Source organism: Salvelinus namaycush, chromosome 4 (genome assembly GCF_016432855.1).
Source record: "Salvelinus namaycush isolate Seneca chromosome 4, SaNama_1.0, whole genome shotgun sequence".
NCBI lineage: Eukaryota > Metazoa > Chordata > Actinopteri > Salmoniformes > Salmonidae > Salvelinus > Salvelinus namaycush.
In genome coordinates this window covers 40,394,350-40,516,245 of record NC_052310.1, presented here as the reverse complement: position 1 = coordinate 40,516,245, position 121,896 = coordinate 40,394,350, and the positions used below count along the sequence as shown (strand labels likewise).

Sequence of the window (121,896 nt, the reverse complement as noted above, 5' to 3'; positions counted from 1 at the left end):
GCTGGTGCGGTTGGCCCTGGGTTCCTCCTAATGCAAGACGATGCTAGACCTCATGTGGCTGGAGTGTGTCAGCAGTTCCTGCAAGAGGAAGGCATTGATGCTATGGACTGGCCCGCCCGTTCCCCAGACCTGAATCCAATTGAGCACATCTGGGACATCATGTCTCGCTCCATCCACCAACGCCACGTTGCACCACAGACTGTCCAGGAGTTGGCGGATGCTTTAGTCCAGGTCTGGGAGGAGATCCCTCAGGAGACCATCCGCCACCTCATCAGGAGCATGCCCAGGCGTTGTAGGGAGGTCATACAGATCGGGAGTCCCATAGGGCGGTGGATAATTAGCCCAGCGTCGTCCGGGTTAGGGGAGGGTTTGACCGGGGTTGGCCATCATTGTAAATAGTTAAATAAAGGTAAAATAAAAATGGTTCATTTATTGGCCTGGTGTTATCCATATGTAAATGTCCTGGACCATAGCCAATATAATTCTAACAAGTTCAATTCTCAGCAATAATAGTAATATTGTTCCTTGTACCGAAACATGAGGGTTATCCTCATCATTGTCTTATGCCGAGTGCAGCATCATAGCCATAGGCTAGGCTGCATGATTGTGCATTGATAGCATACCTGAATAATGAGCCAGATATTGGGGTTCCATCTCTCAGCTTGTCCCCTTTTGTGTTGGGTTGATGTGTTTTCTGGAAGGTCAAGATAAGTTTTGCTGGGTGGATAAAGGCGCATCTCAGGTTTAGTTCACGTAGCTGGAATCTCACCTCGTTTTAGGTCCTAAATTATGTCATGGCTATTCAGAGGACTTATAGACACGCCCCGTCAAATTATACCGTAACCCCGTCGCACTGTGGTTGACTCAACGTCTGAGTACAACCGTGAGCTACACATTAACACACAAGCATGTATATACATACAGTTACCGTAATGTTAATTAGATGTTTCCTCAAGCCACCCCCAGTGTGAGGTGTGAGGAGACACGGTTTCAGGAAGATCCTAGTCTGGAGTTAGGGGGGGTATTGAAAAAAATCAGTTGGCCTAGGAAGGGGCTATATTAACCCTGTGAATCATGGCAGGACTGACATACTGGGTGTCCCCTTACATTCCATATAAGCGGAATCCCCCCCCCCCCCCCACACACAATGCTACTATGGTATCACTTTCTGCAGAGGGGTGGCTATTCTTAGGCTGTCACTTCAGCTCATCTGAGCAGGCAAGACCTCTCTTCCTCTGGTTCTCTACTCTTTTCTGTCTATCTTTCTCTCCTTATTTAAAAAGGGTTGGGTCGTGAATGACATATTTGTCTGTGGCTGTAGTGGGTTAGGTTTTTGTTTGCTGTGCTTTCAGTCTCATTTGACATTTCGGGGAGATAATGTGTCTTTTTTAGTTCTCAAGTGTACTTTTTTTTTTAAACATTTTTTTTTTCTGCTTTCAGAAGCTACTTGGCTCCTGCCCCACCCCCCTCTACCTCATTTTTTGAAGAAGATTAAACCAAACAAGCAATCAAAGCCTTTGGAAGAATGAGTACCTACAACATTTCTCTGAGTGGGCCGGCCCCGTGGGGCTTCCGATTGCAGGGAGGGAAAGACTTCAACATGCCCCTGACCATCTCCAGGGTAAGAGATCAATTCATCCAATTCAGTCTACATACGTCCATACTTTGTACAAACACACAGAGATTTCTACATCCCATATCTGATGTGTCTTTTGACCAATGAGATGATCCTTCTTCTTGCATTAAGCTTGAATCTAAATGTCGGGGTTTGTTTAATGTTCAGTGCTTGAAACAGGATACTTGGGACGGCCCAACTCTGACGTCATCCCATTGAAGTTTACATTTAAAAAGATTAAGGTAAAGGGTAGTGGTTAAGGTTAGGGTTTAGGGCATGGAAGTCCCAAGGATTTCACACAGCACTAACCGTCAGCTAACCCTTATATCAAACCCTTATATAACCCTTACATCAAATATTGAATTACTACTACAGTACTAGTACAGTACTTGTAGGTGTGTTGTTGTTAAACATGGTGGTCATTTTGGGAAGTTTGGTTGATTAGATTGTTTGGGATGCAGTTTTACTACAGTACCTTTAATAGGTTTTCTCATTGGTTGGTATCATTGTGTGGTTTTGGAAAATTCAGTGATTAAGCTTGGCCTTTGCTAAAAAGTCTGAGAATATGCTTTGTCGTGTTCACCTAGTATGTTCACCTCACACATTGTAAAGGCCTAAAGACCATGCATAAAATGTTGGTTGGCTTATGGTGGTAGGAACTGTGAGTTAGGGGTAGGCTATGTTAAAATTGTTACACCACATTCGATGGTGAGAATGAAGGCCTACTTATGTATTTTCAGACTGGAATCATGGCATGCTGTCTGTCACCTGCCAAATCTATAGTGTAATATACAGTTAACTGCCCAAATAAAGGAAACACCAACATAAAGTGTCTTAATATGCCCGTTGGGGCCACCACTAGCCAGAACAGCTTCAATGTGCCTTGGCATAGATTCCACAAGTTTCTGGAACTCTATTGGAGGGATGCGACATCAATCTTCCACGAGAAATTCCATCATTTGGTATTTTGTATATGGTGGTAGAAAGCGCTGTCTCAGGCACCGCTCCAGTAATCTCCCATAACTGTTCTCTTGGGTGGAGATTTGGTGACTGAGACAGCTATGGCATATGGCAGGGATCATCAACTAGATTTTTCTTGAGCGGAGTCAGGAACATAATTACAAATAATTTGTAGACTGCAAATTGACCTCAAGAAGCCCAAACAGATATACAATTTGACTAAAACATAGTCATTTAAAACCGTGCTTAAATTTGTATATGATCACCTATATCTGTCTATTATGTGTGGGAATACTTTGGAACAGATGTCCAAAATTAAAATCACTTGGAGCTGATTTGCTGGTGTTTTTACAGTCTTAATGTCCAACAATACAAATTCAAGCAACATTTTTATTTTTGCTCTGAAAACTTGGGGGGCCAAATAAAATAGCCAGGGGACAAGTAAAATCACCCATGGACCAAATTCGGCCCACAGGCCACCAGTTGGGGAACCCTGGCATATGGTTTACATTGTTTTCATGCTCATCAAACCATTCAGTGACCACTCATGCTCTGTGGATGGGGGCATTGTCATTCTATGGGGGCATAGCCATGGTAGCCAAAATATTGGCCTGCCCAGCATTTTTATACATGACCCTAAGCATGATGCGATTTAAATTGCTTAACTAACTCTGGAACCACACCTGTGTAGAAGCACCTGCTTTCAATATACTTTGTGTCCCTCATTTACTCGAGTGTTTCCTTTTTATTTTGGCAGTTACAGTACCTGTAGTTACTTCAGTCGCTAATTCAGGTGTGATTATGCCTTTTGTGTGTTGCGTTTGTGCTGTGATGACCTAATATGTGAGTTCATTGCCCCTTTTCCTCTCCGAGACTGAAAATAGATATTTGGATTTCTCACCCTGTATTTTAAGGTGTCGAGGTGTATTTCCCCACATTATTCTAGTACTGAAAGTGAAAGAGGTGTTGTCGCCTGAATATCACAAGTTATTTCCTGGTAAGAACAAGTATTTATTCTATGAACATCTCTTCCAAGAACCTCAATCTGTCGATGTTCTCAGAGATATTTGTAGGATAGATATTTATTAGAAGAAAAGGAAGCTGGCTGGAATAATAATATTCTGAGTCTGGTATGTGTGCTCTGGTGTGTATGTGTGCCTGAAGCCTATGTGTTCATAATGAGTGCATCTTTGGATATACGTGTGTAACTCACTTGTAGACAAGCTTTACAGTATGTTAGGATTGGCACCTCTGTGTGGCCGGAAGTGTGTGTATGTGTGTGTGTACGTACAGTACCAGTCAAAAGTTTGGACACACCTACTCATTCCAGGGTTTTTCTTTATTTTTACTATTTTCTACATTGTAGAATAATAGTGACAACATCAAAACTATGAAATAACACATATGGAATCATGTAGTAACCAAAAAAGTGTTAAACAAATCCTTCAAAGTAGACACCGTTTGCCTTGATGACAGCTTTGCACATTCTAGGCATTCTCTCAACCAGCTTCATGAGGTAGTCACCTGGAATCCATTTCAATTAACAGTTGTGACTTGTTAATTTGTGGAATTTCTTTCCTCCTTAATGCTTTTGAGCCAATCAGTTGTCTTGTGACAAGGTAGTGGGGGTATACAGAAGATAGCCCTATTTGGCAAAAGACCAAGTCCATATTATGGCAAGAACAGTTCAAATAAGCAAAGAGAAACGACAGTCCATCATGACTTTAAGACGTGAAGGTCAGTTTCAAAAAGCATCAAGTGGTATGATTAAACTGGTTCTCCTGAGGACCGCCACAGGACAGGAAGACACAGAGTTACCTCTGCTGAAGAGGATAAATTCATTAGAGTTAACTGCACCTCAACCCCTTCACGGGGTTCAAGTAACAGACACATCTCAACTGTTCAGAGGAGACTGTGTGAATCAGGCCTTCATGGTCAAATTGCTGCAAAGAAACCACTACTAAAGGACACCAATAATAAGAAGAGACTTGCTTGGGCCAAGAAACACGAGGAATGGACATTATACCGGTGGAAATCTGTCCTTTGGTCAGATGAGACTAATTTTGAGATTTTTGGTTCCAACTGCCGAGTCTTTGTGAGACGCAGAGTAGGTGAATGGATGTTCTCCACATATGTGGTTCCCACAGTGAAGCATGGAGGAGGAGGTGTGATGGTGTGGGGGTGCTTTGCTGGTGACCCTGTCAGTGATTTTATTTAGAATTCAAGGCGCACTTAACCAGCATGACTACCACAGCATTCTGCAGCGACACAACATCCCAGCAGGTTAGTGGGACTATAATTTGTTTTTCAACCGAACAATGACCCAAAACACACCTCCAGGCTGTGTAAGGGCTATTTGACCAAGAAATCAACCTATAGCCCCTTCTCCTTACTTGATCTGAAATGATAGGACGAGTATAAGCCACACAGTAAAAATTCCACCTACTGTAGCATTTCAAAGGGAAAAAGGGTTTAGCTATCACGATTGGTAATACAGTCCTTTCAGATCTACAGGAAGTGTGTAGGCTGCACTTTTCTTTATTTCAGTGAACCTTTACAACTGGCCATTGAATCCCCTTTTACTGTATGCAGTCTTATATAGAGAAGGCCTGTGAACTGGGGCCTTCGGTCTGCAGCCCAGGAGCACAAGGCTCAGTCACTCAGCACTCTGACAGGTGGGGAGGATCTTCTGCCTGCCTTGGGCTGCTGCTCTATCGCTCTCTTCTAAAAATACTTTCTTTCCCACCGGTGGACAATGCCGATGGTTTGGGTGGTCCATGACTGCTGCTTTTTTAAATATTTTTTTATAGAGCCAGGTGTGACAGCGAGAGAGAGAACAGGTGTTGTGTAGCCTACATATTGTGTGGGCACTGCGTGATCGAAAGGGAGGTTAGGGGCTGGGGATTTGGGTTGTTAAGTTGCTGATGACCAAGCTGCTGCTTGTGTCAGTCACATGACGGCCTGGACTGCACAACTTCAGCCCTGTACACAAATACTACATGGCTACTGTGGTGGTTCCAATGACGAATACATTTGTACCTCTGAAATTGTGGCTAGCTACATTGGATAACTTGTTTGGCTGGTTGATCAAATTGAGAGTTATGTGGAGGTGAAATCAGGAGTGAAGCTAGAGGAAATAAAACCAGAAAGATGGTGTATGGAAGGCATGGACCTGAAACCCCGCTATAATGGCATGCAGCAGACCCTATTTATAAATACCTCACTGTGAGGTTGGGATAAAAATAAACCGCTTTGGAAAGAGTGGCCTTTCAAAAAAAAAAAAGTCTTTCCTCCATTTTCAAGTGAGGCGCTTAATTTGTCCACATTCAAAAGATTGTCTTGGCCTGGCTTATGTGTAACCTGGCTTCTTTCGCCAGAAAAATCAGCTACTGTCTCACACACGGATGTGTGAGTCACTATTTATTGGTTTATGAATTCCCCGTATTTATGAGGGCGCGTTATGACATTTCCGTTAAGACTGGACTGCCATTAAAAACTAATGTGGCCTTTATAAGATGTCTGAGGGAAATGTCAGCAAGGAGATCCACCAACTCGGAATACGATATGTGTCCCGAGCAAACCTCTGGAGTCCAGTATGGTTAATAGCACTGTATTGAGTGCCACATGCATAACAGCTGGTTGTGATATGGTACTTTCTATTCTGTTTTGCCTGTTAGGACACCTTGGCTCGAAACAATTCATGTTATCAGGAAGTTTATTGGGATTCATGAAAGCGATCTCATTCTTTTGGCATTTATTTGAGCTTCTTCAACTTCCCTCCAATATAGCCCCAGAAGATCACGTTTTACTACTGGATTTAATCTGATCTGTAATAATCATTTTAGGAAATTCTGTTGATAGTCTGTGCCCTCAGCAGTGTTATGCTGTTATTAGAATGTGTGTCCTCTCCTCGCCCGGACAGTAGCCTAAGTATTTGTTACAATTAAGGGCTGGTTGTCCAAGACAGGAATGCTCAGGTGACAGTTTTAGTCAACACTTCTTGGCTCTAGTACAGTGGTATTCAAACAGCGGGCACCACCAGAATACATTTTTTTTTAAATAAAAAATTCACGACCCCAACCCAATATGATGATGACAACCTTAAAATCAGTACATTTCGATTTTTACATCAACAAATAACGTTCAATTCATCACATTTTCATCTCTTATCAAAGTGAAAAGAAACCATTAAATACATTTACTCTAACATTTTATTTTTCTAATTATCTTTCTCAAAAACATTTGTATACTGTCCAATACAATAATCTGTACTTAATATTTTTTGTCCCCCCCCCCCCTCCCCATTAAAAAAAGGGGTTTTAACTTTGGCGAACCAACTGCAATGCCCGCGCGACCCCACTAGTCGCGACCCCGACTTTGAATACTGTATGTTGTGGTAAAGTGGTCATTCCTTTCAGCCTTTGGTCTGGCTGTGATATTGACAGATGAACACACCCCCTTGAGTGGATATGGGTGGTTGTGTTCTTTCTGTTTGAAAGAACTTTCTGCGTCAGCCCGAGACCCGAGACCGAGGGCAAATGGTGCCTTGAGTCCGAACTTTCGAGTCATTGCCTCTCATACACTGGTCCTCATGTTGGGTATGTGACCCTGTCTGTGACCAGATTGATTTGACAAGAGCTGATTCACTCATTTAAAATTATTTAAAGATGATCAGGAAATACTGTACATCATCCATCCATCCATCCATCCATCCATCCATCCATCCATCCATCCATCCATCCATCCATCCATCCATCCATCCATCCATCCATCCATCCATCCATCCATCCATCCATCCATCCATCCATCCATCCATCCATCCATCCATCCATCCATCCATCCATCACTAAACACATCTAAGTAGGCTAAATGTAACCTTGTGTGGAGGTGAAGTACAGCTTGTTTTTCATGGGATTGCGATGGATATTACCTGTCTGTTTTACCCTTGGACAGCTGAGTTGTCAAACTAGACCTTGTAGATTTAACATAAATCAGTGTCATACACTACAGTGTCATACACTACAGACAGCTGTCTTAGAACCAGCAAGAAAGACACACCCTCGAAACCCATCTGGTGTATCTTAGATACATCTCAAACTTCTCCCCTTGGCCCTGGGATTTAACAAGGTCTGTATGATGCAAGTTTTACTCTTTCAATGTACTGTGTGATCTGAATTCACCTGACCGAATCTATACGGAGATAAGGGGTTTAAGTATAGTTTTGTGGGCCGTATCTTCCTCAGTTAAATGCACTCTTCCTATCAAACCCTCCGACACTAAACAACATGTAACCGATGCAACTCAAAACGGGTGAAAGTAGATTTTATTTCTTACCAGTACGGGACACTTAAAAAAATAAATACTACAAAAATTACAGTGTAGCCTACACTGCTGACACTGACAAACAGATCAATAAAAACGATGTTGTCTGGTCAATATAATTGGCAGACACAAATACAATATGATGTCCATCTAACCTGGAGGAGGAGATTATTGTCCAAAAACAACCAAAAGTGGCACTGAACCAATGATAAAGACAGTGAATATGCAATCATTCCGGGGATTTTGGCCGATGTTCTCCACTGGTGCCAATAAGATAGGCCAATTGTGACGTTGGGCCAATTGTGCACCGCCCTATGGGACTCCCAATCACGGCCGGTTGTGATACAGCCTAGAATCGAACCAAGGTGTCTGTAGTGACGCCTCAAGCACTGAGATACAGTGCCTTAGACTGCTGCGCCACTCTGGAGCTTCACCGCGATAGCCATTTGCTTTCCACACAGTTTTTCTTCAATTGTATTTTTAAATATTGCGATAGACATGGATGGGTCTCTTTTTTTCACTGACAGTCTCAACTCAACAATAATCTATTTTGTATTTGCAGTGCGCACTGCCCAAATTGCGTGCCCCTCCGACTGTAGGCTATGCGATTTTAATTTGTATTTATTTAAGAAGCTAGTGAATCCTCTGTGGCCTAATCATGCTTTCTGGTGTAGTAGCCTCTTTAGAAGGATTTGATTTATTTCTGTATAGACAGCTAATTAGGCTAGGCCTATGGTCATTTTGGAAGTTTTAATTCAATTTACTTTAAGGAAAGCTTATCTTCCCCTGGCCTTATGTACATGCCCCCTATGCCTTTTTAATGTGGCAGAAACACAACCAGTCATTGTGTTTCATCTGATTGTCAAACAATTACTTAACAAAGGCTTATCAAAATAATTTCAGCATCCAAACCAACAGTGCACCCGCAATTTGATGAATGGAAAGAGAGTTCCAAAACACCTACCTGTATTGTAATAACATTCTACGATTGTCAATGGGCCTTAACTTGTAGCCTGAATTGATGCTTCCACTGTTGTCCACGCGCGCCTCGGTCTCGGCCACTCATCTCCACTTTCCCAAAATGTAACTGTTCTCCTCAAACCACAACGCATTTTGGAGCGTATACCACTTGGTTTCCAGCCAATTCACTAATTTGACCTGCAGTAAGGTTAAATAATGGTGTAATAGCCTATAGTTTTTTGGGCATGTTGTATGAATTGCGATAGGCTCACGTTTTACCGGTACGACTTACCCCCACTATTTATTTTGCCGTACGGACCATACCGCCTTACTTTCACCCCTGACTCAAAACCACATGTAACTCTCAGCAAGGGCCTATCTCACTACCATAGTACATGATGCCATGCTGTAGGAAATCTTGGTGTCCACTCGGCCTGATGCCAGCCCCTTAACCCCCCCACCCTCCATATCCCTTTGAGTTACAGTAGCAGACTGTAAGATTGAGGTCCTGAACAGTCCGTCAGTAGGCTGCCGACTCAGTCTGATAAAGTGTCTCTTATGTTAGCGATGGTCTTACAGGCCTCGGCATTCCACCCCCCCCCCCCCCCCCCCCCCCCCCCCACTCCAGGCCTGTGGTATGAGAGCCAACGGCTGGCGCTGCTGACAGGCAAGGCTGTTTTTAGCAGGCCGCAGAAGGTCAGTGGCGCTGGGGGAAATTGTGAGGGCTATAGATACCAGCAGTGCCCCCCCCCCCCCCCCCCTCTACTTCTCCCTCTCTACTTCCATGGACCCACTGCAGGGATCCAGGGACCGGGTTGGGATTTAGAGCCTGGGGTTCCCTGTAACTCAGCTTATTTTAGCTGCCCATTGGTGTCAGCAGTGGGTTAATGTCTCCTGTAGCCTACTGTGTTCTTATTCTCATGGTATTTTATTGATGTCACTGAGAGGTGATCTGGACTGTTCACCTTTTGAATGAGCAGTCAGGCATTCCCAGGGCAGACTCTCGGACTGCTGCGTTCAATATGGGGTGTCAGATTCTTTTTGCGCTTGTTAGCAGAAACTACCGTAAAACTTCCATTTTAAACCTTGAGTCTGAAATAGTTGCCTGTCCCTTTTTGTGTGCAACAGCACACACTTCAGTAAATAAACGGCTGTTTCAAATAGATGCCGGGTCTGAATGAATTGTTTATGAAGTTACCATGAATTACCCTGAATTGTTTACGAGGTTTCATGTTTGATTTGTTACATTAAATCATTCAGTAATTAATCCCCAAAATGATGTAAATCGTACGTTTTTATCACCAGTAAGCTGCCAACAGCTGAGAACTGCTAGCTAACTGGCAAGCACAAAAACAGTGTGAGTACAGACCCCTAGATCGGGAGATTGCCCTCTAGTGGCAAAAGTTAGAACTGACAAATGCACAGTTAGTAAAGAGGAGAATAATTATTCTGTCAAGGAATTATTCAACAAACAAAAAAATTATAGAGTCATACTAAGACAAAATAAACGTGACACAGTGTGTAAATGAAGGAAAGTAAGACATGTATTAAAATGTTGAAAGTGAATGCTGGAATTAAACAATTAAGTATTCAAATGAGCAAAAGTTGCTTTAAGGAAATAGAAGCCTGGCTCTAATAGAAGCCTGTCTCTAATAAGCACCTGTTGTGTTCAAGGATTTAAGCAAATAAACGCCCAGGCTATTAATTTAAGTTTCTAACCCATAGGGTTTCTTCAAGTATGTGGCTTGTGAAATTACACATAAACACTTCCTCTGTGTAAATTCGTTGTAGACCCTATTTTCCCCTGAATGAAGACCATTCTAGCAAGAGACCTTCTGGATGATGGTAGTTAGACACCTAAATAAATTCTACTGGAAACAGTAGGTGCATTTTAAATCGAGCTTCTCAAACTCGTTGTTAATGTATGTATAAGTATTGGGTGTACTGTTAAAACTTCAGAATGATCTTGTGAAAAAGCATTTTGAAATGTAAAAAGTATTTTAATTAATGTGTTGGGGAAAATGTGGCTGAATCAAATCAGAAGTTCTGTACACAGATGTAGGATCTTAATTTGAGCCCGTTTGCTACAGAAGGAAAATAATCCTGCAGCAACAGGAAATGTGCATTTTTATGTGGATTATAATTAATGGACATTTGTGTAGGGGTTGATAAATTTTTCGTAAGGGAAAATCAAGTCTGAAATTTCAAAGTGGAAATTACAAACTTTAGAAGCCTTTTTAACCTAAAATACACTACGTTTTAAATGTACTGCATTGCAGGAAAGTTCTCCTGCAACAGGGTGATCAAATTAAGATACTACATCTGTAGAAAGTGTCATGACAGTGGACAAACCCATGATGAACAAAATCTTCATCAAACCATGATCTGATGAAGATATTCCATCTTGTCCGTAGCAGGTCGGTGAGGCTGTGATACAAGTGTTGGGCGTCCTTTCAGTATACAGTATCTATTACTCTTGGCGGGCAATCACTCTTTCTTTAGTTAGCTACTGTATTTCTGACTCTGCTGCCACTCCTCTAATTCTGACTTTCTCTCCCTTCAACTCTGACTTTTTTTTCTTTCACCCTTTCTCTCTCTTCCTCTTGCTCCCTCTTTTTCTTTAACACAGGCTCTCTCTCTCTCTCTCTCTCTCTCTCTCTCTGTGCCCCACTTTTTTCCCTGTGGTTTTTGCCTGGCCCATAGAACGGGCCCTTTGTGTGGTGTGAGTGCACAGGAGATTTGAGCTGGCATATCAGCCAGCCATTCACCCAGACATCAATAGACCAGAGTCAGGGTGGAGGCTTAATATAGGTTTTGTGAGCCAGTTGGTAATCCACTCCTCACCCTCAATGCCCTTTGTTTTTCCTGGTGCCTCTCCATTTCCTGCTATTTGCTTTGTGGGTCCAGTGAAAAGGAAACGTTTCAATGAACTTGGATTTTGTAGCTAGACTGGGCTTATTTAGTCAGCCGGGGGAAATTCTACTCATTATTGATGGAGAGAGTGTCCTATTGTAGTCAACATTGAAGTAAATAAAAAAATAAGAGCAACACGTGTTGCATGTTTTACTCCACTGACTCCAGTAGCAATGTAATCACTGTGTTGCTATCTCATTTCCTGTGTGACATTATTAGGGGGGGGCTCAACCCCCATCAAAGTTGCCCGTTCCTGCTCTATGCCAATTGTAATAGAGTTGACTTGACTAAGTCCCTTTGGGTCCACAGTCAAAATTCATGTGGCGTCTTATATCGCCTCATCGTTTCACCCTAGCTAAAGTTGTTTTAACAAATAGAGAATAATGGGTTAGAAAGCAGTCATGGCAGAAATAGGTTTGGAACAGCTGAGGCTTGTGAATGTTACCAGACCAGGCCACCTCAGGTGAACCTCTAGCCAGGGAGAGAGCCTAATCTACAGCTAAGGTCTGAGGCGAGAGGTCAAAGGTGGCCCTGGGCCCTTCCTGTGAAGCCAGGCGGCTGGTCTGAGTCATCACCCACGCAGCTGGCCCCAACGGTGGTGGCAGTGACATCATCGTCGCGGCAACCTTTGCTTATACTGTATGTCAAGAGACTCTGCAACAGCCCCGTCTGCCAATTAGAGCTGGCATTTGTGGAGGAAGGGCCATCGCCAATGCCAGGCCCCGCCAGCCAGAGAGAACATGGGGAGGGAGAGAGAGAGACTCAGTGCAGCTGTCTTTTACAGAAGAGCTGGCCAACACAGGCCACACCCTCAACCCCTCGAGCACAAAATATCAACACTTCAATTTTATTTATGTTTTATATAAAGTATTTTGTTACTTTGCCTTACTCCAATTTGGTTTATTTCTGACTTTCTTGATTTTAACTCGCCATGTAAGTCATTGAGAACAAATTTTAGCCCGTGTTTTCCTGATGAATGGCCAGTGCTTACCTAATCTAACCTCAGTCTCAAGGGGTACCCACAGAAAGTTCATGAGTGGTGCTGGTAGAACTTGAGTAGTCTCATTAACAGTGTGGGCGGAGAGCCCGGCTATAGGACCATGCCAGGCCCCGGCTCCAGTGGGAGATCTTGTACCCATCCAATGACTCAGACAGCCCGGGTCACAATGGACCAAAATAAGTGGCGGGGAGGGTGTCAGTTTGCTTTGATCCTGCCCATCGCTCCCTCGCTCTCGTGTGTGTGTGTGTGTGTGTGTGTGTGTGTGTGTGTGTGTGTGTGTGTGTGTGTGTGTGTGTGTGTGTGTGTGTGTGTGTGTGTGTGTGTGTGTGTGTGTGTGTGTGTGTGTGTGTGTGTGTGTGTGTGTGTGTGTGTGTGTGTGTGTGTGTGTGTGTGTGTGTGTGTGTGCGAGACCCTGCTACCACAATACACCAAAGTTGCGGGAGTTATTCCCTCAGACTAATGTCCCCGCACAGTCACTGAATACTGTTTGATTTATCACAAAATATCTTGAGGGGTTTGATCAGAAAAACACTTTGAAAGGAAACTATTGTAGTTGCACTGAAACACTGAGGCGTTTTAGTCTCTGTTTCGAATTATTCTTTTAATCATGGCCTTTTATATAGCAACGGGTAACTGATATTAATAAGCCCCTGACAATTATCCTGGATCCTGTCATTAATGATGACTGTTATCATTATTTCCCCCTCGATATTAATGTGACAAGTCACATGGACACAACGTCTAGGCGCTCCAGTCATACACTATGAATAGCCCAGGAAAAACTCTTGGCCCCTAAACACACTGTATTATAAAGCACTCTGATCCAACAGTGGTGTTTGGCAGTAGAATAGAAAGTCAGTTTTACAAAATGGATTTTGATTTTGCGAGGCAATAATGTGACATGAATGGCTACTGAAAGCCTTTGAAGGGCATTTAGAATGTTGTCGAACATACTGTACACCAGGAATGTCATTATTACTTCCGTTCGCACACAGAAGATTGTCATCGGTTTCATTCCCTGTCTCAATGGTCAGTTTCCTTTGCGATACTCAGGACTCCCCGCTAAATACAGAAGTGGGGCCATAAATCGGAAGCTGATAGGCAACCTGGTGCAAGATGCCAGACACCAGATACCACTGTTTGAAAGATTTGATATTATGTAATACTGCTGTCTGGGCCATACACAGACCACTAACCTCCTTTTTATCTTCATAGTGGCAGAGAAGCAGTGGATTAGAATGGATAGAGGGAGAGAGGGAACACGGAAGGGGGGAGGGGGAGAGAGGGAACAATGGAGGGAGGTAGAGAGAGGGAACAGGGAAGGGGGAGGGGGAGGGAGAGAGGGAACAAGGAAGGGGGGAGGGGGGAGAGAGGGAACAGGGGAGGGGGGAGAGAGGGAACAGGGGAGGGGGGAGAGAGGGAACAGGGGAGGGGGAGAGAGGGAACGGGGAGGGGGAGAGGGAGGGAGGGGGGAGAGAGGGAACAGGGGAGGGAGGGGGGAGAGAGAGGGAACAAGGAAGGGGGGAGGGGGAGAGAGGGAACAATGGAGGGAGGGGGGAGGGAGGGAGGGAGAGAGAGGGAACAGGGGAGGGGGAGGGAGAGAGAGGAAACAAGGAAGGGGGGAGGGGGGAGAGAGGGAACAGGGGAGGGGGGAGGGAGGGAGGGAGAGAGAGGGAACAGGGGAGGGGGAGGGAGAGAGAGGAAACAAGGAAGGGGGGAGGGGGGAGAGAGGGAACAGGGGAGGGGGAGAGAGGGAACAGGGGAGGGGGAGAGAGGGAACAATGGAGGGAGGGGGGAGAGAGAGGGAACAAGGAAGGGGGGAGGGAGAGAGAGGGAACAGGGAGGGGGAGAGAGGGAGGGAACAGGGAGGGGGAGGGAACAGAGGGGGGGAGGGGGAGAGAGGGAGGGAACAGGGAGGAGGAGAGAGAGGGAACAGGGAGGGAACAGGGAGGGGGAGAGAGGGAGGGAACAGGGAGGGAACAGGGAGGGAGGGAGGGAACAGAGGGGGGGAGGGAGGGAGGGAACGAACAGGGAGGGGGAGAGAGGGAGGGAACAGGGAGGGGGAGAGAGGGAGGGAACAGGGAGGGGGAGAGAGAGAGGGAACAGGGGGAAGAGGTGTGAGATACATGAGGGAGCAGATTTGGCCGATAACATCACTGTAGACAATTTTAAATCCAGATAATCTTTTTCAATAAAACAGTTTGTTGCTGTTCCATTTCAAGGTGACATTGAATGCATTTCTTTCGTGCACAAAGCTGAGAAGTGGATTAAGTTATGATATTTCACTCTTTTTAAGTATAGAAGGATATGCTAGAGAAAGTTTAAACAAAAGGAAAACGTTTGTAAACAGCAACAAAGTAAGTAAGCTTAAACATTTTCTTATCAAGAGGGATTATTTCCTTAAAAGAGAAGCAACTTGCAATATCTAAACTTCTGTCACTTTTGCCAAAGTTTTGTTGTTCATTTCTTGGGTGCTGCAGTGCCCTGAGCTGCCTAATCTCTTTTCCAGAACTGGTTGGTTCCAGTTCCTTGTTGGTGTGTTTTAAATGAATTAGCTCTTAACACTGGTCTCAGCAGCTAGTGGCAGGCTGTCTGGCACGCTCCTCGTGATAACGGAGCTCACCAGGGAGATACAGACAGGGACCCGTTCATTTTTTCACTTCAAGAGAGATTGAGGCACGGAGGCTGCTTGACTGGGGGGGTTGTCGTGTTGTTGACATTAAAACCAGTAGATAGTTAAAAAAGTCCCGATGGCGCCCAGAAGTATTTGAATTTGAAGCGTGCCATATTACTGAATCGGGCTGAATGGTATAACAACAACAAAAAACGCTAAGGATCATGGTGAAAGTGGCTGTTACAGGATCATGGTCGATGTAGTCCTTTTCATCCTGCCTGAGAGGGTCAACCGGGAGCCTTCTCGTAGACTGCCGGCTCGTGATTGGTCTGTGTCAGCACGTGGTCCTGTGTGATGACAAATGTAGTAGTCGAAAATGGATCACTATTTAATTAAATATCTCGATTTGTAGCGAACTTTGAAATCATTCACCGGGGATCGAACTTGATCATAATAGACACATTTTAGAGGCCTTCTTTTCACACTGCTAGGTTGCTACTCAGTAGCCGACCAGCAGAGCTTGTGACTTCACACTCCAGACCGGACACTGGTGGCCTGGTTATTTCCCAAAACACACAGCTGAAAAGCCCACCTGAATTTAACTGATTTAGTAGAGAAATGTCAACAACACACTCACAGGTTTGCAACAATGTACGATTACTCAATTTGACTTCTTAAGGGGATTGTTATAGAATAACTTCAAAATAAAGCCAAAGCATTTTTTTTTACTGGTTCTTGGTGTTCCATCTCTGTCGGAACAGTTCTTTGTCAATGACATGATTGAGCTGAACGGGCAATCTGCAGTTTGAAAAACAACAAACAGCTGAGGGATGGGGTTAGAGAAATGTAACCTGTCATTCATAGACAGAGCTATGGATGCAAGGACTGATGATCAAAAATGACATTTTTCGCCATGTTTTGACGCTACACAGCGTTTCTTTTTAACAATCACAAAAAACAAGCTTATATGTTGGGTTCTGATGGGGTACGGAAATTGTACTGAGCTCATGAGGCATTTCTAAGTCATTTCTTTAAGAATCCATGGCTATACACTGAGTATATGAAACATTAGGAGCATCTTCCTAATATTTAGTCGCACCCCCCCCCCCCCCTTTTGCCCTCAGAACAGCCTCAGTTTGTCGGGGCACAGACTCTACATTGTGTTGAAAGCGTTCCACAGGGATGCTGGCCCGTGTCGGCGCCAATGCTTCCCACAGTTGTATCCAAGTTGACTGGCTGTCCTTTGGGCGGTGGACCATTCTTGATACACACGGGAAAGTGTTGAGCGTGGAAAACCCAGCAGCGTTGCAGTTCTCTACACAAACCGGTGCGCTTGGCACCTACTGCCATACCCCGTTCAAAGGCCCTTAAATCTTTTGTCTTGCCCTTTAAACCTCTGAATGGCACACATACACAATCCATGTCTCAATTGTCTCAAAGGCTTAAAAATCCTTCTTTAACCCGTCTCCTCCCCTTCATCTACACTGATTTAAGGTGGATTTAACAAGTAACATCAATAAGGGATCATCGCTTTCACCTGGATTCACCTGGTCAGTCTGTCATGGAAAGAGCAGGTGTTCTTAATGTTTTGTATACTCAGTGTATATCATTCATTTAACCGTCCATAAATGGTTGTACATGTAGCAATCACAGATGCTAAAGCCTTTCATGCTAAAGTTTACTTAGCTTTTGAAATCTTCAGTGTCTTGCACTTCTCTGTGAAGTCAGTTCCCATTCATCTCATTCTAATTGTCACTTAGGCCTAAATGAATGAAGTGTGTCTATCTACAGCCGACAAACTCTCTTCACTTATGGTGCGTGTTAACTGAAGATGATGTGGGCGATGAAACTACGGAAAGCCATTCATTTTCAGTGGAGGAGAAGCGAAGTGGGCAGGGGACTGTTGGGTGTAGTGTATTTGAGGTTTAAAAAGGGTTCTGAAGTTTGACATTTCAAAGTGGAAATTAGACTTGATTTTCCCTTAGCAAAAAATGTATCGACCCCATTAATTATAATCCACATTATAATTAGCATTTCCTGTTGCTGCAGGATTATTTTCTTTCTGTAGCAAACTGGCTCAAATTAAAATCCTACGTATGTACCTAGATTTTCCATTATATTGACAAGATAGTCGAGTGATCTCTCTAACAATGGAAATACATGTCCTTAAAGATTGAAGGAAGGCAGTAGGAGGCGAGATCAGGTGGGACCAGTATAGCCAATGAGATAGCAGATACAGATGTAGGATCTTAATTTGATCACTCTTTTGTTGCTGAGAATTTTCCTGCTCACTAGGAAATGCAAATTGTGGTGTATTAAAAGTAAAAAGGCTTCTAAACTTTGTAATTTCCACATTAAAATGTCAGACTTGATTTGCCCTAAGGAACATTTGATCAACCCCTCCAAAAAATGTATATTAATTATAATCCACATAATTCACATTTCATGTTGCTGCAGGAATATTTTCCTTCTGTGAGAAGCAGGGTCAAATTAAGATCCTATAGCTTCGCCTCTTCCTCTCTTCTAGCACCCACATAAGGGTGGAGCTAGCGTGGCTATCCGAATTATCGCGGATTGTGAAAATCCCCCATTAGGCTACTATGATTAAAGTGCACGCAGACCCTATTGTTGAGATGTCATTACGTGGCGTATGCTATTGTACCTGTAGACTTAGTCATTGCGCTAATGCTAGTTAGCATTGGCTCGTGAAACTACTTTCAACTTCCTTCATACTGCATGTCGATACCGAAAAATGGTATCCACAAGTTCATTTTCCTAGCCACCATGCTTCTACATCTGCATTGCTTGCTGATTGGGGATTTACCCTGGGTTTCTGTATAGCACGTTGTGACATCGGCTGATGTAAAAAGGGCTTTATAAATACATTTGATTGATTGATTTGACTCTGGGTAGCAGAATCCCTTTATTAACAGTAATAATGAATAAGCCACTCCGACTTTCAATATCCTCTCAGGGATTTAATGTAGTCAGTTCGATTTTCTTTATTTTATGAAATCTCTCATCTCTCTCTCTCTCTCTCTCTCAATTCAAGGGGCTTTATTGGCATGGGAAATGTGTTAACATTGCCAAAGCAAGTGAGGTAGATAATATACAAAAGTGGGCAGGAGGTTAGGAAGTGCAGCTCAGTTTCCACCTCATTTCTCTTGAGAGCCATGTCTGCCTACGGCGGCCTTTCTCAATAGCAAGGCTATGCTCACTGAGTCTGTACATAGTCAAAGCTTTCCTTAAGTTTGGGTCACTCACAGTGGTCAGGTATTTTGCCACTGTGTACTCTCTGTTTAGGGCCAAATAGCATTCTAGTTTGCTCTGTTTTTTTGTTAATTCTTTCCAATGTGTCAAGTAATTATCTTTTTGTTTTCTCATGATTTGGTTGGGTCTAATTGTGTTGCTGTCCTGGGGCTCTGTGGGGTCTGTTTGTGAACAGAGCCCCAGGACCAGCTTGCTTAGGGGACTCTTCTCCAGGTTCATCTCTCTGTAGGTGATGGCTTTGTTATGGAAGGTTTGGGAATCGCTTCCTTTTAGGTGGTTGTAGATTTTAACGGCTCTTTTCTGGATTTTGATAATAGCGGGTATCGGCCTAATTCTGCTCCACATGCATTATTTGGTGTTATACGTTGTACACTGAGTATATTTTTGCTAAACTCTGCATGCAGTCTGAATTTGGTGTTTGTCCCATTTTGTGAAATCTTGGTTGGTGAACGGACCCCAGACCTCACAACCATAAAGGGCAATGGGTTCTATGACTGATTCAAGTATTTTTGGCCAGATCCTAATTGGTATGTTGAATTTTATGTTCCTTTTGATGGCATAGAATGCCCTTCTTGCCTTGTCTCTCAGATCGTTCAAAGCTTTGTGGAAGTTACCTGTGGCGCTGATGTTTAGGCCAAGGTATGTATAGTTTTTTGTGTGCTCTAGTGCAACAGTGTTTAGATGGAATTTGTATTTGTGGTCCTGGCGACTGGACCTTTTTGGAACACCATTATTTTGGTCTTACTGAGATTTACTGTCAGGGCCCAGGTCTGGCAGAATCTGTGCAGAATTTATAGGTGCTGCTGTAGGCCCTCCTTGGTTGGTGACAGAAGCACCAGATCATCAGCAAACAGTAGACATTTGACTTCAGATTCTAGTAGGGTGAGGCTGGGTGCTGCAGACTTTTCTAGTGCCCGCGCCAATTCGTTGATATATATGTTGAAGAGGGTGGGGCTTAAGCTGCATCCCTGTCTCACCCCACGGCCCGGTGGGAAGAAATTTGTGTGTTTTTTGCCTATTTTAACCGCACACTTGTTGTTTGTGTACATGGGTTTTATAATGCCTTATGTTTTACCCACAACACCACTTTCCATCAATTTGTATAGCAGACCCTCATGCCAAATTGAGTCGAAGGCTTTTTGTGAAATCAACAAAGCATGAGAAGACTTTGCCTTTGTTTTGGTTTGTTTGTTTGTCAATTAGGGTGTGCAGGGTGAATACATGGTCTGTTGTACGGTAATTTGGTAAAAAGACAATTTGACATTTGCTCAGTACATTGTTTTCACTGAGGAAATGTACGAGTCTGCTGTTAATGATAATGCAGAGGATTTTCCCAAAGCATTTTTCCTTTGCCAAGATAATCCAACCACCTGACAGGTGTGGCATATCAAGAAGCTGATTAAACACTCTAAAATGTGCAGTTTTGACACACATCACAATGCCACAGATGTCTCAAGTTTTGAGGGAGCATGCAATTGGCATGCTGACTGCAGCAATGTCCACCAGAGTTGTTGCCTCCAACGTCGTTTTAGAGAATTTGGCAGTGCGTCCAACCGGCCATTATAGCCGCAGACCACGTGTAACCACGCTAGCCCAGGACCTCCACATCTGGCTTCTTCACCTGCAGGATCGTCTGAGACCAGCCCCCCGGACAGCTGAAAAAATGTGGGTTTGCACAGCCGAAGAATTTCTGCACAAACTCCTGGGCTTGTCCGTAGGCTACGGACAACAAACACAATTGCATTTTATCAATGCATTTTTTTTGAATCCACAGAGATACCATGATGAAATCCTGAGACACATTGTCGTGCCATTCGTCCGCCGCCATCGCCTCATGTTTCAGGATGATAATGCACAGTCCCATGTCGCAAGGATCTGTACACAATTCGTGGAATCTGAAAATGTCCCAGTTCTTCCATGGCCTGCATACTCACCCGACATGTCACCCATTGAGAATATTTGGGATGCTCTGGATCGACGTGTACGACAGCATGTTCCAGTTCCCGCCAATATCCAGCAACTTCGCACAGCCATTGAAGAGGAGTGGGACAACATTCCACAGGCCACAATCAACAGCCTTATCAACTCTATGTGAAGGTGATGTGTCGTGCTGCAAGAGTCAAGTGGTGGTCACATCAGATACTGACTGGTTATCTGATCCACGCCCATACCTTTTTTTTAAGGTATCTGTGACCAACAGATGCATATCTGCATTCCCAATCATGTGAAATCCATAGATTAGGTCCTAATGAATTAATTTAATTTAACTGATTTTCTTATATGACCTGTACAATCTTTGAAATTGTTGCAGATTGCGATTATATTTTTGTTCAGTGTAAATTGTTGCCAGTAACACAGTTAGTCATTAACCCTCTGGATAACATGAAACCAGCCTAACCAGCTCTGCTATGGCGAGTAAAATGTTCAGAGTGAGGTGTTCTCTCATTTGCGTCTGGAAGTAGCTAGCAAGCTAGCCAACTTTAGCCAGTTAGCTTGTGCGCTTGACTGCCGTCGTGAGGTCAAAACGCTCGGATCAACCCTACTCCTCGTCAGTGTCCAGTGTGCGCTCTGAATGCTCCAAGAGCGAAATGCTCTTAATTTGCGAACGGGCAACCTGACAACGCTCTGAGCGCACTCTGACACACTGGGGGCAATTTACGAACGCACCCTGTGATTGATGTTGACCATTGAGTGTCCATTGTTGAAGGGCATTATGATTGTTGACCATTGTGTGTGTGCTGACCATCCACAGATCACCCCTGGGAGCAAGGCACAGCAGGGCAACCTGGTCCAGGGTGACATCATCGTGGCCATCGACGGGGTCAGCACTGAGGGTATGACCCACCTGGAGGCCCAGAACAAGATCAAGTGTGCCAGCTTTAACCTGGCCCTCACCATGCAGAAGTACGTACCACGCACACGCACACACTCACATGCACATGCATGCACAGACACACACACACACGTACACACACACACACACGTACACACACACACGTACACACACACACGTACACACACACACACACACGTACACACACACACACACACACACACACACACACACACACACACACACACACACACACACACACACACAGAGAGAGAGAGAAACACACAGAATAAAGAGTCTCTCTGTGCCCCTCTCCTCCTTTCTGTGAGGGCCAACTCTTTAATAGTGGCCTAATTGAAGATTAGACAGATTAGGTGTCATTTTATAAAGGGACAGTGACGGAGTGGGCTCCCTCTTATCCCTGTCTGGATGGACAGACCTGGAGCCTATTTTAGAGGTAGAGATGTGGCTTCACTGTCATCTGAGGACTGAGGAGCGAGGGAATGGATGGAGGGAGGGAACATAAATGATGATGGCCTCCCGGGTGGCGCAGTGGTCTAGGGCACTGCGGTCTAGGGCACTGCATCGCAGTGCTAGCTGCGCCACCAGAGTCTCTGGGTTCACGCCCAGGCTCTGTCGCAGCCGGCCGCAACCGGGAGGTCCGTGGGGCGACGCACAATTGGCATAGCGTCGTCCGGGTTAGGGAGGGTTTGGCCGGTAGGGATATCCTTGTCTCAGTATGTAAAAATGTAATAAAATGTATGCACTCTACTGTAAGTCGCTCTGGATAAGAGCGTCTGCTAAATGACTAAAATGTAAAAATGTAAATGTAATGATATTTTCACACCTGTTGTCCTGGCTTAAACTAGAGAACCAAAGATAGCTTACGTATACTTTTATCACAGGACATGCATAAATACGGTGTCACTTTTCTTGCTCTGTTGACACGGTATTTTGTCCATACAAATAACCAGAAGTGCACTCAGTGAATGTTTATCAATGTTACTATATGAAAAGCTATTCAGTGTAACAATATTATAAGCAAGCAGCATATGTCTCTGGACCATGCTTGAATTTATTAGTTTGGAATAAATGCTTATGCACAGACCCATATCTCACGACCAAACCTAAGGCAAGACAAACCACAAACGCTAATCTGTCTGCAAATTAAATTCTGTGCGTTTACTCTGTCACACACACAAACAGGAAAGTTAGAGCAGTTGACAGATCTGGTCGTCCTTCACATTGGCCCAGGTCGTCTTCTCATTCATTTGAATCTGCTTTGCTGCAAGGCGTGACTCCTGCTGAATCATCCCCCCGCCATTGAGCTACAGCAAACACAGTGGATGCCTTCAATTACTCACACACGCACGCCTTCACACACAATCTCGACTCCCAAGGTTTCAGAGACTAGATAAAGTGATCATGGAAAAAGCATCTCAATAGTTTGTGTGATATGAACGCTTCCTATATCAAACCTTTAGCAAATGATTAAATACAGCTTGGAAAATTCCAGAAAATGATGTCATGGCTTTAGAAGCTTCTGATAGGCTAATTGACATAATTTGAGTCAGTTGAAGGTGTACCTGTGGATGTAGGCCTACAAACCTAACTCAGTTACACTAGCTCTGTCAGGAGGAATGGGCCAAATTCACCCAACTTATTGTGGGAAGCTTGTGGAAGGCTACCCGAAACGTTTGACCCAAGTTAAACAATTTAAAGGCAATGCTTCCAAATACTAATTGAGTGTATGTAAACTTCTGACCCACTGGGAATGTGATGAAAGAATAAAAGCTGAAATAAATCATTCTCTCTACTATTATTCTGACATTTCACATTCTTAAAATAAAGTGGTAATCCTAACTGACCTAAGACAGGGAATTTTTACTCGTATTAAATGTCAGGAATTGTGAAAAACTGAGTTTAAATGTATTTGGCTAAGGTGTATGTAAACTTCCGACTTCAACTATATATACTGTATATATTTTTTATATATTTTTAAAAAAAAATTTATTTAGTCAGGGGAAACCCATTTGAGACCAGGATCAAATTTTTGAAGGTGCCCTGAGCATAGCAATACAAGTGTACAAAATGATCACTCAAACAAAGATACAAAAAGAAATATCCACATTACAATCTCTTCATTCAATCAAAACAACTGCAGCTCTCATTCAACACATCTAATACTAGAGTCTTAAACTGCCCTGGGAGTATCAGGGAAACAAGATGCAATGAGTTCTGCAGGTTATTCCAAGAATGGGGGCATTAAAACTGAAAGCGGATTTACCTAGTATTGACTATTGGAACCTTGAGAGTTAACCATCCCTGTGAACTGGTTTGGTGTCTCATATTTCTTGTTTTAGCAGTGAAGTGAGGTAGGTTGGAGGCTTTTTCAGGGAGCTTTGTAAACCAAAAGGGACGAATGAAGTGATCTACGGGACTTTAGTGAGACCAGCCGGCTTTTCTGATACAGGAGGCAGTGATGAGAATTAAACCTGTCGCCTATGATAAAGCTAAGTGTGCTATGGTAGACTGCATCCAAACGTTTTAGTGCTGTCTGCTGCGGTTTGATAAATGGTGTCACCATAGTCCGAAACTGACAGGAAAGTTGGTTATACAATCTGCATCCTGCTGTTTAGAGAGAGTCAAGATCTATTTCTAAAAAAGAAGCCCGCTTTAAATCTTAGCTTTTTAACTAGCTCTTCTCTTTAAAAGTTAGATGTTTATCAATCCAAACACCCAGATATTTATAGGCAGGAACCCGCTCGATAAGAGAGCCATCCAATGAGTAAATATTTGTCCATCTGAGACATTTTTGAATGAATTAGAGAACAACATCTATTTAGTTTTGCCCGCATTAATAAGTTCCCGTTTTAAATCAAGGGCTTTCTGTAATGTAACAAAATCAGATTGGTGCTCTAACATAGCTTGGTCAACAGTTGGTGCAATGGCATACATAACCGTGTCGTCTACATACAGATGACTATTACAGGATTTAATAGATAGACCAATATTATTGATATAAACAGTAAAGAGAACAGGTCTCAAAACCAACCCCTGCGGAACACCTTTGGTAATAATGAGGAAATTAGACTTGACACAATCATTGTGTCCTGTCTGATAGATAGTTCTTAAACCACTTGCAACACTCCTGATCCAAGCCAATTTCAAACAGTCTTTGAATGAGCAGGGAATGGTCAACGGCGTCGAAGGCCATTGAAAGGTCTATAAATAAGGCAGCACAATGATTTTTATGATCGAGACAATTTGACACATAATCTAAAACCAAACTTGTGCACATTTTAGAATATAGTGAGTTCTTAGCTAGGAGTTGGTCAGGGATTCTAATATCTTGGCTAGGCAAGATAACTTGGAGATTGGGCTGTTGTCAGGATCTCCACCCTTATGTAGGGGGGGAACATGTGCGGCTTTCCAGATCTCAGGGATAACATCAGTGGAAATGATCAAGTAAAAAATCCAGGTTAAAGATTCAACAATGAGTGGGGCAGAGAGCTGTAGTAAGAAGGGGTCAAGTGAATCAGCCCCTGTGGATTTTCTTTTTACATTGATCTTTAAATACATCCTAGACAAAAAAAATGGTTGAAATGAAAATAACCAAGATTGTGTGACTGGAAGTACATCATTCTCTACAATCTGTTTTGAGTTACATAAAGTCCCTGTAGAGAAATGTTAGGAATTCTCAGAAACTATTCTTTAAAAAAATTAGGCTAGCTGAGGCAAAATGGTTATTGAAATCACCACACATGTCCATCTATTATGGGACCAGAGGCTGTCATAACCTGCAGTGGCAATGAGGGGGTGGAGTTTTGTTTCAACGATTTGACCATTTTCCAGAAGTTAGATGGATTACCACCACTCTCAGATGCACAATTCAAGAAGTATGTGGATTTTGCTTTTCAAACCAGAGATGGACATTTGTTTCTCTAATGTCTGAAGGATTGCCAATCAGACATATAATCAGTCAGGCTAACTTAGCCCAGGCTATATTTATTTCCCATCATCATTTCTCAGACAATGCGCATGTGAACCAAGGATTAGATCTGTCCTTTACCCTTAGTTTTTTATACAGAGCATGCTTCTCAGCAATAGCATTAAACAGAGAAGTAAAACATTTAAGGGCCTGATCCGAGTCAGAGATAGATGGCACAGCCCCCAGTCACACAACTCCAAATCAGACAAGAATAACCTAGGCTACTCAAAGAGATTTGCCTGCGCACCACCGACCAGGTACCCGAAGATGGAGATGCAGTGTGGATAAGCAGCGGTCTTATGTACTTCTGAACATTTCTGCTATTTTGTGTGCTTTTCTTTAAGCTGATCCTAACTTTGTTTTGTACATAATGTGTACATTATAACAAGCCAGAGACGCATCAGAATTCGGCATAGACTTGAACCAAGATTCAGTAATAATCCGAATGTCCACTTTGGTTTGAGAAGCCAGAGTTACAATAAAAATCATTTTCGAAATCAAACTTCGTGCACTTACATGAGTCAGCCAGGCTGCAGCTGTGGGATTTCAGATCAGACGGAATCTCTAAAACAACCATGCTATGTTAAGTAGATACAGTAGGACTGTACCTACTACAGATTTCCCAGGACTGTACCATTAGGCCTATGCCTCTAACGGGAACGAGAGTTAAAACAAGAGTCAATGAGGGTTACCTGTTGTGGGCCAGGACTGAAATCCCATCACTTTTGTTAGTACATTTGCAATGTTAGAACTCAGCATGTTTGCTCCTCTCTTTGGTACCTGTTTGTACCGCATTGCATCACTCAGGTCAGTGGCGAAAGCATGTCAGGTCTCACTTCTTAGTCCCTACTGACTTTCTACCCCTCTATTTTGGGAGATGTTTGTTTGTTCACCTCAGATCCCAGTCACTGCCTGTCAGTTTATGTTCCATTCTGACACTCGGGGGTAGCCACAAAAACAAATGGCCTGCACTATGCTTTTTATGTGAAATTTTACTTCAAACAGCATATGCAGTGGACAGGAAAAGAAAAACTAGTGAGTCATTTAAGGGTCACACTCCCAGCCATCTGTGTGTGTGGCAGGTGTCAGAATCAGGTTGCTCTCAGTAGAAGTGTTTGACACCTTCCTAATATTGAGTTGCACCCCCCCTCCTTTGCCCTCAGAAAAGCCTCAGCTGACCCCCCCCCCCCCATAACCACCCCAACCTCCCTCCCCTCATATCCTGTGTGGTTCCACATGCTGTTTTTCATCAGCCGTCTGATTGTTATAAAACAGGGAGGATAGGCTGGATCGATGAAGTGCCTGTCCTCCCACTGAGTGATTGATACGAGAGGAGGCCCTCCTGCCGTGCCTTTGCAGAGCTTGTCATTGAGGAAGAGGAGAGATGATAGAGACAATCTTTCTTCTCTGTTTTCCCAAGAAACACTTTTCCTCTTAATTTGTTTTTCTATTAACGAACGCCCCCCATAAGAGACCATGGTTAAAGAAAATGGGTTGAAAACAACTCTCACCAGACGACAGGGAAGAAGACTGCTGGGATAAGAGGGTGTAGTGGATGGAGTTGGATATGACCTCTGCTTGTATAATGTGTGGAGATGTGAGAGTAGTGCAAAACCAGTGGCGGTGGAGACTGAATATTCTAAAGAAGTATTTTGCGTTGTTTCTATTCTCAAAGCATTTTTTCAATGTATTTTTTCACCAATCATACACTTTTCACACAAGATTTACAGTATGTTGTGTGTAAAGAATATAGATTTTTTTAAATTTGTGCAATGTTTATACGACCCCCTTTCAAACAGTCCCATTTTTATCACTTTCTTGCCAGGATAAGCCTTTTATACCTCATGTGCACATGCTGGCACAATTGCAACAAAAAAAGTGATATTTTACAGTTAAGAAAATATATACAGATTGTATACAAGTCAAAAGTTTGGACACGCCTACTCATTCCAGAGTTTTTTGTTATTTTTAAAATGTTCTACATTGTAGAATAATAGTGAAGACATCAGAACGATGCAATAACACATATGGCATCATGTAGTAACCAAAAAAGTGTAAAACAAATCAAAATATATTTTATATTTGAGATTCTTCAAAGTAGCCAACCTTAGCCTTGATGACAGCTTTGCACACTCTTGACATTCTCTCGACCAGCTTCATGAGGGTAGTCACCTGGAATGGAAAAACATGAACAAAGCCTTCAAAAACACCCAAATGCGTCCTTTTAGAAACTGCAAAGCTCTCAGTATAGTGATGCAGGCCTTTTAGATGTTGTACACATGAAAAAGTCATTCCGAACTTTATCCGCAACGTTATATTCCATTTTGTTGCGACTCAAGCAATACCTCTTCCTCCATTCTTATGTAACTGCCAAAATAAAGGAAATAATTGAGGAAATGGCGGATACAAAGTATATTGAAAGCATGGGGTGCTTCCTTCCACACAGGAAGTTCCAGACACGTGTAGAATCACATTGAAGCTGATATGGCTGCTCGTGGTGTCCCAACCCCCTATTTTATGTTGATGTTTCTTTTGAGTTATATGTAGCAGCAGGCTACACCGAAATGGAACAGCTGGATAGGGGAAAGAGCTTGAGTTGCGCAAAAGGGAATATAACATTGCAGATGAAGTTCAGAATGACACAACTTCATGTGTACAACATCTAAAGACCTGCGTCACTATACTGAGAACTTTGCCGTTTCTAAAATAATGTATTTGTTTTGTTAATATATTTTCATGGCCCCATACTACACAAAGGAAGGGATTTGCTGTTTGGGTTAAGTTTCTCAAACGTGAAATCACAAAAAAAAGGTGTCTGGACCCTAATATAACATGCCATTTCCATAAAAAATTGAGATTTACTTGTACAATTTTTTACTTCTCCTTTTAACGCCACTTTTTTTCACATATGAGGAGAATAACACTATTTCACCACCACATGTGGGCTCCTGAGTGGCACAGCGGTCTAAGGCACTCCATCACAGCGTCACCACAGACCCTGGTTCGATTCCATGCTGTGATTGAGAGTCCCATACGATAGCGCACAATTGGCGCATGTCATTAGGGTTTGGCCGGGGTAGGCCGTCATTGTAAATAAGAATTTGTTCTTAACTGACTTGCCTCGTTAAATAAAGGTTAAAAATGTGAACTGCAATTCCACATGCGAATGTGAGATTTTCACATGAGTTTTTGCACATTCGATTTTCACGTTACCTTTTTAACATGTGAAACTGCAAATTTTACATGTGCAACTGCAAATTCACATGTGAGGTGAAAACATGTTTTTCTTATCACATTTGAAAAGGTGGTGTTAACATGTGAACTCTACATTTTATACATCTGAAAATATGTTTTTCACATGTAACAATTTAAGCTACACATGAGAAACGTTCAAATTTGACATGTTTTTTTGTTGTTGTAAGGGCACCATTGATGAGTGGGAGTAAGGGTGGGCCGATATGGGGTCGCCATCTATTTGAATAAATGCATTTTATTTGTCATCTGCGTCAAATACAACAGGTGTAGACTTACTGTAACCGCAAAATGCTTGCTTAGGAGCTCTTCCCAATGATGCAGAGTAAAACACGACACATAAAAGACACATGAATTGAGCTATATACAGGGAGTACCACATCAATGTGCAGGGGTATGAGGTATTTAAGGTACATATGTACATGAAGGCAGGGTGAAGTGGCTAGGCATCACGTAGAGAATAATACGAGTCAAATAAAGAGCAGAGTAGCAGCGGCATATGATGAGTGTAAAAGTGGGTGCGTGTTTGTGTTGTCGTTATGCCTGTAGTGTGTGTGTGAATGTGGCAGAGGTTTGTGGAAGAGTGTCAGTGTAGCGTGTGTGTGTGTATATAGTGTGTAAAAAGTATTGGGACAGTGGCACATTTTTTGTTGTTGTTTTGTCTCTGTTCTCCAGCACTTTGGATTTGAAATGAGACACATTTATTGTGAATAAGAATAGAATATGTTTCTAAATAAGGATGAGTGAGAAAGTTACAGACCCACAAATACCTTTTTTTGGGGTATGATCTTTGTGTCTAACTTTCTCACTCATCGTTTTTCACGATTCATGTAGGATTGTCCGTAATCATGGTTTCATCCACATTAATGCAGAAGTGTTTGGAAACATTCTATTCTTATTTACAATAAAGTGACTCCAAAATGACACAATACATTATTTATATTGAGCACAAATGAATCTGAAACACAAGCTAAGCAAACAGAAAATGCATCCAACAAGTTTGTAGAGTCACACTCTTGATGTAATCATTGCATTCTAGGAATACGAGACCAAATACTAAACTTTTGACTATTTTAATACACATATAAGCGAATTTGACCTAATACTTTTGGTCTCCTAAAATGGGGGGACAATGTACAGTAGTTTCTAAACAGGTTCACCCGATATGGTTGAAAATACCCTCAAATTAAACCTGAGAGTCTGCACTTCATTGTATCATTTCAAAGTGCTTTAGTACAGAGCCAGAACAACATAAATTGTGTCAATGTCCCAATACTTTGGAGCTCACTGTATAGTGTTGAGTGTGCATACTGTAGAGTCAGTGCAAGATGTAGTCTGTGCAGATAGTCTGGGTAATCATTAATGAACTATTTAGCAGTCTTATGGCTTGAGGGTAGAAGCTGTCTCTGAGCCTGTTGTTCCGAGAGCCGATGCTCTAGTACCTTTTGCCAGAAGGTAGCAGAGTGAACAGTCTATGGCTTGGCTGGCTGGAGGCTTTGGCAATTCTTTAGGTCTTCCTCTGACACTGCCTGATATAGAGGTCCTGGATGGAAGGGATCTCGGCCCCAGTGATGTACTGTGTTCTCCGCACCACCCTCTGTAGAGTTTTGCAATTGAAGGTGGTGCATTTTCCATACTAAGCGCTGGAGCTGTAGTGGTGCAGCTATAGAACTTTTTGAGGATCCCAGGGTCCCATGCCAAATCTTTTGAAGAGGCACTGTTGTGCCCTCTTCATGACTGTGCGGGTGTGTGTGGAACATGTTAAGTCCTTAGTGATGTGGACGCCAAGGAACTTGAAGCTCTCGACCATCTCCACTACAGCCCCATCGATGTAGATGGGAGCGTGCCATCCCATTTTCTCCTGTAGTCCACGATCAACTCCTTGGTTTAACTGATGTTGAAGGAGAGGTAGTTGTCATGGCACCACATTTCTAAGTCTCTGACCTCTTCCTTGTAAGCTGTCTCATCGCAGTCGGTGATCAGGCCTACCACTGTTGTGTCGTCAGCAAACTTGATGAGGGACTAAGCACCCACCATTAAGGGGCCCCAATGTTGAGGGTCAGCATGTCGGAGGGGTTGTTGCCTACCCTCACCACCTGGGGCCGTCGCGTCAGGATGGGGCTGTATGCGAATTGGAGTGGGTCCAGGGTTTCTGGGATGATGGTGTTGATGTGTGTCATGACCAGCCTTTCAAAGCACTTAATTACAGATGTGTGTGCTACAGGGCGATAGTCATTTAGGCAGGTGAACTTGGAGTTCTTGGGAACAGGGACAATGGTGGTCAGCTTGAAACACGTTGAGATTACAGACTGGGACAAGGAGAGATTGAAAATGTCCGTGAAGACACTTGCCAGCTGGCGTGCGCATGCTTTGAGAATGCACCCTGATGTTTTGTCTGGCCCGGCAGCCTTGTAAGTGTTTTTTAAAATCTGCATATCTAAGCATACATCTTGAGTCTGGTTTTATTAAGAAACTAAAAATGGTTCTCTGCATCTCCAACAAAAATCTGGGCAAATCATTTGAAAGGAATGTGAGTCTTAGTTCACTCTGGCTATTTACTCAATTTTCAGAGCACTCTCGCCTGAGTGTGCCAGAGCGCAGAATAACTGATGAATTTATGAACTCTCAACACCCTTTGAATATGGCCGTGACGTGTTCTCTCATTGTGTCTGGAAGTAGCTAGCAAGCTATCCAACGTTAGCCAGTTAGCTTGGGTGCTTGACTGCCGTCGTGAGGTCAGAACGCTCGGATCAACCCTACTCCTCGGCCAGAGCATCCAGTGTGCGCTCTGCACGCGCCGAGAGCAAAACACTCTGAATTTACGAAAGGACAGTCTGACAAAGTCTGACAGTCTGACTCTGGCACTCCAGAATGAATTTACGAACCCCCAGAGTGCACTCTGGCACTCCAGAATGAATTTACGAACACATCCTTATTCAGTATATTTAGTTATTGCTTGCTTTTCTAAAGCCTACCAACCTTGACAACAGGCATGCCAGTTAGACAAGCTAGCTATCATAACTTATTTGATAGCCCGAAATGGATTCTTGGCAGCTAGTTATTTGTATTTATTTGGGATCCCCATCTTCCTGGGGTCCAAACACATGAAGACACTTACATTACCCATGAAACAAAATCTAAAACAGTACATCATATAACATTATTACACCACTACATATCAACAATACAAAATGTATAATACCACCATACAACAATATTACAATGTATGTGTAGAGTGTGTATGCGTGTGTGTATCTCTTCACAGTCCCGCTGTTCTATAAGGTGTATTTCTATCTGTGTATTTCTATCTGTGTTTTTAATCTGATTCTACTGCTTGCATCAGTTACCTGATGTGGAATAGAGTTCCATGTAGCCATGGCTCTATGTAGTACTGTGCACCTCCCATAGTCTGTTCTGGACTTGGTGATTGTGACGAGACCACTGGTGGCATGTCTTGTGGGGTATGCATGGGTATCCGAGCTGTGTGCTAGTAGTTTAAACAGACAGCTCGGTACCTTCAGCTTGTCAACACTTCTTACAAAGACAAATAGTGATGAAGTCAATCTCTCCTCCAATTTGAGCCATGAGAGATTGACATGCATATCATTAATGTTAGCTCTCTGTGTACATTTTAAGGGCCAGCCGTGGTGCCCTGTTCTGACCTAATTTCAATTTTCCCGAGTCCCTCTTTGTGGCATCTGACCACACGACTCAACAGTAGTCCAGGTGCGACAAAACTAGGGCCAGTAGGACCTTCCTTGTTGATAGTGTTGTTGATAGTGTTGTTAAGGCAGAGCAGCGCTTTATTATGGACAGACTTCTCCCCATCTTAGCTACTGTTGTATCAAGATGTTTTGACCATAACAGTTTACAATCCAGGGTTACTCCAAGCAGTTTAGTCACCTCAACTTGCTAATTTTCCACATTATTCATTACAATGATTTAGGGTTTAGTAAATTATTTGTCACCAAATACAATGCTTTTAGTTTTTTAAACATTAAGGACTAACTTATACCTTGCCACCAATTCTGAAACTAACTGCAGCTCTTTTTTAATTGTTGCAGTCATTTCAGTTGCTGTAGTAGCTGATGTGTATATTGTTGAGTCAACCGCATACATAGACACCCTGGCTTTACTTAAAGCCAGCGGCATGTCGTTAGTAAAGATTGAAAAAAGGAAGGGATTCTACTTGGATTATGTTGGAGAGGCTTCCATTAAAGAACACCCTCTGTTGTGTTCGACAGGTAACTCTTTATCCACAATATAGCAGGGGGTGTAAAGCCATAACACATGCGTCTTTCCTGAAACAGATTATGATCAATAATGTCTAAAGCCGCACTGAAGTCTAACAAAACAACCCCCACAATATTTTTTAGAATCAATTTCTCTCAGCCAATCATCAGTCATTTCTGTAAGTGCTGTGCTTGTTGAATGTCCTTCCCTATAAGCGTGCTGAAAGTCTGTTGTCAATTTGTTTACTGTAAAATAGCATTGTATCTGGTCGAACACAAATTTTTCCAAAAGTTTACTAAGGGTTGGTAACAGGCTGATTGGTCGGCTATTTGAGCCAGTAAAGGGGGTTTCACTATTCTTAGGTAGCAGAATGACTTTTGCTTCCCTCCAGGCCTGAGGGAACACGCCTTCTAGTAGGCTTACATTGAAAATATGATAAATAGGAGTGGCAATATTGTCCGCTACTATTCTGTCATTTTTCATCCAAGTTGTCAGACCCCGGTGGCTTGTCATTGTTGATAGACAACAATCATTGTTTCACCTCTTCCACACTCACTTCACAGAATTCAAAATTATAATGCTTGTCTTTCATAATTTGGTCAGACATACTTGGATGTGTAGTGTCGGCGTTTGTTGCTGGCATGTCATGCTTAAGTTTGCTTATCTTTGCAATTAAACAAATCATTACAATAGTTGGTAATATCAGTGGGTTTTGTGATGAATAAGCCATCTGCTTCAATGAATGATGGAGCTTAAGTATTTAAGGTGCTTCAAATCATTTTACTATTATTCTTTAAATCATTTAAATTTGTTTCATAGTGTAGTTTCTTCTTTTTATTCAGTTTAGTCACATGATTTCTCAATTTGCAATACGTTTGCCAATCGGTTGTGCTGACGACTTATTTGCCATACTTTTTGCCTCAGCCCTCTCAACCATACCATTTTTCAATTCCTCATCAATCCAAGGGGATTAAATCATTTTTACAATACTTTTCTTAATGGGTGCATGCTTATTAGTAACTGGAATAAGACATTTCATAAAAGTGTAAAGTGCAGTGTCTGGTTGTTCCTCATTACACACCACAGACCAGCAAATAAACATTTTTTAATATTATTTTTCATCAACATAAGAATCACTACAAAACGTATTGTATGACCTCTTACATACACCTTAGCCAAATACATTTAAACTCAGTTTTTCACAATTCCTGACATTTAATACGAGTAAAAATTCCCTGTCTTAGTTAAGTTAGGATCACCACTTTATTTTATGAATGTGAAATGTCAGAATAATAGTAGAGAGAATGATTTATTTCAGCTTTTATTTCTTTCATCACATTCCCAGTGGGTCAGAAGTTTACATATACTCAATTAGTATTTGGTAGCGTTGCCTTTAAATTGTTTAACTTGGGTCAAACGTTTCAGGTAGCCTTCCACACGCTTCCCACAATAAGTTGGGTGAATTTTGGCCCATTCCTCCTGACAGAGCTGGTGGAACTGAGTCAGGTTTGTAGGCCTCCTTGCTCGCACACGCTTTTTCAGTTCTGCCCACACATTTTCTATAGGATTGAGGTCAGGACTTTGTGATGGCCACTCCAATACCTTGACTTTGTCCTTAAGCCATTTTGCCACAACTTTGGAATTATGCTTGGGGTCATTGTCCATTTGGAAGACCCATTTGCGACCAAGCTTTAACTTCCTGACTGATGTCTTGAGATGTTGCTTCAATATATCCACATATTTTTTTTTCTTCATGATGCCATCTATTTTGTGAAGTGCACCAGTCCCTCCTGCAGCAAAGCACCCCCACAACATGATGCTGCCACCGCCGTGCTTCACGGTTGGGATGGTGTTCTTCGGCTTGCAAGTCTCCCCCTTTTTCCTCCAAATATAATGATGGTCATTATGGCCAAACAGTTCTATTTTTGTTTCATCAGACCAGAGGACATTTCTCCAAAAAGTACGATCTTTGTATCCTTGTGCAGTTGCAAACTGTAGTCTGGCTTTTTTATGGCGGTTTTGGAGCAGTGGCTTCTTCCTTGCTGAACGGCCTTTCAGGTTATGTCAATATAGGACTCAATTTACTGTGGATATAGATCATTTTGTACCTGTTTCCTCCAACATCTTCACAAGGTCCTTTGCTGTTGTTCTGGGATTGATTTGCACTTTTTGCACCAAAGTGCGTTCATCTCTAGGAGACAGAACGCGTCTCCTTCCTGATCGGTATGATGGCTGCGTGGTCCCATGGTGTTAACCTCCAATTGACTCAAATGATGTCAATTAGCCTATCAAAACTTCTAAAGCCATGACAGGTTCTGGAATTTTCCAAGCTGTTTAAAGGCACAGTCAACTTAGTGTATGTAAACTTCTGACCCACTAGAATTGTGATACAGTGACTTATAAATGAAATAATCCGTCTGTAAACAATTGTTGGAAAAATGACTTGTGCACAAAGTAGATTTCCTAACCGACATGTCAAAACTATAGTTTGTCAACAAGAAATTTGTGGAGTGGTTGAAAAACGAGTTTTAATGACTCCAACCTAAGTGTATGTAAACTTCTGACTTCAACTGTATATTGTGGTCACAACGTCGAATGGATTTGGACACTGCTTTAAAGCAAATTTCTGCAGCTTTAGTAAAGATGAGATCAATACATGTTGATTTCAATCCTGTGCTGTCTGTAACTACCCTGGTAGCTTGACTGATAACCTGAACCAGGATGCAGGCACTGGTTACAGTTTGAAGCTTTTTCTTGAGTGAGCAGCTTCATGAAAGCCAGTCAGTATATTGAAATTACCCAGAAAACATACCTCTCTGTTGATATCACATACTTTATCAAGCATTTCAAACACATTATCCAGATACTGACTGTTAGTACTTGGTGGTCTAGAGCAGCTTCCCACAAGAATGGGCTTTAGGTGAGGCAGATGAACCTGTAACCATATTATTTCAACAGTATTTAACATGCAGTCCTCTCTAAGCTTTACAGGAATGTGGTTCTGAATATAGACTGCAACACCGCCCCAATTGGCATTTTTGTATTTTCTGTAGATGTTATAACCATGTATTGCTACCACTGTATTATCTAAGTGAGAGATGGTCAGAATATGAATGTCATCTGTGTTGTGAATGAGCCTAGTCAGCCACCGTACTAGTCACCTTGACATCTGTTACTAGCAAGTTGTTTCTTAAGCTATATATGTTAATGTGGGCTATTTTTAGCACTTTCCTGGATGCTTGATTGTTTTTATTGCTTTACTGAGAAGCTTATCAGTAGTAGACATGCTCATGTTATTAATATTTGAGCTGATAGTGAAGGGTAAGCAGCACACAGTGGACTTCCTACTAGGGCCTCAGTGCTAACAGCATAACTCTGGTTCATAGGCACATGATTACTGCATACAATAGCTGTAGGATCAACAGAGGCATTCAGGGTAGTTAGGGAGACATAAATTAAGTTACTTACATTGTCTCTGCCAAAGCCCCTGGGATAATGTACATTTAATGCAGCATTATGACAACTCAGCGACACAATGGTAGGGATTAACTGAGCTGGTCTTAGGTCATTGATAAGTCATTGTCTCAATGCAGCCTTGAAATGTGTGGCCAGAGTCCAGGAACCAAGATGATTTGGATGGACTCCGTCATTCCTGTAGAGCATCTTCTGTTTCCAGAATGTGTCGAAGTTCTCTATAAAAGTGATTCAAACAGAGCTACAGTAATATTTTAGCCAAGTGTGTAATGCCAGTAGCCTTCTGAATGTTTCACACTCGTGGCCAGTGGTGGGAAAAGTAAAGATACGTTAATAGAAAATTACTCAAGTGAGTCACCCTGTAAAATACTACTTGAGTAAAAGTCTAAAAGTATTTGTTTTTAAATATACTTAAGTATCAAAAGTAAATGTAATTGATTAAATGTATTGAAGTATCAAAAGTATAAATAATTTCAAATTCCTTATATTAAGCAAACCAGACGGCACCATTTTCTTGTTTTTTAAATTTATGGATGGCCAGGGGCACAGTCCAACACTCAGGCATCATTTACAAATGAAGCATTTGTGTTTAGTGAGTCTGCCAGATCAGCTATTAGGGATGACCAGGGATGTTCTCTTGATTAGTGTGTGAATTGGACCATTTTCCTTTCCTGCTAAGCATTCAAAATGTAACGAGTACTTTTGGGTGTCAGGGAAAATGTATGGAGTAAAAAGTACATTATTTTCTTTAGGAATGTAGTGAAGTAAAAGTTGTCAAAAAAAAAAAAAAAAATGTAGAGTACAGATACCCCAAAAAACTACTTAAGTAGTACTACGGCCCAACAATGGTACCAGACCTGAAACAATTGTCCGCTTTTTGGAATCTTTGAGTGCTAGAATCAGTTCTTTAAAATCTGTTTTCAGAAGTTCCGAGCTTGCCCTCCTGATGTCGTTTGACCCCAGATGGACTACGACAGTGTCAGCGCCAGGCATCTGTCGTAGAACGGTCGGAAGCAGCCTTGTAATGTCCTGTACTCGTTCCCCAGGATAGCGCAGGGTTTTTATCCCGGGAACCAAGATGTTTCTTACAGTAGAACTGCTGATTACGACAGCTGGTGCAATGGCTGAGGAGGTCTGGCCGTTCTTTCCCCTCGTGGTTTCACAAACCCCTCGAAGACCGAAGGGCGGTGGGACCCGAAGGACCCGAGCCAGCTGTAGTATCCATCATGGATGAAGAATGGGCCAGAGTCTCAGACAGACACCAGAGAGGGAGACAGAACAGAGTATGAAGGCGCAGGTACCTCCGGATCCGATCTCGAATCGGAAGCCCCCAGTGAAGAAGGTGACAGAACCTCTGGATCCAGAGCGTCGAAACTGTTTCTGGTCTGTGTCCGGTCCAGGCTGTGTCCGGTCCATCTACACGGAGGCCCCCGTTGCCAGAGGACGCTGTTTTCGACTTCCATGGCGAGTGACATGTCTCCATGGCTGGTTGGTAGGGTCGAGAACAGGAACATCCCCCAAGTCATCCAGGAGCATCCTAATAGCTCCATTCTCCAGGGAAGGGGGATCTCTGCAGAGTGCCGGCCAGTTGGCTGTGGAAAGCCGACATTTCCACCAGGCCAGAGCGGCTTCCAGCTACTAGGGTAGAAGAGAAAGAAAAAGTAGGATTCCCCAGTAGCTTGTGCAGATTCGCTACTTGATTACTGAGAGTAGCCACTTCACCCCTGTAGTCCTCTGCAAGCAAACAGTTGCTACATTGAAAGTCTGGACGGTCCACATTGTCCTGGATTAAAACAAAATAAACAAAGCTCCTGCAGCGTTGAAAATGTTTAATAACAACCACCTCTTAAGGATCGGACCCTTTAAAAAAAATAATAATAATTGCCTAAAATGACATTCCTAAATCTAACTGCCTGTAGCTCAGGCATTGAAGCAGGGATATGCATATTCTTGATACTATTTGAAAGGAAACACTTTGAAGTTTGTGGAAATGTGAAATTAATGTCAGAGAATATAACACATTCGATCTGGTAAAAGAAAATACAAAGAAAAATTTTTTTTTAATTTTTTTTGTACCATCATCTTTGAAATGCAAGAGAAAGGCCATAATGTAATATTCCAGCCCAGGTGCAATTTAGATTTTGGCCACTCGGTGGCAGCAGTGTATGTGCAAAGTTTTAGACAGATCCAATGAACCATTGCATTTCTGTTCAAAATTTTCTATCAAGACTGCCCAAATGTGCCTAATTTGTTTATTAACAACTTTTCATGTTCAAAACTGTGCACTCTCCTCTAACAATAGCATGGTATTATTTCACTGTAATAGCTACTGTAAATTGGCCAGTGCAGTTAGCTTAAATTCTTGTTAATCTTTCTGCCAATATCAGATATGTCTATGTACTGGGAAATTTTCTTGTTACTTACAACCTCATGCTAATCGCATTAGCCTACGTTAGCTCAACCGTCCCACAGGGGACCCAACGATTCTGAAGAAGTTTTTTTTATGTCAAAGTGTAATTATGTTTTTAGAAATGTTGACAAATGAATTAAAAATGAAATGTTGAAATGTCTTGAGTCAATAAGTATTCAACCCCTTTGTTATGGCAAGCCGATATAAGTTCAGGAGTACAAAATGGCTTAACAAGTCACACGGACTCTGTGCAATAATAGTGTTTAACATGATATTTGAATGACTACCTCCTCTCTGTATCCCACACATACAATTATCTGTAAGGTCCCTCAGTAGAGCAGTGAATTTCAGACACAGATTCAACCACAAAGACCAGGGAGGTTTTCCAATGCCTCACAAAGAACGACACCTATTGTTACAGTTTTGAAGGGCATAGTTACAGTTTTGACTTAAATCGGCTTTAAAGTCTATGCCAAGACTTGAAAATGGCTGACTAGCAATGATTAACAACCACCTTGACATAGCTTGATTTTTTATTTTTAAGAAACCCGGAACAGACTCAAAGCTGTAATCGCTACCAATGGTGATTCTAACATGTATTGACTCAGGGGTGTGAATAGTTACGTGAATGAGATATTTATGTACAGTTGAAGTCGGAAGTTTACATACACTATAGGCTGTGCAATTGTGAGAAAACAGAGTGATGGTCTCTGTTTAAAAAGAGGAGGATCCCATCAACTTTCTATAGGCTAGGCCTACTATATTTATTTCTCAACTTTCCTAATATTAAGTACTTTGCTTCTCTTTACAACAGGAGTATAGCCTATTTGGTTGGCATGAAAATGAACCACGGGAAAAGCGTCCTTCATTCGCTATTTAAGTGCATAGATAACATTTTCTTTGTTTCCACTGCCCCTGTTTAGAGACAGGTGCATGATTATGGTCCATTCTAAATCAAAACAAATTTCACACATATTATGTAGTATATGTAAAGACAAGATTACATCAAGATTAGTCTGATGGGTGACAATATTAACCTGTGAATTATATATTATCACTTGTGGATGATGCCCAGTGTAAGGCAAGAAACAAACTTTTTTTTGTATCACAACTAAAGTGGCCAAATAACTTCTTAAAATTAAGCACATGAATCTGCGTTACAAGTGGTGTAGAGCCTAACTGGCGTACATATGCAGCACGTGAGTTTCAAGTTTGGGGAAGATCATTTTCACCATTAAAAATGCACCTTTTATAATAAGAGCATTATATGCATAATCACATTTGCGGTCACTTTTGATAATGGTGTTTTCCCACTAATGGACGCTTATAGCCTACTGCCATGTGCAGATTGCTGCACGTATAATGTGAAGAAATAGCCTACTAGTTTATTAACATTTTAAGCTAAACGTTCTGATCTGTTGTCAGCCTCATTGCGTAATTATTTTTTTGATGCTAGTGGTTAAATTAATTTGGGATCGATCTCATCCCACAGCTGTCCCAGACTATGTATGGAATATATATTTCTAGCACAGAATAGAATGTCACCTTTTGTACTATGGGGGATAGTATATTGACATAGGCTAGTGCTTTTGCTGTTCGTTAGGCTTACTCATCTTGTTGGCTGACAAAAAAGTAAATGTGCACAGTTCTTCCAATATCTTCAATATGCTCCTCGGAATTTGAAAAGAGCGCGTGCAGTTGCGTCCCCGATGTGTCTGTCTTCACTTGTAGCCTGTTAGAAAGACCCGATCACGTGATGGAGAGCCATGTGAGTGAGAGGTGCTTGTGAGTGAGATTTGCTTCAGAGCACACAGCACTCAGGGAGAAGAGAATTATAATTATTATATTCAACCCAAGGACACAATGGACACTGGCCGCAAAAGGCATGGATTTTTTAGGGGGCATTATGGTCACACAAAGGGGATGCCGCCGGGAAATTTGAGGCATTATCAAGTGCTTGTCAAATGGAAATAAGAGACTGATGAAGTGTGTACAGCCTGCGCAAAAAACAAAGCAGAGTTCATGCCTTTTTAATGCGACTTTTTTCAAATCATCATTAGATGATCATGCAGCCTTACAATGTTACGTTACTGGCTTATTCTAAAATGGATTAAATACAAATTCCTCAACACTCTACACACAATACCCCATATTGAAAAAGCAAAAATGGTTTTTTATCCATTTTTGCAAATTTATTAAAAATAACAAACAGAAATACCTTATTTACATAAGTATTCAGACCCTTTGTTGTGAGATTTGAAATTGAGCTCAGGTGCATCCTGTTTCCATTGATCATCCTTGAGTTGTTTCTACAACTTGATTGGAGTCCACCTGTGCTAAATTCAATTGATTGGATATGATTTGGAAAGGCACACACCAGTCTATATAAGTTCCCACAGTTGACAGTGCATATCACAGCAAACACCAAGCCATGAAGTCGAACGAATTGTCCGTAGAGCTCTGAGACAACATTGTGTCGAGGCACAGATCTGGGGAAGGGTACCAAAAAACGGTACTGGGAAAGGATATCTTCTGCAGTATTGAAGGTCCCCAAGAACACAGGGGCCTCCATCATTCTTAAATGGAAGAAGTTTGGAACCATCAAGACTCTTCCTAGAGCTGGCTGCCCAGCCAAACTGAGAAATCAGGGGAGAAGGGCCTTGGTCAGGGAGGTGACCAAGAACCTGATGGTCTCTTTAACAGAGCTCCAGAGTCCCTCTGTGGAGATGGGAGAACCTTCCAGAAGGTCACCATCTCTGTAAAACTCCACCAATCAGGCCTTTATGGTAGAGTGGCCAGACGGAAGCCACTCCTCAGTAAAAGGCCCAAGACAGCACGCTTGGAGTTGGCCAAAAGCCACCTAAATTCTCACAGACCATGAGAAACAAGATTCTCTCTTCTGATGAAACTTGAACTCTTTGGCCTGAATGCCAAGCGTCACGTCTGGAGGAAACCTGGCACCATCCCTACGGTGAAGCATGGTGGTGGCAGCATCGTGCTGTGGGGATGTTTTTCAGCGGCAGGGACTGGGAGACTATTCAGGATCGAGGCAAAGATGAACGGAGTAAAGTACAGGGATCCTTGAATAAAACCTGCTCCTGTGCTGTCAGGCCTTCAGACTGGGGTGAAGGTTCACTTTCCAACAGGACAGCGACCCTAAGCACACAGCCAAGACAACGCAGGAGTGGCTTCGGGACAAGTCTGAATGTCCTTGAGTGGCCCAGCCAGAGCCTGGACTTGAACCCGATCGAACATCTCTGGAGAGACCTGAAAATAGCTGTGCAGCAACGCTCCCCATTCAACCTGACAGAGCTTGAGAGGATCTGCAGAGAAGAACGGGAGAAACTCCCCAAATACAGGTGTGCCAAGCTTGTAGTGTCATACCCCAAAATAATCGACGCTGTAATCGCTGCCAAAGGTGCTTCAACAAAGTACTGAGTAAAGGGTCTGAATACTTATGTAGATGTAATATATATATACACTGCTCAAAAAAATAAAGGGAACACTTAAACAACACAATGTAACTCCAAGTCAATCACACTTCTGTGAAATCAAACTGTCCACTTAGGAAGCAACACTGATTGACAATAAATTTCACATGCTGTTGTGCAAATGGAATAGACAAAAGGTGGAAATTATAGGCAATTAGCAAGACACCCCCAATAAAGGAATGGTTCTGCAGGTGGTGACCACAGACCACTTCTTCCTATGCTTCCTGGCTGATGTTTTATTCACTTTTGAATGCTGGCGGTGCTTTCACTCTAGTGGTAGCATGAGACGGAGTCTACAACCCACACAAGTGGCTCAGGTAGTGCAGTTCATCCAGGATGGCACATCAATGCGAGCTGTGGCAAAAAGGTTTGCTGTGTCTGTCAGCGTAGTGTCCAGAGCATGGAGGCGCTACCAGGAGACAGGCCAGTACATCAGGAGACGTGGAGGAGGCCGTAGGAGGGCAACAACCCAGCAGCAGGACCGCTACCTCCGCCTTTGTGCAAGGAGGTGCACTGCCAGAGCCCTGCAAAATGACCTCCAGCAGGCCAGGTGTTGACAGGTGTTGCTTGCAGCTTGAGAAACAAGAACTGATTTGGTAATTTGATGATGAAAACAAAGCATATATTTCATATGAATAGCCTACAATCACTTTTCCCAGTGAATCCTTTTTGTTTAGGTCTAGATGCTTTGTGCTAATGAATTTAAGTTGAACATTGCCAAAGTTAGTTTAAATGTAATAAAAAAAAGTTTGTTGCCTGGCCTGACTGTTGATGTAGGAATTAGATAGCAAAGCAAAGGCATTTTCATTAGGAGGGACGTCTACGGTAGATCGCTAAAATAATGATCACGATCACACTTCCTCAGTATTATATTACGTGGACACCTATACACGGGGAAACCAAGCGCGTGTTATCAGTGTAGCCTTTAATCCTCTAAAAATGATGTTGAAATATCTTCAAACCTAGAATAGAACCCTCCAGGCTTCCATTATAAGACTCAGTTGAATGAAAAAAAAAGAATTTAAGAATTACAGGGAGCCGTTTGGAATAACGAATCCTGTGCGAATTGCCCTCTGGCATAACACATCCTGGTGTAATAATTACATAACCAATATCTCTAGTAATAAGAAAATGGCCGTGTGCGTTCCACCAGGCTAAATGCCAAAGCATTTCTGTGACATCGACAAGAACACGTCAAGGACAGAACTACATAAACTTAAATGGAAAGAATAAATGCAATGAAAGCAAGTTTGATGTCTAACGACAATAGAATGCCAATAAAATGAAAGGCGAAGTTTATACTTCAGGCGTCGGCGGGACTTTTAAATATATTACCGCAATTATGACAACCTTGGTTGAAATGAAAGCTGTTTCAGTGCAGAACACCTTTCTGACGGCCGCTTGTTATGTGTTATTCATGTGGTAGAATTCCAAGTCACGCTGCAATAATTGTAATATTCCTAATGTGTCTGATTTTCATTGTTCTTGCTGCAGGTCAAAGCGCCCAGCTTTGCAAAGTGCCACCCCAAGAATCGACTTTCCCATGCAACAGATCCCTCACCAGAAGGTAAGCATGACAGCACCTTCAGAGACGTCACACACTCGGCCAGAAACACTCTGTTCGGTCTCACTCTCCCAAGATATTCAGCACAACGAATGCTCATTTTTCATACTTCCCTAGTTGTAGAATTTCAGTAGCCTGCACTTATAAAGAAAGGATACACACACTAACAAGCGCAAACACACACACACACACACACACACACACACACACACACACACACACACACACACACACACACACACACACACTTTTCAGTCACACTCATATGGGATCGAGTGGTTTGAGGACTCTCAGTGAAACCAGTACCTCCTCTCAGGCCAGAGGCATCAGGGGAGAGAGCTCCAGAAAGCTCCATGCAAAGCTCCTCCATTAGGGGTTTAAGGAGCAACAGAGGCAGCACATCCAGCTCTGGGGTCTGTGAGAACAGCCCTGGACCTTGCTGGTCTGATCTTCTCAGAATTGTACACTCTTTGTGGGGAGCCAGGTGCAGGGTGCCTATGTGAAGTCTCTCACTGCCCTCTACTGGTGATATTGGTGATAACGCAGCACCCACCCCTGCCTTCCAAGTATAACTTCATACAACTCTATTTTTGAATTTGATAGAGTGCCTTTGGCTTTGTTCTCTCTGACCACCCCTCTATCTGTCTCCCCCCTTATCCACCTCACCCACATCTCTCCCCTCCTGAAGGGTCAAACAACCCAAATCAATGGCGGCCTCTCGGCCTGCAATACCTCCTCCGTGTCACTAGAGGCGTCTGGCGAGACAAACTCCTACTCAGGGTCGCCCACCAAGAGGCAAACGCCAAGCCCCGGGGGCAAGACGACCCCCACAAAGAAGGCGCAGTATAACACCCCTATTGGGCTGTACTCGGCTGAGAACCTGCGAGAGATGGCTCAGCTCCAGGAGAGCCACAGAGGAAAGGGCTCTGCAGCAGGCCTCTCAGTGGGGTATGTAACCAAGTGGAAAATGCCAGGGAGCCTGGTAGTAGCAGCAGCAGCCAGGGGTGGCTAGGCCTGTTTAACCCCATAGTGGAGTAGAGGGGGTTGGGTACAAGCTCCGGGTAGAAGATCAGCTAACCCTCTCCAAAACCTTCAACATTTGGAGACCCCCCCCCCCCCCCCCCCACACACACACAAAACTAACCATAGATCAGTGTCTATGTCTAACTTCAGTCCTACTCCAAGGGGTTCCAGCCTACTCCAGCCAGTCCCTGCTGCTCTGCCCTCGTGGGACAGAAGGATGGAAAGAGTCTCAGAACATTCAGATTTAGCTGTGTATTCTCATCCGGAGCTGGCCTCCAGACAGCTTGGTGAACCCCAGTTGGTCCTAGTGATTCAGGTTGCCCCAGAGGGGAATGTGCAGGAGAGGCAGCACGGTCCTCGTAAAGCCCCCTAGCTCAGCCTGTGGCCCTCCTCCAGGTAATACAAAGAGCCCACGGGAGATTAGGTGTCCCCTCTGCCGAAATACACGCCGCGACGTCCCAGACGAGCCTTACAGTACGTGTGTATCTGAAGAGATCAACCAAACCATTGCTTTAAACGTGGCCAGGGTGGCTGAAGTGACTGCACAGTGAGATTGGGGATCGTTTTTTAGTACGTGTCTGATGTGTCAATGAAATGCTAATAGCGCCATTTTGATATGAGAAAGTCCGAGGTGAATCGCTAAGTGCAGTGCTATGTGAACACGGTGCACTAGCGTTCCTCTAGTGCTAATCTTAACGAGACTTCTAGCAATAATTGCGGAGTGCGATAAGATTACTCTGTCACCGTGCCGATGGTTCAGGGCAAGCACCTGTTCTTGTCATCTCTTTAACAGGCCTTGTAATGGCTGGGTTCAGGTTTCTCTCTCCTCTGCTGTGCTAAACATACACTACCGAAATATATCTGCCTGTCTCATCTGGCCCTCTCGCTTCACCGCTCTCTCTCTCCCTTTCTCTCTTTCTTTCTCTCGCCTTCTGTCCTCGTCTTCAACGCACGCAGTACGACAAATATCGCTCTCTCGCCTGTTGCACTCTCTCTCCCCCACTATCTCTTTATCACTTCGTACCACTGCTCTGACATAAGCAGAGTCTGTTATATGTTTTTATATATTATATATGTGTGTGTGTGTGTTATATATTTAAGGAGCCTGCAATGCCATGGCTTTATATAATGACGGACAAGCCTCAGTAATCATAGTCGAGGATGAACGTCAACAAAGGTGAAAACATCTTTGTCACTGATGGCTTTCACTGTTGCGTTGTGTGATTCCCAGTGAACTCAGTCAGTCTTCACCCACTTCTGTTTACCACTCCATTTTCTCATCTCTGACACACGTTGCGGCTTGCCTTTCACGCCACATGAGCCGCCTTGTGGAGGTGGACTGTCGAGTGTAATTGTGTTGTTGACCACTGTCTCTTTCTCTCTTCTCCACTGCCGCTGCCTCAGGTTATTTTCAACACGCCTGCCAAGTTAGTACTTCCTGGATGTGGTGTAGTAGCGTGTGTCCAGACGATTGTGTGGTTTAGCTGTGTGGTGTGGTGTCACGTTGTTGTTCTTGTGTCAGCCTCTCTGGTGTGAAGTGGATGTGCGTTGTCTTGGCTTGTTGTGTAGTGATTCTGCCTTTTGAGATGGATGAGCACTTCTAGTGTCGGTATTCATAATGACCTTTTTCGGTTTGCAATGTCAAGGTGGTCGAAGTCCGCCAGAGAACGTCTAATAAATCTTATCCTCGGTCTCATGGGGGGGGGGGGTGGGGGGTGGGGGGGGCGTTGCCTGCTAACCCTCACAGACAAGATCCCCGTTCATTAATAGTGTTTTTGGATTTTTTTTAAAATCGAGAATAAAGGTCATTTTCTGACTTAATGCTAAATTCTCCCATAAGCCATCAACCATGTACATACGACATTTAGGTGGAGAGTGTGGAAGTGTGAAGCTTCCCATTGACAGATGGCGAATACGATGTAAAGAAAAATGAACACCAAAATAAACGAATCATTTGGAGGTCATTTTTGAAACTCTGCACGATGCAATGGTTCAATAAATTAGCCTTTACATTTTTGCAACTCGACAGTGCATGCATATATTAACATCTCCATTTGCTCTTTTATCTTGATCATTTTACTTGTGGGCCAGTTGTATAACACCATCTGAGCCTGCAGTGATGCTCCCACATACCTGGGAAGGTTGACCTGCGTATCTTGAGGGGAAACCTGAGTGTGTGTGTGCAGATATGTGAGCTGTGCTGTGCCTGCTCTACTGAGAGATTTACTGTACAGAGCATGTTTGCTGTGTGACATACAGCGCCTCTATGGCAACCGATCTGCCTTTCTCTCCAAAGCCCCACACTGTTGTAGTAGCCGGGTAGCAGATCTCTTGTGCGTTAGCCACCTCTTTTGTAGTGCCACCCATTGTTGTGCCATGCATGACCATGTTCCACATGGCAGTACACACGACTGAGGAGTTGGCTGAAGCACAAACTGATCTGCTAGCAGGCTATTACGCTGTTGAACTTTCCATCTCATGCAACTTCTCCTTCCACTGCCACCTTCCTCCTTCCCTTTCCCCTCTTCTCTCCTGTCTCTTCCCTTCTCCTCTTCACCCTCCCCGTCACAACCCTGCCGCCTTCCTCCGGACCCTCCACCGCTCTCCACAACAGCAACGACTACATCCCCAACTTCAACCCCAATGCGCTGAAGGACACTGCCCTGTCCACCCACAAGCCCATCGAGGTGAAGGGTCCTGGGGGCAAGGCCACCATCATCCATGCCCAGTACAACACCCCCATTAGCATGTACTCCCAGGACGCCATCATGGACGCCATCGCCGGACAGTCCCAGTCCAAGGGCCACGAGGGCGGGTAAGACCCTCCTTCCTCTGCACTCCCTCCCTCCCTTTCCTTGTCTCCTCCCCCCACCCACTCTTTGTAGCTTTCCTACCCAGCCTGCATGACTTTAATACACTCTTAGAAAAAAAGGTGCCATCTCGAACTTTAAAGGGTTCTTCGGCTGTCCCCCATAGGAAGAGCCATTTGAATAACCCTTATTGGTTCCAGGTAAAACCCCTTTTTTTCTAAGAGGGTATTACCCCTCCTTTCCTCTCCTCTGCTGGCTGTGCTGAACTAGTCTGGCACTGCAGCGTAGTGTAGCCGTGCCCTGCTGGAGAAACTAAAACCACCGACTGACTTCATCAGGATGTCTTATCAGAGTCTAATGATCTAGGATGGTTACCATCCTTTTAAAATGGTTGTACAGTACTGAATGTCCTAAGTGCCTTCTGTATGTGTCGAGAAGGAGCATACATGCAACGCAGATTGTTTGTGACAGGTAGCAGTGACATCTGTGTGTTCAAAGGGTGGTGTTGGTTGTGTGTTGGTGCAGTGCTCAGGTTTTGACTGTTAGTTTTGTGGTTGTATTACTGCTGTATTGCCTGGTGCCGGAAGGGGTTTGGTTTTGTGCGCCAAGGCACAGATGTTGTACATTTTATAAAGGCGTATTCCTTGTTACAAAGGCAGGTCACCTGTTGCTGTGTTCAAGTGTATTTGTTAGGTTCTTTCCATTCGCTCTCTGAATGGAATGTCTTCATGCCGTGCTCACCTTCAAGCATAAAACCACCGAGTTAGTCACCAAGCCGTCCCTGTCCATTTACATATCCTCACTCATGAATACCTTTCAAGTACTTGGAGATCTCAGTACACACATCGTATTCAGCTGGTTACCGTTGCAAAAATGGATCATTTCATGAAAGGGACCGTCAACTCTTGATTTGTATCAGTGTATGTAAATACGTAGACACGCATGCTTCCTGTAAACAGGCAAATTGTTTTGTTCATATGTGGAGAGAAGTGGCCTTTTTCTGAGTGACTTTGAGGAAAACTAAGGGTCTCACTCTGACATCCCCTATGGAATTCATGTCTAATCCTCCCTCTCTCACTTCCTTGGTTCCTCCACAACCAACCCCATCACTCCCACCCACCATGACATGCTGCTTCCCCCCCACCCCTCTCCATCCATCCACGGCCCCACCTCGCCCGCTCGCCCTGCCCCATCCCTGCTGTACAGAGAGGAAGTCCCAGCCGGCTCCCCCTTGGCGTAAGTAGACCGCTCTGTGACAACCTACGGAGCACAGCCTGTGTGCTGTCTCTTCATATCCCTCCGCCGCCTCCTCCATGTCCCTTTCCCTCACTACTCTTTGCTTGTCCACCTCGCTCGTCCCAAACCTTCTCTCTGCTAACCCAATACGTCCTCACACTGAATAGAGGGTCTGATTTTGTTACCCATGGCAATCTTCGACACACACCACCAATTGGCGTGGTTTGTGGGTTGATGGAAGGACGTCTAGAATTGCCGGATATTGCCTCTGCACCCTTAATCCAATGATGACATCATAGTTTGACGGGAGTCGATTGCAGAGCAGCTGTTTGTAGAGAACATCACTATATGGTGTGTGGCTCTTTATCGATGACTATCTGATTACTAACAAACAATTTTCCATTCGGTTGGAAAATTGTGCTGAAATTGTGCTGTTTTGAAATGTATCGAAAACATCCATCGATTTAGAAGTTTTCATGCCATACATTATTTGAGTTTTTAGAAAAGCACAGAGTGAGGTGCAAACCGATATTGCCTACAGGTCAACCACAGGATCATAATTGTGTTATTTGGCAGTTTCGCCATCTCCATCAATCATTCCCCGCTCCACTCATTCCTTCATTCCTCCATAATGCTCTGGTCATGGTGTTGCAAACCGTTTCTTAGAGGGTGTCCACTCCGCCGCTGGCTACACAGGGATTCTTTATGTTTCAAGGCTCTCTGTAAAATAGGTTTTATTGTCTGCTGTGATGTTATCAAAAGTACATTTTCTCTTGAATTGCAAAAAAAAATAAAAAAAAATAAAAATACATGATTTATATGGATATAAAAGGGAAATGAACGGAGGAGGGACACATTGAAGTGCCGGCCTCAGCTAGGTGGCCAGAACTACTCTGACGCTCATAATCAGTGCTCAGGGAATGCGCAGCTGACCAGCAATAGTTATGCCATGTACCAGGAACTATACTGGTTTAATAACGACACTAAACGGAATGTTCTGAGCTCTTTCCTCCTCCTGCTGAAGGTACGCTATTTCTTTTTTTTTATTGTTTGAAATGATATTTCTGAAATATGCTGTTGAGGAAAGATACCGCAGGGTCCAAGCTAGCTAGTAGCTATGCAGCCATAATGCTTCACATGCAAGCTTCTGAAAATAGGAAACTATTAGACGGCATTTTAGCATTCCATCACTGGTTTGTGTGAGCGTAAGCTGGCGGATGCTCCTTTTTAATGTCCAGGCTACACAAGTTAGTTATAGTATATGTATAACCTCAGACATGCCCCAATAATAAATCATCACCACCGGGCTGCAGTTCCTGAACACTGTGATCAGAACCTGAATAACAACCCCCAATCCCTAAACGCCCTGATGGCGATGGTGGGTAGGAATTAGTGCCAGTGTGACGAGCCAGCCCTCTCTCTGTGGTTCCAGTTCACTCCCTGTAAAAGACGCTCAGGTAGACAGTGCCTCCCCAGTGTATCAGGCTGTCATCAAGACTGCAGACAGGGACATGGAGTTGAATGACTGGGCCCGCAGCTCCTCCCAGGTGCAGTCCAAGTCCTTCCGCCTCCTCGCCCACATCACGGGAACGGAGTTCAGTAAGTAGTGCTATTCTATTTCTGTTTCATTTAGTTTTAGTCTGCCCTTCTTACCCTGCCAAACACTGTTACTGATGGTTCCTCTTCTGTCTTCTCCCTCCCTCTCACTCTCTCCATCTCTCTCTCTCTCTCTGTGTCTCTCTTTCTCTCTCTCTGTGTCTCTCTCTGTCTCTCTCTCTCTCTCTCTCTCTCTCTCTGTGTCTCTCTCTCTGTGTCTCTCTCTCTGTGTGTGTGTGTCTCTCTCTCTCTCTCTCTCTCTCTCTCTCTCTCTCTCTCTCTCTCTCTCTCTCTCTCTCTCTCTCTCTCTCTCTCTCTCTCTCTCTCTCTCTCTCTCTCTCTCTCTCTCTCTCTCTCTCTCTCTCTCTCTCTCTGTGTCTCTCTCTCTCTCTCTCTGTGTCTCTCTCTCTCTCTCTCTCTGTGTCTCTCTCTCTCTGTGTCTCTCTCTCTCTGTGTCTCTCTCTCTGTGTCTCTCTCTCTCTCTCTCTCTCTCTCTGTGTGTCTCCTGCAGTGCAAGACCCAGACGTGGAACATCTGAGGAAATCAAGGTAGGCAGCTAGCAGCAGCGACCGGTGGCCTAGCAGAAAAGCTGTATTTAGGCATTGCTCCAGACCAGACCATATGAGCCCAGAGCAGAGTTCCTGCTGTGAGCTAGGGGGTCAAGGGTCACTCAGCCCTGCTTCAGGCCCCAACTCCACACCACTTTCTGTGCTGAACTTGAAGGTTAGCATGTGACTCATGTCATTCTGAGCCAACAGTAAGAATAGTCTGAAGTGTATCGATACTGCAGTGCCCCTCACATGGATTACAAATAGCCCTCATGATGAGCTCACACAAGTTCCCAGCAGTCTGTTAGACTTCTCCAGCTGAAATGACACAGAACGTGTTTAACTTCTTTGTTTTCTCATGAGTGATTTCTCATGCCTGAGCTAATTCATCAGGGACCCTGATACAGTATAGTGCAGGACATCATAGACCCACCCAGGAGTTGGGTTGATTTGTGTTTGTGGAGAATTTGGGAGCCCCCAGTGCACTCTTACCCTCACAGGACTCAGGCAGGGGAGTGGAGGCCACAGTCCCTAACCCATCTCTAATCCCCCCTTTTCTCCCTCTCTCTTTCTTCCCCCCATTTTCCTTTTTGTCTTTCCTCATGCCACAGGGAAAAGTTTGACACAGAATTTAAAGGCCCACGTTTTGCCAAATTGAAGAATTGGCACAATGGCCTGTCTGCTCAAATCCTTAACGTGCCAGAAAAAAACCCTGGTTTAAAATAAGTGTGAGACCGAATGTAACTGTAGCAATCAGAGAAGGGTAGAGCAGGTGAGTGAGGAGAAGGTCAGGCTAAAGATCCTGGAATGTGAGTTAGTGGAAAGAGGTTTGTTCAATACTTGTTGATCACATGTTGTAATGGAGATTTTAGCCCAATGTCATCTTTCCCTCTTATTCTGCTAATGAAAGTTGATCGTAGTTTTCAAAGTTAATTGCAGCTGTATAAAAAGTTGGATTGTATTTCAACCTTAAATTATCACTATTTGAGCTTGACATCGTGATATAAGTATGAATAAAAACGATACCACTGTGAACGAAATACATTTTTCCTTTGGTCGCTTTCGTATCGTATTTTTCAGATTCAGTTTTGATGTAGCCGTTTATAATCTTTATATAGAGGAAATAGAAAGAAATATGACTGACGAAGCCAGAACCAGAAGGTTATATTGTCTTAAGAGTTGAATATCTTTTCATCATAACACCCTCTTAGAGATCATAAACAATTATAAATACAGGTCTAGGATCTTCATTTGATCACTCTTTTGTTGTTGGGAATTTTCCTGCACCGCAGGAAATGCAGATGAGCTTCATGATTTAAATAAATGAACTGAAAACACTCAATAACACACAGTTATATTAACAGTATTGCACTTTTCATGTAGCCCAATTTTTGGACAACTAATAACCTAACCACCAGTCAAGCAACAATATATGGACTAACCGTTCAAATCCTGTTGATGCAGGATGATTTTGCTGTGACAATACTGGTCAAATTGAGATCCTACATCTGTATGATTCATCAAAAACTCGAAATAAAATCAGTTGTTTGTTTAGAATTTCAAAGCCGCTCCAAAGGACCCCATTACATAGAACATAACAGCGATCTCAAGGGTCCAATTTAGGATAAACAATTCCCCAATATCAACCAAAGTCGTAATTATTCTTAATATGAATCACTCACAGATGAAACACGGCTTGTTTGTTTCCTTATCCTCGGGCTCTGGCTCATTGGAATGTGTGGAGAGAAGCAAACCCTTGCAGCCTATGAGAAAGTGAGGATTTAGAGAATTGCCCAGAGAGAGTGAATGGCATAAAGTAAAGTGGACTATTACAGTGATAATCAGGAGTGCTGGCTGCATTGTGCATTGCACTGACTTTTTAAAAAGATTAAAGGATAGGCTGGTTCATGGCCAGATGGCCACATGATTACAAGTATGACTTCAATCAGAGGGAACATTATTGGATTCTATATAGACGATGAGATTCCTTTGACTTCAATGAGAGAAGTTCATCCATTTTCTGTTACATTTCATCATTGGTATTGAACGGTTTGAATAGTAATTTTTTTCTCAACTGCCAAGGGCAGGGCACTTCACTATTCAAGCAGGACTTTTGTAAATTGAAGTTGGTCAAGGATTGCTTTTCACGGAAGCCCCCAACAAAGGCCAAGGCCTTGGCCTTTGAGATGTTTTTATATATATATATATATATATAAATACATATACATACATACATACATACATACATACATACATACATACATACATACATACAACTTGACCTAGACAAAACAGAGATATTTTATATAATGTAAGTGGCTTTGGAATATCTAATAACCAAGCTACATTGCCTCATATAGAGTGCAGTGGTGGAAAAAGTATCCAAATGTAAAAGTAAAGATACCTTAATACAAAATGACTCAAGTAAAAGTGAAAGTCACCCAGTAACAATTATTCTTGAGTAAAAGTCAAAGTATTTGGTTTTAAATATACTTAAGTATCAACAGTAAATGGAATTGCTAAAATATACGTAAGTATCAAATTCCTTATATTATGCAAACTAGACGGCACAATGTTTATATATTTTTATTTACGTAATACTTAATACTTAAGTCGTTTTTTGGGGCACATTCCAACACTCAGACATTCATTTACAAATGAAGCATTTGTGTTTAGGTAGTCCGCCAGATCAGAGGCAACAGGGATGACCAGGGATGTTCTCTTGATAAGTACGTGAATTTGACTATTTTCCTGTCAAAATGTAATGAGTATGTTTGGGTGTTAGGGAAAATGTATGGAGTAAAAAGTACATTGTTTTCTTTAGGAATGTAGTGAAGTAAAAAAAAACTACTTAAGTAGTACTTTAAAGTATTTTTTACTTATGTACTTTACACCACTGATAGTGTGATAAGATATTTATGACAAATAACATAGTTCAATCACTTTGAGATTGTATTCCGAAAAGTTCTTTAGAAAGACTGTAGAAATAAACCAAGCTAATTTTCATATTACCCACAGAAAGATGAACTGACGTGCTTCATTGGTACACCATTTAGAAAACAAGGCTTTGATCTTCTCCACACATGCCATTTAGTCTGTTACACGGAGCGATTACTGTATTATTATGGTACTCAGCCATCATTAGCTCTAATATAATCATGCCATCAATTGTGAGATTCCCTAAACAGAGCTCAATATTATATTGATTGTCTGTTATTACATAGAAGCAGTATTATATCAATGGTCTGTCCATTTAGGCCTTGTCGAGGCAAGAGTCTCTAGCTGCTACTATAGGGAGGTCAGATGTGGCTGAAGGGACTATCATATCAGGAGGGAAGTACAGCCGTCAGACAACACCCTGTTGGGCGTCGTCCCGTCCTCCCGCGTAAGAGAGGAGAACAGGAAGTCAAATATGTGAGTAGTGAGATTTGGCGAGGCCATGTTTGAAGGCGTTGAAAGCCCTTTGAAAGGTAACTCTGCTTGTATTGTTGTCACATAGGGGAGCTGCTGTTACTTAGCTCTGCTACGGGCTGATGAATGGATTATTAATGGCCGTCTGTAACTGTTGGAAACCTCTGCTAACTGCCGCTTCCCTTCCTCCTCACCACACCTCCCCTGAGAGAGATTCCCACCTGCATGCAATGCATGCTCAGGAAGACAGTGTGTTTGCACTGGAGTGCCTCTGGGTGGCTGACCCCCTCTTGCCCTTCATCGCTCCTCCTCTTCCTCCTCCTCTATCATACACCGGCCTCAGTCCCTTCCTCCTCACCACACCTCCCCTGAGAGAGATTCCCACCTGCATGCAATGCATGCTCAGGAAGACAGTGTGTTTGCACTGGAGTGCCTCTGGGTGGCTGACCCCCTCTCGCCCTTCATCGCTCCTCCTCTTCATCCTCCTCTATCATACACCGGCCTCAGTCTCTGTCCCCAAAACAAAATCTCATTCTCCACTGAGTATTCTAGGCCTCCTGTACCTCACTCCCTCTCTTTATTTCCATCACAGATTCAAGAACTGACACACCAAACATTCCTAAACATCAGGCCATTGCTTCACATCAAATTTCGGGCACGTCACTACATGGCTATCCTACTCTCTCATCCCACCCTCACCGCCAAATTAGTGGAAGGTCATTCGGTGTGTGTGCTCAGTTCCCATGTGGTCGGCGGGATTTTTTTTTTTCTAGGGCCCATTTTAGAGGCCTAGTGCCCATGTGACGTCCCATCTTCTTATCGTCTCTTTTAGAAAATGATATTGTTTTCGAAAGCGTCAAGGACCATAGTGGTTGTCTTGTCCTATAGATAAGCTTGTGACAGTCGGCGATACGAAGTTGTATTGTAGGTTTAATCCATGGGACTAATCACAGTTCGGACCGTCAAGAAGGTACAGTTGATTCGGGCCTATGTACCATTCGAGAATCATGTAAAGGGTACAGAAGGTGAGGGGGTACCTGTTGACAGCTACAGTATGTGTTTGTGTCGCTCTTCATGTTGTGTGTGACTCATTGCGTTCCCTTGTCTTAGAGTCTTGCCTGTAGCACCTGTTAGTCAGTGTTTTCATCATCTACTACAGCTCTGCACTAAGCCATCCCCCTCCCTCAACCTCAAGCCCCACTCACAAATCCTAAACCTCCATGGTTAGAGCTCACTGCTGCTTTGAAGTAGCTGAACGTGGTACTATACATACCTGTTTGTCGTACTAGACCCATTTCCCCTGCCTTGACTAGCTGTAATCTCAATTATCGTCCTCCTAAATTGCCTGTAAGAGCATGGACTGGTCTCTCAATCGCCTGCCCTTGCCTGCCCATTTCACCGGTATCATGCAAACACATGCCAGTGTTTACCTGCCTAACCCGGAGTGGTCTTTCGGTTGCAGAGAATGAGGAGCAGAGTGAAATTGTAGCTGAGAAGGTTGCCTGCCCATGGAGCTGCCTTACTAACCCAGCTGCTTTAGTGGGAGCAGTAGCAATTTCCCTATGTTGACAGTCGTGCCAAGCAGACGTTGCCAGCCATCGATTTGTTGCTCTTCAAAACTATCCTCAAGTTTTTCCTTTCCACAGTGAAAGAGAGTGAGAAATGGCTTTAGTATACAGATTAAGTCATTCAAATTCCTAACTGTTTATAGATAATTGGCAGATGAAAGAGTGGTGCATGTATGCAATCAACTATCTTTAACATCTCTCTGTCAGGTGTGGCCTCCTTCTTCTCTCTTCTTTCCCCCCCCTTCCCCTTATGTTGTTAATCTGAGGTAACAGATTTTGATTTCAGCCTTCAAAGCACAATATCCTTCCTATGCCCCTAACTTGAAACACTCATTCCCTCAATACATCTGGAAATAGATCAGAGCAATTCTGTCAATACAATCTATTGATACAGCATGGAGAGGGTTATTGTGTTTTGAAGGCCAGTGTCCTCTGTGTGAGCTGCACAGAATGTCTGTTTATATCAACCACTTGTCGTGAGGGAAGTCTGTCTGTGCCTATGTGTGCGTCTGTGTACATGGCTGTCTGAGTTCAAATAGAGATCCAGTAGTATTGAAGTTAGATGTCTGTACCTATGCCAGATAGGTTAATGTAACGTATACCCTACACCAGGGGTCCACAATTACATTCAGCCATGGGCTGATTTTGAGCTGATGGTCGGGGGGCCAGAACATCAGTAGGTATAAATCATTTGTAAACTGTAAATTGACTGCAAGAATCCCAAACAGATATAATAGTTGACAAAAAAAGTATAATTTCCAACCTTAATTACATTGGGATACGATGACTCTATTTTATTTTTGTGTGGGAATGCTTCGGACAGATTTACTAAATTAAAATCCCTTTGAGCTAATTTTCTGGTGATTTTACAGTTTTGGGGAACATATTTCCTCAATTTAAATCACATTGAGCTCAATTACTGGTGATTTTAGTATTTTATTAAAGGTCCATTGCAGCCATTTTTATCTCAATATCAAATAATTTCTGTGTAAAAATGTACTACCTTACTGGGATTGTTTTCAATTAAAATGTTCGAAAAGAAACAAAAATAGCTTCTTAGCAAAGAGCAATTTCTCAAGCAAGAATTTTGCTAGGACTGTCTGGGAGTGGTCTGAGTGGGAGGGGAAAACTGAAAACCAGCTGTCATTGGCAGGGCGCTTTGGAACTTTCTTTCTTATTGGTCTATTTACTAATTTACTGCCTGATGATGTCACCAGGCAGGCCAAAACTCCATCCCACCACAACAGGCTGAAATTTCGGGTGGTCTTTTCAAACAGCTCTTATACTAAAAGGGCAGTATTATTCCAACCTCATAGTGTGGGAATTATATTTAAAACACAGATAAATCACGTTTTTGACTGCACTGGGCCTTTAAAAAAAATGTTTTTTTTGTTTTTTGCTCAGAAAACTTGGGGGAGCCAAATAACATCACCCCTGGGCCGAATTTGGCCCGCGAGCCCCCTATTGGGGAACCCTGCCCTACACTCCCATCATATAAAAGTGACTTTGTAGCGGTCTCTCTAGATAAAAGCAGTTAACGCTACAAAACTTTGTTGATGAAAACTTGGTTGGATTCAGAAATAATAGTGTCTTTAGTATCTGTGTGACTGTGGCCTGTCCTGTCCTTGTACCCAGCCTCAAAGGCACTTCCTCCGTCACTCAAACTGAGAGCACCTATCACTTGTCTATATGTACTGATCCTTCCATCTCCCCTGCCGACACACCAACACTCCACTCCGTACTCCACACATCTCGCAGTGAGACACACCATAGAAAGACACACTACAACCACAACCTAGGAGCACTTGCTAACCTCACGGGTTCACCAGAGAAAGTGATGAAGGGTTAAATGACCACCTGAGACCACTGTTACCTGACCTCTCTCTGTGCCACACCACCTCCATGACATATGACATTCCAACTATCCATTCTATACCTGCCTGTAAATGTCAACAGGAAGAATGGACTAGCAACATCAATCAAGAGTGAGGGGGGGGGGGGGGGGGGGGGGGGGTCAGAGAGATGTCCAGGAGAAGAGGTCAGGGTGCTGGAAGTGAGTAGGGGTCAGCCATCGGTCTACCACCATCAGGCCTGTTGCTGCTAGATGCCTGCCATCCTCTGTCTGTCCTCCAGCCTGGGCAGCTCCCACTGGGAATTGCATTCATTCCGTTCTCCCCAGTCCGGAGTGGGGCAACCTCAACCCCACCTTCTCCCTCAGTCATTCACTCAATGTTTTGGCCTCATGTCCAAGTCAGCTGTGTTTAAATGTCAAAATCTGTTAGTTTTTTACTTAGGTTTAAAAGTCAGTTCACAAATGTTCTGTAGTGTGCACTCATTGATTATGCCATGCTGACTGAGTGTTCACATTTTTCTCTCCTTTTTTTGCTTTTGTTGTATACTCTGTTTAATCCTTTCCCCAGCAGGGTTCATGGCTGAAACTCTCCCGACACCTTAGATTGTCTCTGATTATATTAGATTAGTATGATATTCTATACCATTACAAATCACTGTTTAATGCACTGTGTTATTAAAGTGAAGATGATGTATATATCAAGCAATATAGCCTGCTTCATTGCAGTGAGATGGTACCCTCTGTACCCTCTCTCTCTGGCCTCGGACATGATTGATGAAGCTCTCTTGTCTTGACACAGTTATTTAATCATTCCCCGTTATGCACAATCGATTCCTGCAGTAAGCAGCTAGGCAGCTTTCCATTATACAACCAGATATCTCCCCACTCACCCCCGCTGCCAGTCTCTATACGTTCTCCAGTGACTCACCCAAAACCAATAGTTCAAATGTCTGTTTTATCTTATGAGCAGATTGCTTTCTTTTTCTGTGTGGTTTTTATTTCCTGCATAGGGGTTTTTGCTCACCTCGAGCTCTAACTCCTTATATTGAAAGAAAAGACTCGTAAATAATTGTAATTGATTTATTTTTCTACTCTTTTTCAATTTGTTCGTTGATGGACATCCTTGCGTTGGGCTGAGCAATATCAAGGCTTTTGGTTTTGCGTGTGCTTAAGGCCATACACCTTTACAGGTCTATTTGTGCTGACATGAACTCTCTAATTCATATACACCTAGCCCTACATGGGCTGTTTGTATATATGATTTTCGGCCTCAGACTGCTGACAGTTTTCTCTCAATGCAACCTAACCTCTTATGCAGTAGCCCTTTTGAGCATGCTCCAACCTCTATCAGCCCCGCACCTGTCGCTCTGCCTGCTAGCGCTGCTTCGCCCAATCAGGTGGCTTCACCTGCTGCTTCGCAGTCTCCAGAGCCCGCCCCCGTAGGCCCTGAACCCACCCCTGAGAGGTAATGCTGTGTGGGTTGAAAGTTTTTGTCTGTTGTGGTTTTATTGTCCTCCGCCAACTGAGTGCTCTTCCTTTTCTTTGGTATGTACCTATGTTTGTGTGTGCCATTTCATTGAGAGTGACTGTATTGTTCTGATGTTGTCTCACTTTTTCCGTTTCGACTGTTTCGATGTGATTGATTGAACATTTATTGAAATGTGTGTTTCTGTTTTTATGTTCCAATTAGACTTGGAAAACCTTGATTGTACTACATGAGTGGTTAGGTGAAAGGTTTCATGAGCAGTATGCATTTAAAGTGGCTATGGCTTTGGGTTTAGTACATTCACAGGGGAGAGTGTCCATATTCAGTGTCCAAGGTAAGTCAAACGGTCTGATGATGCTGTGATCATCTGGACTGTGTGGAAACTGTGGAGAGAGACGCTGGGAAGACCTGCCATGTCTGTGAGCGGTGTGAGAACAGAGAGCCTCAAGGCAGTGGAGTACTGTAGTCATGCAGAGCGTGTCTGCCAAACCCATCATCCTTTAACCCTTAACGTCCTCATCATCATAACGATCCATCCATTTTAAACCAGTTTTTTATTTGACCAGCCTTAATACAATACAACAATGACCTGGGGCTGCGCAAGCTGTTGCTTCTATGGTTGGTCATCACTGCCGCTGCCCCCCCCCCCCCCCCCCATAGGAAGCAGTTCTGTCAAATCTAGAGAGAGTTTGCAGAGTGAACACAGTCAATATGTCACACAAAGAATTCCCCAAATTCCCTTTCCTAGTTCCCCCAGAGCACGACCTCCCTCTCTTGATCCTTCCTGGCTGTTTTAACTCTACTCTGTCCTCTGCAGCGAGCAGCCACCCCCAGCCACCCAGACACAGCCAGTGGCCCCTGAGGCCCCTACAGTCCCCTCTGGGGCACCTCGCCACCTGACGCATGCAGCCTCCCATATCTCGTCTGCTTTGATTACACAGTCTAGGTACAGTTGTCACTCAATCACTCCCCCTGTCCCATTTTTTACCTTTTATGTCAGTCAGGAGATAGGCCAATGTGTTGTGTGGATTTGGTTGAGATAGGAGGGGCAGAAGAAGGTACAGATGCTAGTACATATTTGCTATTTTATGGGGGGCCAGAGAAGAGGTTTGTGAGGAATATGGATTGGGTTGGGAGAGCTTTATTTTCTGATGCTGAAATAGTGGATGCAAGAGTATACAGGGTGTCAAACAGGATTTATTTGGATTGTCCACAATAGATGATCTATAGATGCTCAAACTATTAGCAAACTACCAACTGCAAGTCAGTTTATATGCAACAGCTTGCTAGGGTTGGTGTATAACTCTCTTCGACATAATTACATGAGCCAGATATTGCATCTTGGTAAAATACACCAGATCACCCCATTGGACCTTGGACATTCAATGGCGATGTCTGAGATCATTTTCTTAGACTTCTGGATTAGGTTTTTGGACCATCGAGAGGCATGGTGTCTATACTACTTTATTGGACCCTCCGAAAACTATTTTGGACCATCACAGCAGATGAAATGAATTTCCATGTAAATGGACAATAAAGTATATCATATCGTATCCATGAGTGGTGGTTTGTCAGTAGGATCAAAAATCACATAAAAAAATAGTGTCCCATCTACTTGCAGGGTACCACGAAAGGCCATACGTATTGAGATTGGGCAGATAGGATAGTTATTGCTAGTGGACAATTTGTTGACAGTTAGTTGATCATATATAAAACATCTACTAAGGACTATCCAACTAAAGTGTTACCTTCTATTTTGCATTACAGTGTAGTATTTCAGAGGGTTTAAGACGGCATAAGAAATTCTAAGTTCTCATTGTGTATGTGGAGGGAATTGGAGTGAGCCCTAAACCGTCTCTCAGACCTCTCTTGTTGGCTCTCGTTAAGAAACAAGGTTTATAAGCAAGGGCCACCGCCCACCTCTGCGCTGGAGGCTCTGTCAATCACCCCAGTGTTCCGAACCAGCACTTTGCCCAAACGAAAGCGCACCCTGCCCTCTGGGAAACCCAAGCACCTGAGGTACACACACACCTGGACAGACTGACACAGTGACAGAGAGACTGACCACGTCCCAGACAGTGGTGTGCAGAGTTGCTTAGGTACGTGGGATAGGGGACAGGAGGGTAAAAAAAAAAACGTGAACTTTGGGACACTAGCCGGATCAAAGGAGCCATGACTGCAGCGTTGCTTCATTCCTATTGGCCATGTTTCATAAGAAAATCGGATTATTTACATCTGTCGCAGCATGAAAAGTGGTGCAAAATGAACTGCGACAGACCCAATTGGATACATGCACATTTTATGGGACTGCAATAGGTCGGTGCAACTTTTTTGCATTCCCTGCACAGGGTCCAACTTCTCTCCGAAAGCTCTTTGCAATAGCTCTCTCCATTACAGCTGAATGGATAGGAAAACGTCCATGAGGCTTGATGTGCAGACTGTACACTGCAGATTGTCGAAAGGGACAAGCAGAGGAATGTAAGCTCATGTGGGGGTTTGGCAGCATTTGCGATTGCTGACCGATGTTTTTGTTTGACTAATTTGCACCTCTTTCTCCACAATGTCAATATTCCCTTCACAATTATTAATGGTTAGATATGTTTGACCCCAATATATAAAAAAAAAACATTTTAATGCTGAATGTGGCTAACATCACTCTGAAGTTGACTTTATTGACATTCCATCTCTCATCTAGAATTTGCAGGTCACCCTGTTTCTTCCATTAACACACGTACAAAATCCCCACTGGCCCGTTCAAGTCTGGACCTTTTGCATGTCATAGTAAGGAACAGCATACTCTCGGAGTTGGTATTAATGGGCTCTGTTCAACCAGCGAAGGCCACATAATTAGTGATATGAGAGTAGTTCACTTGGTAGTGCACATAGTAGTCCAGTTAGTGATTGTACCACCTTGTGTGACGGCGGTAGCTCCTCTATCCCACGCTCTCCCATGCTCACTCTGCACGTCACTGCTCAACTGCATGCTCACACACTGGCTTGACTAATTATGATCTGGGGGGGGTAGTTTGTCATAGAACAGCAGAAGGGCGTAACACTTGGATGTCAATCACAATCATTTGTATCCGGCAAATCAGTGATGTACTAAATCGTTATCTATGGCTGTGATGCACCATTCAAGTCAACTACTGAATGGCTAACTAGTGGCTACAGGCAATAGCAGCTGTTGATCGATGTAATGCTTCATAGCACAGTAGCTGAAAGGGTCATATTATGTGGGCTAGAATGCTGTCGAATTTGGTACACAAATTGAACACAATTTAAAATGTGACACTTATCACAAAAGATGACTTTTCTGTGCTTGTAGAATACCCTCTGATTTGTCAGTGTCTAGTAGGGATGTTATGAAATGACCATTGTTTTGCTTTGCATAACAAGGGGGTTTATGGTACGTATGACTCAATGATCCCCAAGTTTGTTTGGTTCAGCCAACCATTGTAGAGGGTCAATTTTTTGTTTTGTATCAACAGCTGTGTTTAAATAATGAAGGAAATCCAATCTAACCTTGAATATAACAGTGGTATTTTCTAGAGATCTCCTGGAGCCAGTGTGGTTACCACAGTTGCTTAAAACTGTGAAGGCTATATCAACTCATGATGTGCAGTGAAGGGTGGTTTTGAAGTGAATTCATCTCGCCTGCATGTTAGTGTGTTTTTGAGAAGTGGTCCTGTGGCTCACTTGAACGTTTCCTATTAATTGTGTCATTGAAAAGGAAACGATGTGGATTGGATGTGTTAACTGATGTTACCAGGAGTGTTGGCCTGTGCAGTGTGTGTGTCTGTCTGTGTGTCTGTCTGTGTGTGTGTGTGTGTGTGTGTGTGTGTGTGTGTGTGTGTGTGTGTGTGTGTGTGTGCAGTATCAATATAGTTTCCTTGATTGATGGGGATAAATACAGATATGATATATAGGAGCTTAAGATGTGTATCGATTTGGTTTGGCAGTGTTAGGATCATGGATTTTCAGAACCTGTTGAATTGTGTCTCTCTAGGATATATATATGTTTTTCCTTTGTGTGTGAATGTGTGCTCTCACAAAGGTATTGCTATGAAACCAAGTTCACCTATACTTCAAAGAGACTGCTGATTGTGTGCTGCCCTTTCTTCAAAAGCTACACAGCTGAGTCTGTGGTCAAACTAGGCTGACTGACTAGCAGTTAGAATGAAACTGCTGTGATCTGATAATGTTACAATATGTGAGAAATCCGATGACTCTTGCTTTCCTTCAGAGAACAGTGGAGAAAAGTTACATCTGCACATGCAATATTTAAAAACCGGATGCCATTATCGGGAAACAAACTCATTGGGCAGCACGGCGTCATACAGGTATAGGTGTACATGGCCTTCATCCAAAGAGCTATTTTTGACCCCTGTTTTTGACCCCTGACCCTTTTTGTTTCTGATGCGTTATAGCTACAGCCTGCAACAGTCTGCCTCTGGTTACAGCTCCCAGTACAAATCCTCAGTCTCCAGGTACTTCTGTGGGGAAGTTTATCCAGATGCCACTGTCCATAGAACATCTGGATAGTGTGCTTCCTTCCCTTATTGTCAACATAACTTCACTTCCGGAATAACACACCCATATTCCCCTCCCTCTGTTTTTAGCTCGAAGGATGAAAATCGTGCTTTGACAGTGTTCGTTTTAACCTGCGTTTTTAACCTCCCCTTTCTTACAAATATGTCAAAACCTGCTCCTCTCTCCTCTCAAATTAAATCTGTTGGCGACTCTGTGAATCTCTCTCACTGCCATAACTGAGGCTCTCTGTTCTAACACTGTTTCTCTGATACCAGGCTGCCTTTCTCTCTCTCTCTCTGTGTGGGTCTCTGCTATATTAAACTCCCACTAACCTTTGAGTTAAACGTGTCTGGTGAAGTGGAGGAGCTCCAGGTAAGACTCGAAACAACATATGTGGACACTCAGTCAGGAAGGAGAGAGGTGGCTGTCCAGCATTCAGCGTACTAGGTTTAATCGTGAGGCATAGTGCTAACGGTCTCCTTATTAGTAATTGGTACTTGTAGTACAGTTTCCCAGTTTAGATTGTTATATTGTCTAAACTGTGACCGTTCAGAAAACAGCTAGACTGATGATCAGACTAGTAGAGATATGTTTCCATCTAGGTGGTGATGATGTCACTCAGCTTCTTTTTTTTATCCTTCTGCAGCCAATATGGCCAGGCTCCCCCCATGCAACAAGCCCCTCCCATGTACCAGGGGCAATCCATGTACCAGGGGCAATCCATGTACCAGGGGCAATCCATGCAGCAGGGGCCTCCCATGCAGCAGGGGCCTCCCATGTACCAAGGGCCTCCCATGCAGCAGGGACCTCCCATGCAGCAGGGACCTCCCATGTACCAGGGGCCCCCCATGCACCAGGCCCCGCATATGCAGCAACCTCCCATGCAGCAGCCTCCACACATGCAGCAGCCTCCTCACATGCAGCAGCCTCCTCACATGCAGCAGCCTCCTCACATGCAGCAAAGCTCCATCCAGATCCCTGTGGGCCCTCCCCCACCCAAGGTGGTCAGCACCGCCTGCATCGTGCCAGGTAGTTACAGCAGGTGGCGCTGTGTGACCATTGTATGTGTGTTAACAATATGGTAAGTATGGATAGTGTTGACTTAACCGGGTGTCTCTTTGGGTCATAGCTCCTGCCCCTGTTCCACCCCAAGCCGCCGCCCCTGAACCCCCCTCCAGCAGGCCCCCTTGGATCACTGACGACTCTTTTGCCAACAAGTTTGACCCCAGCAAGACCACCAGCACCAGCATGAAAGTGCCTGCTCTACCTCAGAGTGCCCCACCAGCACCGGCCTATATCCCACACCCTGGCTCTGCCCACACCCCTCACTCTGCCCCAAGCCCTGCCTATAACCCAAGCCCTGCCCCCTACAACCCCACCCCTGCCCCTTTCAATCCTGTTGCCCGGGGCGTGGCCCAAAGGGCGGAGCGCTTCGCTGCCAACAGCAACAGAGCACCCCTCTGTGGAGCCTGCAACAACATGATCAGGTAACAACAACGATACACTGGGTGTACAAAACATTAAGAACACCTTCCTAATATTGAGTTACACCCCCTCCCCTTTTGCCCTCAGAACAGCCTCAATTCATCAGCGCATGGACTCTACAAGGGGTCGAAAGCATTCCACAGGGATGCTGGCCCATGTTGACTCCAATGCTTCCCACAGTTGTGTCAAGTTGGCTGGATGTCCTTTGGGTGGTGGACCCTTGTTGATACACGGGAAGCTGTTGAGTGTGAAAAACCCAGCAGCGTTGCAGTTCTTTATACACAAACCGGTGGGCCTGGCACCTACTACCATACCCTGTTCATAGGCCCTTAAATCTTTTGTCTTGCTTTTTCACTCTCTGAATGGAACACATACACAATCCATGTCTCAATTGTCTCAAGGCTTAAAAATCCTTCTTTGACCTGCCTCCTCCCCTTCAGTGGATTTAACAGGTGACATCAATAAGGGATCATAGCTTTCACCTGCTTTCTGTCGTTACAGGGGACCCTTCCTGGTGGCCCTGGGTCGATCCTGGCACCCAGAGGAGTTCAACTGTCACTACTGCCACACATCGCTGGCAGACTGCAGCTTTGTGGAGGAGCAGAACGCAGTGTACTGTGAGAACTGCTACGGCGAGTTCTTTGCCCCCACCTGTGCCCGCTGCAACACCAAGATCATGGGGGTAAGATGACAGACCCAAACGCAGACAAGTACAACACACACAAAATCACTTTGTGCGTAGCATACACCTACACATACACCCACACAATAACTCTTTGTCCCTGTGTTTTTTTTGGTGTGCAGGAGGTGATGCATGCTCTGCGGCAGACATGGCACACCACCTGCTTTGTGTGTGCTGCCTGTGGCAAGGCCTTTGGAAATAGCCTCTTCCACATGGAGGACGGGGAGCCCTACTGCGAGAAAGGTACTTTAGATCAATGGAATAGCATGGCACATAATGAAAAGCCTCAAGTGTTAAATGTTTCCTTCAGAGCCCAAACTAGCTCCTGTGTGTTTGTCACAATGTCTTCTGTGAAAACAGCTTCTGCAACGGAACTACATTTGATTTATATACATAGAGAAAAAATGTTTTTAACGCATGTAACTTTGCTACCTTTTGCACTCTGCTAGTGTTTTCACAATCTATGCTTTCTCTTCCAGATTACATTTCACTCTTCAGCACCAAGTGCCATGGCTGTGACTTCCCAGTAGAAGCTGGAGACAAGTTTATTGAAGCACTGGGTCATACCTGGCACGACACCTGCTTTGTCTGTGCGGTAAGAATGACTACAGCGCTGTACAATAACCCATGTTCCTGCTGTATAAAACGGTTATTGCTCGGATCTCTTGGACTGTACCAAAAAAATTATTGGTTTGTGAGATTCACAATTATGTCCGTCTCCCACAGGTGTGCAATTTGAACCTGGAGGGCCAGCCCTTCTACTCCAAGAAGGACAAGCCCCTGTGCAAGAAGCACGCTCACGCCATCAACGTGTAGATGCTCCATCTGCAGTTTTATGGGGTGGTGGGCAGGTGTTTACGTAGCTATGCCCAAGCCTTGGCAAAGAGCCCTGTAGAGGGCATTGATGCCAGTCAAAATGATGAAAAACACAAGCTGAAGATGATAGCAACAAGATTGACTGTTCAGCAACCCGATCAATCAGGCGTAACAAAATTTAAGTATTTTCATTGGTACTGAAATTCAAGACAAAACTGCCTAAAATGCTGCAGCCCCCCCCCCCCCCCCCCCCCCCCCCCCCAAACATGTGTTACGTGTGTATTTATTAATAACACTTACAAATGAATTATATTGTATATCAGAGAATTCTGATGTAAACTCTTTGCTACTCCACTCAGGTCCCGGAGGGCCTCAATCCAGTGAGGCTGGAGCAAAAGCCTTAGCAGCCTACAGACACAGGCAGACTGAGTGGAGTAGCAGGGCAATCAGTAAATAAGATGCCTTATTTCACAGGAACACTCGTGTGCTTTGTTTTGAATGTCAAAACCCAAATAGCTTGCAGTGAATGTAATAAGACCGTTTAAGTATCACATACAGTAGATTTAACATGATGATGCCTCACGCTGACCAACATGAGCACAGAACGTGAACTGATACAGTATACTGTAGCATGACACATGCAGGCCTACGAATACTGTTTGATTTCACAGAGGTATTATTAAAGTGACAGTTTAGTAAGTGATATTCATTGCATCTTTGGCAAAGTGTTATTTATTTACATAGAATTAAACGGAAGTATAACATCCATGGATGTTTATATTGCTGACAAAACAGTTATATTTGGACTTTTGCTGTCTGATTTAGTTTTGTATGCATGCAGTTGCATCATACAGAAGTTCATAGTATTATATGAAGAACCTGTCACTCACTCTGTCATCCTGGATTTATTTATTTATTATATACAAAGATGGTGCTCTGTTACATTATGATACAGTAATACTATACCAACTTTGGGGATCCAGGTAGAAGATGAGGCAAAACTTTTGATATATTTGAACACTTTAGGGGGTAGGGAAGTTAGGTTTTTGGAACGTGTCTCATAAACGGGATTTGCTCCTGACTGGAAATCAAGGAACCACTCTGTGTCTTTTATAGTATGTAATGGGAATTTTGGGGGAGGTGCACGGATGGTGGACCAGAGCCAGATAGATATGTCACAATGGGCCGCTGGACTATTGTGTCCCCGCAGCTTTGGTCTCTGAATTGCGCTTAAGGGAGGCAAGCTCTGGCCTGGGGTCTTACAGATACATTTTACACAACAGATGTCTATGCATGGTGATATGCCACATACAACCGTAATGAAGCGCTTAACTTAAACAGGAATGTATAGGAAATATCTGTCGGTCAAAAAAAAACAGCCAAACACAATCATTTCTTTCTCACTAGCACACGCACCTTAAAGGTCAGTTGAGACCGTGTGCTTGTGTACAGACTTTATACTTTCAGAGTTTATTTTATACATCTTTGTGTCTTTTCTGTGTTTGTGTAAGTGCGTGTGCATGCATGAGTTTGTACATGATTGTCAGTGCATGTCTACTGGGGCAACATCAGTATTAGTAATGTATCTGTGCCACTAGAGTAGCAAAGCATACTGTGATTTTACATAACACTGAGAACACTACACTGAGTACATTTGATATGCATACTGTATGTGTGTAGATCAACTGGTAAGAAAAGCACAGTCTGTGCCAGTTCAGAATAAACCTTACATGGTACCATTGGAGGGAAATGAAGACGGGCTTGAATTGTTGCGAAATAGTTGTTTACTTGAAGTTCAGCGTATTGAAACTAGTTGTATAGTTTCCAACCACTAGAGTGCAACAGATTGCTGACACCATTCTGCTACTTGGCATGCCTCAGACACCATTCACTACATAGTCCACTCACTGTATGTTCCCTCTGTCCCCACTCCAGCAAACACTACAAAGCCATTTGTCACCCCTGTGGACTTCGTATCCAACAGTTCAATGTCAAGCTTTTTTCCAGGCCCCATGTATCAATGTCATTACACTAACTCCATAATCAGAAAGTGTGGACAGCATAGGGAAAACATTTGTTAGGGTTATTTAGATGGTAACTTTTTTTTTTAAAGACTATTGCGTCAACATGATGATAGAAATGCTGTGCATCCCATTGAGGCTATTTTTAGACAATCAAATATAGTGTATTTTGTGTTACCTGGTATCTGAAGGACCATGTCAGCAGCCCAAAATGTCAATATCGCTGGTTCCAATGCTCACACGTTTCCTCTGTAGTCAACATTGGCTATAATAACACTATGAAAGAATAGTTAAGGACATATTTAAGGAGGACACAGTTTTATAGAATTTCACAGTCCATTCCCAAATGACTATAACTTCTCTCTGCCGTCAGGCATTCATTCCATTTAGGTAAGAGGTCTCTGGTGCATCTCTGTCCTCTGTAACGAGAGACTTAAGTAGCCTTCATCGTTCTCTTCACTCTTGACACTTCCCTCCCTCCTGGCTAGTTCTCACTAAACAGTCTATATGGCACACAGGTTACTTTGCTATGACACTGTATTAAGACAATCCTTTTTAAATTTCAGGCTGCTGAGTGGTCTTTTAGATGTTGGTTCACACATTATTTCTGTTTGTACTGCTGTTTAGTAAACACTGCAAGATTTATATCCAGGCTGCAAGATTTATATCCAATGTGCAAAAGGGTATTTTTTAGTATTTTTGTTTTAGAATAGATATATACTTGGCATGAGATAACAACCACACACTTAAATCGGATCATTGATTTACTTATATGTTTTTGAAGCAGTAACTGAAATATGGCTTTGATCTTCGAGTAGTTGATGGCCGTCAATGTTTTTTTCTTTGGCATGGACTGTGTTGGAGGAATAGAGTTGTTGTCATTGTTCTGTTGTACATTATGAATAACACATGAATTAGTGGTTCATCTCTTGCTGCATTTGTACTTAGAACCCTATCGTCTATATAGACAAGGTCTTTTTATGTGGAACGTTGATGTGTTTGGATTGTAACCCCATATTTCAAACGACTCACCCTGCCTGGCCTACCATAACACTAACTATACTTAGAAATTGGAACATGTTTTATGCATTGCTTTATTTAGTGAAATGCATCTGACTGCTATCAGAACAGAGTTACATGGAGAAAGGATATACCTTGACGATTGAAGAATTTAACAGGAGTCTATCGGTGTGTGTGTGTATCTATCTTGGGAAGGAAATGTGCTTGATTTCGTCTCTCTTGAGAACTTTCTGGATTGGACAATGTTTGAAGGGCCTTAATTTATGCATGCTGTAGCCTATTAAATACCATGACCTTAATTTATATTGTTCAGCAAAGACTACAAATCACCATTATGTTTTTGTTTTACAACCACAAGTATGCCTGTATTACCAGGGTCAATGTTGAGAGGCTGCTGGTATCTCTAGATCTCTAGGGGGTCGTTCCACAAAATGGGTGCCTCTTGCGTCCATTTGATATTTAAGTAGAACTTGTGCAACAATATTACATTTTAAAAGCCTGTTATATTAAATGAAGTGCCCTTTTAAAACAGAATCCAATAAATATAATTTTTTTATGTGAATAAAGGCTACCTAAAGTGCCAAAATTCAGCATGTTGACGCCCCTCCATCCACCCTGTGTCACTTCTTCTAGGAAGATTTTTTATTTAAATTTTTATCCCCTTTTCTCCCCAATTTTCGTGGTATCCAATCGCTAGTAATTACTATCTTGTCTCATCGCTACAACTCCCGTACGGGCTCGGGAGAGACGAAGGTCGAAAGCCATGCGTCCTCCGAAGCACAACCAAACCAAGCCGCACTGCTTCTTTAACACAGCGCGCCTCCAACCCGGAAGCCAGCCACACCAATGTGTCGGAGGAAACACCGTGCACCTGGCCCCCTTGGCTAGCGCGCACTGCGCCACAGGAGTCGCTGGAGCGCGATGAGACAAGGATATCCCTACCGGCCAAACCCTCCCTACCCCGGACGACGCTAGCCCAATTGTGCGTCGCCCCACGGACCTCCCGGTCGCGGCCGGCTGCGACAGAGCCTGGGCGCGAACCCAGAGACTCTGGTGGCGCAGTTAGCACTGCGATGCAGTGCCCTAGACCACTGCGCCACCCGGGAGGCCCTTCTAGGAAGATTTTAACCCACTTGCTCAAAACATTTCTCCAAGTGTCACCATCGTTGTAAAGCCCTAGTTATTTTAGTTGCTTTGACAAAGTAATTTGAAGATTATTTATTTAATGTGATTATTGATTTATTTACGCCTGTCCCTCATTTTGGTGATCCCTGTTATGTGAACTGAACTTTTGTTTTAATATGGTGAAACTATTTCTTTTAAAATATATTTTTTAAAGAAACATTGAACATTAATTGTCAAATCATAGTTTAAAAGCAGGTGATATGGTTTGACTATTTTTGGCCATTTTCTGGTGTTTTGTGGTGGGAAACTGAGCGGGTCGAACATAACACGTCAACCCTGTTACCCATAGATAGACAGGCTAGAAATGTTTTAGCTATTTCATTTTTTTTTCTTTGTGAAACTGATATTCACTTGCCACTCCCTGATGCACAGAAGCATCCATTCCCCCTGTCACAAGGGGATTTATGGTTGATTTAAGAAGAAATTGTCAACACTGTTACTTTATTTAGATTTTATTTATTTGGCACTTTAATAGGCCCTTTCTATAGTAATTTTTGTTATTTAAAAAAAACTCTTGAGATGAGAACATGTTTTTTATGAATTTGAACATGTGCTCTTGACAATGTTAAACTTTGGTGAAATGACACTTCTCAAAAGGCACTGAATTGGTGGAATGACCCTAGGATGGTTTGAATCTTTGAAATTTGTCAATAAACATTTTATTTCACAACGTTGTCTTTCACCTTAATTTATTATTCCACTTCCTTCTCACCTTTATTCTTCATATCCTATCCTCCTCTTCATCTATCTCCTACACCTTTTTATTCTCAATATCATCTCTCCTTTATCCATGTTTTTCAATCCCTCTTATGTCCACACTTTGTCCACCTCTTTCTCAATTTTCACCATCTATCTGCTTCTCCAGATTCTCTATATACCTCTCAAGCTCCTCATCTCCTCTCCTCGCTTCTTCCCCGTCTTTTTACTCTCCACGCTCTTCTATTTGTGAGTAGACTAATGTATGCATGTGTAAAACAAATACGAATATACTGTAGTAGATTAGGGCAATGAAAAATAATAGGTATGTCCATTTACACCAGGGGGCGTCACTGAGGTAATTGGGACATACTTGAATTCTCCATAGAAATACTCCTGCCGCAACTCGGTCCCCCTCAAATGGTTGTGCAGTCGCTGCAGTGATTGGAAAATGTTGGTCTGTCTACGTGTGCTTCATCAAATGACATAGGCAGAGGCAAAAACAGAGCGAGTAGAGCAGGGCCGACGTTAAACTGCATGTTTGGGAAATGTACACCACATTTTTGCAACTTCAAGACGAAATATAAAGATACAGAGGAGTGCTCGCCCGGAACCAAAAGGATTGCCACATCTGCTGAAGAAAAAGGTGAGGTGGAATGAAATCTAACCAGGCTAGATCATACTCCTGTTAATTTTGCCCTTGCTTTGGCTGTTGTCTTGGAAAAGTTTGTTTTTGCGTCTGAAAAATAAACGAAAAAACAAAAATTAGCTACTGGCTTCATTTTGGAAGTGTATTACGTTTATATTTATTAACTAGTTAGCTAAACATTTTAGCTTCGGTTTAAATACAGCCACTTGTTTCCGAGAGTTTGTTTTGAAAGCGAAAACTACCTCGCTAGATTGTTAGCGCTAGCTAATTTTAGCGTAGCCACTTGCTAGTTAGCGAGCTAGCTAAGTATCGAGAAACATTTGTTTGGCTAGCTTACTCGTTTGCAAGTACTTCTACTAGCAAACCTGACACTGAACTCTATTGACCGAATTGGTTAGTATATAGTTAGCCAGAGTATTATTTGCTAGTTGCTAAGTTTAAATTGTTTTATAAATTAATTCACTCATTACGCAATGAAAGTTGTTCGCTAGTGGGTTGCTAGTTAGCTAGCACAGAGCGGTATCATGTAACTAACGTTATAGTATCGCTTCCAGAGACATTACAACAATGTAACACATTTTACTGAGGGATTGACTGCGATGAGGTTTGGAATAATTTGTATCAAATTAGATGACAGAAGAAAGTTTTTCCACTTTCCCTCTGAAAAGTCAGTTCTAAACCATATCTTTGAATTGTACTACTTGAAAGTTTAGTAGGCTAGCCTAGTGTTAACTTCATTTATTATACATAGTTAACTAGCTAACGTTAGTTGTTAACGGATTAAAACTGTACATTGGCTCATGGTAGGCCTCGTTGTAATTTAAGTGTGTTTTGTAACAAGTGTTTATCAGAGGACCGAGGAGGACAACGTACCTCAAGTACTGATAACAAGGATTAAGTTGATTAAACAAATCACCCAAATAAGCATTCATCCTCCTCTTTAATTAGACTTCACGTCAGCTCTCACGTTTCTGCCAATAACCACACACACAGTTTGAATAAAGGGGTTTCTGGGGGGCTACCATGAAGGTCAATGGATTTTTATACCCTGTTGAGTATCATTGCACATCATAAATTGGTCAATCATCGTCATGTGATATAGTCCACACTGATGGTGTGAAAGTATTGGAGGCAGTGAGACACTTTAAAATCTGTCCATACACACACAAACACCCATACACACACTATGTGTGTAGCTAGAGGTCTGTTTTTTTCACAGGGAAAATACCCGGTGTGTTGGTCGCATACGAATGGGACATTTTTGGCCATGCTTTTCTCGTTTGTGAAAAAAGCTGGTTTTAATTTGGGCCTGGAGTGGGAGGGCGATGCGTTGTGCTCCCCACCTTCCAATGCTGGAGGCAACTCTGGAGTGAATGGGCTCTGGAAAATAGGGAGGTCAAAACCAGATGGAAGCCCTGACTGTGAAACTGTCCATTTTAAGCGGCATGGGGTAGAAGTGGATTTCTAAAGGTGGAGGAAAAAAATATTGCATCTAAAGTCTAACATTATACATATGCCAGACATCTTTACATTCTGTGGGTTACCTGGGATACTCCATAAAACAGGCCAATATTGGGGGAGTGAGACTAGGCCAGGAAGAATGGCTAACAAACTAAGCGTGATGATTTCTCCAGCTATTAAAACCATAATCAAGCACATGACAATATATTGTCCCTATTTAGTCATAGCTGAATGTCTTCATAGTTCATATAGACCTATGCCTAGTCTCTCTAGCAATGATTGTGTACACAGTATCTTGATCAGTGGGCTAACAGTGATTATAGCAGGAGTCTAGCCCTGCTCTGGAGCTGAGTGTGATTAATTAGCCAGAGCTCTGTAACTGCCTGAAGTCTGGAGAGAACATAATGGAGGGTTAGACAGAAATGGGGATGGGGTTCAGTAAATTGTGCATAATTCAGATATGATTTATGCACACGCGATGTGCAGATCAGAGGTCTGCTCATTGTCAAGAGGATGTAGCTAGCTGGAATTATCTTCTCCTTTTATAATGGAATGATTATCACTCATGATGGGCCATTTGTTTTGTCTCCCATGCCCCTGCTTGACAGCTGCCACTGCAGTTGAACCTTTAAGTAGGCATAGCCTAAATGTTGGAAAACGAGATGTTTTTCAATGTACTTTCATTAAATGGGCTAACCTACATGGTTTCCGTAAAGTCCATGCTTAGTGTGTTGTAGGTGGTGTGGGTAGTATTGATACTTATTTCCTAGAATTGAAGTTGTTTCAGTACTGAAGTCTGTAACGTAAACCAGAACTTGCCTCAAGTGCTCTGAGTGTGGTGAAAGAGAGAAGCAAAACATTCTCAAGCACTTTTAAATTTACAATGCTTGTTTTTCTAACATCCCTTTATGTTTAAGAGCGTCTTTCCCCTGCCTTGCTTCTGTTGTCCTGCATCCGTCTTTCTCCTCTGAAAGCATTTCCAATCTCATAGGCAGTGAGGGATCAGATTGCTCAGGGAGTCTCCAAGGCTCTCTGGCGAGGTGGTGGAGATAGAGGGAGGGGGTAGCACACGGATCAAGTTTCACATCCCAATGGGTTCCTCTGTCTGCTGTGCCTCCCTGAGTCAACCCCCACTCCTAACCCCCCCCCCCCCAAGCCTGGAGACAGGGTGGCTGAGCTGTCGAAGAAAACTTACTAGCCCTTTCCCAACAATGCAGAGTTAAAAAGTAGGAACATTAAAAAAATGTAACAGTGGCACGAGGTAATTGAGGTAATATGTACATGCAGGTAGGGGTGAAAGTGACCAGGCAATCAGGATAGAGCAGTGGTCACCAACCTTTTGAGTCAAGATAACTGAGTCAAAATGCAAGCTGAGATCTACCGCTCAGATCCACCTCAGACTCCAACTTAGAAGAGCAGATAAAGACTATAACTCTAACCTATCACCCGTTAGACTGTACACAGAGAACTGTTTCAGACAGCTGTGGAGGTTTAGGGGTCCTCTGCTACCACAGGCTGTATAAACCTGCACAAATTCCCGCTGGCTTTTGGAAATGCTGCTTAATGCTGGGCATTTCATACTCTTGACATTTTATCCATTTTCATTCTGTACACTTACTTGCAACATAAAGATAGTATAACAATGAACATGTTGCCTGTAAAGGAATAGCCTATTTGTTTTTCCAGTATACAGTGTGCGGGTGGCCATTTTATTGAATCTTCAAATGTTTACATCTTCAATGCGCTTGTTGAAGAGGGATTTTCTTTGAACACCTAGATGTGCAAATGTTTTTCATTCATTTTGATTCAAACAGCCTTTCGTTGACCTGCCTATTTCAGACTGAAACCACCTGCTTGCTGTATGTTTGACACGACACCCCTGTTCTACACGGTTGCTGGATGACTGTCCTTGATGATGTTTACCATGCAGGCTGCAGTTGTCCTTTTTAATGGTATTGATCTTTCTTTTAAATACACAGAGCCATCTGAGTGGATATTTTAGAAGAGCTAATGTGAATAGGGGAAGGGACAGATTGTTCTGATGGTAATTTAAAGGTTTTTGTCTTTTAATGGAGAAAGTGGAAAAGGTCAGTTTGTTCACTTAGTTTTATTTTGGGAAATCCCTTCCTGTTTGTGAACCAAGAAAATGTGATTATTTGGGGCCTTGTGATTTTATAAAAACATGTGTTGTGTGATGGAGGCCGATCAGCTTCTGAAATAATATGTGGAAGGCAGCTAAAAGGATGGCGTTCCTGGAGAATTCAAATACTGGAGGATTCAGTAAACCGAGGATGGGTTAAGAAGCAGATTTTTAGTGTCTTGTTTTGTCTTTTATAAAAACAGTTGATATACCTCAGTAATATGCCTAAAGCCTGTGGTATGATGCAATGTTGCAGCTCTATGCTGACCTTTCTTTACAAGGACTACATGTGCGCCCAAATTGAAAAATGTAGGAGCACAATGAAAAATATTTGAGATAATAAAATTAGAATCCTACATTTTGATAGGATCACTAGTACTCCTAAATCGAAATTCCAGGTCGCACAGCAAACTGTAGAGCCCTGTGTCAAGATTTGAACGTTGTTTGCACATTACTCGCTGGTTAAATACAGCATTCTCACGTAGGTGTTCTTTTTGTCCAGGTGAGAAAGTGCAGTGTTGAGTGCAGTAGAGATTGCGTCATCTGTGGAGCTGTTGGGGGCGGTATGCGAATTGGAATGGGTCCAGGGTGTCTGGGATGATGGTGCTGTGAGCCATCACCAGCCTTTCAAAGCATTTCATGGCTAAGGTGCTATGTGGCGATAGACATTTAGACAGGTTACCTTGGCGTTCTTGGGCACATGGACTATGCCCAATGTCAGTGAAGACACTTGCCAGCTGGTCAGCGCATGCTCTTAGTACGCATCCTGCAGCCTTGTGAGTAAGACCTTTTAAACAGGTTGACATTCACATCGGCTACGGTGAGCGTGATCACACAGTCGTCCTGGAACAGCTGGTTCTCTCATGCATAGTTCAGTGTTGCATGCCTCGAAGCTAGCATAGAAGGCATTTGGCTCGTCTGGTAGGCTTGCATCACTGGGCAGCTCTCTGCTGGGTTTCCCTTTTGTAATCATTGTTAGTTTGCAAGCCCTGCCACATCCGACGAGGTCTGAGCCGGTGTAGTAGGATTCGATCTTAGTCCTGTATTGAAGCTTTGCCTGTTTGGTGATTTGTCAAAGGGCGTAGGGGAATTTCATATAAACGTCTGATTAGTGGGAGGAGAAAAAAAGCGGCAGCTCTAGAATTTGTTGCGTGCGGATTTTTACCTTGTCAGATCGGGGATTCGAACCTTTCGGTTACTGGCCCAAAGCTCTAACCACTAGGCTACCTGCCGCCCCAAAATTGTTGACAAGTAGTACTGATTATTGTTTCTTTGCTGTACTACCTCTTTAAGAGGTTAAATGCACACAAGTCTTTTAATTGCTATGTCAGGAACCACTGCAGTACAAATCTAGTAGGCCCTTGTTTATGGGATTTAGGCTGGCAAGTGTTTAAAATGGATTAACACATGAAAACATTGCTGAGTAAGTTCACTTATAGGCCTGCATTTTCATAGCTTCATTTTCAAATTGCAGCCGTCTGTCATTGTTTCTCAGTTTGACCTGTGAGTGTATACTCTGTCCAATGTGTGCCATCCCCAAATATTTTCCATGCTCTTCATCAAGGTCTGTTTGGCCTAATGTTAATACAACTTGATCACTGATTTAAGACCAGCTGGTAGCCTAGTCCAAATGTCAACTGGTATGCTCACAACTGTGAGAATAATTGAATGTCGATAAGATAAGTGCAGGGGTATTCTTTTTGCATAAATTCTGTTTTCTTCCCCTGAGCAATAATGGATGGTACATGCAGTGGGAAGACTCATCAACCCACAAGACCCATCTCCACTCCAACCAGAATGTCTGTCTTAAAATATGACACATGAAATTGGATAAAAACAGAGAAAGGAGCAGGGCCTAACATATATATATATATTTTTTTACCAGCCAGTTTTGTTTACCAGCGCAAATATATTTTTTCACAAAAATTACACCAACCAAACACAAGCAAAAAAAAGATGAGCATGCTTTCTAATGTTTCTAAAACAATAAATGTATTACTAGTAAGAATTAATGTGGTATATTGTTTTGATTTCATTTTTTGTGACCTGAGTCTTTTAACCAAAATATCAAAGTTGAGACACATGTTCACCTGCCTCTAAGGTTACCCTGTAATGTGACTCCAGTCACCTTTTTGCCTTTGAGATTGAGTCTGACTAGTAAGTAGTCTGTTGTCTTCTCTTCACTAGCAGTTAAAACTGAAATATTGAAATATAACTTGCCAAGAAACACAAGGACAAACACCAAGACTTTATTTCAAGTAAATTAGACCATCTGTTATGCCTGTGAGCAGTGCTTCTAAAAATACATCTTTCACTCAGCTCTTCAGGGTTCCCCAACTAGTGGCCTGCGGTCCCCAAGTTTTCTTAGCAAAAAAGAGGGGAAACTCACATCATCCACTATCAATGTGTAGCACCCACCTCAGTGATGCACGGCAACCATTTTTGTGCCAGAACTCTCACCACACATAAACTATCAGTTGGAGAGGTGAGGAGTGATATATTCCAATTAGGAATGAGGGGGATACTTAGGTGGCCAGGTTGGGAATTTAGCCATGACACCGGGTTGAACACCCCTACTCTTACAATAAGCGCCATAGGATTTTGAATGACCACAGACAGTCGGGACACCAGTTTTAACGTCCCAGCCGAAAGACGGCACCCTACGCAGGACAATGTTCCCAAGTGTAATCAAGGTTTGACATTGGTCAAATATTATATCCCTTTAGGCTTGCGGTCTAAAAATATAAGAAAAATAAGTGAATGTATGCTTGTTGAAAACACTGAGCTAGATGTAGGTTAGGACTTTGGTTAAAGTAGCTAGTTAACAGGAGGCTGATTATTCCTCTAAGGAAGCAGTTGGACTTGATTTAAGGTGAGTTGCTGAGAGAGGAGGGGGGAAAAGCTGGCGTAGGCCCATACACATCCCCACACAGAGAGGACCCTGTGAACGGACCGGAGCCACTCTCCCTCCCCCTGTATGGTCTTTAATTTCAATTAGCTGTGGCTGATCGTTCACTTTGATGGCATTAGTCGCTCCTCTGAGCTTCGACACATTTGCCTCTGCTCTCGTGCCACTCTGTTGGTTTTGCTAAAGCCGACGGAATTAACTTCAGCGATGGAATCTCCAAATGCTTCACTTCGACTTCCTTTTTCCAGCCTCTGTCACACACCTGCACACAAACTCACACACCAGCCCAATGTTTCTTTTCGTTTTTTGTTTGTTGACTTTAGTTTTTTCTGTGCCGCGGGATTCCTCGCACTTTTGGGCAGCAGTGTTCCCCTTCCTGGCTGACAGTTCTTTTCCGTTGTGTAACCACCGTCTTTGTCCTTCCTTACATAACTATCCTGTCAGACAGTGAAGTTTAACACCTGACACCTAGTGCTGTGAGGAATTTGCATATGACGTGACAAGGCGCTTGAAGCTTTTCCCACTTCACAACAGATGTGAGGCTAACTCTCCAACTTAATGATAGCACTTAAACTTGAGGAGTAGAACTACAAGATGTCTAGCTAGTACTTTCGTTCTCTATTTTAATGCTTCCTGCATTTCTCTCTGCATTGTTGCTTTTACTCAAAATAACTTTCCCTGGAGCCATGCCCCTGCACTGTGACAGACCTCCCAACCTCAGAATATATTCCTGCATTCTCTCAGGACTTTATAAATAGCCAGCGCGGTTAGTTGCCAATTATCGGCTGCACCCTTAAGTGACCCTGGCATGTTGAGGAGACATTTGAGTCTAGAGGCAGAGACAGTGTTGTAAACAGAAGAGCACAGCTGATCTCCCTCTGCTGCCTTTCACTCTCCTGAATGTGCTCACTGTGTCCATGGATTTTTTTTTCTTCAATTTGTATTCCATTTGCTCATACTAACCACTCAAGCACTTTCAAATGGCAGGTTTCTTATAATTTGGCCTAAAAGTAGTTAGTGCATGGAATGCCTACTGCAGTTATTTCCTTTTACGAGGGTGTTTTAGACTTTGCTCTGGTGTCCTCAAATGCCTTTAAGCTAACAGAATAGAGTTTCTTGTTCGCAGGAATTGAAGATTTCTATTTGATATAGTGCATTTATTTCCCCTGCAAGAGTTTGCCGCGTGCTGTCTGTTTTGAATGTATACTCACTTTGATATCCCTGGCTAAATAAAGGCCCTTTGAGTCTCAAGGAACTCTCCCTGGTGGAAGAATAGCCCCTGTGTTGGTGCTGAGAGCTGTTCTTGGCTGCTGGGCCATATCCAGACCATGCTGCTCCACTTATCTCCCAGCCACAGCAGGGTGCTTCTCTGGCCTGCAGTGGCCCACTCACTGGAGGCTTTATGGGGACACCCTTGTCCCCCCCCCCCCCCCCACCCCCTGGAATAACACCTCCCCGGTCTAAAATCAGATGTTTGTGTGTGTCCCAATGTGCTGTTGGGATGTCTTTGCTGGATGAGGATTCCCTGGTATCATACCAGCTATTGACCGACACTTTGCCCCTCAGTATGTTTTCAGGTTCATGTAGGCCAGGCCTAAATCTGTGTTTGAAAGGCTAATCTTAAATATGTTTTATGTAATCCCTTTCCCCCCCAAAAAATGTCTGCCAAGCAAAAACCTGATAAATGTATTCATAAGAATGCTCTAAGTACAGAAATTGTGAGTGACAACTGGAGTTTGTGACAGCAATTTTGAGCTTATTACAGTATTATAGACACTGTCCTGGGATTTCCTCTGATCTTCTATGGAGAAGGACCTCTTTTACTTTCTAACGACTCTTGTGTGGCTTGTTAGCGTCTTAGAGCGAAACCGGTTACGTGTTCGTGAGCGTCTCTGCTTTTCATAGATGGGGTCATAATAGTTTAACTCCAACCGTTCAGACTTGAGATGTTTTTTTTGTGTGAGAAGAACGGTCTTCGCGATCCGCCCTTGTCTCACAAACGCCACTCTAACTCCCATTAATCATAGACTAATGGAACAGATGGACAAATCCACTGCAACAACCCTGTAGCTCAAACGCACACTGTTTTAAAAGGGGTTATAAGTCCAAAACGTGCCAGCGTTACTGTGGGTCTCGAGGTTATTGACTTGAATAATCACACAAGTGAGTCAATGTATGAGTCACCCACATTTTATTTTTCAGACACTATAGTCCTCTACCTTTGTGCTGTAGGCCTATCTCTTATATTCCTGTTGGAATTTGCCTCGGTCTCTCTCTGGCAGCGTCCTTCTGGCGGTGATGCTGAAGTGGCACCGATCCGGCACTGCTAATGACTTCTAAAGTTGTGAGAACTAAGTTATGGGCTGCAGTGATGTGTAATGTCTTTCCCTCAGTGGAGGTCGTAGTGTACTGCGGCTGGGTCCCTGGGCTCCTGGCCCGGTGACAGGATGTCTGCAGCGCTGTGCAATGATACCTCTGCACCGCTCGGGTTGCCCAGCAACCCCCCCCAGCCTCCTTAACCCATAGGGTTTTTTGCGCACAATCTCAGGGCAGAAACAAAAAATAAATGTTTGTTTTTATTTTCAATCAGGCATCCCAAGCCTCGTGATATGCAATCAATAGCCTTCCCGACCTGACATGTTTTGTGGTTCCCATCTGCCATTGACATTGGCACACTTTGAAGTGCAGTAAGTCCCATTTTCTTGGTGTGTGACTAATTTGAGTTTCTTACCCTCTCCTGCTCAGGTCTCCATGGTGCCATGCTGGATTTCTATCTCCAGCGTCTATGTTCTTTATCCCTATGGATCTGTATGACCCCCAGCACCAACACTGGTCTCTACAAGCATCCTCAACATGCCCCTGCACCATGGATCCCTCAGTGAGGTAAGACTGCTCTCTATGGCTGTTACAGTGAATCAGAGGGATGACTCTTGCTCTGGATTATGCTTGTGATGATGCATGTTCAGCCCCATATACAGTGTGTAATTTGTGCAAGATGTGTTGTGGTCACATGCTTGGTTGGTCAATGCATCTCTATTTGGATTCCATCTCAGCCTTTTTATCTTACCTAACAACGAAATGTTAATTTCTCTCTGGGGGGCACCGGTGATTACCCCAAAACCTGATTATACCCCTCTAAGGAGATTAACCCCTGACCTCTCCCAGCAGAGCTGGCCAATCGGGTGGTTTCCTGGATCATAATTGCAGGCACAGATTCTGTTATTGGAGCTGTCTGCTGATGTGATTAATAACTGGAGGAGTAAGAGAAAGAAAGGACCTGATTGCACATGCTCCTGGAGGTTTAGGCTAGACATCTGTAAGTTTGCTGTAGGTGGAGTGACACCCGCCATAAGAGAAATCTAGAATGGAATTTTTGGAGTATTTCTTATGTATTTATTTTTTGGGGTCTTAAAAAAATAAGTATTGTTGACATTAAGACGTCTAGTCTTAGTCCAATTAAAAAATGTATAAAAGATTAGATAATAAACTGATCGGTTGCACATATGTTCTCTATTTTGTTTTTGTTTGAGAGAGCGAAAAGACTGTCTGAGCTTACGCACTCCACCGGCAGACTTTCAGAGTCAGGGAGTCTACTCGAGCAAATTACTACCATATGTTCACAGAGAATGTTGAACCCAATGTATTTCACCTCCTCGTTTTTAAACAACACTAAGGCGAGCTGGTGCGTTTCCCAATTTGTGCCTCTAGTTTTGTGTCGGACATTTGCCCCTGAATCGTCACTCGTGGACTCTAAAGCAGGTGTGCCCAACTGTTGGACATAAGACTGTAAAAACACCAGCAATCACCGGCTCCAAGTGATTTTAATTTTGGAAATCTGTTTTATGTTTTAGTCATATTATATCTGTTTGAGCTTCTTGCAGTCAATCTGCAGTCTACAAAACAATGATCTTGTAGCTGAATCTAGTTGATGATCCCTGCTGTAAAGCATGGTGTGATCTAAAGGAAGCGGCGGGATCTTCTCTCCTTGTTGATAGGTGAGGAAACCGAGGTAATGTTTGAGAGGGACAACGCTAGTCGGGGGGGGGGGGAGGTGTTCCTTCATGAGACAGATATTTCACCAGGTGTATAAATGTGAAGCATCCGCTTGGTGTTTCCACTCGCTACCAAATATGGTAGTGAGAGGTAGCCCAGTGGCCGGCAGTGGGAGAAGATGGAACATAATGGATTTTGGCCGACACTCTGCACATTTTCTCATCGATGAAACATTTGATCTCATTACAGTTTTCTGTTCCCAAAACTACAATCTGTTACGAACAGAGTGGACAATTTTTTATAGACTTTACCCTTTGCTAAAGTAAAATGTCTTTGTTTAGGAGTGTGAACGCATATTGAGGTATCGCACACGTGCACTTAACAGAGTTGGCGTTCACTAACAGAAATATGCAAATGAATGATAGAGAGATCCTATTGGCATGTTCTAACTCGTGCTCATCTCTGCCCACCACCTTGCTTGTTCTGTCCGCTATGACAATTTTTCCCCCTTTTTGAAATGACTGGCTGTGGTCTGTCTTGGTTTGGTTATAAAAATCTTTGGTCCTATTTCGGGAAGCTCCCGAAAATATGTGAATTCCAGAAGTAACCGTGTGACTTCTGGCTTGTTGACAGAAGAAGTTAGCAGTTATCCCGATAGATTAGATTAGACCATGTTAATTTCTTAGTGATGTGGACACCAAGGAACTTGAAGCGCTCGGCTCGCTCCACTACAGCCCCGTCGATGTGGATGGGGGCGTGCTCAACCCTCCGTTCCTGTAGTCCACAATCAGCTCCTTTGTCTTGCTGACATTGAGGGAGAGGTTGTTGTTGTCTCTGACGACCTACCTGACGGCTGCCTCATCGTCGGTGATCAGTCCTATCAACATCGTGTCGTCAGCAAACTTGATGATGGGGTTTGAGTCATGCGTGGCCACGCAGTTGTGGGTGAACATGGAGTAGAGGAGGCGACTAAGCACACACCCATGAGGGGCTCCCGTGTTTACAGATGTGTTGTTGCCAACCCTCACTGCCTGGGGGCGGCCTGTCAGGAAGTCCAGGATCCAGTTGCAGCTGGAGGTGTTCAGTCCCAGGGACCTGAGCTTGGAGGTTATTATGGTGTTGACTGCTGAGCTGTAGTCAATGAACATCATTCTGACATAGGTGTTCCTTTTGTCCCGGTGGGTGAGAGCAGTGTGGAGTGCAATAGAGATTGCGTCATCTGTGGATCTGTTGAGGTGGTATGCTAGTTAGGGTGATATGGCCAAAATATATCACAGTATTTAAATAAAAAAAATGGACGTTATGACTTTTATGTTTTTGAATAATACAAGTTCTAAATGTAGTAGTGTGTGTGACCCTAGGTTGACGACAACATACATTCTACGGGATTTCAATGGGTGTTTCTCCATTCTGATTTGTTTTATACTGTTCAATTCAACTTCAACCAAAAATACTTTTCAGCATTTATCAATTTCTGCATTTCCTGCACCCATTTGAGTTCATTTCCACACTGTCAAATAGAGCTGCACAGTATGGGCAAACATTCCAGGCCTTATTTTTAACCAAATGTTGTGAATTGACTTGCAATTTAGAGCAAAACACTTGGGTGAACTGTTGGAATCATGGAACGAGAGTGATTATTCTAATTCTATAGTTGGAATATAATTGTGGGAGTTTTGAATACAGGGTTTGACATGACAATGAATAAAAATGCCAGGGAAGAGTTATTGATTGGGTAGGGAACAAAGTGTTGATAAGTGTTTCATAGAGGACCCTATAAACTTTGGCTACATGTTTTCTCTTAGCTACTTCACGTAGCTAACATATTCATGCTTTACATATTCCTCTTTTGATGTAGAAGATACTGTTGCTCAAACAACATGCTGATTTGGGTCTACACCATCACTGGTATTATCAGGCTGTATAGCTAATCACGTTTGCTCTGACTCAGCTAGTTAGCTAATAAATGTAATAACTAGCGATTAGCATTTTCGGCTGACAAGTATTTAGGCCCATCTTGCTAAGAAAAGACAAAGTAGCTGTTTGCAGATGTAAGAAACAAACTAATAGTGTAATTATAGAACACTAGTGGGTTTATATTAAGAAGCAAAGTGAAAACAGCATCGTTGTCATCAACATTGTTGCATGGGTTGCATTGACCATGGAGGAACAACAAATGCGCTCCTTGAGTGATGGGGCATGGTTAGGTCTGTGAGTAAAGCGGCATGGAGAGAGATGACTCAAGTAGCAAAGTAAACTATAAAAATGGAAGTTACACACAGCGTATCACATTTAACAAACCAAACATTCTAATACCATTATAGAATGTAAAGTAAAAACCCAAACCGGTCCGTGCATCAATACCGGTATATTGTAAAACACGGTTTACCACACAGCCCTATGGTATGTGAATTGGTGTGGGTCCAGGTTGTCTGGGATGATGGTGTTGTGAGCCATGACCAGCCTTTCAAAGCATTTCATGGCTATAGATGTGAGTGCTCTGGGCGATAGCCATTTAGGCAGGTTACCTTTGCCGTTCTTGGGCACGGGGACTATGGTGGTCTACTTGAAACAAGTTGGTATTACAGACCGGGTCAGGGATAGGTTGAAAATGTCAGTGAAGACCCTTGCCAGCTGGTCAGCGCATGCTCTGAGTACATGTCCTGGTATTCCATTTCTGGTTGGGGTATGTACGTACAGTCACTGTGGGGATGATATCGTCAATGCACTTACTGTGCTTTCAGAAGGTTCACACACCCCTTGACATTTTTGTTATTACAGCCTGAATTTTGTGGCACTGGCCTACACACAATACCCCATAATGTGAAAGTGGAATTATGTTTTTAGAAACGTTTACAAATTCGTAACAAATGAAAAGCTGAAATGTTTTGAGTCAATAAGTATTCAACCCCTTTTTATGGCAAGGCTAAATAAGTAAAAATGTGCTTAACTCTGTGTGCAATAATAGTGTTTAAGCAACTTAATAATAGTGAGTCCATGCAATTTATGTGACTCCTGAGCTTTAGGCTTGCCATAAAGGGGTTGAATACCTAATGACTCAAGACATTAAAACTTTTCATTTTTAATTAAAAAATATATATATACACAGTACCAGTCAAAAGTTTGGACACCTACTCATTCAAGGGTTTTTCTTTTTTTACATGGAATCATGTAGTAACCAAAAAAGTGTTAAACAAATCAAAATATATTTGAGATTCTTCAAAGTCGCCGCCCTTTGCATTGATAACTTTGCACACTCTTGGAATTCTCTCAACCAGCTTCATGAGGTAGTCACCTGGAATGCATTTCAATTAACAGGTGTGCCTTAAGTTAATTTGTGGAATTTCTTTCCTTATTGTGTTTGAGCCAATCAATTGTTTTCTGCAAGGTAGGGGTGGTATACAGAAGATAGCCCTATTTGGTAAAAGACCATGTCCAAATTATGGCAAGAACAGCTTAACTTCTTATGGCTGCAGCCCGGTGTCGGTACACTTATGACAACAGCCAGCTCAAGTGCAGGGCGCGAAATTCAAAATATATATTTTTTAAATATTTAACTTTCACACATTAACAAGTCCAATACAGCATATGAAAGGTACACATCTTGTGAATCCAGCCAACATGTCCGATTTTTAAAATGTTTTACAGCGAAAACACCACGTATATTTATGTTAGCTCACCACCAAATACAAAAAAGGACAGACATTTTTCACAGCACAGGTAGCATGCACAAAGCCAACCTAACTAACCAAGAACCAACCAAACTAACCAACAAACAACTTCATCAGATGACAGTCTTATAACATGTTATTCAATAAATCTGTTTTGTTCGAAAAATGTGCATATTTCAGGTATAAATCATAGTTTACATTGCAGCTACAATCAGAAATTGCACCGAAAGCAGACAGAATAATTACAGACACCAACGCCAAATACCTAAATACTCATCATAAAACATTTCTGAAAAATACATAGTGTACAGCAAATGAAAGACAGGCATCTTGTGATTCCAGCCAATATTTCCGATTTATTAAGTGTTTTACAGCGAAAACACAATATAGCGTTATATTAGCTTACCACAATAGCCAGAAACACAAGCCATTTCCCAGTAGCAAAAGTTAGCGATCGTAACAAACCAGTAAAAGATATATAATTTTTGACTAACCTTGATATTCTTCATCAGATGACAGTCCTATAACATCAGGTTATCCATACACTTATGTTTTGTTCGAAAATGTGCATATTTAGAGCTGAAATCAGTGGTTATACATTGTGCTAACGTAGCTACTTTTTCCCACAACGTCCGGATTTTTTTCTGACACATTCTGACCAAATAGCTATTCATAAACATAACTAAAAAATACATGTTGTATAGGAAATGATAGATACACTAGTTCTTAATGCAATCGCCGTGTTAGAATTCTAAAAATAACTTCATTACCACATAAGGCTTACGTTATGTCGACCGAGTGCCCAAAACCTGGGCGCAAAACTAATAGTACACAGTTCGACAGATATATGAAATAACATCATAAAATGGGTCCTACTTTTGCTGATCTTCCATCAGAATGTTGTACAAGGTGTCCTTTGTCAAGAACAATCGTTGTTTGGATTTAGAACGTCCTTTTCCCTCTTGAATTAGCAAGCGCACTAGCCAAGTGGCGCGAAGCTCTCCTTTCTGAACAAAGGCACACAACGCAACACGCCTAACGTCCCGAATAAATTTCAAAAATCTAATAAAACTATATTGAAAAAACATACTTTACGATGATATTGTCACATGTATCAAATAAAATCAAAGCCGGAGATAGTAGTCGCCTATAACGAAAGCTATTCAGAAGGCAAATCCAGGTCCACCCTCGCGCCTTCCTGAAAACAGGAAATGGGTGACACGTCATTCCAAGAGGACGTATTCCATCTCAGACCAAGATAAACACTCCATTTCTTCTCTCACTGCATCTTGACATCCAGGGGAAGGTGTATGACGTGCATGTATACTAATAGGTATCATGCCCATTTATAGGCAGGACCTAGAAGAGGGCATCGATTTCAGATTTTCCACTTCCTGATCAGGAAGTTTGTGCCAAATGAGTTCTGTTTTACTCACAGATATAATTCAAACGGTTTTAGAAACTAGAGTGTTTTCTATCCAATAGTAATAATAATATGCATATTGTACGAGCAAGAATTGAGTACGAGGCCGTTTGAAATGGGCACCTTTTATCTGGCTACTCAATACTGCCCCTGCAGTAAACGGCCTGCTCCTTTGTTTGGTTTCTATTTTGTTGTGCCCCACAAATGCACATGGGACACTATAGTCAAAGCACATTAACGTTGTCTTCAAGATTTTTTTTAAACATTCGAGACTAAGCACATTTCAACAAATAGTTGTACATGGGTTGGTAGACCCGCTAATGACCATCAGGTCGCTGATGGTACTATGTTTTCTATTTTCCCTCTAACCACTCTGACATCAATGCAAATGCAGTCAAATCACATCAAAACAGTATTGCGCTTTTAAAACTCCCCTCACTGTGATTGATCAATTTGAAAAATGTTCAACAGGTTGAAACTGAGTGGGAAAAATGGTCATTGTGGATGTTGTTTCAAAGCCCAACACAACGAAATGGACAGTGCTTTCTAAGGTGGTGATTAATTCAAAACACCCACAGAGCTTATGCATATGAATAAGCCTACTTGACTCAGGAAAGGTTGGTGGCCATTGTTTTAGAGTTTTCCCTGTTAAGACTATCAACGTTTCCCTTTACTGTGGCAGTTGTGATCGAAGCAACACAATATTAGCCACCGTCAATGCAACATACCAAAACATAATGACCTATCCAAGAGATTTTGTTGTAGGCAAAATGCATCGGAGAAGGATTCTATTGCATTGACATGTACTACTCAGCCCGTACTCTACACAGACCGGTGCGGTATAAACAATCAGAGCTGCAGTAGGTCTATGCAAATAGACCATTGCCGTATATGGACCTGTGCCATTTACTTTGAACTGGACAGTGTTTACAGCATGAGCGGTCGTGAGTAGATGTGCTTGTTTTGAGATCAAAGCGAGAGCTGCATGTAGCCACGTGTGCACATTTTTTCATATCCTTTGCTAGTTAGTGAGTTATCATGTCATTATCATTATTATTATTTGTAGTCAGCAATGGTGGAGTGATTGCTTCCTACAAGAGCACAAAACGTGTACATTTCTAGGCATCTTTGAAAAGCGAGTCAGGTAAAGTGCTCTTTGTTGTCTGAAAGGGGCAGTCTTGTATTTTGAGACAGCTTATACAATTCTAAGTAGCCAATAAGCAGAGGGTAGCATAATTTGTTTGATTCTCTGTAATAATGGTATGGAGTTAATAGTGCATTTTATTTTGTAGTGGTTTCTTGAATCAAAGAAAACAACGAGGTAGAGGTGAGGGGGATTGTTTAAGATACTCTTTGAAGAGGTAGGGTTTCTGGTGCTTTTGTAATATGGGCAGGAACTCTGCTGTCATTGCTTCAGGGGGAAGCTGGTTCCACAATTTGGGGTGCCAGGACAAAGAAGAGTGGACTGGCCTGACCGGGTGCTGCCCTTCCATAGGGGTGGGAGGGCCAAGAGACCAGAAGTGGCAAGAACATTCTGAGATAACGAGAGAGTTGATGGCATGCTCAAATGTTTTTGAAAGAAAAGGGATACAGGTCTGTAGTTTGACATCAGATGAGTTGTGTTGGTTTCTTGAGGAGGAGAGCAACTCTAGCCAGTTTGAAGTCCGATGGGACGGAGCCAGTGGTCAGGGAGTAGTTGATGAGGAATGGGATAAAGTCTCCAGAGATTGTCTGGGGAAGGGAGGATGGGGTCGAGCGGGCAGGTTGTCGAGTGGCCAGACCTCACTTTGTCGCAAGATTTAGTCTGGAGAGGGAAGAAAGAAGTCAAGGCGTTGGGTAGTTCTGTGGGACCAGTGGACTCAATAGGCTGAGTGAATCAGGAGCGGATGTCGTCAACCTTCTTTTCAAAGTGGTTGACAAAGTCGTCCGCAAAGAGGGAAGGGGTGGAGGATAAGGTAGAACGTAGTTTCTTAGGGTTAGAGGCAGAAACTTGAATTTATAATGACAGAAAGTGGCTTTAGGACCTGATACAGTGGAAGAGAAGGTAGAACGGAGGGAGTGAAAGGATGATGGGTCCTCCGGAAGTTTAGTTTTACATTTTTGCTCAGCTAACCGCAGCCCTGAAAGTGGACAGTGCGAGTCATAGGATGCGGAAAGGGAGGAGAGTAGGGTTAGAGAGGCAGAATAGGGAGACTGGAGGGAGTAGGATTCAACAGAAGGGAAAGATGATACGATAAAAGAGGAGAGGGAGCAAAGATTGTGACAGCGCCTGACCATCTGGGTAGGGGCTGAGTGGCCAGGGTTGAAGGAAAGGGAGACCAAGAAAACAAAGTAGGGATCAGAGACCTGGAAGGGGGAGCTGCAGTGAGATTAGTATGCAAACAGCCTCTAGTAAAGATGAGTCAAGCTAATTGCCTGCGTTGTGAGTTGGAAGGGATTGGAAGGGTGAGCTAACAAGGCAAGGAGGGGAAAGAGCGTTGGAAATAAATTATTTGAAGGCAGACGTTGAAGTCCAAGTACGAAGAGCGGTGAGCCATCGTCGGGAAATTAGCTTGCCAAGCTCATTGAGGAACTCTCCAAGGGCACCTGGTAGGCAATAGATGACAACATTATTCAGCTTGAGTGAACAAGTGACAGTGACCACATGGAACTCAAATGAGGAGATGGACAGGTGAGAGAGGGAGAAAAGAAAAAAGCCTGGTGCCACCACTGCAATGACCAAATGCTCGTGGACTATGAGAGACAACTTAGATGAAGAGAGAGCAGCTGGAGGAGCAGTGTTCTGTGGTAATCCATGTCTCCGTTAGGGTCAAAAATTCAAGGGACTGAAGATCAGCATATGCTGAGATGAACTCTGCTTTCTTGACTGCAGATCAGCAGTTCCAAACGCTGACAGACTCAGAATTCCACATAGGTTGTGCAGGGTACACTAAATTAGGATTGCAGCCAAGGGGTGGGGAGCGTCTGTAACGCCTACAGGGAGAAGAGCGAACGGGTATAGAAAAAAACACGCATAGTTGCCAAAGCTGCAAAATGAGATCAGAAAAAAACTAGGTAAGATACTCAAGTGAGAGAATGATGTGGAGTCTTCCACGAAGAACTCCACAGAACAACTTGGCAGAACTGTCTTAGTTTCGGCGACGTTCTTACCTTCTCCAACGAGACTGACATGACCGCCGCTTACAGCTGCCGCTGATAAACCAGGGGAGGCTGAAGTACTAACACTAATTGCCTAGCAGAGGTTAAGAGCACACCTCCCTGTACTAATTGCTGATTGTCTAGGAGAGAAGAAATGACTCCCCCTCCAATACAGCCACTGATTTAACAAAACAAGTCACAAATTGCCCTGCCCCTTAATCCTGGGCGTGTCAACAATCATCTGCAAGTTATGAGCAGTCAGCAGTTCACCTACCAAGTAGGCTACTGGGAAGACAGGTGGCTCTAATAGTAGATGACCCTAGCTAGCAAAAATACTAAACAACAAAAGATAAAGCCAAAAATTGTACTCACTCCTTGAGATATATCATGAGTCCTCTAGCTATAGATAGCTAGCTACCTTGTTGTCAAATCAAATTTTATTTGGCTGACTGTCATCAAAGTTCATTTCACAGATTCATCTTATCAGTCAAAAAAAAATACTCTAAAATGTAAATAGTATAATTAGCAACAAACTAATTGTATGCAATTTATTGCATTGATATTGTTGTCCTGGTCTCAGACAAAGTTGTGACAAGCCTTTCAGGTCCAGATGAGGCGAGGTGCCTCCCGGTGGCAGCGTTAGCATTCAGTGCCCTGCCAAAACTCACAATTTGCACAATTCAAGATGGCTCTACCCTTACCTATAATAAATATTGTTCAATATCAAAATCCTAAAAATAGAGAAGGTTCAATGTTAAATGCACATGCTTAGTGTTGGTGGATGGAATACATCTCTTTGCTTAGCTTAAACTCCTAATGTGTTTCCAGATTAGCCTATGTGGTGTGGTCAGTTCAAACCACTGAACTGCTAGGCCTATACCCAGTATATTCCTGATGACGATCCATTGTGCGTCATAATGAAACGCATCACTTGCCCCACATCCTCCCATCTTCAAGGTCAGTCTATTGACTGCGGGAGAGATGCTTTCCTGACATAGAGTACTAGCAGATCCTGTTGTCCTGACAAGCCTTATTTCAGATCATGCTCTGGTAGGGAGGATCTGTCTGTCTCAGGGTAGATGGTTTCTCACAGGAGGATTGCTGTGCTGGAGCGCAGCCTGGCCCCAGCTCTTATCAGCACCTTGCCACTCCCCCTCTCCCCTCCCTTGCCAGTGGAATGTGTGAGCAGGTAATGGAAAATAAACAGGCAGAATATCTCAGCTCCTGGGAGTTGGTGGAGTAATAGTGGGCACCTTGCCGGAGCCAAGCCTTAGACAAAGTAAAAACAATATTTAAACAACAATGTTATTTAAATGTTATTTAAATATTTAAACAATAAAATGTTCTGCTTTCTTAAAGGGGGCCTCTTTTTTAACAAGGGCGTCAACACTGTTTAGATCAGAGGGTGTTCAGTAGATTTCAGGAGGTAATATCAAGATCACAGGCAACCCTAATATCAATGTGAAACCATGATGTAAAACGTCAATTACCCTGTAGAGTGGTTTAATCATAGGGTAGCTTACTCGTGTGTGTGTGTGTGTGTGTGTGTGTGTGTGTGTGTGTGTGTGTGTGTGTGTGTGTGTGTGTGTGTGTGTGTGTGTGTGTGTGTGTGTGTGTGTGTGTGTGTGTGTGTGTGTGTGTGTGTGTGTGTGTGTGTGTGTGTGTGTGTGTGTGTGTGTGTGTGTGTGTAAGCATGCCTTATTAGAGATGCATTAGCTGTGGTTGCAGTAATTGACTGTCTGTGAAGGATAACCTCAGATCCTGGGAGGCCTGGTCACAGAGAGAAGAACACTGTCTCACTTCGTTTTTATTTATTTTTATTTCACCTTTATTTAACCAGGTAGGCTAGTTGAGAACAAGTTCTCATTTGCAACTGCGACCTGGCCAAGATAAAGCAAAGCAGTTCGACACATACAACTGCACAGAGTTACACATGGAATAAACAAACATACAATCGATAATACAGTAGAAAAAGTCTACATACAACATGTGCAAATGAGGTAGGATAAGGGAGGTAAGGTATTAAATAGGCCATGGTGGCGATGTAATTACAATATAGCAATAAACACTGGAATGGTAGAATGTGCAGAAGATGAATGTGCAAGTAGAGATACTGGGGTGCAAAGGAGCAAGAAAAATTAACAAATACAGTATGGGGATGAGGTAGTTGGATGGGCTATTTACAGATGGGCTATGTACAGGTGCAGTGATCTGTGAGCTACTCTGACAGCTGGTGCTTAACTTCTTACGGATCATTGGGAAGCTAGCGTCTCACCTCGACAACATCCGGTGAAATTGCAGAGCGCGAAATTCAAATTACAGAAATCGTAAGATTTAAAATTCATGAAAATACAAATGTCATACATCATTTCAAAGCTTCACTTCTTGTTAATCCAGCCGCATTGTCAGATTTCAAAAAGGCTTAACAGCGAAAGCACACCATGCGATTATCTGAGGACAGCGCCCCGCACACACATAGCGATAAAATAAATCACTTACTTTTGAAGATCTTCATCTGGTTGCAATCACAAGGGTCCCAACTACATAACAAATGGTCATTTTGTTTGATAAAGTCCTTCTTTATATCCCAAAAAGGTCTGTTTCATTGGCGCGCTAGACTCGGTAATCCACCGGTTTCCCTCGTTCAAAATGCATACAAATGAATCCCGTAAGTTACCAATAAACTTCTTCCAAACATATCAAACAACGTTCCTAATCATTCCTCAGGTACCCTAATATGTAAATAAACAATACAATTTAAGACAGAATACCGGAGACCATTACCGGATATATAACCGAATACGCACACTCACCGGAGCGCGCAACAAACACTACAGCCAAAATGGGAGCCACTTACTAAAACTACAAATTCTAGCTCATTTTTCAAAAAACAAGCCTGAAACTCTAAAGACTGTTGAGATCTAGTGGAAGCCCTAGGATCTGCAATCTGGGAGGTATTCCTTTTTATATTCCCATTGACAGCCATAGTAATCAAAGGGTGAGCTGAAAAAAAAACATCTGGATGGATTGTCCTTGGGTTTTTGCCTGCCATATCAGTTCTGTTATACTCAGACATTATTTTAACAGTTTTGGAAACTTTAGAGTGTTTTCTATCCAATACTACCAATTATATGCATATCCTAGCTTCTGGGCCTGAGTAACAGGCAGTTTAGGCACCTTTGGGCACCTCATTCATCCAAACTTCCGAATACTGCCCCCTAGCCCAAATAAGTTAACTTTTTAGGGTTTAGGGGGCAGCATTTTCACTTTGGATGAATAGCGTGCCCAGAGTGAACTGCCTCCTACTCTGTCCCATATGATAATATATGCATATTATTATTACTATTGGATAGAAAACACTCAGAAGTTTCTAAAACTGTTTGAATCATGTCTGTGAGTATAACAGACCTCATATGGCAGGCAAAAATCTGAGAAAAAATCCAAATAGGAAGTGGGAATTCTGAGGCTGGTCGATTTTCAACTCATCGCCTATTGAAATCCCAGTGGGATATGGATCTGTTTGCACCTCCTACGGCTTCCACTAGATGTCAACAGTTTGTAGAACGTTCAATGAAGCTTCTACTGTGCTGTTGAGCCGAATAGGAGCTGTTTGAGTCAGTGGTCTGGCAGAGAGCCAGGTCCTGGTCATGCGCATTCCACATGATATCGACTTGCTTTCCATTACTTCTATAGACACAAAGGAATTCTCCGGTTGGAACGTTATTGAATATTTATGATAACAACATCCTAAAGATTGATTCTATACTTAGTTTGACAAGTTTATTCGACCTGTAATAACTTTTTGAAGTTTTCGGCCGAAGTTCGCCTGGACCTGCACGAGCGTTTGGATATGTGTACTAAACGTGCTAACAAAAGTAGCTACTTGGACATAAATAATGGACATTATCAAACAAAACAATTTTTTGTGGAACTAGGATTCCTGAGTGCATTCTGATGAAGATCATCAAAGGTAAGGGAATATTTATAATGTAATTTCTGTTGACTCCAACATGGCGGAGAAATGTTGTTTCTATCTGAGCGCCGTCTCAGATTATTGCATGGTTTGCTTTTTCCGTAAAGTTTTTTTGAAATCTGACACAGCGGTTGCATTAAGAACAAGTGTATCTTTAATTCTACGTAAAACATGTATCTTTCATCAAAGTTTATGAGTATTTCTGTTATTTGAAGTGGCTCTCTGCAATTTCTCCGGCTATTTTGGAGGCATTTCTGAACATGGCGTTAATGTAAACTGAGATTTTTGGATATAAATATGCACATTATCGAACAAAACATACATGTATTGTGTAACATGATGTCCTATGAGTGTCATCTGAAGATCATCAAAGGTTAGCGATTAATTTTATCTCTTTCTGCTTTTTGTGACTCGTATCTTTGGCTTGGAAAATGGCTGTGTTTTTTTGGACTTGGCAGTGATCTAACATAATCATATGGTGTGTTTTCGCTGTAAAGCATTTTTAAAATCGGACGATGGGTAGATTAACAAGATGTTTATCTTTCATTTGCTGTATTGGACTTGTTAATGTGTGAAAGTTACATATTTCAACAAAAAAAAATGAATTTCCCGCGCTGCCTTTTCAGCGGAATGTTGTCGAGGGGTTCCGCTAGCGGAACGTTTGTCCTAGAAAGGTTAACAGTGTCCAAAGAATGGCCAGAGGTATACAGAATGGTGTCGTCTGCGTAGAGGTGGATCAAAGAATCACCAGCCGCAAGAGCGACATCATTCATGTATACAGAGAAGAGAGTCGGCCCGAGAATTGAACCCAGTCCCCAATAGAGACTGCCAGAGGTCCGGACAACAGGCCCTCCAATTTGACACACTGAACTCTATCAGAGAATTAGTTGGTGAACCAGGCGAGGAAATCATTTGAGAAGCCAAGGCTGTTGAGTCTGCCAATAAGAATGTTGTGATTGACAGAGTCGAAAGCCTTAGCCAGGTCGATGAATACAGCTGCACAGTAATGTCTCTTAACGATGGCGGTTATGATATCGTTTAGGACCTTGAGCGTGAGGTGCACCCATGACCAGCTCTGAAACCAGATTGCATAGCGTGGAGGGTACGGTGGGATTCGAAATGGTCGGTAATCTGTTTGTTAACTTGGGTTTCGAAGACCTTAGAAAGGCAGGGTAGGATAGATATAGGTCTGTAGCAGTTTGGGTCTAGAGTGTCTCCCGCTTTGAATAGGGGGATGACCGCGGCAGCTTTCCAATCTATGGGGATCTCAGATGATACGAAGAGAGCTTGAACAGGCTAGTAATAGGGGTTGCAACAATTTCGGCAGATAATTTTAGAAAGAGAGTGTCCACATTGTCTAGCCCGGCTGATTTGTAGGGGTCCAGATTTTGCCGCTCTTTCAGAACATCAGCTATCTGGATTTGGGTGAAGGAGAAATGGGTGGGCTTGGGCGAGTTGCTGCAGGGGAAAATGCTTATTGAAATTCTCAATTATAGTGGATTTATCGGTGGTGACAGTGTTTCCTAGCCTCAGTGCAGTGGGCAGCTGGGAGGAGGTGCTCTTATTCTCCATAGACTTTAGTGTCCCAGAACTTTTTTGAGTTTGTGCAGCAGGAAGCAAATTTCTGCTTGAAAAAGCTGGCCTTAGCTTTCCTAACTGCCTGTGTATATTTGTTCCTAACTTCCCTGAAAGTTGCATATCACGGGGGCTATTCGATGTTAATGCAGAACGCCACAGGATGTTTCTGTGCTGGTCAAGGGCAGTCAGGTCTGGAGAGAACCAAGGGCTATAAGGGCTATGTTCCTGGTTCTACATTTTTTTGAATGGGGCATGCTTATTTAAGATGGTGAGGAAGGCACTTTTAAAGAATAACCAGGCATCCTCTACTGACGGGATGTGGTCAATATCCTTCCAGGATACCCGGGCCAGGTCGATTAGGAAGGCCTGCTCACTGAAGTGTTTTAGGGAGCGTTTGACAGTGACGAGGGGTGGTCATTTGACCGCAGACCCATTGCGGATGCAGGCAATAAGGCGGTGATCGCTGAGCTCTTGGTTGAAAACAACAGAGGTGTATTTGGAGGGCAAGTTGGTTAGGATGATATCGATGAGGGTGGCCGTGTTTATGGATTTGGGGTTGTACCTGGTGGGTTCATTGATAATTTGTGTGAGCTTGAGGGCATCAAGCTTAGATTGTAGGATGGCCGGGGTGTTAAGCATCTCACAGTTTAGGTCACCTAGCAGCATGAGCTCTGAAGATAGATGGGGGGCAATCAATTCACATATGGTGTCCAGGGTACAGCTGGGGGCAGAGGGTGGTCTATAGCAACCGGCAACGGGGAGAGACTTGTTTCTGGAAAGGTGTTTTTTTTTAAAGTAGAAGCTCGAATTGTTTGGGTACAGACCTAGATAGTAAGACAGAACTCTGCAGGCTATCTCTGCAGTAGATTGCAACCCCGCCCCCTCTGGCAGTTCTATCTTGTCGGAAAATGTTATAGTTAGGGATGGAAATTTCAGGGTTTTTGGTGTTCTTCCTAAGCCAGGATTCAGACACGGCTAGGACATCCGGGTTGGCAGAGTGTGCTAACAGAGGAGGAGTAGGATAAGGGTACGGCTAAAGGCTATCAGAACTGGTTGTCTATTACGTTCAGAAAAGAGTAAAAGGAGCCGGTTTCTAGGCGCGATTAGAATAGATTCAAGGCATAATGTACAGACAAAGGTATGGTAGGATGTGAGTACATTGGAGGTAAACCTATGCATTGAGTAATAAGAGATATTGTCTCTAGAGACGTTTAAACCAGGTGATGTCACCACATATGTGGGAGGTGGAACTAAATGGTGGGCTAAGGCATATTGAGCAGGGCTAGAGGCTCTACAGTGAAATAAGACAGTAATCACTAACCAGAACAGTAATGGACATAGGCATATTGATATTAGGGAGAGGCATGCGTAGCCGGGAGATCAATAGGGGTCCAGTGAGTGGTTGGGCTGGCTGGAGACACAGCGATTCAGACAGCTAGCAGAGGGCCTTAGAGGGAAGTCTCGACGGAGGAAAGTCTGTTTTAGCCTCCGCATGCGGTGACGTCGATAGACCAGTCGTGATGGATTAGTAGGGTTCCGAGTTGCAGAGGGGTCCAGGTCCAATTGGCAAAATAGGTATAGTGGCCCAAGAAATTGGCCGATGGCTCTATACAGCTAACAGTCCAATATGCTCTAGACAGCTAGCGGGCCACGGCTAGCAGCTAGCGGGCCGCGGCTAGCAGATGGGCATTCAGGGGACATCGCAATGTAGAGGCCAGTTGAGTACCCCTTCGAGCAGATTACGTCGTAGTCCAGCCGTGAAGGATCGGCGGGGTTCCGTGCCCCGTACCAGCAGTAGAAACGGTCCAGGTATTGTAGCCCAGGAGTGGCTGATGGGCCTCTTTAGCTAGCTGGGAGAAAGGGCCTAGCATGCCCTAGCTCCAGGCTAATTTGGGCTTGCTTCGGGACCAACGTTAGCCGGAGTAGTCACTCGGATAGCAGCTAGCTAGCTGCGATGATCCAGCGGAAAATGTCCAGAGCTTGCGGTAGGAATCCGGGGATATGGAGAGAAAATAGGTCTGGTATGCTCTGGTTTGAGTCGCGTTGTCCAAACTGGTGAGAGCTTTCCGAGCTAAAGGTTAGCTGGTGACCGCTAGCAGTGGTTAGCTGGCTAGTAGCTAGTGAGCTGGCTGTCTTCTGTTAGGGGATTCTGGATTCGAGGTAAATAAAAAATACTTTAGAAAAACAGATCCACACCACATTGAGTGAGGTGGGTTGCAGCAGAGTATTTTGCAGTTTAGGTTTAGAAAAAAATATATGCGATGAAAAATATATACATGGGACACGACAATATGAAGGACAAAGACGTCTGACTGCTATGCCATCTCACAAATTTCAGAAGACAGTGCGTGAGTCCCTATTGGTAGGGAGATATATGCGATGAAAAAAAAAAAAAACACCTGAACCCATCTTGGATTTAGAGTCACAAACCTTCCACTCCAGAGAGAGGCTTCTATTTAACACAATACCTTCTCACTTCAGTGTGTCCATGGATCACAGCCTAAATTTTTGCCACAAACCCATGTTGGAATACAGTTGAATGTTTAAAGCAAAACACATGTTGAGTTCAGTTTGGTCAACAGTTCTGAACAAATGGATTTGTCTGTGTGGACTACGACATCGTGGTTTCTGATTTTAAGTTTAGTGTTAAGTTTTTGTTTCAACATTTGCCTAGCCTATCTTTAGAGTTAAAAAGCCTCTGCAGCTCCTTTTCATAGATTCTGCCCTGGTCACACTCATTCACTGTGTGAAATGGGAATGGCAGGTGTGACGCGTCAGATCACAGTTGTGGCCTCTATCTTGTAGTGTACTTTAGACGCACACGCTCTTATTTTTCAATTCTTATGACATCACCAAGTTTGTGTACCTCTAGTGGTCCTCCCTAACCTAACTGATGTTATAATTTGTCATGTGTATGGTAACAATGTATGCTTTATGACACATAGGTTAGGCAAAGTGCTTCCCTAGTGACACTGTCATGATAAAACACTTACCCTACCTCACACACTCTGTTTGAGCAACATCGGTAGAGATGTTTGAACTATCTTTTTAGCTGTTTAAGGTGTAAACCGGTTCAAAAGTCCTAGGCGAATATTAATCTTATACTTATATACACTGTGGGGTTTTAGGTGTATTTGAGCAGTGGCAGGTGTTATTTTGCCCTTCAAATTAACTTTTGTTTCTCCTACTCACGGAAGTAAATCTCCCTACCAATAGGGACTCACGCACTGTCTTCTGAAATTTGTCAATGAGGAAGGGAGAGATGCTGGAGAGTGTGGAGAAGAAAAATGAGGAAGAGGATGAAGAATTAAGTCATGGATAAGGAGGAAAAGGCGGCAGCTCAGTGTGGATGGGTATTCTTATGCTAATCCACTCCCTGGATGAGGTGCAAATCAGCCAAGCAAACAATGGCAGTGGAGCCAGAAAGTCTGCCCTGCAGTCTAGCAGGCCTTGAAAGGCATGTGGGCAGGGCGCTGACACTGGGAGAAGGCTGCCTGCAGCAAGGAGAGGGCTGCCTGCATGGAGGGGCCCCAGGAGAGGCCAGGGATCTGGGCCAAAGTAGTGGAAGAGCAGGAGCGAGGGAGGAGTGGGGGGGGGTGGTGGTGAGAGGAGACAAATGACATAGCAGCATGGCTGTAGTGAAGAGATCTTTCCAAGGCTGTGTGAGAGATGTAGCAAGAGTGTTTAGTTGTACCAAAGTGTTTCTCATTTACACCCGCTTGTGTCTGTTGTCCATTCACCAGGCCCGTATTGCTCAAGTCTACCTTATTACCCTCCACTAAAACGCCCAATATTAGTCCATTTATTCTTCAAGCTTAGGAGATGGAAAGTAAGCATTGAAGTCAATCAGGCAGCTTTGTTTTCATTTAGATTGCTTTCTTCCAGAACGGGAAGTGCAGATGCATTAAGGTTGGTTATTGATGTCTGGTCTCCCCTGCAGCTTTCCAGAGGAGGAAGCGGAGAGGCATTAGAGTTGGATTATTGATGTCTGCGACCCCCCCCCCCCCCCCCCCCCAAGCACAGAGGAGGCATGCAGCTCCAGGCTCATTTTACAGAGCTATTACTATATGAGGAAGTGGGGGTGCAGCATCTGTTGTTTCTATACCAGGTCTCAGTTCGAGTGGAGTGGATTCATATGCTGACATGAAAGAGAATCCTGAGATTGTCATTTGTAAAATTGTATACATTTGGCACGGGTTGGACATACCAAGATCATTCCTGACTCTGGCCCTACCATACGGCCATGTTCAGCTTTAAGGGATTGTTCAGTCGGAAAATCAAAATGTGTCAGTGAGTTTCATACTTTGGGAGTGCACTATCACTTCAAATTCATTCAGGTTAGACAGTTTCTAGATGTTCTTGTCCTGAGAATAAGCACTGTGCGGTGATCTGGAACGACGGCAATTTCTTTATAATTTCCATCAGGATTTCCACATTTACTAGACTTTTCGCAAAAATACCCTCGGCTACATAATGGAATGTAAACTAGCGTACTTGTCTCGACCGCAACCTCCGGAGCGCAGGACATTCGCTTACCAGTTGCTCCCATCTAAACAAGGCAGTGTAAACAGAAATGTCTTGTTGAGCCAACACTCTTACAGTAAAAATTGTAATAGCATAGCAATGTTTTTGAAACAGCTGAAAAGTACAGACATTTTCCAACTTTTTAAAAAACTGTTTTATTGCGTTTTTACCTGAAATTGTTGTAACAGCCAGTTACATTCTGAAATTGTCATCGTAGCTTTAAATCTCAACAGTAACTTTTCGTTTGCTTGACTGCACTGAGCTGCCACCGAGATCCAGGCAAGAAGCAATTCCCCAGGGAATTATCAACGTTTTATGTCACAATTTGTGTTTACCACATGACTTCCATGATATTGATAAAGTTAAGCCTGGTTTATTCTAAGGTAACTTTAATACTGTAGCTAGTGTAGTGTAAAACTTAAATTATTCAGCCTCAAATATGCGCCAGTCCCTCTTAATAGCCATGCAATTGCACACATTTCAGCAAATAAAATTTCAAATAATAAATAATATTTCTAAATGAATTGTTTGAGGTTACCATGATTTTGTTTGAGGTTTCATGTTTGATTTGTTACATAAAAAAATTCAGTAATGGCAATCATCTGTTTTTATTGCCAGAAAGAAACTGCTAGCCATTGGCTGCTAAACAGCTGAGAACTGCTAGGTAACGGGCAAACACAAAAACAGTCAACTTCGAGACCCCTAAAAATCGTCAAAGTAAGAACTGATGAAAATGCACAGTCAGAGGAGAATAATTATTGTCAAGGAAAAGTTTTTTGTTGAAATAGAGGCATACCAAGACAAAATAAGTGACCTGGTGTATAAATGATAACACAGTGCAGGAAATTAAGAATTTTACTAAAATGCTGGAATTAAACAATGGAGGAAATGGACGCCTGGCTCAAATAGAAGCCTGTCTCTAATATTAGAGACACTATTAGCTTATTTAAGCGCCTGTTGTGTTCAGTGATTTAAGCAATTAATTTCCGAGGTGTTTATTTGAAATTTTACGTTAAGCCTAATAGCGCCTATCTAGCAATGGTAAAGCTAAACGTGACAGAAATGATTTTGTTGGGATTGCTAGCTCGCTTGCTAACGTTACCTAGCTGTGTAGCCTATATTATATGAATGACACTGTATGATAATGTTACTGTACATGTTATATTCGTATGGGAGGGGTAAGCGCTCAATATTGATATGCTAACATTACTTGATCATGAAGCATGTTACTTGGCTAGCAGGAGTTAGCTGTGTATTATCTATTTTTATTGGTCACATACACGTGTTTAGCAGATGTTATTGCGAGTGTAGTGAAATGCTTGTGCTTCTAGTTCCGAAAGTGCAGCAATATCTAACAAGTAATATCTAACAATTTCATTAAAAATACCTAATACACACAAATCTAAGGAAAGGAATGAGGATATATAAATATATGGATGAGCAATTCAGAGCAGCATAGGCTAAGATGCAATAGATATAATTGAATACAGTATATACAGTTGAAGTTTACATACACCTTAGCCAAATACATTTAAACTCAGTTTTCCACAATTCCTGACATTTAATCCTAGTAAAAATTCCCTGTCTTAGGTCAGTTAGGATCACCACTATATTTTAAGAATGTGAAATGTCAGAATAATAGCAGAGAGAATGATTTATTTCAGCTTTAATTTCTTTAATCACATTCCCAGTGGGTCAGAAGTTTACATATACTCAATGAGTATTTGGTAGCGTTGCCTTTAAATTGTTTAACTTTGGTCAAATGTTTCGGGTAGCCTTCCACAAGCTTCCCAGAATAAGTTGGGTGAATTTTGGCCCATTCCTCCTGTCAGGGCTGGTGTAACTGAGTCAGGTTTGTAGGCCTCGTTGCTCGCACCGGCCTTTTCAGTTCTGCCCACCATTTTTCTATGGGATTGAGGTCAGGGCTTTGTGATGGTCACTCCAATACCTTGACTTTGTTGTCCTTAAGCCATTTTGCCACAACTTTGGAAGTATGCTTGGGGTCATTGTCCATTTGGAAGACCCATTTGCGACCAAGCTTTAAACTTCCTGACTGATGTCTTGAGATGTTGCTTCAATATATCCACATTATTTTCTCTCCTCGTGATGCCATCTATTTTGTGAAGTGCACCAGTCCCTCCTGCAGCAAAGCACCCCCACAACATGATGCTGCCACCCCGTGCTTCACGGTTGGGATGGTGTTCATCGGCTTGCAAGCCTCCCCCTTTTTCCTCCTAACATAATGATGGTCATTATGGCCAAACAGTTCTATTTTTATTTCAACAGCCCAGAGGACATTTCTCCAAGAAGCACTATCTTTGTCCCCATGTGCAGTTGCAAACCGTAGTCTGGCTTTTTTATGGAGGTTTTGGAGCAGTGGCTTCTTCCTTGCTGAGCGGCTTTTCAGATTATGTCGATATAGGACTCGTTTTACTGTGGATATAGATACTTTTGTACCTGTTTCCTCCAGCATCTTCACAACTGTTGTTCTGGGATTGATTTACATTTTTCGTACCAAAGTACGCTCATCTCTAGGAGACAGAAGGCGTCTCCTTCCTGAGCGGTATGACGGCTGCCGTTGTCCCATGGTGTTTATACTTGCGTACTATTGTTTGTACAGATGAACGTGATACCTTCAGGCGTTTGGAAATTGCTCCCAAGGATGAACCAGACTTGTGGAGGTTTACAATTATTTTTTCTGAGGTCTTGGCTGATTTCTTTTGATTTTCCCATGATGTCAAGCAAAGGTAGGCCTTGAAATACATCCACGGGTCCACCTCCAATTGACTCAGGCTGATTGACATCATTTATCAGAAGCTTCTAAAGCCATGACATAATTTTCTGGAATTTCCGAGCTGTTTAAAGGCACAGTCAACTTAGTGTATGTAAACTTCTGACCCAGTGGAATTGTGATACAGTGAATTATAAGTGAAATAATCTGTCTGTAAACAATTGTTGGAGAAATTACTTGTCATGCACAAAGTACATGTCCTAACCGACTTGCCAAAACTATAATTTCTTTACAAGAAATTTGTGAAGTGGTTGAAAAACAAGTTTTAATGACTCCAACCTAAGTGTATGTAAACTTCCGACTTCAACTGTACATATGAGATAAGTAATGCAAGATATGTAAACATTATAATAGTGGCCAATGATTTCAAATCTGTATGTAGGCAGCAGCCTCTCTGTGCTAGTGATGTCTATTTAACAGTCTGATGGCCTTGAGATGGAAGCTGTTTTTCTGTCTCTCGGTCCCAGCTTTGATGCACCTGTACTGATCTCGCCTTCTGGATGATAGCGGGGTGAACAGGCAATGGCTCGGGTGGTGGTTGTCCTTGATGAGCTAATTTAATGTGTATGGACAAGAAAATAAAACATTTAATTGTCTGCAAATGCTTGTGGTTTGTTTCATTATTCAGTATTGTAATGTGTTTTAGAGGAAAAGGTGCTTAGTGGCTAACATGATATTTATGGTAAATTTCAGCTGCTGACCAAGAATGTTGCGTTACCAGCCACAACGAATGGTAAAATCTCTTTTGCCCCTCTGCTCATCAGACTGGCCTTCATCTCTCATAGTTGTAATAGGGCCATTGTTGTTTCTGACCTAATGGAGTGATTCTTATCAGTTCATGTCAGTCTCCAGAAGGGATTTAAAGACCTATTATGAGCGTTTTCTAAATGTTGTCCAGCCTGTAGCCGCTCCTTGGATTTCCAGCCCATTGGATTTCCTGGCATTCATTGAGTGGTGCGACCCAGAATTCCTTTCCCAAGGAGTTGACCATCAGTGGTTCGGTGTAAGGGTTATTATTCTATACAGGTGGCACCACCATCACATGACAATGCCCCCTTTCATCATCTGTGGGAATGGAGTGAGCACAGGGCTAGCTCTCCCAAAAAGGTTGAAGACTGTGGTGACGCAATCTTCCAACTACCTATAGGTCTGCACGTTTCAGTAGCTCTTGGTAGTAGTGTTTCTTTAGGGGAAGGTGCTTTACCTGGATGGCCACAATTGAGGTGTGAGGGTAAAATAAGTAATACCAGGTAAACATATGCTATGTTAATTATGCTTCACCACATCAACCCAGACTCTTGTGCTCTCAGCCAGACAAAAGGGGATTTGTTTTGTACTGATAGTCTGCTAGCTCTGCCTCTGACAAGTCACAACAAGACCTTGCTGAGTCCTGAACCATGTATAAGAGTACAGGTGGTGCTAGCCTAGGATGTCTGTACTCTGCAGGGAAAGTTACCGAGACAACAGGACAACAAACTCTTCAGCCTCCCAAGCCCACTCTTTTAGTACCTCAATGTTGAACTCATTCTCCTTTGATTGTAGGTGCTTTTTAAAAATAGTTTTACTTGCTGCCTGTCTTAAAGACGATGTTTCTTTTTTTTTCTTTTTTACAACCAAATCTCTATTTTTGATGGAAACGGCATGTTATAGAAGGGTCCAAGCACCTTTTTTTGTGATTTCAAATGTTTTTTGAAAATTACCCCAAGCAGCAAATCACTTTTTCGTTCTCGTTGTGTAGTATGGGGGCCCTGACCACGAACAAAGGCTCCAAAAACACCCGAATACGGCGACACAAGTTTTTAGATGTTATACACATGAAATAGTCATTCCAAACTTTAGCCGCAATGTTATATTCCATTTTGTTGCAACTCGAGTGATACCTCTGTCCATTTTATGTTTAACTGCCAAATTTACAGGAAATACCTGAGTAAACAAGGGATACAAAGTATATTGAAAGCATGGGGTGCTTCCACAGGAAGTTCCAGGCACTTGTAGAATCTACGCCAAGGCGCATTGGAGCTATTCTGGCGGCTCGTGATGGCCCAACGCCCTATTAAGATGCTTTATGTTGGTGTTTCCTTTATTTTGGCAGTTACATGTAGCAGCAGGCTACAAGGATAATGGAACAGCTGGATAGGGGAAACGTCTCATGTCGCGCAATAGGGAATATAACATTGCAGCTGAAGTTCGGAATGACAATTTCATGTGTGCAACATCTAAAGACCTGCGTCACTATACTGAGAGTTTTGCTGTTTCTGAAAGGACGCATTTGGGTGTTTTTGGAGGCTTTGTTCAGGTTTTTCGGTGCCCCCGTACTACACAATGAGGACGAGGAATTGATTTGCTGTTTTGGGTAAGTTTCTCAAACATGTGAACTCACAAAAAAGGTGTCTGGACCATTGTATAACATGCCATATTCATACAAAAGTATCTTATTTAACTGTAGTCTATGCCCTTGTTGATTTACTAGTCAGTTTTCCTCTGTTTGTTGGCTTGTGTTAATCTTAGAGAAAAGCTGCCAGCTACTCTAGTTTCTAGCTGCTGTTTTTGAACGGGTAACTGATAGTGCGTCTCCATGTCAATCAGCAGCCCCAGCTGTTGTGTGTGTGTGTGTGCGCGCCCTGTTCATCTCTTGTTTGGGAAGGGAAGTGTACGTGTCAGGGGTGATTGGGACAGCTTCCTGGCTTGGGGGCTCACAACAGGCTTTTCCCCTGCATGCCTCATCTTGCCTCCACCTGATAGGGGTAGCAACTCCTCTCCCAGGGCTGAGATTGTTTGTTTGTATTATAACTGCATTGCAGTGTTTTGTCATTTGGGCTAATGCAATGTGTTTGCTTATACGTTTTATTAGGCAATCCCTTTAAAGTTCTACCCTTGATTTGTCTCAGTATTGGTCTGCACACCGGTTATTGAAATAATTGTAAAACTCTTAGTCACTCGAAGAGATACGAACTGCTTGCTGCAGTTGTCATCCTGACCATCATCCCTTAAGTTGTTCCTTCTCCCTATCCCACTCGATCCCTCACGTAATGCGCGCACACACACAGAGCACACACCTTGGTTGGCTCTCTTGTACCCCAGCCTCGAGGAGCCCTTCTTTGTTCCCTCATTACCCAGTCAGGGATGTGTGAAAAGTGGAGCACAGGTCGGGGCTCTTTGTCCCCCTCGGGCAAATCAAAAGTGACAGACACCGGCCCGCTCCGCCGCTAATTTGTCCCCCCCTTCGAACGGCCCCTTCTCAGCGCCGCTAATTGCAGCGAGACGCACATGCCTACAAGGGAACAGACACATCTCGTTATTAACGCTGGGCGAGGCCAACATGGGTAATTGCGGAACATCCTTGAACAAATAATTTGGGAATGTTTAGCCATTCAAGAGTAGCGCCAGCCTGACCGGGATTTGCGAGGTCAAGCCTGCAAAAAACAAGAGGGCAAAGATGGACAGCACACACGCTAATGGAAGGAAAACAAAAAGGGGAGAATGGATGAAAGAGTGCAGTTTTGGGTTCTTGAGGGTTATCGTCCAAGGCTGGTTGTCACCCCACGTGTTCGTTAGAGGTTAGAGCGACCGAGAGCCCTGCCTTGCCCCATTGGCATTGTCCTCCTCTGATCAACCAAGCGTACGGTTAGGAGTCAGCAGGGTCACACATCAGCCTCAGACCCTTCTCACCATTTACCCCTCTCCAGCACCCACTGCATCAGACATACGATGCCATGATTTCAATCACATTTCAATCACATTGGAAGCAATCTGCTTAGTTAAAAGAGTGGACAGCAGGGTACCTTTTCTACAATACCTATTACTTGCATCCAGTATCAAATATGTGGCTTTTCTGTGTTCTGTTTGTGGCCGAAGGAGCTGATATGTAATCGGTTGGGAAGTCGCTGCTGCATAATTCTGTTCTGGCACGGTAACCCGTCTTTAGATTAAATAAGATGTGCTCTGTATCTCCCTTATTTGATTAGTCTGCCATTTTGTCCTTTTTAAACTCTGCTTTTACTTGACTGGGAGGATTGGAGGCATGAAAGTCTCCAGTGGAAAATCCATTTGTTGGTTGGGAGTAATGTTACCCTCTTTTGATGCTGTCGCTCTTCTCAGTGCGGTTTGAGAGGAGCAATGATGCCCCCACCAACCATTATTCTCTATCCACCGCAGTCCTGTATGTTTCCTCCCGAGTTGTGCTAAATTGCTCAGCAAATCTGATAACGTGCAGCCGAGGGCTCACAAAGACGAATAGGGGTCGGCTGTCGGTGTCAAACCCGCTGCCCTCTCAACTTGATCATGACATTGCTGTGAGGGCATGCCACGCCACTCTCTGCAGTGACACGCGCGAGGAAAACCAGGCTATAAAATGATGATCAAGTGTTCTAGAATTGTGTGATTCCACTGTACTTCCTATAACAGTATTTTCCTTTTCTCTCTGATTTTCCAGGGTTTTGGACCGAGGGAGCTTGTGAGAAAGAAGATTTGATTTTTTTGTGCCATCCTCCCTCACTCCCTCCTCTCTCCCTGCCCCATACATATTCACCCGTACCTCCACTCCCCCCAACGGCGGAAAACTACTCTGCACCTCTTCAACCTGTGCTGAACCAGGAAGGGGCAGGACTAGGCCCACCCTCAGAGCCTACAGAGGTGACCAACAAGCTCCCACAGAGAGCAGTCCAGCCCAGTCAAGTCTCCACAAGTCACTGTGCCAGGATGACAGGGTTGACCTCTTACATTTCCGTGGTGGGATTCTGCATCCTACTGGTGATCAGAGCTGAAGGTATTCAAAGTAAGACTGGCTCCTCTGTTATTGTAGTCCTCTGTTGTCCCACTGCACCCAAACTCACACAACTCTGTCTGTAGCTCCTAATCTCTTTAGTTGGATAGACACTCTAATAGAGGGCTATTTAACTATATTCTTAAAGGGTGTACATTTTTTAAATGTTAATTGCATAGGTGCCAGACATTTTCTACATGCGATTATTCTTCAGAAGAACTGTATAAAAAAAGCACCGCACACACACCAGTAAAGCACTTTTCTTAAAATGAAATGTTGCTAAAATGAATTAGGAAAGAAGTGGAGGGCGCTCAACCAACGTGAGTCGAGGTGCAACCCAAAACTGTGAAACTATTAATTTCAAAACAGCTATTTAATTCTAGGACACACGTTCCGCTAGCGGAACCCCTCGACAACATTCCGCTGAAAAGGCAGCGCGTGAAATTCAAAAATATTTTTTTGAAATATGTAACTTTCACACATTAACAAGTCCAATACAGCAAATGAAAGATGAACATCTTGTTAATCTACCCATCGTGTCCGATTTTAAAATGGAGAAAAAAACCTGGGAAAAAAACAACTTTACAGCGAAAACACAACATATGATTATGATAGATCTCCGCCAAGTCCAAAAAACACAGCCATTTTCCCAGCCAAAGATAGGAGTCACAAAAAGCAGAAATAGAGATACAATTAATCACTAACCTTTGATGATCTTCATCAGATGACACTCATAGGACATCATGTTACACAATACATGTATGTTTTGTTCGATAATGTGCATATTTATATCCAAAAATCTCAGTTTATATTGGCGCCAAGTTCAGGAATGCCTCCAAAATATCCGGAGAAATTGCAGAGAGCCACATCAAATAACAGAAATACTCATCATAAACTTTGATGAAAGATACATGTTTTACATAGAATTAAAGATACACTTGTTCTTAATGCAACCGCTGTGTCAGATTTTTTAAAAACTTTGCGGAAAAAGCACACCATGCAATAATCTGAGACGGCGCTCAGATATAAACAACATTTCTCCGCCATGTTGGAGTCAACAGAAATACGAAATGACATGATACATATTCCCTTTGATCTTCATCAGAATGCACTCCCAGGAATCCTAGTTCTACAATAAATTGTTGTTTTGTTCGATAATGTCCATTATTTATGTCCAAGTAGCTACTTTTGTTAGCGCGTTTAGTATACACATCCAAACGTTCGTGCAGGTCCAGGCGAACGTCGGACGAAAACTTCAAAAGGTTATATTACAGGTCGAATAAACCTGTCAAACTAACTATAGAATCAATCTTCAGGATGTTGTTATCATAAATATTCAATAACGTTCCAACCAGAGAATTCCTTTGTGTCTTTAGAAATAATGGAACGCAAGTCGATATCATTTGGAATGCGCGTGACCAGGACCTGGCTCTCTGCCAGACCACTGACTCAAACAGCCCCCATCCGGCTTAACATCACAGTAGAAGCTTCATTCAACGTTCTACAGACTGTTGACATCTAGTGGAAGGCGTAGGAAGGGCAAACAGATCCATATCCCACGGGTATTTCAATAGGCGATGAGTTGAAAATCGACCAGCCTCAGAATTCCCACTTCCTGTTTGGGTTTTTGCCTGCCATATGAGTTCTGTTATACTCACAGACATGATTCAAACAGTTTTAGAAACTTCAGAGTGTTTTCTATACTCTGCAGGGAAAGTTACCGAGACAGTAATAATAATAATAATATGCATATATTAGCATCTGGGACAGAGTAGGAGGCAGTTCACTTTGGGCACGCTATTCATCCAAAGTGAAAATGCTGCCCCCTATCCCTAAAAAGTTAAAAGCTTCTTTAATTTTGGTCATTTTAAATTAATCTAAAAACGAATCATCTAAATAAATAATGCAAAGATATGTCAAATCAGGTAATGCCAAATTCCAGTCTGAAGGAAGTATGCTTTTGAATTCAATTCATTTTTTTGTCCCACTTTCTTCTAACCAGTCCTTCCTCAGAGAGGAAAACAGAAGGGACGTACGTGTTGGGTCATAATCTTTTGTAGTTTAAACCGTTCAAACACTAGAGCCAAATTGAAATGATGAAAACATTTGCAACATGCCACATAGGTGCTAAAAACTGCTAGGCACACTAGAGACAATAGTGCTTGTCATTTTGGCACTGAACTTCATATTTTGGCGCCAAATTTTTCCAGATATTTCATTAAAGCTGCAATATGTAACTTTTTGGGTGACCAGACCAATTTCACATAGAAATGTGAGTTATAGATCGGTCAGTCATTGAAAGCAAGTCTAAGAATCGGTAGATCTGTTCTATGAGAGATATTTCTGTGTTTCCCGTTTGTGCGTCTTTTACTTTCGGTTTTGTACACCAGCTGAAAATACAATAGTTTCGGTTATGGAAAATATATTTCACTGTTTAGATGGTACAATGATTCTCTAAATCATACTTGCTTGTTTTGTTTCTGCATAGTGCATCTTTTAATGTTCATCATTTATCAAAGGGCCAAAATAAATTAATAAACGGGCCGGATCTGGTCCACATGCCGCCAGTTGAATAGCCCTGCTCTAATATGCTGTTTTGGTGGAAAGTTTACTTGTTTCTGTGCAAGGTTCAATGACCTGGCAGTCCTCTTTGAGAATTTATAACATAATCTCTGTTTTTAAAAGGGCAATTATTTTATATTTATTATAAATAGGTGTCCAATTTTCCCATTGTTCTCGTATGATTAATACTGAATAGCTAGTAACAATTTAACCCAATCCGTCCAGCAATTTCCAATTTGATCTCCTTTATGAATCCAAGACAAGACTAACTTCAGAAAGCAAGTTTTAATGTGGGTACTGTTAAAACACTCATCTGTCAATTCCATTTGGAGGGGCTTGATAAACATTGTTAAACTAAATTAGCATGAGTAGTTTGATTTTTCAGCCTTTAAGCTACCCCTTCATGTGGCCCATGGTCCCCCACCCCCCACTATGGAGAGATCAGTATCTTAATCCATTGTAATGGCCGCGATTAGAGTGAATTAGCGGCAAATGCAGGGCCTTTAGAAATGCATGGCCTAAGCTACCTAGTTAAAGAATATTACTGTAACCCCCCAGGTGGTCCGAACAGGGTAATATGGCTATGACGATGTTCTGTTTTATATTCTAATTAGGGGACCTAACCATTGGGACCAAACACCATAGGCGCAACTCGCAATCCCTTCTCTCAATACCAAGTTTACCATAACGTGCAGAAACACCCATGAGGAGTGAATGGTACCCGCCACTTGGAAAATGCCATGTTCTCAATGAGATTAGAACATGTTGAATGTCATGTGATGTTCCCAGGATACAGCGGATAGATCATCACAGCACTGTGGGGTTGCTTTCTGCCTTATTTTGCCCTTAAATTGGAAAATTAGGCCTACACGTTCCAAATGTGTGTCCGTGTCCAAAAGACACTGAATATGCTCCGATCACAAAAACAATTTAGTCACGGAAGACTCGAGCATCACGCTGGTTTTGTACTGCCGTGTTTGATGTCGGAAGGATATGATGTCGGAAGGATATGGCGCTATCTTAATGTGCCGGGGCCTCATAAAAGGGCCTCTCTCTGCTCCCCTAGCTGCTCCTACTGTTGCTCTCATACTGCCTTCCCAGCTGGGCCTCCACAGTGACTCACCCAGCAGCCATAAAAGCCAACCATGGCCATAAAGATGCAGCTCTCAGGCTCGTAAAAGGTCACCTTTTAACCAGCCAATGAGATGTGAAGGCAAATATCAGGAGTTGATTACTCTGAAAGCAGAGCCTTTGAGCGAGCGTATACATACACACACACACAAGCGAGCTGATAAGAGGAAGGTGAGGCTGGTCCAAGTGTTAGGTATGATGATTAGTCTCAGAGAGCGTAGCTCTGAATCAGTTGTGAATTTATGACCGTGTTTTGTTATCACAGAGCCCACGCTATTTTGTTAATTAGTCTCTGTTGACTCTGTCGCCCTTGTCTACCTTGTCCCAGGCATACTGTACAGTGAAACAGTGCCTCTGTACCCACTGGGACAGGTTAGCCTCTCTCCTTCCTTCCTCCTTTGCAGCTTAGTCATCGACAGTAGTGACTTGCCGGAGAACCCACCCCCCTCACTACAGGAAGCTGTTGAACTGATTGTTGGCGCTCTGGGTTCCTTTTTGCACATTAACCGTTTCCTCTATAGTACTGTCAGTCGTTACAGGGCAAAAACCACTCCAAACATTCATTGTTCTCCGGAAATAATTAAATCCTACAAGAGTTTTTTTTCTTTTTCTACCGGTTTTCTATTTTTTTACACCACACTAGCTGATAAGCGAGGGAGTGTGGGGTCTGGCATATGCCAAGCGTTACGGAGAGAGGGGGCAGGGACAGAGGTGCCCGCTGGGCAATAGGCTGCCAGGGTGGCTGTATAAGGGGCCTGCTGTGCCAACTTATGAATGCTCTTTTCAGACTCACTTTTTTTTGTTCCAAAGGTGTCAACAAACCAATTAGAATTCCACTGTTGTCTCACCAAGGGGAGAAGGTGCATGTTTTATAGGTCTAGTTTTATTTTCTGTTGTTTTCCATGTGTGCGGAGTTTTAATGAGTGAGGTTGTAGCAACTTGTTAAATATTTTTCAAGGTACTCAACTGTTGCTGGGTAACAAGGGTTGTTGAATAAACTTCTCAGGAAGTTCTCCAATAGCACTCAAAGAACAGATGGAAGGAAAGGTGGGTCCCCCCCCCCCTACATTTTGGACAAAAGCCTTGTAGTGATTAATATGAACAAAATGTAATAGATTTGTGGTGTTGAAATGTACTGTGGTGAAGAGGTTACGGTAACACCTGTCATTTTTCTATTGTCAGCATCACAAACCTGAGGAACAACGTGAGAGGTATACATGTCTGTCCTTTGCTACTGTGAAAGTGATGATGGAGTCGAAAGGGGAGCCATCATATTGGGTGTCTCACTTGTTCTATGACTTATATAATTGTCAGCTAATACCTCCATACTATTTTTGCCGACTCACCCACCTCGAGCTGTAATTTAATTTCAGGCAGCTCTCTCCCCGTCCAGATTCATCCTCAAGGTTCGAGAGAAAGGTGACATTGATAGTCTCTGGGGTTAGTTGCTGTGAACTGATGTATAATTTTTCTCATCTATTTGTCTCTCTCACATTTTCTCCCGCCTGAGATTTTAGTGGAGGGCATATTTTAGTTACTGTGTTTATGCAGATTAGTGATGCGCAGGTTGACTCATAACCCACAGTCCCGCGGGGTTATATCTGTGGGGCTGGTTTAAGGTCATGAAATATTGTGTGGGTGGTGGGTGTCGAGCAGGATGAATAAAGAGAAAACGATGCCTTTTTAAAAATGTATAATTCTTGTGCAGTTTAAATCTATAGGCTTTTTTTTTCTTTCATTATTTTAGTTTATCTGGCATTAGTGTGTAAGCCTTAGGCTTTAGGGCCTACCTGTATGTGTGCCGAATAGCCTACAAACCAAATGCTTTTGGGAAGAGCAGGAAAAGTTAACGCCGATACGGAGGCAAAAAGGACAATGTTGGAGTTTAATTCAATAAGAGAAAAGGTACGAAATGGAGAGGGGAAAAAAAGAGAGAATGAATGGCCAAAACATGTATGTTTGGGAAAGATTTGGGGAAGTGGTAAAAGAGGATGATCAATTTGTGTGTCACATGGTCCGAATACAGTGAAATGCTTACTTACAAGCCCTTAACCAACGATGCAGTGTTTAGTTTGTTTTGTAAATATTTTCTTAAGTAAAAAAAAATGTAAACACAAAATAACAAAGACTATATACAGGAGGTATCGGTTACCGAGTCAATGTGCGGGGTACAGGTTAGTCGCCTCACCTCCACATTACTCGCCTCACCTCCACAGTGGCCCCTGTTGGTAGAACAACCAGTTCAGAACACTGTTTAGATCATGGAGCGGCACTCTTAAGGCTGGACCTGACAAAAAAAACTATTCTGCTGCTGGCCCTTTAAGAGCCATGCATTACATTGCCTGTAGATGGAGTGCCTCGTTAGAGTCGGAGTGTGCTGGCCCTTTAAGAGTGCAGCATGTGGCTGACTGGAGATGGAGAGGCTCATTACTGGGCGTGCTCTGCCAGACCTCAGACTCCGCCGTGACTGGCGGCAGAATTAAGCACACATGTGGAGGCAGAGTTAGAGAGCGCAGCAGCCATTTCCAGCCTCACTGACAGCCACTGCTCCCCAGCCAATCACAGGCCTCCTTGTCGAGGGGGAGAGAGGTACTCCGTGTTTTCACTAGCGAGGCCATATAGGAACAAAAAGTGCTTTGAGGCTCTTTGGGGGGGATTGATGTTGAACTTTAAATCTTGTATTGTCAACATGGCTTTCTCTGTAGACTCCAGTGAGATGGAGAGAGGCCTTAAAAGTCCTCACAGCCCCCAGTAAAAACGTGTCAGTTTTATGTGGACTATCAGAGGCTTTCATCACCTCATCAAAGCGTCCGGAGCCTCCTGAATCGCCCCCCATCACTCAAACATGACTTAAGCCAGTCTAGACCAGGCACAGCTCCCAGAGGGAGAGCGAAGGAGCTGAGAGAGTGTGGGAGGGAGAAAGAGCCATCTACCCATAGCTCTCTGGTTTTTATTTGGGGCCTGGCCCGTTTGATCCGGTTCCAGTCTGCTGTGTGTTTATAAGTTTCCACACTGCCTCCCTACACAGCTCTGACATCGCCATGGGACAGCCCAGCTCAAACTGGGCCCTGGGCCATGCCACCACTTAGGTGTAGTTTATTAGCGGAACAATTTCTGATATGATTTTGATTTAAATCTCCTGTGTGTAATATCAATGGCAAGATGTCTAGACTATCTGCCTCCTTTTCAGAGCTTTATTTCTTTGGGTGTGTGTGTGAGAGAGACCGTGTTTGTGACGGATGTAGAGCGAAGAAACCGCGAGACTGAGTCTATTCCCACCACCCAGGAGAATGTCGGAACTCTGGAGTCCTGTAATCTGTGTGTCGTTTTCCCCCTTCACTGATAGAAGGTAAACTTCAAAGCCCCTGGTTCCCAGCTTCCCGAGGCCAGCTCTGCTATCTCACTGTAGGACTGCTCAGGTTTCCATTAGCACTTAATTATTTTCAGGGTGGTGCCGCCGTAATCGGTAGCCCCCACCACCTTTGTTTGTACAACACATTATGGTTTGTTCTATGCCCTAGGACCCCAGCTCTAACGATACAGCTATGAGCTCACAACCTCTGCCACACTGATTTCCCCTCTCACTCGGGCTTCATAAATCTGTCCTCGTGAAATATGCCCTTGACACATTAATGAGGACTGTAGTGAGTCACTTGCCTAGTTGTCTCCCTTCTCTATGCACACAACATCTTAGTGAAGAAAGTTGTGATCAGCTTTGCTTTAGTTGTTGAAGTGAAACAATATAGAGTATCTAATGGGTGTTTTTTCCCCCATTTCGATACAGCTGTTATGTGTTTGTAGAAGTGTTTCGCAATCGTTTTAGTTTAGGATCCCAAAACCAAGTTATGTCTGGCAGGTTTTTTACCTGCCACCCTCTGGGGTTTCAATTACATTTCTTGGAAATTCTCTTGGCTGAAGTACAGTACCTAAAGTGAAGCATTTGTAGTAGTAGTAGTAGTCTATTTCTGCAGTTAGGCTAGTATGCCAGTGAGTCTCTATGTACGCGATCAGTGTACAAATGAACTGTAAAAAGGAACCGAAGCCCAGCAGAAGCTATTGTATCGCTCCACTTTCCTTTTTAATGGTCATTTTCCAATGGAATTACTCAGAATGCAGCCTGAATTTAGAACCTCCAGGACACTTGGTTGTAAAACGAGGGAAATAACCCTGAGAAAGACTAGAACAACAACTCTGAAGCCAGTTAATGGGGTCTAGGAAAGGAATGCGGCGATGGAGACAACAGCAGCAGTGAGAGAGAAAAACTGTCTGCCGTGTTGCTGTCCTGCTACCGAGACGTTTCAAAGTGTAGGTTTTGCAGGTGATTGGCCCCTCTGCAGACATGTCTGAACTCGAGCAGGCTCGAGTCGCGTCATGCTCCAGAGGAAGTGCCCGCGGCCGCGCCGAGCACCGCACACAGACATCACTTTGTTCTTTGTGCTCACGAGGCCCACAGCCCAGGTTCACTCTCCTAAGCAGCATGGGGGAGGGAGGGAACTGGGGAAAAAGGCAGAGGTGAAAGGACAAGGAGGCTAGGAAAATAAATAGGGGGCAGAGAAATGGGTGGGTGGGGTGGTGGAAGAGACAGGAGGGGTTAGGACAAGGTGGAAGTCAAGAAGAGTGGGATATGGACAGAGAAGGAAGAGAAGAACAACAGGCAGTAGGACTGGAAAAAAGAGGGCAAGAGGTGAAATGACAAGAAAAGTGGGACAGGGCATTGCAGGAGGGCATCGGGGCGGCAGGTAGCCTAGTGGTTAGAGCGTTGGACTAGTAACCGGAAGGTTGCTAGATTGAATCCCCGAGCTGACAAGGTAAAAATCTGTCTTTCTGCCCCTGAACAAGGCAGTTAGCCCACTGTTCCTGGGCCGTCTTTGTAAATAAGAATTTGTTCTTAACTGACTTGCCTAGTTAAATAAAGGTTAAATTAAAAAGAAGGGGAGAGAGAGGAAAAGGGATCTGGAGAAAGGGCATGAGGAGAGGTGGCAGGAGTATCAGACTAATAGGAGGATTAACACAGTGAGCTCATACACATTTAATACAACATAAGATACTTAACCTAAAATTAGCGTTCCTGACCTTGTATCCATGGTGCCATGTATCAAATCTTAATGGCTCTGACTGGCTCCTTAATATGTGTCTGTAGATTTTTTGCCGATGCCCTTTTCTAGACGCTGTTAATACAGAGTGCTGGCAGTGAGCGCTCGACTACTTTAACCACCGTAAACTGAGTGTAGCCGTGAACGTTTGCTGTGTACTAAACCTTGCCATTATTAAGAACCACAACATCATAGCCTGCATGAATATTAGATTTTTCCGCCAGTAAAACCACACTGTTTTCAATTTCATATGTAATTGCGATCAGATTGGCAACGGTGCTAAAGTTGTGCTGAGAGAACAACAGCGGTTGCCTTGGCCCTTTTATACTCTGGTCTGCTCTGCTTACACTCATCCATGTTGATGGCCCTGGCTGGACACTAGTACGGAGTAAAAATAGCCCTCTGGCCTTATATGGATCAGGTTCATCAGATGAGTTCCCAATCAGGACCAGAGCAGACCGCTCTCAGATAGAAACTAATAGAGGGTGGGACAGCAGATTTAAAAATAACCTTAAGGCTATTGTGTTTACTCTGATTACATAGCCTAGTATTTGACTACTGTAACTCTTTAAACCAGATGTGTTAGGTGGTGGAATAAGTAATTTCACACAGTGTATTTATATGTTCTGTATGCCAGACAACGGTGATGCGTGCAGTAAAAACAGAAGGAAGGAAAGAATGATGGATTGTGATATTTTTACTGTCATTATAAAACACAACTGTTTTTCTCTCTCACCCTGTCTCTTCTCCTCCCTTTCTGTCTCCTCAATCCGTCCATCCAGCTGGTCAGAATCCAGACCACATGCTCCATGGCACCGGACACAAGCACGAGTCCAGGAAGCCCGGAGACGGGCCCACGGTGGCCCCAGAGGACGCCGCCCGCTTTCTGAGCTGCTACTGCTCGGGCCACTGTCCAGAGGACCACAAAAATAACACCTGCGAGTGAGTGACCAACCACCTCGTTATACACTCTGTACTTTCCCAAAGGCCAAATCCTTAAAGACATGCTCCGAAACTTTGGCGACTACTAAGTATACTTTTTTAAACCTCCTGCTAGTGACGCACCGATATGATATTTTTGGCCGGTGCCAATATCCAATATTTTCCTTGACAAAAAACTCGATGCCAATAACCGATATTTAAAATTTTTGCGGCCTTTTAAGCATTCTAGTACAATTAAATAGTTAACACATGGACGCAGCGGTCTAAGGCACTACATCTCAGTGCAAGAGGCGTCACTACAGTCCCTGGTTCGAATCCAGGCTGTATCACATCCGGCTGTGATTGGGAGTCCCATAGGGCGGCGCACAATTGGCCCAGCGTCGTCCCTGTTTGGCCGGGGTAGGCCGTCATTGTAAATAAGAATTTGTTCTTAACTGACTTGCCTAGTTAAATAAATGTTACACACACACCACACTGATCAAAAAGTTGTTTTGTTGGCATTTACGTATGGCCCCATTACCAGTAAAGCATCATCAAAACCGTTTTCTTTCACTTGCTGTGCTGTTTCGTTGTTCATTTGTAAAGTCATTTCATTCTCAACCAGGATTTCTTTGGAACGCCGTTTGGGTCTTTGCATGTCAAAAAAGATGCACGTCAAATAACACTATTTGGAAGGTTGGAATGTTATATAAAATCAACAAAAGACAATCATTTGTTAATTTGACAAATCTGTTGAAATCACACTGGATGCATTATACTTTAGAATTGCATTGGGGACATACTTATTTCACTGTACAGCCTTACCCCATGTCATTGATCCACAATCCATAGGTATCAGTCTTTTCAGTGACACCCAGTGAACATTAGCTTCGTAGCTCTTATTGCGGGACTCTGAAACAACTGTGAATTGAGCCACATTTATTGTCAACCTATGTGTATTGAAAAGTATTCCAGAGGAAAATTAATACTGCGTGGATGTTTTGGAGTCTGATAACTCTGAGGAGGATGTTGGGAAAAAATATATTGGGTATTGAGTAAACTGTTACCCCATTTCATTGATCCCCAATCTTTAGGTAAAGCTGTACAGTGCAATATGAATGTCAATACACACAATAAGCTGACACAGTCCTGTGATAAGCGCTACAACGCTAATATTTGCGTAAACTCTTCACAGTTGTGTTCTGTGGGTGTCACTGAGTAGACTGATACCCAATTCCATTGCTTCACATTCCAACCTTGTTTAACATCTAGTCTAAATATGGCATGATTCGACCGATTTGTAACCTTCTGCATCACTTTGAAAGAGGTACTTTTATTTTGAAGGCAAACGGCAAATTCCACTTGTGCCTAATCCTTAATGTGGCTAGCTTCACAACACACATAACCCGGTCAGGTCGAGCCTCACTAGCCAGATGAAGCTAGCTGGCTGCTTATAACGTTAGCTTTGGGCAACAGGGTTAAGTAACTGGCTAGATATTTATTGTTATGAACTGAAGCTCAATTTCAATAGGCAATCAACAAGTGGCTACCTAGCTAATACTTACTCACAAGGATTCCTAAATCATAGCTAAGAATAGTGAAAATGACTGCAGTTTCTACTGGTCATTGTTTTCAGGCTGGTTGTATTGGTGCTAGCTAGGTACCAAGCTAAGGCTAGCTAGCTAGCTACCGCAAAAGTTGCAGTCGAACACATACTGCTTTATTACCAATGTGGTATTGTAAACATATCGATTGTGGCTGGTGTTTGCTTGTTTGCAGACTTTTTTGTACAGCGTTGACAGTGGCGCTTGGCTTGCACATGCAAATTCAGAACACATAACATTCTATAATAGAACTGTGTTATTTGACGTTTATCGTTTTTGACACGCAAAGACCCAAATGGCGTTCCATAGTATGTCGTGAAGCTAATAGCAGTGACGCTATTACTGTGCAACTCCGGTAGGGCAACATCTGAACAATAGCGCACTAGGAAATGTTAGTGTTTACCAGTGCTCGAATTTTATGGAACCGCTTTTGGTTCGTGAGAGCAACTTTCAGAGCTTTTTGCTAAAAGTATTCAAAATTACCAGAATCTTTCATTTAGATGTTTGTTCCAAATCTGACTTTTGGGTCTGTGATGAATGTCAATGAAGGGCAGGTTTGGTCAAAGCGCTAACCTAAGTGTGTTTTGGAACTGTAGTCATTGAATGTGTATATTGTAGGACGAATGGCCAGTGTTTTGCCATCATCGAGGAGGACGAGAATGGAGAAGCTATTCTGACCTCTGGCTGCATGAAGTATGAAGGCTCACATTTTCAATGCAAGGTAAGCATGTCTGTATGGAGGGAGCAGGACAAGACAAGGACACATGGATGTCAATTATGTAATGTTACATGAATGTCATTATTGAACGTAGATGTACACTCAGTAGCAAGTTTAGTACCGGGTTGGACACTGCTTCCATAACAGCCTGAATTATTCGGGGCATGGCGTCCAATCACTGCTCAATTGGTATCAAGGGACTGAACGTGTGCCAGGAGAACATTCTTCACACCACCGCCATCATCCTGTACCGTTGACACCAGGCAGGATGGGTCCATGGACTCATGCTGCTTATGCCAAATCCTGACTCTGCCATCAGTATGAAGTAACAGGAAACGGGATTCGTCGGACCAAGCAATGTTTTTCCACTACGCAATTGTCCAGGGTTGGTGATTGCGAGCCCGCTGGAGCAGCTTCTTCTCGTTTTTAGCTGATAGGAGTGGAACCCAGTGTTGGTTGTCTACTGCAATAGCCCATCCATGACAAGGATCGACGAGTTGTTGTACTGCGCCGTTATTTTTCTGTTCGTGACATGCCTGTTAGCTTGCACGATTCTTGCCAATCTACTTCAACCTCTCTCGTCAACGAGCTGTTTTCGCCCACAGGACTGCCACTGACTGGATGTCATTTAAAAAAATAGTCACACCATTCTTGGTAAAACCTAGACACTGTTGTGCGTGAAAAGCCCAGGATGGTGGCCGTTTCTGAGATACTGAGATCCGGCGCGCCTGGCACCGCCAATCATACCACGCTCTAACATTCAATGGAACAGTAACAGAATCCCTTGACGCCTTTCTGCCTGCTTGAAATAGCAAGCCACTATCACTTGACTGTCTGTAGGCGAGACGTTAACTAATAAACTGGTCACTGAGTCTATAGCTAATATTCATATTTTGTTCTTGTTTAATCATTCTAAATAACCCTTGTTATGCCAACAAACATTGTTTCAGGATTCGCCCAGGGCTCAGACAAGGCGAACGATCGAATGC

The 121,896-nt window shown here is 43.1% G+C and overlaps 2 protein-coding genes across 3 annotated transcripts in view; both read left to right on the top strand.

The window, feature by feature from the left end:
- The first annotated feature begins 1,472 nt into the window (after positions 1 to 1,472).
- LOC120045861 (LIM domain-binding protein 3-like) lies at positions 1,473 to 67,105 on the top strand. The gene is made up of 19 exons (XM_038990794.1): positions 1,473 to 1,621; positions 21,407 to 21,558; positions 43,833 to 43,905; positions 46,330 to 46,352; positions 47,540 to 47,740; positions 50,404 to 50,570; positions 51,079 to 51,115; positions 51,727 to 51,830; positions 59,298 to 59,385; positions 60,250 to 60,378; positions 61,320 to 61,451; positions 63,860 to 63,919; positions 64,609 to 64,991; positions 65,092 to 65,238; positions 65,302 to 65,449; positions 65,949 to 66,129; positions 66,252 to 66,372; positions 66,609 to 66,724; positions 66,856 to 67,105. Exons 1-19 carry the CDS (start codon positions 1,526 to 1,528, stop codon positions 66,943 to 66,945), a joined length of 2,448 nt encoding a protein of 815 aa, XP_038846722.1. The 5' UTR covers positions 1,473 to 1,525; the 3' UTR covers positions 66,946 to 67,105.
- A 5,173-nt stretch (positions 67,106 to 72,278) lies between these two features.
- LOC120046532 (bone morphogenetic protein receptor type-1A-like) overlaps positions 72,279 to 121,896 on the top strand; it is a 55,753-nt gene continuing 6,135 nt past the window's right edge. Inside the window, exons 1-6 of one of the 2 annotated variants that reach the window (XM_038991850.1) lie at positions 72,279 to 72,513; positions 81,771 to 81,908; positions 108,549 to 108,881; positions 118,447 to 118,606; positions 120,808 to 120,910; positions 121,858 to 121,896. The exon at positions 121,858 to 121,896 is cut by the window's right edge and continues 61 nt beyond it. In XM_038991850.1, coding sequence (XP_038847778.1) covers positions 108,815 to 108,881; positions 118,447 to 118,606; positions 120,808 to 120,910; positions 121,858 to 121,896 — 369 coding nt within the window. In that variant the 5' untranslated portion in view covers positions 72,279 to 72,513; positions 81,771 to 81,908; positions 108,549 to 108,814. Of the gene's footprint in view, positions 72,514 to 81,770; positions 81,909 to 108,548; positions 108,891 to 118,446; positions 118,607 to 120,807; positions 120,911 to 121,857 lie in introns of both variants that reach the window. The other variant, XM_038991849.1, reaches the window with a different exon arrangement.

Coding starts and splice junctions, on each gene's coding strand:
- LOC120045861 (XM_038990794.1), top strand. CDS start 1,526: ATGAGTACCTACAACATTTCTCTGAGTGGGCCGGCCCCGTGGGGCTTC. Junction 1,622..21,406: donor TGCCCCTGACCATCTCCAGG/GTAAGAGATCAA, acceptor GACCATCCACAG/ATCACCCCTGGGAGCAAGGC. Junction 63,920..64,608: donor TACAAATCCTCAGTCTCCAG/GTACTTCTGTGG, acceptor ATCCTTCTGCAG/CCAATATGGCCAGGCTCCCC.